General features: G+C 47.2%; 3 protein-coding genes across 4 annotated transcripts; 1 reads left to right on the top strand and 2 right to left on the bottom strand.

Moving 5' to 3' along the window:
• Positions 1 to 5,642: 5,642 nt before the first annotated feature.
• On the bottom strand, positions 5,643 to 43,189 carry Capn9 (calpain 9). Its single transcript, XM_087181885.1, has 20 exons — positions 42,855 to 43,189; positions 36,785 to 36,854; positions 34,297 to 34,415; positions 32,741 to 32,874; positions 30,920 to 31,088; positions 29,818 to 29,901; positions 27,727 to 27,812; positions 26,475 to 26,552; positions 23,843 to 24,003; positions 22,739 to 22,896; positions 22,392 to 22,600; positions 19,906 to 19,942; positions 18,147 to 18,227; positions 16,007 to 16,064; positions 14,228 to 14,292; positions 13,730 to 13,798; positions 13,275 to 13,353; positions 11,312 to 11,428; positions 9,200 to 9,258; positions 5,643 to 6,863 (listed from the first exon to the last, which is right to left on the bottom strand). The coding sequence occupies exons 1-20, from the start codon at positions 43,065 to 43,067 to the stop codon at positions 6,837 to 6,839; spliced, it is 2,073 nt and encodes a 690-aa protein (XP_087038011.1). The 5' UTR covers positions 43,068 to 43,189; the 3' UTR covers positions 5,643 to 6,836.
• Positions 43,190 to 62,482: 19,293 nt separating this feature from the next.
• Positions 62,483 to 73,356, top strand: Agt (angiotensinogen). Of its 2 annotated transcripts, none has more exons than XM_004854676.3 (5): positions 62,483 to 62,669; positions 65,356 to 66,203; positions 69,451 to 69,718; positions 70,901 to 71,045; positions 71,623 to 73,356. In XM_004854676.3, exons 2-5 carry the CDS (start codon positions 65,375 to 65,377, stop codon positions 71,812 to 71,814), a joined length of 1,434 nt encoding a protein of 477 aa, XP_004854733.2. In that variant the 5' UTR covers positions 62,483 to 62,669; positions 65,356 to 65,374; the 3' UTR covers positions 71,815 to 73,356. The 2 variants fall into 2 exon arrangements, with proteins under 2 accessions (XP_004854733.2, XP_021122083.2); XM_021266424.2 differs by lacking the exon at positions 62,483 to 62,669 and adding an exon at positions 64,120 to 64,295.
• Positions 73,357 to 77,560: 4,204 nt separating this feature from the next.
• Cog2 (component of oligomeric golgi complex 2) lies at positions 77,561 to 122,823 on the bottom strand. Its single transcript, XM_004854677.3, has 18 exons — positions 122,694 to 122,823; positions 111,511 to 111,672; positions 110,312 to 110,377; positions 107,410 to 107,490; positions 105,861 to 105,964; positions 102,026 to 102,134; positions 101,344 to 101,523; positions 99,467 to 99,591; positions 96,085 to 96,211; positions 92,427 to 92,566; positions 88,898 to 88,959; positions 87,568 to 87,719; positions 84,612 to 84,809; positions 83,524 to 83,596; positions 83,092 to 83,234; positions 80,821 to 80,960; positions 79,506 to 79,686; positions 77,561 to 78,156 (listed from the first exon to the last, which is right to left on the bottom strand). The coding sequence occupies exons 1-18, from the start codon at positions 122,763 to 122,765 to the stop codon at positions 78,055 to 78,057; spliced, it is 2,217 nt and encodes a 738-aa protein (XP_004854734.1). The 5' UTR covers positions 122,766 to 122,823; the 3' UTR covers positions 77,561 to 78,054.
• Between the last annotated feature and the right edge of the window lie 19,347 nt (positions 122,824 to 142,170).

Raw genomic sequence — 142,170 nt, 5'->3', positions numbered from 1 at the left:
GATTGAGGAGGAGCCACAGGACTGTGCAGAGATAGTTGAGGTCCTACAGCTCTCTGGGGGTAGATTACAGACTAATCCAGGGCTCATATTTCTAGATCCAACACTACTTCCATCATGCGATCTTGCATTTGCTCCCTGTGGTTCTGGCCTGACTGTGGTTTGTCCCTTTCCTTGGAGAGAGGGTGGCTTCCTCTCAGCAGAATCCTACTGACAATGAACTGGGGAACTTGGTAGTCAGGAACATCATGGGCTACATTCTTTCAGTGCAGTGTTGTTAGGGTACCAGGGTGAGTCTTTCACCCTCCCTCCTCTTCCCTTCCTCCTTTCAGAGAGGCCCAGTGGGACTGGAAAATGGCCCAGGCAGCATCAGAAACAGGCACAGCCTGCTGCTGAGTCACAGCTGTGGGGACAGGCAGTCTTCACCCAGGCCTTGGCAGGCCATCCTGGCTCCTGGTAGAATGGGTCTTTGTCTCCACAGAGAACCCTGGGCACTGAGCTGGGCTGGCACCAGTGGCCTCATTACCCTGCCCACCAGGTCACATACTGTCTTCCCAAAGCTCCGGACCCCAGTGTACCCAGAAGCTCTGCCCAGCACAGCAGAGAGGAGCCAGGGCTGCCTGGAGTCTCAGATGAAGATGGCTGGTTCTGATGCCAGGCCCCAGGGATTTGCCCCAGGAACTTTAGGGACTGATTTCCACTGCCTCTTGGGAGCTTCTCTTTACACATGACCACAGGGCTGTTAGGAATTCAGGGCCTGGGAGCCATCCTGTGGGAGAGATGTTGGGGACAGGGAGCTGACAACAGGGCGAGAGGGGTGTCTGACTGCTCTTTGCGATGGCCCACAGTCTGCCCTGCTCTTTGTCACCTGCTCAGGGAGTGGCCTCCTTCCCAGTGCCCTTCACTGAGGACCCAGAGCAACGAACACATTTGTGTCACACACAAATATCACTATCCTCCACTGTGCAGGCTGAGGTTGGATGTTGTCATGGCTTGTGTTTAGATGTCCCCCTAAAGCCTCAAGCTTTTCCAGAGGTGGCTGAATCTAGGGTGTGTGATTGACTCACGGTGGGGGTAGGCCCGAGGGCACTAGGATTAAGGGCCTGAGTGCTATCCACCCTAAATCGTCTGAATAAGATAAAAGGGGCAGAAAGACCCTGTTAAAATCCCTTTTGTTGCTGTTGCTACCTTGTGCCTTGAACTGTTTCTCCTCTGAAACGCCCTCCTGCTTCCCTTGTTGCTTTTTCTGTCTTCTGCTGCTATGAACTATTGCCCCTCTGCCACCCTGCCTTCAAGCTGGCCGATTACAGACTGAAACATCTACGAACTGTAAGCCAAATAAACCTTTCCCCCTTTAACTTTGGGTGTCGAGTATTTTGTCTCAGCAATGAGAGAAAAGTAACTAACATAGATGTTCAGATGGATATGTGTCAGCTGCTCCTTGGGAGGAGACCCCGGGCAGTGTGGTGTGGATACTCCTCCACCAGGAGCGAGACACCTCCCACCGGGGAGCCCACTGCTTCAAAATGAAAGTAGAGGAGGAAATTTTTTAAAGAAGTGTCATCAGTCACTTATGGCGTTCTTAGAATGATTTTCAGGTTACTTAAAGGCATTATAACTTCTCAAGATTGAGAGACTCCTGCTTCTCCACCCAAGATGAACATCTCACATTGTTCTTGGTGAGCTCCTCAGGCCTCAGTTTGGGCCCTTCCTTCCTTCTTTCCTTCCCTCCTTCTTCCCTCTCTCCATCCTTTCCTTTCTTTCTTTGTTCTTCTATTTCGTACTGGAGATTGAACTCAGGGCTTTCACACTGAGCTACATCTCCATCCCTTTTTAATTTTTTTATTTTGAGACAAGTTCTCACTAATTTGTTAAGATGCCCATACTAAGCTCAAACTTGGAATTTTCCTGCCTCAGCATCACAGAGTGTTGGAATTACAGGTGTGTGCCACACTGCCCAACCCTCAGTCTGGGGTTTAAACAATCTGTTTCTTGGGGATGAGAACACCAACCAGTTCAGATTGTCAGAGTATTAAATGAGCTACTTACAAGGTGCAACTGATATTTCCAGTGAATAGGATGAAATCAAAAGGCATCTATGTTTGTTTCCACTGTCATTTTCTGAAAAGTCCCACTTCTTCCTCACCTTAGATGAAGAGCTGGGCAGGCCTCAGGCCTTCCCTGGCCTTCCCTAGGTCACGTGGGTCTGTCAAATGCTGTCAGTCAAGGAAAACACTCTCAATTTACCAATTAAAATGTTCCCTTCAAGTCTACATAGGCAATTGAAGCTGAATTCCCTGGACAGAGCAGCTCTACCTGTGACCACAATGTTGTCATATTTTGAACATCAGTCCTGCATTTAGGGACCGAACCTCACACTCAACCAAGCTGGTGTCTATGGTAGAAGATGGAACATAACAGGCCAATCAGTCTCCTTAGACAGTACCACGCTCAGCTCACGCTGCACTTTGTTAAGTTGCTGGATGTGGCCCAAAACATGAGCTCGCATCCCATAAAAGATGGGTGAAAAGAGCAATTATTCTTAAAATTAAGAAAAATCCCACATCATAGATTTCATGTTGACCAATTTAACTAAAACTAGTTGCAAAGGCAGAATCTGATTGATGCAATATTGTCTCTCTTTATTTCTCATTTCTGTCTTATTTCACAGATCATGTACTTTGTATTAATAGCTGATTGATATTTTAAGTATACAAACAAATGCTTTTCAGTAAATTTATGGACTTGTGATGCCATGTCTGCTACCCCATCTTAGGGCATTTTTATCAGCCCAAGAAGTCCCCTCATCACGCATCCAGCCTCCATGCCACCGGTGATCTACTTTATTGTGTTTATAGATTTGTCTTTACTGGGAGTCTTATGTAAGCTGGATTAGCATTTATCAGTAGTTTGCTTTTTTTTTACTGTGAAATAATTCCATTGAAAGAGTTTGTTTATCCATGTGTTATTCAATGAATGATTTTCAGTTTTTGTCTTTATAAATAATGCTGTAAATACTCATATACAAATCTTTGTGTAATGTGTATGTATGTAATTGTCATTTTTTCTAGGGCAGAGAAATAGACGTGGAATTGTTAATTTATATACCTACTATATAACTTTTGAAGGACCCGCTAGACTGTATTTCCACATGGCTGCATCATTTTGCATTCATCCAGCAAGGACGAGGTTTCCTTTTTCTCACCAATCCTCTTTTTACGCCTTGGCATTCCTTGAGGGTTTCAATACACGTGTGTATGTGTGTTTCTCTAATGACTAATGATATAAAGCATCTTTCCATGTATTTATTAGCTATTTACATATCTTCTTTGAAGAAGTATCTGTTTAAATGTTTGCCCATTTAAAATATTGAGTTTGTCTTCTTATTGAGTCTAAGTACTTATGTATTCTGTGTACAAATCATTTACCAGACATTCAATTTGTGGATATTTTCTCCAATCTGTGGCTTTTCTTTTTCTTTCTATAAATGACACTTTTTGAAAAACAAAAGTAAATGTTTTAATTTCAATGAAGTATAATTTACCAAATTTTTCTTTTATGAATCATGTTTTGATGTTACATACAAGAAATCTTTGCCTAATCCAAGGTCACAAGGATGTACTCCTATGCTTTATTCTAGAATATCGATAGTTTTAGCTCTTACATTTTGGTACAATATATGATTATTATGTATAATGTGACATAACTGTCTAAGTCCTTTTTTTCCTCTTTTTTGTTTATGGTTACATAAACATCCAGTTGTTCCAGCACCATTTGTTAAAGTCTGTCTTCTCCTCCATTGAGTTAACTCAACACTTTTGTAAACAATCAACTTACCATAAAAATAAGTTTATTTCTGGCATGTTCAGTTTATCTACATGCTTTTTCTTATGCCAAAACAAAGTCTTTTGATTATAGTAAGTTTTGTAGGAAAAAGTGTTCTTGGTTCTTTATGTACCTATGTTTTGTCTTGCACTTTCTTTGTAGTATCTTTAGGATTTTCTGCATATAGACTCATGCCACTTGTGAGTAAAGACAAACTTACTGTTTCTTTCCCAAGCTATTTGCATTTCCTTGCTTTTCGTGACTAATATGGTGAGCACTGATATCTCTGCCTTATTCCCAATCTATTCTCTATCTTTTACTGTTAAGTTTGATGCCACATGTAGGTTTTTCATAGAAGCCCTTAATAAAGTCAAGAAAGTTTCCTTCACTTCTTAGTTTTTAAAAAAGTTTTAATCATGAATGGTGTTGATTTTTTGAGGCACTTTTTCTGCAATCAGTTTTATCCATCATTCATATGTTGTAATCATTGATTTTTGGATGTTAAACAAACCTTGCATTCCTGGGATAAATTTTATTTGGTCATGGTGTGTAATTTTTTTTTTCTGTTTTTTTTTTTTTTCTTTGTACCAGGGATCAAACTCAGGACCTTGCACTTGCGAGGCAGGCGAGGTGCCACTGAGCTAAATCCCAGGCCCGTTTTCTGGTTTTTTTGAGGCAGGACCTCACTATGTAGCTCAGGCTGGCCTTGAACTTGCTATGTAGTCCATGCTAGTCTCCAACTCACAGCGATCCTCTTGCCTCAGCCTCAGTGCTGGGATTTCAGGTGTGCACCATCATGCCTGGCTCCATGGTGTGTAATTTTCTTTTTTTTTTTTTACATGATTCTGGATTTGGTTTGGTAACATTTTGTTAAGAATTATTGCAATGTGCAGACACTGGTTGGTGGTTTTGTTGTGTCTTTGCTAGGGCAATACTATCCTTATAGGATATATTGGACAGTCTTCCCTCTTCATCTATACTTTAAAGGAGTCATGTAAGCTTGGTAAATATGGCACAGAATTCATCAGTTATCTGGACATGGGCATTTCTTCATGAGACGATTTAAAAACTATTGTTTGAATTTCTTTATCTGAATCAGGATTTTCAGTTTCCTCAAGTCAGTTTTGCTAATTTCTTTCTTTCTAAACATTTTTCCATTTCATCTGAGTTGTCAAATGTGTCGGCATAAAGTTGTTCATAATATTCACTTATTCTTCAAATTTCTGTGGAGTCACCAGTGATGCTCTCTTACATTCTTGATTTTGCCAATTTGTGTCTTCTCTGTTTATTCTTAGTTGAGTTAGTTAAACGTTTATCAATTTTGTTGATCTTTCTAAGAGCCAACTTTTTATTTCCTAGCTTTTTTCTACTGTTCTGTTTTCTAGTTAGCTGATTTCTGCTCTGAGCTTCATTTCTTTTCCTTATGCCTTCTTGAGTTTAATCCCCCCATCCCATCTCTGTCTCTGTCTCTCTCTCTCTCTCTTTCTCTTCTTAAGCTGGAAGCTTAAATTATTGATTGAGAGCTTTTTACTTTTCTAAGTCCTATTTGGCCCTGTTCTGCTCATTTTGATGTGCTGTATCTTTGTTATGTTCAGCTAAAAATATTTCTGATTTCAACTATGATTTTTTTCCCCTTTAACCCATGGCCTTCCCTCCACCACCCTGTTCTGGGAATTGAACTCCGGACCTTGCACTTGCCAGGCAGGTGTGGTGCTGCTGAGGCACACTCTCAGGCTGCCATGGGCTTTTAAAAAATAAAAATATGTTAATTTCTTTTAAAAATGGACGCTTACTCAAATTTCTTCCTTTTTCTATTATTTAATTCATTTGTGGCTGTAGAACATATTTTAAATGATTTAAATTATTTTAAATATATTACAGCCTAGTATATGGTCTAACTTGGAGATTGTTCCATGTCCTTTTGAAAAAAAAATGTGTATTCATTATTTTGGGGCAGAGTGTTCTACAAATGTTAGTAAAGTTGGTTGATAGGGTTGTTCAAATCTTCTTTTATTGATTTTCTGTCTAGTTGTTCTCTTAATAATTAAAAGCAGGGTATTAAGCTCTCTAACTACAATTATTGTTTTGTGTTTTTTTCAGCTATATCCAGTTTTGCTTCATAAATGTGACTCTGCGGTCAGGCACAAGCATTCTTTGTTATGAGGAGGGTACAGGGTTCTGACTTGAATTTCCCACAACCATTCTCCCCATTCCCTCTTGGGACACTGGGCCCCCCATTTTCTCCCTCTTCTGCTGCCAGTACACCAGTAAAAAAGTGGGACCATGAACTTGTTGAACCAGTATCCCATTTTGCCAGCTTAGTAGTAATTTTCTGTTCCATGTTTGGGAGCTATAATGAGGCTTCTTCCCTCATTGGGGAGAGGAATAAAAGACTCTGGACTCCCCCAAAAGAATGCATAACACTTGGCTTTTCTGACCCCCAGGCTTTGGTCATGAAAATGCCTGGACAGAATCTATCCCAGCAAAGGGTGCAGAGCTTTCCCTGTTGCTCCTCTCTTATGAGGATGTTGAGATTGTCTGACTGCTCCTCAATTAACGAAACACGTATGTGATGCAGAAACGCTCAGTTATGACCTCACACTCTCACACCCTTCCACTCATCCCATCCCCTTCCCTCACATGTGTTGGAGAACACTGTTTTATAAAGGACATCTGAGCACTATGATGAATGCCACATGGAAGCCTAGATTTGGGTGCTAGAATTTTGCAGAATTATGAAAGGGAGCGAGGAGGGTAAGTGGAGTGAGAAGACACTAACCATGTACAGTCCACCCCCTTAAGACAGTGATTTCACAGAGTGAGCTTTCACAAGATCAGAGAATGAGGCCAAATCTGTTTCATTCTTCAGATGGAGATGGAGAGGGTGGCAGCTGGGAGAAGCAGGGAGATGCTCCAGGAGGAGCTGAGCATGATGCTCTCCACCAGAGCAGCTCTGAGGTTCATGGTTCCAAAATCAAGACACAGCTGGACAGGCTGCATCCCTGCCAGGCCACTCAGATATTCATTGTCAAATTGATGAACTGGAAATAAAGAGAAAAAGATAAGGGCTTATCTCTCCAGCATCAGGAATGGCCCCAGTTTGCTAATGACAATGGGAGCTCTGGCCATTTGATCATTTTGCCTGCAAAGTTGGACTTCTGCCTCCATATGAAGCCAAACTTAAAAAATTAACAAATTCTCAGCATTTTAAGTTCTCTAAAGGTCCTTTGCAATTTATCTTACATCAAGCACAGACAGTGAGAGAGGGATGGTAGCATGTGCTCTCTCTCTCTCTGTTGGGTGAGGGGATCCCTCGCCAAGGTACAATGGCTGGGCAGTGTGAGGAGCCTTTCTCCTTGGTGAGGAGCCCCTGTGCCTGGGGGGAGAGGTAACTCTGGCACTGCAAGGCTGCTGTGAAGGAAGCAGGGTCCAGGCATGTGGTCTATATATGAGAGCTCCCGGGGATGTGTGTGAAGTTCCTCTCATCCCCTCTCCTCTCCTCTTTTCCCCATCCAAGTCCATCCCACTTCTTCTTCCTGCCAGGCTTGCAGATCACAGCATGATGACCTGGGGAGTAGGGTTATGTGGGATGTTCTCTCTCCCCTCCCTGCCTTCTTTCCTGGGCAGGGCCTGAGTAGAATCAAGGCAATGAAGACTCACAGGTTCTTCGAGCAGAGGGACTGCAGGTGCAGTATCAGCCCTAAATTGACTCCCATTGCTCCAGGAGCTCTCAGAAACTCCAATTTAGTTGGTCTGGGGCCTCGGCTGAGGCATGGGTTTTAACATCACCCAGGTGAGGCTAATGGGCAGCCAGAGTTGTACAGCAGGCTTAGAGGAAGATGAAAAGAGTTTTCCGCTGCTCAGAATGGTAACATGGGCGAGGCAGGAGCACGGTCTAGCTCCCACCTGTGGACACTGGAGTTGGCAGGGACACCTTGCCCCTGACGGTGGACTGTTTCCTGCACATTTCAGGATCTCTAGGACCTTTGGCCAATGTCACCCAGCTGCCACTTTCCCTCCCACCAAGAACAAAAGCAACGCACGCTTTCCTTGTGCCAACTAGTGGCAAGATTCAGCAGGAAGCAAGAGATGAAGGTGGGCCTCTAGCCCCCCATTTTCATGAGAGAACAGTTTGAGGACACGTGTCTCTCTTTGGAATCCTGGGGTGCTTCTTGAATCTGAATGGATCAGCGGAGTTATATTTACTGCATGTGTCCTATGTGCTAAAGTTGGAAGAGAATACTGAAGAAAAGCGAACATTCTGCTTCTATTCTCAGAGAAGCTATAATGTATCCAGGGATCCAAGAGACACATATGGAAAAACCAATAGTGAGCCAACATAATGATCACCATTTCTATGATATTATGAATCAATCTTTTGATGTAAGATCAATGCCTCTATTTCTTTCTGCAGATAGTGAAACTGAGGCACAGAGCAGGATATCAATCCAAATTGGAGTGCAAAGGACAGAAGAGGAAGGTTTTGCATCCCACTACACCTGTCAGTCTTAGAACAGTCAGTAAAGTGTTATCTGATCCCCAGACTGGGGCTTCTGAGGCTGGGGATGAGCTTATGATGGCAGTGTGGGTGCAGAAGACAGGGAGGGGGCGCTGGTGGCCTGGCTCACTATGGTCCCACCAGAGAGACAGCAAAATGGAACAGAGAGACACAAAGTGAGTGGAAAAGAGAGAAAGAAAAATTGTGAAAAATTGAAAGAAAGCATCCCATAGTTCTCATCAGCCTTTGGCCGGGAGAACATCGACCACAGTCCTCAGACTTCATGTAGGCAGGAATCACAGGGTCCCTGGAAGTGAGATTCTAATGCAGCAAGGCTGGAAAGGACCTGTGCTCTGCATTCTAACAAGCTGCCCTGGGCAAGGCCCATGGCCCGCAGCCAGGAGAGGGTCAACATGAAACCCTGGATGTTCTCTGCATGCTGCAGAAACCCATCTACACACCCAGGCCCTGTCATCCCTGGGACAGCTCCTGCAATGGGCTAAGTCTTGTGTTTCTCAGGGCTTTGAGGTGTATACACACACACACACACACACACACACACACACACACACACCATGGAAGTCACAGGATGACCTGCATGAGGGAGAGTGGACAGATCTTGAGCTAGGAGGCAGGCAGAGGAGCCAATCAAGAAGGTGGTGTGTTCACTCCTCCATTCAAGGTGGTCCATATCCCTGTGCTTCAGTTTGCAACTCTGCACATGGGGATTCTACTGTCACTTAGCAATGGACGTAATCACTAAGCCAAGTGAACGGCACCTCAGAAATAGCTACCATATTGTCACCCCTGCACTGAATGTGGCCCTCGCTGATACTGAATTCAGTGACACTCTTGGAGAAGCAACTGCAGGGGCCATACCTCATTTATGTTGAGGTAGATGAAGTCCTTGGTCTTCGTACTGAGGGCCTGGAACACCCCTGAGGGGAGAGACAGAAAGGTGTCACTGTGGAGACTGTCTCTTCAGCAAGTGGAAGGCCACTTGTGGGGGAGCTGCTCCCTCTGGTGGGAACCAGGGATGGTTGGGCACAGCTTGAGGACTGGGCCAACAGAAGGGACTTCAATTGCTGCAGCAGGACGGTGGCCTTGGGAGTAGCAGCTCGTGCTGTCACCTACCCTATGTGGTGGCAGGTGAGCTCCAGCATCCAAAATTTCCCTGTTTTAACCTTTTGGAGTCCCACAGCCCCTGAAATCCATGGTCACCAGCCTACCCACTGGAGATGTTTGCAGATGCAAGGATAGAGTCTCTGGGATCTGTTACTAAATAATTCAGGGGGAAAAGTATGTGTTGGAGGGAAAATTGTTGAGGCTGGACAAATAGTGTTGGAAACTTCTGGGGAGTTTTTATAAATCCTGATGCGGTGTGGAGTGTTTTATAAATCCCCAGCCCTGAGAGTGTAACCTAATTGGTCTACTGTGTAACCTGGTCACCACAACTTTTTTTTTTTTTGGTGCTGTGTGTGAAGGAACCCAGGTCCTGGCACATGCCAGGCAGGTGCTCACCACTGAGCTACATCCCTATTCCATCACCACAATTTTCAAGCTCCATGAGGGATTGTCATGTGTAGCGAAGTTTGTGAAGCACTGGTGTGAGGAACACGGGACCCTGCTATTCTCTGTATGTAATTGCATGGTTGACAATGTCTATGGTTAAAAGTTGAAATCACACTGGGGCAAAGCTGTAGCCTTGGCAAGTTTCCCAGCGGATGCACTGTGAGGATACCAGAAGCCTGAGGGCCTCTTCCCTGGCTCTCCTCCACCAGAAGATCAGCCAGAGTGGGGCCAGGAAAGATCAGACGTGAAGGGCTGAGAAGGGGAAGATCGGCCAAGAAGAGAGAAGTTTCCCAATCTCCGATTCCTAGGGTCTGCTCTGACTACCCCGTGAGTGTAATGAGTGTCATCTTTGGGGCAGGTCTCTCAGCAATCACCTCTTCCTGGGTACCTGTCACTACCTGAAGAAGCTCTGCCTCTTGGAAGGACATCCAGGGCCTTCTGTCCCCGACTCCCCGGCCGCCACCATGTTTACTGAATGCTCACTAAGTGTGCCCTCCAACCCCACCAGCTTTCATGCTAATGGAGACAAGTCCAAGTCAGAAATCACCGTGTCCGTCACCTGGGTGACGGAGTCCCATTGTGAACCGAAGACCTGGCCTTGAGGCCGTCTATTGGGCAGATTTTAGCAAATGCTAGGCAGGACTAGATGCACAATTGGGGAGGTCATGTGCAAAGTGGAACGTGGGGCTCTTTGTTCAAAACTCCAGACTTTCATGATGGAGACTCCGGAGCATTTGACTCAGCACAAGGTGCCTGGGACCTGGGTCCTTTTGCACTTGGCACATCAAAGCCTGGACACTTCTGGCCTCCTCCACAGGGAGTAGGTGTCATAATGGATATAGCATCGATGAGCACCCATATATGACTTTTCTTCCTTCCTGCTATAATAATCTTGTTGGTTTACAGAGGAAGGGAGTGGGAACACTGAGACTCTTCTGATTCTATACTATGCAATGGGTTTGGCCCAAGAGGGGACCTTTCCTCTGATACAACATATCCCCCCTCCCCCATCCTTTGCAGAGACTGATTATGTGAGGAACAGGGGTCAGGAGACATGCATTGTGGGAAGACGCCTCTGCCCTCAGCCTTGCCCACAGGCACACTCATCTGCATAGATCATAGTGGCCCTCTGGTTCTATCTTTGCTGTATGTTGCCAGGTTTTTTTCCCCAACATTGTGGATTGAACCCAGGGCCCATGCCTTGTCCTAAGCTATATCCCTAGCCCTTTTTTATTTTGAGAGAGTTTGGCTAAGTTTCCCAGGATGGGTTGGAACTTAAGATCTTCCTGTCTCAACCTCCCGGAGTGCTGGAATTACAGTGTGCCACAGTGCCCAGCTCAGGTTGTTTCTTATATGCTTGAAGAGGGTGACTGAACATGCCCTGAGGTGTCCCCCACCCCAACATCCCCCAACACTCACTGCTCGCGTTCTCCAGCCGCACCAGGCAGTTGAGGAAGTCGTCAAAGTCCATCTGGAGTTCCTCATCCGCGTATCTGAGCACAACCAACTGCAGGAGGTGGCTGCTCAGCTGGAAGCCTGCGGAGGGACAGGAGGCTGGGAGTTGCCATGTTGGTCCATGAGTCCACAGTGCCAGGGCTCCCAGGTGGCCAAGGGTAAGCTGTTAAAAGAGCCAATGGCTGCTCCACGGAGCTAAGATTCCTGATCTAAGGGGCTTGTCCCTGGTCTGGATGTGGGTGGGGCATGTCTGTGTTGGGAACCGTGAGCACTGAGGGAGCCATCTGAATATAATGTGTCTAAGGAGCTCATAGTGTTGGTTTTGCCATCAACATCACCCCTGGGGTCTGGCTGGCTTTCAAGAAGGCCTCACTGAGCGGACAACACTGGATGGCAGCTGAGTCCCACACTGGTTCTGTAGCAGCTCTCCCTGGCCAGCACCTGCCCCAGAAGGTTCCAAGCTGGATACTGAGGTACATAAACATCACTCGGTGCATTTCAGCCTAGAATGTGTCTCCGAGGGGCACTGCAGCCCACATGAGGACACTGTGCAGGCTCCTTCCTGCCTGGCACCATGGAAGGTGGCACCAGGCTGCAGCCAGGAGGCTGCTGGAGCTCTGGTGCTGCCCTGGCTGTGGGGTGTGTGTGGCTTCCCTTCTCTGGCTTCAGCTTCTCACAGCAGAGTTCCTTCTAGATCCATGTTTAGAGCTTTGATTTCTAATCGTATGCTACTTTACTTCAGTTTTGAGGTTCTGGGGACAGAACCCATGCTAGGCAGGCACTTACCACTGAGGTGCACCCAGTCCCTAATTGTTAATCAGTTCTCTAAGGAGCTGTGTTCCTTCCCTCTCCCATCCCAGCCCATGTGCCCAGCCCAATGTGTTCACAGAACTATCCAAAGTCCACACTTCTTGCCTCTTCCTCCAGATTCCAGCCAGAGGAGGCAGCCAGTTAGTCCCAGAGCACAGTTTCTAGAGCCCGCACAATGGTACTGGCTGTGGCTGTGCCAGGGTCCTGGCGTCTGCCTCCATGGACTTAGGGGTAGGGAATCCCCCTCTTCAAGTCAAGATGGAAAATTTGGTCACATCCCTCATCTCTGAGAGTCCCTTCATCCCATCCTCCGCTCCTCCTGCTCTGGAGAATCAAGCACTGCTTCAGCTGTGGCATTCTCCACTTTGATAATGCATCTTATTTTCTGTCTCCATCAGGCCATGACCTGGGTGTGTTCCAGATGTCTGGGGCCTTGGGAAAGGACCATGTCATGAGCTGTAGCTGCCCTGTCTACAAAGTACACTGGGCTCAGGCTGCACAGGAGCCACCAAAACCATGGCTGGTGCACAGGACCCTGAGCCCCCCAAGACCAGCCTACTGGCCAGTGACTACCAAGTGGTGGAAATGCCACTGGGAGCCTGTCCTTCATGGAAAGTAGTTGGGCATCAACTGAGTCATCCGGTTTGAATTCAGAGCCTGGTGTTGGCAGAGCTGGGGACAGGCCACAGGTGGTAGGTGGAGGGGAGCATGGTTGCCCAAACCACAGGGAGGCTCGCTCTGTCTAGTTGTGATAATGACAGCCACAGAGTAGCACTTAGAGGTCTGGAAGCATTGTGGTGGGCCACCAAAGAGTCATACATCACTGTGCTGGCCAGAAAACTTGGCCAGCGGCTGAGAGGCCTGTGAGGGGAGAACAAGTTCATTCTTAAAAATTCCTGCTGATATGCACCCTGATTTAAAATGAGGATCTGGCATGAGCAAGGGAGCTCTGGGGCCAGGCCTGCCATGTTGCTCTGGGGACGGTGACTTTAAGAAGTGTCAGCGCCACTCAGAGACTCACCTTCCAGTGGCATAAGACCTGCTCCTGCCTGCCACTTGCTCGGGTTGCAGGCAAATGGCCCAGGAGGCAGCACCACCACCCTGGGTTTTCCTTTACCTGCGGCTTTCAGTGCAGTCCGAAGCTCATAGGAGGACATAGTGCCGGACTTGTCCACATCAAACTGGAGGAACAGGTTCTGGGGGGGGAGTGAGGCGATGAGGAGACAATGCCCAGCAGGTGATGCGGACGATAGTAACTGGGTGGCAGGTGCCCAGGAGGAGACCCCACCCTCAACCTCCAGGCTGTAGAAGCAAGGTCCGGCTGGGCCCCCTGACTCTGTCTCTGTTTTTCTCTCTCTGACTCTGCGTCTGTCTGTCTCTCCTCTCCAGTGCTAATCAAACTCAAGTCTTCACTCATCCAAGGCTAGCACACTGCCATGGCCCAGGGCCTTCTTTCCGTTAAGCATCAGGATTCTACCACGACCCCTCCCCTCCCCTCTCCCAGTACCACCCTCAGCCTCTGCCTTTGCCCCACTTTGCTCTGGGCTTGGGTGTCTACACCAGGTCACATACAATCCACTGCTTCAGCTTGTCCCAGAACATCTGGAATTCACTGAAGTCCAGCTTCCCATTGCCTCTGGTCTGGCCACATGGGTTAAGGGAGCAACCGAAGCTTGTTGTGGGACCCTAGCTCTGGAAACCAGGGGGAGGCTGATGTCTGGCCTAAGTGACAGATTCAGGGGGTGGCTTTAATGATGCATCTCTGATGAGGGGAATTGGAAGGGGTGGGCTGAGGAGGGGCCACCTAAATGTTTGCAAAAACACACAAGCAGACTATTCATTGTACTCTATAGGGCCCCAAGTGCCAGCATGACTCCTAAGCCTCTTTGGATACCTTCTCCCCACTGGATGGTCCTGGACTTTGGTTCTGACCCAGATCTAGCACCCAGGGCTCCTTGTGTCTGAGTCTTTCCTCTGAAGGCTTCCTATTGGCTGAGCATGTGGGATCCTCAGAATGTGTGCAAACAGAAACCCCTGGCCCTCATGACAGCAAACTGTTTGGAAGGATACATCCATCAGAGAAATGATGTTCTTGCAGGAGATCAGGCTTAGCTTCTTGAATTTGAGATCCTTTTCTGGAATCACACATGCAAGCAGAATTCAGTTGACCTGGTAAGACAGACTTATGCCCTCTTCTGCTGAGAACCTGGAAGTGTGGCTAGATCTGAGGTCCCAGAGTCATAATGTGGACATTCTCTTATGATGCTGTTGAGAGTAGAAGTTGACATGGCCTTTCAGAAGGAGAATTTACAGCAACAAGACTTAAAAGTGCAAATGTCAGGTTGGGATGTAGCTCAGTGGTAGAGTTTGCCTGGCACATGTGAGGCCCTGGGTTCAGTCCCCAGCAATGAAACAAACAAAAACCCCACAAAAACAAACAGAAAGATAACAAACAAACAAACAAGCATAAAAACAGACAAAGGAAGTACTGGTTCATCCATTCATTCTAGTCCTTAGAATCCCAAGCAAAAAAAATTACAGAAGATTTTCATCATAAGGTTACTAATGTCAAAATTTAGAAATGATATAAATGACCGATGGAAGGGTATTACCAGTAAATTAGTTCACATGATACATAATCCTTAGGGATCTGGAAGCATGTCTAATGACCTGCTCATTAAAGTAAAGTTTAAGGCAGGACTTAAAAGCATTGGGGAAATTTGAACACTGATACTCTGCTGGTAGAAATGTAGACAGCCCCTTTGGAAAACAATTGGGTGATTCCTTAAAACATGAGGCACAGAGTTAGCATGGAATCCAACAACTCTCTTGATCTATAGATAAATGAAAACACATGCCACCCAAAGAACTGGTGCAGAAATGTTCACAGAAGCATAGCTCATTACCTAAAAATCTGTGGATGGGCAAATAAATAAATAAATAAATAAATAAATAAATAAATAAATAAATACAGGGTCCATCCAATGGACCCTATTTTACAATGGAATATTACTCAGCCATAAAAGGGAATGAAGCCCAACACACTGCACAACATCAATGAATCTCAAACACATTGTGCTGTGGAAAAACTGCAGGCTCTATTCCTACAAGTCTGGGAGTAGATGATTCCCAGATTCCTTTTATGTGAATTGTCCAGAGAAGGCAAATCCATAAAGACAGACAGTAGACTAGTGGTTGTTAGGGGCCATGGAAGGAGGAAGGGGGAAATAAGGAATTATTTTTGGAGTGACAAAACTGTCCTGAAATGGATTCTGTATATATACAGGGACTACACATACAACATAGACACTCATGCATACACACACGCAAACACACACACACACACACACATGTTCACAGTGGTTATTTATGGGTGGTGAGGCAATCAGTGATTTTCCTCTTTGTCATTATTCTTTTCTGCCTTTTTTTAGAATTTTCTACTGTAATATAGTATGTGTGTATGTGTGTGTGTGCGCGCGCGTGCGCGCATGTGCACATGTGCGTGCGGTACTGGGGATTTAACCCAGGGCCTATGCACTGAGCTACATTCTCATCTTAATTTTATTTTTTTTAATTTTTTGAGACAGGATTTCTCTAAGTTGCCCAGGCTAGGATCGAACCTGTGGTCCTTCTGTCTCAGCCTCCCAGAATTCTGGGATTACAGGCATAAGGCACAAAGCACAGCTGGACTAGCATAATTTTTACTACCAGGAAATCAACAGTGCCAGCTATTTGTAAAGCTTCCTTAAAGTCAGCCCAGGATACAGGTCCTGGGGAGGAGCAAGGAGCCCGGGAGCTGGAGGGACAGGCCAGTGTGGTCACTTGGTCCCTGATGGGTATGGCACTTACTCTTTTGCAGCACGGTATTTAAAACATATTCGAGCTCCTCTGCAGTCACCTCCATGTCCTGTGGAAGTGGAGACAATAGCGCCTTACACCCCAGCAGCTCCTGTTGCGTTTCCATGAGTCCTGAGCTCTACTCGGCTCAGGTGTTGGATTAGCCCCAAGACTCTGCTGCATGCAACTGTGTCCATCTCCTCATGGCTACTGCCCATTGGCTTCTTAGGGAGGCACAGCCAAGCCCGGAAAGACCCTGGCAGGAGACGTGATGCCCAACTTTCCTGCAGAGGAGAAATACTCTGCAAATAGCTCCTGGTGACCTCACAAGACTTAAAATGCCAGAGGAATTTGGCAGCACTGGTGTGAGCCTCCAAGCCTCTCCCCAGCGGCACTGCCTGGACAGCTCTAAAGAAACCCCACTTCTGGGGCTTACCCCAGGCACCATTACATTGGAAGACCCTGAAATATGGCTCACTGATGATTTTAAAACCCCTACGGGTGAATTTCAGAGCCACCAATCCAGGCAGTACAGTAAATCTTGCATCCTGCAGCAAACCCTGTTGGAAATGCAGTCTTGGGTTTTGCCCCAGACTTGCAGGAGTAGAGCCTGCAGTTTTTCAAGTTGCCCCGGTGGTTTTCATGAATGTAGGCAGTCATGCCATTGGATCATTTGTCCAGGGCTTGAACCTGCAGCGTGGGACATAATACCTTGGAATTATTTTCACATATGCCAGGAGTTCTGCCCCTTAAGCCCCCAGGCCTGAGGATTCAGGGTTGGCACTGGTAAGAAAATGAGCACAGCCAGGAGTGGTGGTGCAGGCTTATAATTCTAGTACTCTGGGAGGCTGAGGGGGGAAGATTCCAAGCTCAAGCCCAGCCTGGGCAACTTAGCAAGACTCTGTCTCAAAATAACAAAGGGCAGGAATGTAGCTCAGTGCAAGGGGCCTTGGTTCAGTGCCTAATATTGCAAAAAAGAAAAAGCAAGAAGGTGCAGATGCAGCCAGGCTGTGCTCACACTGAATGAGGGGAGAGATGGAGCTGTGTGCTGGGTCATCCAGAAGACACTGAGACTCCTGCAGGGCAAATCCGACCCCATGTACCTCCTGTGAAACTTAGAGCCCACCATGCTGGCTCTGACCCTGACACCTCCAGGATCAGCCTCCTCCAGCATTCTCTGAACACACCTGACACTGGGGTTCTCTCCCCTCTCTTACACCCTACTGAGACCCACTCTGCCCTATCGGGAGAGGCAGTCACTCTCCCACTGTGGTAAAGCTGGGCACACGGCCCCTTCTCCAGCCCAGCTTGTGGCCCCAGGCCCCTGCCCTGCTGGTTCATTGCAGGGCCTGTGAAGTCACCATCAGATGCTCCCTGGGTGTAGGCTTCAGCCCCGGGCAGCATCTTCCACCTCTAGGCACTCAGCCACCTGAGTCAGTCCATCAGCTCCTTCAGCGTGGTGACTCGATGGTATGAGGCAGCGTCTGGCAGAGGGTGGACACCTGAGTGTGTGAAGCTTCGCCCAGTTCTCCAGGAGTTCCAGGCCTGACAATGGGGCTGAGCCACGGAGAAGTGGGAATGGGTGGGGGGCCAAGGACAGGAAGTGGGGCCTGGGGCTCTGTCCCTCCTCAGTGGCCCACATCTGACCCTGAGCACTCACTGCCCCCGGGACTCCTTCTGGGGTGCCAAGTGTATAGTGGAATGGGGCCTCCCTGGGCATCATGGAGTGAGAGGGCATTGGTTTGTGTGTTACTGGGGATTGACCCCAGGCCCCTCACCCTGAGCTACATCTCCATCCCTTTTTCTATGTTTACTTTAAGATAGGGAGGGTCTTGGTAAGTTTCCCAGGCTAGTCTCACTGCAATCCTCCTGCCTCAGCTTCCCAGAGTGTTGGGATTACGGGCATGTACTGCCACACCTGGTGAGAGCACATCTTAACAGCAGCAATTTCTGGGCAGAGTTCAGAGGAGCCACGTCTTCAAGGCTGTCCCTGATCTGCTTCGAGAAGCTTCTGGGGAGCTCTGAGTACTTTGGGCTCCATCACCCTGTCAGCAGAGGTGCACTGGTGAGAGATGCTATGGACAAGCTGAGACCAGGCCTCCGAGACCAGAACTGATGTCTCCAGCTAGAGAAGACCAAGGCAGGCCCCTACCTCACCAGCGATGGCCTGGAACAGGGCCCGGAACTGCTGCTCCTCCTCTGTCTCCTGCTCAGGGGGAGTCGGCTGCAGAGGCTGAAACATAACCAAAAGGCCACAGGAAGAGACCTGGCATTCGCTTCCCCACAGACACGTCAAGGTGCTGCCCCCGAGGGACGGCTGGAACTGTGCCCAGACATGTGTCAACATGGGAGTGGGGAGGCAGAGTCTGGAGGCCGTGAGAGGCTCTTCAGAACCAGATCCTAAAGGACTGGCTCAGCTGGACTCCCAGTCTCAAGGGACAGACTGTCCTCAAAGAGGGTCTAAAGGCCTAACTGGCTTTCATCAGTGACTCAGAAATTAGGCAGCTCCCATCTGTAAACACAGCCTCCCGGCTGGGCTGGCGGAACAGTCAGACTTTACAGGCAGCTTGAGCAGGTCCAGAAATAGCATGATATGAAAATGGACCGGTAAACCAGACATGGAGATGCAGTCCTGTAATCCAAGCACTTTGGGAGGCAGAGGCAGGAAGATCCCAAGTTATAGTCCAGCCTGGACAGTTTAATGAGACTGTGTCACAAAAATTTTTTTTAAAAAAAGCTGGTTATGAAGGGCCGGGGATTTAGCTCAGTGGTTCTGCCTCTTGTCTTGCAAGTGCAAGGAGGTGAGTTTGATCCCTGCTACAAAAAAAAAAAAAAAAAAAAAAAAAGCTGGGGATGTAGTTCAGTGCAAAGGCCCTGGGGTCAATCCCCAGTATCATTTTAAAAAAAAGCAGAGCAAAGTGTTTGGGTAGCTCCAGGTACTGCCATCAACCTTACTTGTGGAGGTTATAACAGAAGGTTTTCTCCCCTCCTGGCTAGAGCTGGCCTGCATGGGGTCTGGGTGTCATCTCTCTCCTGGTGTTGCAGAAGGCACATGAACAGCTTAGTTTTGATGTAGTAACATAAATATCAGCATGACTGACCCTATCTGGGTTGGTCTGTTGGGACCAGAGAAGGGGCTCTATGCCAACTGGCAGCTTCCATAAGTTTCTGTTAGCATGGGAGGAAGTAAAGGAAGCCTGACCCTGCCTGTTGGCTGGCTTGGGGCTGCCATGCTTCTATCCTGCCCTGACCTTGGATGGCAGTTACTGCTCTGACCTCTGTTGGGCAGGCAGTGGACCTTTGGAAGGCAGGAATCTGTCTGTACAGCAGGCACTGGGCCTGCTGCCCAGGAGACAACTGGGAGACAACGCACATCTGGGGAGGTTTTGGTTTCCTTGTTCATTCATGGTGATGGGTGGCAGCCAGAACCGCAGCTCCAGCCAGTGGAGACCTTTGAGCCTCCTGAAGGGCTCTCAGCCCTGGGACGAAATGAAATCGGCCCCTCTGCCCCAAAGCAACAGCACAGGGGGGGTCCCTTGAACTTACCGAAAAAGAATCTACCTGCCTCATTCCTTTCCTTTTGTTGATTATTTTTCTAAAATAAAGTATGTTTAAAAGTGATTCTGTTCCCTCCACAAGCAGCAGGCACCTCTGAGGTGGAGGTGGAGGCCCAGAGGCAGAGGGCGACATGCAGAACTTTACGCCAAGCCCCTGCCTCAGCCCTGCTGCAGCCTGTGGGCTGTGAGGGACTCGAAGCACAGACCTTGGAATCCAGGGCTGGAACCACAGCTGCTAACCCAAGCGCAAGCTCCATTTCCTGACCTTGAGCTTTGAGGGGCACCATGGTCGGGAGGGAGGGTTCCAGGGCCTTTGCCCAAGTCCCATTCTCCCCACCAGGGCAGAAGACTCACCTCGAGGAGGTGGATGTCTGTGGTTCCATCCAGGTCCCTGCAGGATGGAAAACACACCTCCTCAGGTGGGGAGCAACTTCTCACCAAGGCTCGAGCCATGGAAGGCTCTTCCTGGGGGGACCCTGCTTGCTCAGTGCCCCTCACCTTTCCTGGGGTTTGCAGACTCAAGGCCTTGACACTCGCTCCCTTCAGTACTCCTTAACCTTTTGGGAATTTGCAGATCCCACACCTTGACACCTGCCCAGCCACTCAGACCTGGCTGGCAAGGAAGCCAGAGGAGATGGGGCAGCCCTTACCCAACTAGAACCTGCAAACCCTAGACTTCTGGAAACAAAAAAAAGCAAACCAGAGGATGCTCCCTATCTCCCCTTGCATGTTAATGAGGCCACTGAGTGGGGATCCTCCAAGAAGTCCCAGGGAGGACAGCCTCACCCCACACCTGTCCCATCAAGGTATCCCCAAGGGAGCTTCACAGGGCTCAGACATCACTCAGCCCACCCGGACTTTATCACGGGTGGAGGAATTAAAAAGATTACAGAGTCATGGAGTTGGGACCAAAAAAAAAAAAAAAATGCCCCAAACAAAAGAAAGAAAGAAACAATCAACAACAAAACCTTGAAGCTGCAAGCCACACCCCTCACCCTCCCACTAGGGGCTGTGTGTTTGTAGGCTCATGTTTGGGGAAAAGAGGAAAAATGATGGAAACTCTTAATTTTTCTGTTCGCATATTTAGGGGAGCCCCAGTATTTGGACAGCAGCAGGCTTCAACTTTTGTTGACAATGAAAACATCTGAAGGAATGCAATCTTTTTTTTTTTTTTGGTACCAGGGATCGAACTCAGGACCTTGTGCTTGGCAGGCGAAGGAACCACTGAGCTAAATCCCTGGCCCTGGAGGAATGCAATCTTATAGGGTAAAACCTGAGGCATTCCCAAAGAAAAAATGAAAAATTCAAAGGCAATACAAACAAACAAAGTAAACATTAAGATTGAGCCTGGACTGGGGATTTAGCTCAGTGGCACCACGCCTGCAAGGCAAGTGCAAGGTCCTAAGTTGGATCCCTGGTACAAAAAAAAGAAAAGATTGAGCCAGGCAGTTCTCCCTGGTCTCCTTATCCCTAGGTGCATGCAACAGAATCCTTCTAAAATTCTCTAAGACTTAAAAAGTTAATTACTGCTTCTGTTTAGCCGAGAGAAAGAACCAGGCCTCTTGTCATTAGCATGGCTGGGCTTTGGGATTGAGGGTCTTCTCCGTGCAGCCATCCACCACCTGTGCTCGCTGAGCAGCAGCAAACCAGGGTGGGCTGTGTGTTACAGCTGGATCTCTTGCCAACTCTGTGCAGGTTGCTCCCCCTTGGGGATTTGCATAGCAAAAATACAGAACCAGTCCTGGCTATTGTCTACAATTTTTAGAATAGCTTCATTGGGTAAAGAAACAGATTTTATGTCTTGAATCATTTCCCCTCTGCCACAGAGCAACCAATGTCGAAAGGCAGCAAGGGAAAGTCTTCCTTAGAAGTAACAGATACAGTCGGGTGTGGTAGTGCACACCTGTAGTCTCAGCCCTTGGGAGGCTGAGGCAGGAGGATTGCTGCAAGTTCAAGGCCAGCCGAAGAGGAAGAGGAGGAGGAGGAGGAGGACAAGGAGGAAGAGGAGGAAGATACAGATACAGAAGGATTTTATGACTCTTGGAGTGAGCAGGGGTAGAGTGTGGGAGTGTGAAGTGGTCCAGGCCATCAGCATTCATGTAAAGGAGCTGAAAGGACATGTCACTCTCTAAACCTGCAGTCATCACAAGCACAGAAATAAGTCTAGCATCCCTAAATGCACTTTTGGATCTGGATTTTCCCCCCAAACTCTCATGTGCTCAGAGGCAGGCCTTTTGAAGGGTGATTGGATCAGGCAGGTGCTGTACTCATTGGTGGGTCTGCTGTTGGGAGGTGGGGCCTGTTTGGAAGAGGTCAGTAGGGAGGCATGACTTAGGAAGGTCTGTCTCTCTCCCAGGCTCCTCCCTTCTTTCTCTGCTTCGGGCTGCTATGATGTGATAATCTTTCTTTGGCCACGCCCTTGCTCTTGTACCATATTGTTTCTGCTGTGGAGCCTGCCAACCATGGACTGGAACTTCTGGAACTGTGAGTCAAAATCAACCCTTGCTCCCTAAAGACGTGGTGTCAGGTATTGTGTCTCAGAGATGAGGAAAGTGACTAAAACAATGTGCCCCCCACCCCCAGAAGTTTCCTGGTGAAGTGTCCTGGTGACAAGGTCTGGAAAACAGAGCCCTGTGAACATGATTCTGGGAGCAGTTGGGCTGGCAAATCTTTAGCAGTTTGCCTAAAGGTGAGAAACCCAGAGCTACAGGAAGATGTGTGGAGCTTTTTGAATGTTTCACAGGGCACAGTGGCAAAGGTGAGATGGGGCTGGAGTCCCAGGTGGCCTCTCATGTGCACCTCTCAGGAGGAGGGTCCTGGAGTTTGCTCCCTTTCCTCACCTGGTGACGGCCTTCTTCTCTGAAAAGATCCTCAGACAAAAGTCAGCCTCCTGATGGGGCTCGAAGGTGCTGGGGATCAGGATGTACTCCCCCGGGGGCAGCCGGAAGCGGTCAGAGACTTCCCTCAGGTTGATGAAGGTCTTGCTTCTGGCCAGGGAAGCGTGGTACCTGAAGAAGTCTCTGCTCAGGTGTCCATGCTCCTCAGGGCTCTGTGGTGGAAGCAGGGTGCTCTAGGGGCTGCAGCTCTTGGCTCCTCAGACACAGTCAGGGACTGGATGTAGACCTTAGGCATGCAATCAAGTACCTGGGAGCTCAGAGTGCGCTCTGAGTGGACTTTCGTCCCCTACCTGGTAGATAGCGTAGCCTATGGTCAGCATGTCAGCACCGCGCCTCTTCAGTTTCCGCCGATCTTTCTGCATCAGAGCTACAAGGAAAGTACATCCTTCCTGCTCCTCGTCCTGCTCTGTCAGGGACAGCTGTATCTGTGGATTGGTCCAAAATGTATCTGCCATGGGAAAGAAGTGGGTGAGTTATGTCACTTCCTTAAACGTACAAAGAACACACACACACACACACACACACACACACACACACACACACACCCCACTCTACCCATCCCACCAGGTCTTCCCAACCTGAGAAAATTTTTTTCTCTCCCTGTTCTAATCACTCTGGTTGGTGTCCCCTCTTCATTTCCACCTCCTTCCAAAAGACATCCTCCTGGGTCTGGTTTGCTTAGGTCTGTTCTGTCTTATTTTTTTACTTGGCATTTCAGAGGAAAAGGTAGCGAGCTTGTGTTGTGAGTCGTTTGAGTAGATTGGACCTTACTCCCAGATACAAGAATGAATTCTGGTCTATAACTGTCCCTTTCGCCACCCAGAACTGGAACAAAGACACTCAGCTCACAGCATTCACCAGGCAACACTGGACTTTCCAGTGGGAGGAAGTCAGGTGTTCTGCATGTCGACCGTACAAGCTCTTGTTATGGGTGTGGAGAGGGTTCAGGAAGGTCTAAGTGTGGGTGGCACCTCTCCCATGTTTACAAAGCAGGCCTAACTGGGGATGAAGTCAACACAGGAGGAAGGGAGAGCAGAAGATGACAAACAAATGGAGCCAGAGCTCTAATAGAACCGTGCCCAAAGCCTGTGCTACTTGTCCTCTGAACTTTTCAGTTGTGTGGGACAATTAATCAGGTATGACTTGTGACTTCTGTTTCCTATACTTGTAACAACCCAAAAGGTAAATAACCCAAGTTGTAAAGTGGAGTTCCCTTTCAAAATTCTTATCAGCTTCCTATTAAGCCTCTATAGTTTATTTCTCCAGTCATCCCTGAATCCTGTAGTCCAGCTCCACAATTCAGGCTTTCTCAAGAGTCCTGGCCCTGACCTTTGATGTCCTGGGCTGGGCTGGACACTTGGGAATGGCACCAGGAATGACAGGGAGCCACCTACCCAGGAAGTTCCGGCAGCCCCCTGCTGTGGAGCCCCGAACCCAGCTTCCTTGGTGGATTGTCACCTTCCATCTGTGGAGAGTGTCCTCCTCCAGGGCATCAGGTGTGAGGTTGCAAATCTCCACTTTGTCAAAGTGGGTCTTGAAATCCTTAAATGACATCCTGCAGCAAGATGGAGTGTCAGTGTGCAGGAGATGATGGCTATGACACCATCTGTCCTCTCCGTCAGCCATCCAATTCCTGTCCCCATGGAATATATCACAGAAAGGTAAAATAAAGATTTTAAAAGGTGGGAAAAGGTAAATGCGCAACTTGATGGGAAGTGATAAGGGCCACAGAGAAAAAGTTGGGCTGGAAGGCGAGTGTTACCAGGACAGATGCTGGCCAGGCATTGCGTGTGGAAGCCTATGAAGATCTGTCATGTTTGTCAATTTGACTGGCTTGGGAGCCACCTAGGAGATTCGTAAGGTGCATTTCTGAGTGTATCTGGCGTGCTGTGGAGGTGTGGCCTTGGGGACTATAACTGGCCCCTGGCCCTTTCCTGTTGGGCTCTTCCCCTGCCTCCCCTGTTTCCTGGAGGCCCTGGGTTGAGCCGGTTTCTTCCATCAGCCCTTCTGCCATGATGTTCCTGCCTTGGAGCCAGCTGACCTTGGACTGAATCCCCTGAACCATGAGCCAAATTAAACCTCTTCTCCTTTAAATTGTTTTCTCAGGTATCTGGTCACGGTGACAAAAAAGCTAACACATGATCTAAAACAGGCTGATGGACTGAGAGGTTCTCTGGGGTCCTGGTGCAGAGAGAGTGAGGTCTCCGGGTGAAGGGGTGCTTGATGTGCTCATGGCTCACCAGGAAGGCCAAGGAAGCCACAAGGCCAGTTATGTATCAGTCAGGGACAAGATCCAGAGGAATGGTGAGTGGGGTAGACAGAAGGGGGTGGCTTTGACTGAGAAAATGGGAGCCACTGGAAGGTGACCTGGCTAGCAGGAAGTCAGCTTATTATGCAGGGAATGGAGGGATGGGTGTCATTCAGTCCAGCCTGGGAATATGAGCAGTAGCCAGATTTGAGAAAAACTGAAGATGGATCCTAGAGCTGCTGACAGGTTGGCTGAGGGGTTGGGTGTGGGGAGAGAGAGTGTGGAAGGAAGGTGCTGGTGTAGTCAGGAGAAGGCTCAGGGTATAGGGGTGGAGCGCTCCTCTGCGATGTCTGCTGAGCACTTGGGGAGATGCAGCACAGGTGGTGGGTGTTTGACTCTGGAGTCCTAGAGAAAGGTGCTGATGAGAGAAGCTGAGATTGTCAGTGTAAAGAGGGTCTTTAGAGTCTGGACACAGGGAGGTCACGCAACAAGTGTGAGTGGGTAGCAAGGTGGGGAATCTATGCACTGAGCCCTTGGCCTGATGCCAAGAGGTCGGGGAGGAGGAGGCACCAGGGCAGAGCCATGAGCAGCCCCAGAAGTGAGGTACCAGTGTGTCATTGCTATTGACTGAGAGGAGAGGCCGTGACCTGCACCAGGCCACCCAGCAGGCTGGAGGCCACTCTGGTGGCAAACCCCGCCCCCCCCCCAAAACAAAGAACCTGTGATAAATGCATGTTCTGTTGCTATAGTCTGAATTCACATGTTGAAATGCAATGTGTGATAATGTGAGGAGGTGAAGCTTTGGGAGGTGGTTGGGTCATGAGGGTGGTGCCCTCTTAGGTAGGATTAGTGCCCTCAGGAGGCTCCAAAGAGCTCCCTGGGCCCTTCCACCTGTGAAGTTGAAGCAGGCGGGTCTCACCAGACACCAGATCTGCCTTCAGATCTGTGAGGACTACATTTCTGTCACTTAGAAGCCCTGGGCCACGGTATTCTGTTACAGCAGCATGAACACACTTGGATACCATGGAAGTGAGGGAGACTGACCCAATGCCTGATGAGGCCATCAGGGAGAGGGAGAAGCTGGACTATTCCTGTGCCTTGGTGCTGCTTGGGGAACTGAGTAGATGTACCGAGGAGGTGAGCCCAGGAAGGAGCTGATGGACTGCAGGGCAGGAAAGGAGACAGAGTTCAAAACCATACATGGGCAATGGGAGGGCTGGAGGAGGTGCTGCCTCTGGACACTGAATAGGGAGATGGAAAACTGAAAGATTTTGAAGATGAAGGGCCACTAGAAACATCCACTCAAGCAAAGAGATTCAACCCCATGGAAAGCCCAGAGCAAGGATGATCTCCCTCCTGCCCCCAGACATCTAGACTTTTGGACACGCTGCCTTCGAGGCCCCATCATCAAGCTCACAGGGGAGGAAATGGGGTGGGCATCGGGGATGCCAGTTTCCACATTCACTGAGCAGCCTGGATGGCACAGAGAGTGACAAAAGATGTGGGTGGGCTGCCTGGAACTCTGCTGGGTGGTCTCTGGGTGGTATGACCTCCCTGGAGACTCATAAGCAAACCAGAGATGAGAGGGTCCTCCAGACATCACTGAGATCTAATTCCCTGCCAGCCTGGGTGCTTATGAGGGGTGAGACAGGAAGGAAGGAGAGAAATAGGAGGAAGGAAGGAGAAAAGGAAGGAGAGAAAGAAGCAGGTGTGTGCTCTTCACATCCCCTATAGCTCACGCCAGTCACAAGTTGTACAGAAATGGGAGAGCACAGTACCAGAACTCCCCGTCGTCAAGAGCAGAGTGACACAAGCGCTTCTGTTCATCGAGGTCCACGGAGCCCCATTCAGGAGAGCTGGGAGCAAAGAGAGTTGGAGTTCAGCTGTGGGGTGGAGCCACTCCTCCCAGGGTCCCCCGAGTGTCACACAGGGGGAGAATGTCCTGCCCAGCACCTCCTCACTGGGCCCCAGGATGTGCCCAAGGACTCAAGCTGGCAGGCCACTGGCCCCAAGGCAAGGGCTGGTCAGAGAGAGAATCTCCAAGAGCTGCCCATGGACAATTCCCAGGACCATGTGAGCCTCCTGAGTAGATCATTGAGGGATAACTGCAAGGAGGTGAATGCTGGGATGGGGAGGGAAACTTCAGGCCAGTCTGGACTCATGGTCAAAATGCACTTTCTTTATTTCTCCCTCAGTGTGAATTCCAGGAGAAAGTAAAAATGTCTGTTTTCCTTTTATACATTGCTTTCAGTAAATGAGGGTATCTGCCACCTGTGACCCAGGGCAGTCCTATTAGCTCTGGTTTCCATAAATCTCTGCTCTTTCCACTTCTGCCAGAAGGGGGAGACCAACTCTTCCTTCCTGTGACAGTGTCTGGTCTGAGTCCCTCTCCACCAGTGCCTCTGGGCTCTGAGAGGGCAGAGGTGACAGTGACAGTGTCACTGGGTGACAGTGGCTTCCCATTGCCAGTCACTGAGCCACTTTCCATACTGGAGAAGAAGCAGGCCTTCCCTCATACTTGGGGGCCTAATAAAGAACCCCGGCTGTCAGCAATGTGTGAGTTTCCTCTTCCTCTGTTTCTCTGCTGGCTCATGGGGCCTCGGCCAGTGGTCAGTGACCCCCACAGAAAGCCCAATAATTAGCTGCTTGGAAGTATTTCAGGGATTCCCTCCTTCCCCCAAACATCACCACTGTACCCCACACACTGCTTACTGAGGCTGCTCCTACTGGAGCTAGAGTCCTTCCCGGCACCGAGGAGGAATAAAATATCCCCAGAGATGGGAAAGCATCCATCCACTCATACACACAAATACAAGAAGGCATTCAAAGGGCTGCTGTAGAAAGCTTTCTTGGGAACCAAGTTTGCCCACTGGAGGGCCCAGGGGCTGAAGAAGATGTCTGCCCTGGGGCAGGAGAGGACCCAGGATAAAGGCTGGGGTCACTGGGGACAAGCTACTCCTCTTTCACAGTCACAGCCAGCCTCCACCCATACATCCTGGAACCCATGTGAGATGGGGCCTGGCCACTGACCTGTCGCTCCAGGACCCATTCCACTCCACCTGGCCCCAAGGGTTCCGGACTCGGATGAGCTCAGTTTTCTGGCCTCGGAAATTTACCTAGAATGGAAAAGCAACAGGGAAACGTGAAGAGACAAAGTCACAGAGGTTTGGCTCTATTCCTCAGTGATCTCAGGGGTCCATCTCCCTGCGGGGCTGGCTGAAACACACTGAAGTACACAAAAACCCGTCGATTCTTAACCAGCCCCTGGAATTTTCAAATTCCTACTGAAAACAGTTGTTAGCATTGCCTGTGATGTCAAATTAATCATCACACAGAATGGTTATGCCACATCTGGGAAAAAGATTGTAATTAACAAGAAATTGGTCCACTTTCAAAAGGAGTTTTTCCTCTAGACCAGGATCCCCTGGAACCTCTAAGTTCTGTTCATCCCTGGTACCTCGACATGTGGCACAGGATAGTCAGAGTGGTCCCCAGAGGTGCTCAGGGAAACCGCTGTCTGCTCCCAGGTGGGTGTAGGAGCATAATCTCACAGGCTGGGAATTTAAACATAACTACAAACCAAAGATTCCGCCTTCTAAATCACATGTTCTGTGCTCTATCTAGGGTCATGTGAGGGTGCCTACACTGACAACTCTTGAGCTAGCAAAGTGGCAATTCAGCCAGGCCCTCAGGCTTTGAGGGCACAGGGGCAGAAGGAGGGAGGAGGCAACTGGGAAAAGCTAGAGGAGGAAGATTGAGAGAAACAGGCTTTTGTTCATCAAGCAACCAGAAACTTCAGCTATGAGAGGGCGGCATCCTCATGCACTTGACATGAATTGTATTCTGATGAGCAGGACCAATTCAAGTAGCATAAACTTGGCAGAGTGGGAGGTGTGGCTTGTGGCCCGTCTTGTAAGAAGGTCATTGGTCTAAAATGTCCTAGGACTGGCACCCTCCTGGCAGGTAGAGAGAAAGCAGGATCAAGAGGACTGGGGTGGGGGTTGGGGAGCAAGAGGTCTCTATACGTGCAACGATATTTCGAAGATATGACCTAAAAACCATGTGCCACTCAAGTGGGCAAGCATCAGGACATCCAAGGACAGGAAAGAGATGGAAGGAACGAGCACAAAAGCTGAAGTGCTGGAGAGTCCCAAAGAGTCTGACTGCTTCTCAGACCTGACAGCAGAGAGGAGGAAGGAGGAGCGCCCCTCCTGCCCTGGACTCCCTTGGAATCTGTCACTCAGCATGTCATCAGCCCTAGGAGCCTGTATCCTCTTCAGACATGTCCCTTGGGGACCCTCCTCCAGGCTAACTGTTCACTACAAGTGGGGTGATGTTTCATGGGGTTTGGATGCCCAGGATCAGTCCAACCTGGGCTACAGCTGCAGAGGATGGGACTTGGGATGGTCAGTTTCAAGTGTCACCTTTACTGGGCCATTGGGTGCCCAGATATTTGCATAAAGGTTGCTCTGATTGTATCTGTGCAAATGTTTCTGGATAAGATAAAGTTTAATGAGCAGAGCGGAGGGCCCTCCCAGTGTGGGTGGGTTACAGCCCTCTGCACAGATCTGAGCAGATCAGAAGGCAGAGGGGGTGAACTGCTCTCTGCCAACTGTGTGGGCTCATGCTCTGGGACCAGGACTTACACCACTGCTTTCTCTGCTCTCAGACCTTGCTTCAGACTCAGACTAGAACTAAGCATGGGCACTCCTGGGGCTCCAGACTGCAGATGGCAGATATGGGACCTCTCAGCCTCCATAATCACACAAGCCAACTCCTTATAATAAGTGGCATTTTATTATATATAAAAAGTATACGCAAATTATATATAATTTTAGAAATTTAGAACTATATGAAATTGGGAAAGAATAGAAGAAAATGAAATAAAAGACCCCCAAACAGACTAGCAAAGCCCAGGCTTGCACACCTGCAGAACAAGTACGGTGTTGGGGAGGAATCACCTTGGCTCTCCTCTCAGCCCTGTTTTGTTTTGAGTCCCACCCTACTCTCTCTCAGGGAGACAGTCTCTGCAACATCTGAAAGGTGGTTTAAACTGCAGGGCCTGAGAAAGGACCACTGTCCTGTCCTTCCCTGAAACTTCCGATGAGGTTCTGTCCTTACCTGATCAATTCCAGTCACGGTGTAGGCATGGCCCTTAATTAGACCAAAAGGTGTACGGGCTTCAGATTCTGCAGCATTTCTGATCTAGAACAGGACAAGAGCAGTGTCAGGCCCACTGTCTAAGCTGAGCCTTCCCTACCAGGCCAGCCCCAGGCCCATGCTCAGCCGTCCTGGCCACTGTCCACTCTGTTCTCCAAGGCGCTGGCCATGTGTATGGGCTGCGTGAATTAGGAACATAGGACACAGCTAACATGCTCATTAGTGACACAAGCCAGTCCCCATCTCTTCCAGAAGGGGGACAGCAGGCAGGAAGTACTCTTTTCTTCCCAAAGAAAACCTGACCATCACCACCACATAGTATAGCATGAGGCAGGAGACACAATTGCATTTACCAAGAGGATGCTGGGAGGCACACAACACGGACACGTGACTGTGCCACAGATGTGAACTTGAAGAGGAAATGATAGTTCATCAGCAAAAAAGTAGATCCCCAAGGTTAATCCAAGAAGAAACTTTGGATGGATGAGATACGATTATACCTGTGAGTGTTTGTATGCATAGAGAAAATTTTTAACATACTGTTAGATGTCCATCAAAAAACTATATGGTAGTGCAAGGACCTGAGTTCGATCCCCAGTACCAAAAAAGAAAACAAACAAAAAAACCAAACTATATGGTAAGATCCCTTCCAGTGAAGTTCAGGCAGCTTCTCCCAGTGTGTGTGTGGTGCGTGTGTGAGCAGAGGTGTAAATGACAGTCCCTTTGTCCTAACCAGATGGGGTCGGGAAGGTGCAGGAAATCTTGGAGGGGAGCAGGGGGAAGACAAATATGTTTCACCTGATAGCAAGTATGTTTTTTTTTTTTTTTTGGTACCGGGGATCGAACTTGGTTCCTTGTGCTTGCGCAACAGGTAGAGAAACCACTGAGCTAAATCCCCAGCCCTTGATAGCAAGTATCTTACCTTTTAGGAAAACATTAAACAAAAACTTATGTTTTACCTTAAGAAATAAAACCCCCATGACAGTCCCGCTCTCCTCTAGAGCCCCCCCGCCCCCCATCAGGGTCCCTGCAACACCCAGAGTGGAGCCCACCAGCAACTTACATCCATGGAGGAGCCTAGCAGGGAGCCACGCCTCAGCGCCTTCTCCAGAATCTGGTAGAAATCCTTCGGTGCCTCTCTGGTGTGGAAAATCTCAGCCACACCACCGGTGAAGTCCTCCATGGCCTCGATGGTGCTGCCCCCCTTCAGTGCCTCATAGCTCCCATTCAGCCTGCAGGGTGGCAAGGAGGAGATAATGGAGTTGGATGGAGGAGGGGAGCAGGGTGCAGGGGCTCCTGTGGGCTCTTCAGGTGGCAGTGGTTGAGGTGGTACAGGGCAGGGTTCTCCCTGGGTGGCCGGGCAGATGTGGCTGCTGCCGGGGGTTGTCATTACTTCTGAGTCCTCTCCACGGACAAAGCAAGGGGACGAGCGTGTGCAGAGCCCAGAGTCACACACACACCCCTCTGTATGACCATCTCTGTTAGATGCAGTGTAGTCCGTGCTGGTGTCTCCGACTCAACTCAATCTCCATGTGGGCCAGCACACATGCCCCCCAGCTTGCCTGTCTGTTACCTTCAATGCCAATGGTGAGAAAACCACCCACCTCGACATTCACTGACCTGATATTTCATTTGGCCCGGGTATAATTCCATCAGGATTACCTGCCTGTACCTCTGTGAGAAACAACTTTATCAACACGAGCATGAGAAGCGCATGATTTCTTCGGCCTTGATATTTAAAGGCCTTGCACCTCTGCCTGAGGCCGGCACCACATTTCGCCTACCTTGCTGAGTTCAGTTCAAACATTTGTGATAAACAGCGGGTCCCCGACTTACAAACCAGTTCCATTCTGGGAGAACGTTTGCAAGTCAGATTTGTTGATAAGTCCAACAAAGTGAGTCTTATACACCTTTGACACAAACATACAAAGGAAAGCATAAAAAAAACCGAGTGTGAAGTCTGTTCATATTTGTGAAAATTCGCAACTCGAATGTTCATAAGTCGGGGACTTACTGTAGTTTGTCTTGTCACTCTGCTAGAGGGCCCGAGGGAGCTGAGGGCACTTGGTTGGTGGTTAAGAGTTGGTACCTTGATTCCACTTCTATGAACTTTTTGGGTGGTCAGACCATAGAGACAGAAAGTAGAACCATCCTGCCAGGGCCTGGGAACAGGACAGGAGCCAGGGTCTGGTGGGCACAAGGCTGCAGTTCTGGAAGAGTTTTGTGTGATGGTTGCACAATAGTGTGAATGTATCAATGCTGCTGAGCTGTACACTTAAAATGGATGAAAAGAAGCTGAGCGTGGTGGTGCACAGCTGTAACCCCAGCACGCTAGGAGGCTGAGGCAGGAGGATTGCAAGTTCAAGCCCAGGCTGGGTAACTTAGTGACCTAGCAAGACTCTGTCTTGAAATGAAAAATTAAAAAAGAGATGGGGATGTAGCTCAGTGTGAAGACCCTGAGTTCAGTCCCTAGCACTTCTAATACATGAATGAATGAAAAAAATCAATCAATCAATCAATCAATCAATGGGTAAATTTGTGTCATTTATATTGTACAACTATTTCTTTAAGAAGGAAAGGAAAGGAGAATAGGGAAGGGGGAGATGACGTCTCTAGGCCCGTGTGACTGACTGTGTCTGGCGGGCAGCTGAAGAACCTGGAGCTATAGGCACAGCCAGACCCCCCCCCCCCACCTCCTTCCACGGCTCTTCCCAAGGCCAGGTTGGTACCTCAGGGAGACAAGGGAGACACATCCTGTGCCCAAGGGGCAGCACATCTACCCAGGAAAACTGCTGTGCATCCCGTGGGTCTGTGCCTCACTTTCCCCCATGGAGCTGCCCTTTAAGGGGGCAGTGAGAGGGTGGCCTGCGGGGCCAGCACTCACTTGGCATAGGCTTTCTCCAGCAAAGCGCTCCAGAACTCACAGTGGTCGGCTGAGTGCAGGAAGACCAGGCGGTCCCTGAAGGTGGGCAGGCGGTCGTCGATCACCACATCCAGCCACTCACTGTGCTGCCAGAACTAGGCCAGGAGGCAGATCGGGAGGGTGAGTCCGGGGGTGTGGGGCCCTGGGAGTGTCGTCCGGCTGCTCTTCCCTCCCAGCAAACTGCCCTTTGCATCTGGAGGGAATCTCATAAGATGAGCTTTGTCCATGCGACCACATACTGAGGCCCTGTCCTCCAAGGACATCAGCTCCTAGACCCAGTGTCCCCCGGGGAAATGGAGCAGGACCAGGATAGGAGTCACATGCAGACACTGCAGTGCTCTGAACCATGTTTCTGTTCTACAACTAAATCTTGGGCAGGAGAGGGAGGCTGGTGTTGCGGGATTCGGGTCTGCTCTTGCTGGCCCAGTGCTGTGTTCTCTCCACTCAGTTTTAGGGTCCAGCTCATTAGGGTGTTCCTTGGCCTTCAGTGCCCTCTTGGCGACAGGTGGACCTCGAGGCTGATGTCTTGGCCGGTAGACTCGGATTTCCTGAGTAGCAGGTGTGGAGATGTGAAGGGAGCATTAGTGTGGGTGTGTGCTGGTGTGCAAATGTGTGCACACTGTATTACATGTGTGCGTGTGTATGTGTGCACTAGTATGTGTCTGTAGGGAAGATGAGGGCAGGTAGGGGAAGCCAGGGCCTGTGCACCAGCTCCCTGTGTGCCCTTTTATCCCTGTGGGACACACCTCCTCCCTGTTTCTTCCCCACAGCTGGCCTTCCAGGTTCTGAGGTTGTCAGGGGAAGGTCAGAGCGGCAGTCAGGCACAGTGACCTTGGGAGCCAATCTGAGTCCACACTGTGGCTCAGCCCTGGGGGACTCGGCAGCCCGGTACCCAGGAAGGTCCTTTGTCCAGGCTTGAACCCCAGGCCTCCTGCAGGGGCGGGAGCTAGGCAGGGAGCTTGGTGCTGGCCCTCTTCAGGGAGAGCTTGAGGGCTACAGGTGACAGACCAGCTCTGCTGTCTCCTTGTCTCCACTCTGGCCCAGGAACAGAGGAGGAGCATGAGGAAGGGAACTGAGGAGGGACAGTAGACAGCCCGGCAAGGCCAGTCTCCACCTGTCCAGAGGCAGTGCAGCAGAGCCCCGAAGGACACCAGAGACAATTCTTAGGCTCTGAGTTCTTTGGCTACTTACAGTTGTGTGACCTTGGATCGGGTATTTCCCCTCACTGGGAAGCAAATTCGGGGGCTGAGTCATGCCACCTCCAAGGGTGCCAAATGCCCTGAGGATCCCCCAGACCATGCCCAAATGTTGCTCTGATGCCTGGGATGTTACTGCAGGACAGAGTATGCTTTCCACGTGGCTCAGCACTGTGGTTCCCTGTGGTTTCTGCGTGGTTCAGCACGGTGGTGCACAGACATGCTGCCACATTCCTCCCAGAATTCTTTGCTGTGCAAAGGGGGCACGCAGCATCCTATAGGGTCTCAAAGAGGCACATCTACTGGCCCAGGCCCCCCTACCTGGAAGTGGAATATTCCGGCATAGCCAGGCCCGAAGCTCTGGTCCTGGGGGACCACTCTGGCCAGTGCCTTCTCATTGAGCGTGAGGGAGGCAATGGCAGCCAGCAGCCAGCAGTCCCCTGCAGAAAGAAGGCCATAAATCACTCTCAGTGCCAATTCTCAGTATTCAGGGAAACGTTGTGCCAGGGCAATGTGGGGAGCTCTAGCAGCCACATATTTTCCACATTTTAAAAAATGGTAGATTTCCAGCCAGGTCTGCAGGACTGAGTGGAAAGAGGGCAGCAGGACAACCTGGCCATGGCTGGGGGCACATTTCTGTGACCGCTGTCTCTCCTAGCCCAGAGCTGGCTTAGAGGCAGCAAGAGCTCTGTGGTGGCTCCATTTGCTTTCAATTAACTTGCAGTTCAAAGATTGATTAATCTACTGAATTCCGCAGCTGCCTTCTGGAGGAGATCTGAGAGCCGGAGCTCCACATCAGAAAGTGTTGGTCTGCGTTCTACAGACTCCCTGAAGTGGTGGTGATGGTGTGGGTCTCAGCGTTTCCCACGCTGCTGTGGGATAAGCGTGAGCTGATGTTGGGAGCACCATTTACCCCACAGAACTGCCCAGCTGTGTCCACATTTGTTTGTTTTCAGTAGACAGTGAAACAATGAGGTCACACTCTGCTTTGCTTTCCAAGAGTTTGCATTTCCAGGAAGTCCAAGTTATACCAGAATATATGCTTCTATCATCTGTCTATCCACCTAGCAGCAGCCATTTGTGTATCTACCTACCTTCCTACCTGTCACATAGCTGCTATCTAACTCTGTCTCTTTCCCTTTCTTTTCCCTATAGCCTGAACACCCCCATCCTGAAATTTGTGTTCAAACTTAATTGCCAGCCAGAGATAGATCTACCTATCAGCAGTCATCTACCCACCTCATTATCTATCATTTAGCTCTGTTATCTATATGTCTATCTATCTATCATTGAGCTCTATTAATCATCTACCTATTCTATCTTTCCATCTGTCTGTCAGTCATCTATCAATCTGTCAGCAGGGTAGGCTGGTGGCTTTGAGACTCTGTTTAGGGCAGCTCAGGTATTCCACACAAGGGTTTCACTGTGGCCCTCCTTAACCCTGGCTGTAAGTCAGGGTCTGCACACACTTGCTATGTTTGCTCTCTTCAGATATTTCTACTGTTTTTTAAAAAAATTTTTATTGGCACGTGTGGGCAATGCATAATAATTACATTCATTGTGGGGAGTTGATACATGTATATAATGCATCTTTCTTTCTTTCTCTCCCTCTTTTTTTTTTTTTTTGCCAGCATCAGGTTTATCTATTTTTAAGTCTTTATCAAGCTAATTATCACAAACTGATTAACAGCCAGACTAACAGATGGAAAACATAAAACAGTTATACTAAATATAAGTACACTTTTAGGTACATTAGCTATGCTGATTATAATAACCTTTTCTCTTTTTTTCCATTGTCTGTCTTTTATTTATTTATAATTTTGGTTTCTCATATAAGAGATACCATGCAATATTTAAGCTTCTTGTGTGTCTGATTTACTTCAATTAACTGCTCAAGGTGCACCCATTTTCCTACAAATGACTCGAGTTTATCCTTCTTTACTACAGAGTAGTACTTCATTGTGTATAAACACCACAGTTTCTTTAACCATTCATTTGTTGTTGATGGGCATGTAGACTGTTTCCAAGATTTAGCTATTATGAATTGTGCTACTATAAACATGGATATGAATGTATCACTGTAATATGATGACTTTAACTTGTTTGGGAAGATGTCTAGAAAGAGAATAGCTGGGTCAAATGGAATTCCTAGTCTAAGTTTTTTCAGGAATTTCCACAATAATTTTCATGGTGGTTGTATCAGTGATCATTTTTTAACTCTCTCTCTCTCTCTCTCTCTCTCATAAAGGTAAACCTAGCTCAATTTTGCACTTGAGCTAACAGGACTGATTGAGCTGGTAGGGGCACACTCAGGGTCACAGCAGAAGGGTGAACACAAAAGCTACTGTGATCTGATAGTTAGGAGCATGCCCTTTGCAGCCAGACTGCCCCTCAGGAACCTAAAAGCCTGTCTGTTACCTCAAGACCTTGGACCAGTTTCTTGGTTCCTCCAGCCTCCGTTCTCTCATCTGTAATGTGGGAAGGTTGGGAAGAGGAAAGGAGCCGCATTCTTAAGAGGGTGCAGGCAGGTGACTGGCCCATGTTGCAGGATCTGGCTACCCATGCTGGGAGCTCCAGGACAGCCTGGGGCCTGGGCAAGTGCACTGCCAGAAGCTGGCAGTGTGAGTTTCTTGGAGGTTACAGGCTCCATAACAGGGCGGCACACTGGGGAGGAGGGATAGGAATGGAGGCTGTGCCTCCCCAGCCCTGTGGCCGGATTCTCATGGACCTGGTGCTACTCTTGCTGTTCTAGCTGCTCAGAGCAGGTCCCTCTGCCACCCTGTCAGCAGGTCCCATCCCCCACACTTACCCAGCTCCCCCTGGCAGATGTCGGTCCTGGTGGCCCCTCCACGGATGAATTCCGGGTGTTCCACGATCTCCTGGGGGAAGGGTGAGAGCATTGTTGGAGTGTGGCAGGTGTAGGTGCTCCCCTGTCTCAGGGAGGGGACACCCTATGGGGTGTGATTACTTCAGAAAGTGGGGCATAGTTGAAGAGAGGCGATTGTGGGGCAAGAGCTTGGGGACCATTTCTGGTCCCTGGCTCCTTCCTCTCTGGCCCTTTTCTTCTCTGCTTACTGGTTGCCATGAGGTGAGTGGCTTTCTTCTACCACACCCTTACAGCATGTTTTGCCTTGACCCAGGCCTACAGCAATGGAGCCAGCTGACTGAAAACTCTGAAACAATGAGCCAAAATAAACTTTTCCTCCTCTCAGTGGCTTTTCTTGGTATTTTGTTAGAGTGATGGAAAGCTGACAACACATTCCCTTGCAAAAGTGGCAGTGCAGTGCACATCTGGTCTCAAAGTGCATCCATTTTCTAAATGTTTCTAAAACATTTACGTAAACCCAGCAGGAGAGCTTCTGGAAAAGGCTGGGTTACTGGATGTGCCAGAAAGCCAGGCCTGCCCTCAGCTCCAGGAGGCTCTCTCGGAGGCTTTTCATTAAATGATCCTAATCTCCAGTGCACAGGCCAGGCAGCAAAGGTAGCTCCTCAGTGTCCCCGTCTGCAGATGTAACCCTCCTGAATCTGCACCGGGCATGCTGCTGTCCCCTCCTTGTCTGCTCCTTTCCAGATTGAGCTGGGCTCTGTACCCACTCCCACCTCGCCTCCCCAGGTTCCTGTGAAGTAACTTGGCTCTGTGTTCCTGCTCCCCCGAGCCCAGTTGTATTTGACAAGAAGGTGGTGCCGGGAGGCCACCTGTTCCATTCCCCAGTGGGTGGCTGGGTACTTCCTGCTGAGATATGCCAGGTACGTGCCCAGCAGAAACTCAGGCACACCCCAGCCATGGGCCTTCTGGAGAAGACTGCAATTCGGGTCCCCCCATACCAGGCCCTGCTCCTCCATGCTGCAAGGGACGCGTGAGGCCCTCCCAGTGCCTTGCTCCTTGCTTTCCAGACATCTCCAAGACATAATGCAAAGCCCTCTGACCAGGCAATAGACAAGCTGCATTTCCAGGACCAAGGAGCAGACCAAAGGAACAAGGGGAGAAGTGGTTCTGAAAATGAGTCTGAAGGATGGGCAGTGCACAGAGGACCTGAACAAAGGGATTGAACAGGGATAGGGAAGGCAGAGGGTCATGGTATGCACAGGGCATGGAGAGCTTATGCGTATGGGCTTGACCTGTGGTCAGGACCTCTCTGGGAAGACACCAGTGACACAGATGGAGTCTCTGAGGCTGAGGCCTGGACTCTGTGAGCCCTGGAGGACTTGGTGGGTCTCCACGGCCATTTTCCAGGAGGAAAACATGGGTTGCAGGCCCAAGGGATTCACTGTACCCGGCAATGGTGAGGTGCAGGTGGAAGGTGGGTCCCCAGGGCAGGGAGGGGAGGTGTGTAGTCACACATGCTGCAAAAGTGATGATGGTGATCCTGCTGGCTGCTGCCAGGCTCTTGACTCAGGGCTCGGCCCTACTGACAACAAGACTGTCCTAACAGTGGCCCCAGAAGTGAGTGGAATTATTGTCCCAATTTATGGAAGAGAAAGTCAAGGCTCTGTGGTAGCTGTGAGGACTCATTCAAGGAGGAGGTCTGTCCTCACTACTGGAAACCCTAGGCCCTGGCCAAGACCACAAGCCTGAGGGTACCGCATGCCAGGACCAATCAGGGGGCCTGCAAACACAGAAGACTTGTCACTCCAACTTGGGACCACTCTGAAAGGCCACCCTGAGTTGGGCTGAGGCCTTCATGGGACCATAGTATGTCCTTTGAAGCTGTGCTCCTCAGAATGTCCTGGGCCCCTGAGGTCTGAAGAGGAAGTTGCTAGCTGCAGAAGCCTCGGCTGTCGGGTGGTGAGAGGTGCCCTGCACAGGCAGAGGACAGTCCACCAGTGACCTGACACACTGCGGGCAGACTGTGGAGCAGCAGGAGCAGCCACCCTTGAAGACACAGGAAAGACTCAAGGAACCAAGACCATCCTCCCTCCTCAGCGACAGCCAGGAGAGGCAGGGACCCGACCGTCACTGCTCATGCCTCCCTGCCCCCTGCCCTCCTCAGATGGCCGAGGCCACCAGCCCTAGGGTCCACTCTCCCAGGGCCTTCAGGCCACTCTGACTGGAGCTGGGCCTGGGGACAGTAACACCCTCTCTGGTCCTGCTGCTCCAGGAGAACCTGACTGTGCTGCAGCGAACATGAACCTTGGATCTATTCCAGATACACCCCCCCTCACTGTCCCCACTGCTGGGAAAGTCCTCAAGCTGAGGCTCAAAGGCATAAAATGCATGCATGGCCCACTGCTGTTCTATGTAAGCAGCTCCTCATAGTCCTGGGTCTGAGGAGGGCAGCCAGTCCTGAGAGGCCCCAGAGACCAGCAGAGAAGCCCAGGGGGCTCTGAGCTTCCACTGCTGAGGAGCAGTGGCTGGGAGCTGCCCACAGCTATGACACTGTGGGGCCTGGGATCTCAGTCACTCAGGGCCTGGAGCCACTCATGGAGCTATTCTTTGTTGATTTCTATACAAATTAACCCCAAGCACCCTCTGTTGACTGGTTACAATGGGACCTGGTGCCTTGTTCCTCCACCATGCTGAGCTCAGCAAGGGTCCTGGAGGCAGGGAACTAGTTAGGAGGGAATGAAGCGCTCAGGATTTCTCAGGAGAAAGGTGGAATCCCCCGGGGACAGTGTTGTCACACTTCTGAGAGTATGGGAGCACACAAGGCAACTCCCCTCTGAACCAGGCTAGGCAGGGTAGCATTGAAGGAGGCCTGACCTGGGAGCCAGGGGCCGGGCCCACGTGTCCCTATCAAGGGACATGTCTGGGACCTGGACAGAGCCATTCCCCCATGGGCCCCAATACCAATAAGGCCAATAAACAAATGACCCAGGGCATTTCCTGAATTCTTTGAGCCTTAATGTTTTGACCAATACAATAAAACCATTTTAAAGGCTCAAGTTGGTAAAGTATGAATCTACATTTTATTTTATTTATTTATTTCTTCCTGGTACTGAGGATCGAACTCAGGACCTTGTGCTTTCAAGGCAGGTGCAGCATCACTGAGCTAAATCCCCGACCCTTGAATCTACTTTTTAAAAAATCAAAATAAAACTCAATTCAAACAAAGCAAATTTCAGTGTCCGATGACTCGGGTGGACTTCATTATTTCTAGTTTGTCAGTTTTCTCTCTTCCCTTCACCTTGGAATGGGTGGAGACAGCTCAGGGGCACTTGGAGGGTCAGAGTGACTCAGTTTCCTCTGCAGACATCCCTGAACCTACCACTCACACTTCCCATTTGCCTCTAGCCTGAGCGGAGACCTCCAGTCTCTGCCTAAGGATTTTGTGTCAGGAGCAGGAGCTACTGGGAGGGACCTGATGGAGGGGACACAGATGCTACACACAGGCCAGGAGTTACAAGTTCCAGAGCCCAGACCTGTCTCGGCCTAATGACATATTGGCTGCTGGTGACACGCTGTGTGATGCACAAGCATTTCACAGGATTTTATCTCATTGAGTGCAGACTGTGCTGCTCCAGGACAAGAATCATACCTTCCATGACCTGGACGCCAGCCCAGGAGCAGCTGGCCAGAGCATCTGCCCTCCCAGGACAACACCGCATGCCCAAGGCAGACATCACCAGTGTGTCACAGCACGGCCACAGTTTCTGGTTACTCAGATTGGGAAGTCTGCAACATGGGAACCATCCAGTTTCTTGATGAGGCCTTGATGCTGATTAATGGTGGGCCTGACTCTGTTTACCTAAACCCAGGAATGCATGAATGGCCAGACCAGAACCTCTACCTCTCCCACTCTCCATAGTCAGAGGTACGTGGCACTGGAAGAGTGCAGGGAAGGGGCCACTGGGTGGAGTCCGAGGGTGGAGCCCCTTTTGGGATGGGAGGGTGACCAGCAATTCCCAGGAGGAGTGAGGCAGCCACAGCAGGGAGGCCAGGACAGAGTGGTGAGGACCATCGCTGGGAGCACCCCAGAGCCCTGGCCTCTTGGCCAACCTGCACACCAGGGTCCTCTGCTTATCTGGGCTTCTGTGGACCCAGCTGACTCCATTCATAGTAGAGATGAGGGGCTGTGACCGTGGGCACTGAGGCCAATGGCTGGGTGAATGGGCTCCTGGGAAGAGCTCCCGTGCTCAGACCATGTGAGCCCGGCTTTTCACATCAAGCCCAGGAAGAGAACATTGCTGTTTGCGTGGCACCCTAGGGCAGAAGAGAAAGCTGCCAGTGGCAGAGGAGACCAGGCCAGGCTTTAGCCCTCCTGGGCTGACATCAGCTTGTCTGGAACCCTGTTTCTTGGGGATCCTGACTATCAGGAATCCCACACCCCATTAAAGATGCATCTGCAGTCTGAAGCCTGGGCAGCAGGTCATGTGCCCACTTATCCTTGTGCTGAGGGCTGAAAACAAGTCCAGAAGGCCCACCCTGCTATGGCTGCGCCCTCAGGGGTCACTCCTCTGTGTCTAGGAGAGATGGAAATGGCCTTTTTCTTCCTCAGCTGACTGTGTCCACGCACCATACCCATAAGTGCACCCTCCATGTGATCTACTAGTGCCTTGGCCTCATGCTGCATTTGGCCACATGCAGAGAACCAAACTGGTTTTAGAGTGCCTTTAGATGATCCCAGAGGTTCCTGGGGTCCTTCTTCCTGCTCTACTAGGACCACTGGATGCTCATGATTTCCCTACATGGAAGACACTGAGATAGTACTTAACTCTTTACCTGGTGTGAATTCTTTACCTCACAGATAAGGGCAAATAAGGGTGTGCATGTAGCACACACGTACATGGACACATGGAATCACCTATACCTATACACATGTACACCCCCCCCACCCCCCCCCCACACAGAGGAACTAGCAGCAAAGACCTCATCACTTCACAGCCACAGCTGTGTGTGTTTTGGCCCTGCCCCTGAAGAACCTGGATGGTTTGTGTATGTGCTTTTATAAAAATGCATATGTTATGCATTAAAACATGAACAATATTTTAATGTCAGGAGATGCAGAGGAGTAGTTATTGCGAGTCCTTCATTACTGGTAAGATGAGATGCCGAGCTAACAAGGCAATAAGGACACCAACAATAGTAACCATGACAACAGTGTCATTTACTGACTAACCCTAGTCATTATTGGTTCTACTCTACAGGTGAGCAGACTGAGGGTCCACCCTGTGCACTCTTTCCTTGCACACAGCCATCCTGTTTCCCCCTAGAGATACTCCCAGGCAGGACCCACTCAGATAGAACTGAGCCCGTGGGGCCCAGTAACAGGGAGAGCCCTGACTCATCTGGCACTGCAAATATTGACAGTGCATCCTAGGCACCAGCTGGAGCCTCTCAGGACCGTCACCTCCAGGCTGCCATGGTGGGGCAGCGAGACCCTGCCTCCTGTGGAAACCGTGGTACAGCTCTGGAAGAGCACCCTGCTCCCAAATTGAATAACAGCCAGCTGAGCACTTGCTGCCAGGCATCCTTCCACACGATGCATCCTGGGCTCCAGCCGGAGCTACAGTGCAGGTAGAGGCCTCACCTTGGACCCTCAGGCAGAGTGCAAACCTCTCCATTATCTCTGTGCTTGCTTGCTCTTGGATTCTCATGGGACATGTTGCCCGAAATTTGTCCTTTTGGATAAAGCTTTGTTCCTGCTCCTTACGTGCAGGTAAGACCCTCTGTCTAGGTCCCCAGCCTTGGTGGGAGTCAGGGAGCTGCAGGTGAGGAAGTACAACCAGACACCCTGGGCTCCCAGTCTGGTGGTGCCCATAGCCGGCACCCGCCCCCCCTCCGCCCCCCGACACACACAATGCAAAGCCTTAACAGTAGGCACAGACCTGCCACAATGGAGATGCTGCAGCCATTCTGGTGCCCTCCTCCCCTCCTCTCCAGGGCTTTCCACCCTCTCCCCAGATGCCAAGCCTGCACCCCACCCTCCTTGCACACTTACCCCTGGCCGTTTCCACACGAAAGGAACCTGGGGTCTCTCGCTGAAGAACAGGGAGGCATTGCAGGCAGGGAAGTCTGTGTCCTCAAACAGGGTGCCAGCCTGCAGACAGTCCTGCCTCAGCTGCTCAAAGCTCTTTCCTGAGGAGTGGGTAGCCCGGGCATCCTGGGGAACAAGGTGTGCCTGGGGCCCTGGAGCTGGGTGCAGGTAAGGCATTGCTGCTCCCAGGAGCTATTGGTGGTGGAGGGAATAAAGGGGAAGAAGCAAGATGTGTGTGCTGGTCAGCAAAGGTCCTTGGTGGCTCTGGCTGAGTGACCTTGCCTCTACTTGTTTGCTGGGTGCGTCCCTGTTAGACTAAGAGGGGGCGCACCCTGATGGCAAATAGGGAGAGAGAGTCCTCTGTCCGATTAGGGCTCTGGAGAGCTGGGGGCAGCTCTGGCAAATGACCAGGGCTGGCAGAGGCAGCAACTCTGCTTAATCCACAGGGAGACAGAGAGGGAGAAGATTGCAGGAGGGAAAGAGGACAGAGGGAGAAGAGGATCACAGGAGGGAAAACAGGGCAAGAGACCAAACTGGTCCGGGGGGGAGGCTGCAGGAGAAGGCGCAGCATGGTCTGCAGTCATAGCTACCAAATCAGACACAGGCAGAGTTTTGTAGTGGGGAAGTGGATCACAGTGGTACATCATAGGTGTACAGAGCTGAAAATCCCATTTGGACTTCCAGCAGGGGTGAGAACCTTTTCCTGTACCAGCCAGAGGCAGACACATAGTGGACTGTGAGGTGCAGGTCTGAGAGACAGCTGGTCACCTCTGCTGTCACTGCAGCTATAGATGCCGCATGGGTAAAGGCAAAGGGCTGGGTCCCAGGAAAACCTTCTGTCCAAAGCAGTGGGTCTGGCTTTTATGGTGTGTGACCCTGAGATAGAGAGTGAGCTCAGGGCACGTGACAACTCTTCTCCAGACCTCACTCCCACTACATTCCTTTGCTCAGAAGTCCACAGCAGGATCTTGCATTGCCAGAGAATGTGAGCAGCCTAATAGAGCATGCTGCCATGCAGAGCTCCAGGGCTCCGTGCACTTCACCATCATCTCAGTGAGTTTGTGACAGTCACAGCTGGCTGCAAAGCCGGCTTGGGGCTAATGGGTTCAGATAAGACCCATATAGATTTTATGTAACTTCACACAGTTCTTGGCCGTGGTCACTTGGTCCAACACATTTTCTGTTCGAGGATCCCACATTATCATTTTCAGGGAAGGTATAGACAATGGGATTGGAGACATTGGTTAACTGTACTGTGGTATGAAAGCTCCTGTCCCCCTCAGAATTCATATGTTGAAATATCAACCCCCAAGATGAGGGTATTAGGAAGTGGAGACTTTGGGAGGTGCTTAGGTCATGAAGGTGGAGCCTCATGAGTGGAATTAGTGTCCTGATGGAAGACCACAGGGAGCTCCTGTGTCCCTTCCACTTTGTGAGGTATCAGTGAGAAGGCACCATCTATGAATTGGGAAACTGGTCCTCACCAGGCACAGAGTCTGCTGGCACTTTGAGCTTGGATCTGTTGCCTCTAGGACTGTGAGCCTTAGGTTTCTGTTGTTTATAAGCAGCCAGTTTTGTTGCAGCAGTTGGAACAGACTAAGACAAGCCCCCATTTTGCTGGAGGCGTCAGGGTGAGTTACTCCATATGGTCTTGGCCTTGGCTGTCTGGCTCTAGAGAGGCCCCGGCTGGAAGACAGGGAGGCTCAGGGTGCCCTAGGGCCCCTCTGCTTCCTCGGGCTGCTCACACGACTCCACCTCCCTTCAGCTTCAGGCTTTCTTTCTCTGCGAAGGTGGCATCTCATCTCCTCTAAGGCCCAGTCTCCTCAGAGGGCTCCAGGTCCCTGCTCTTGTGGCCCAAGGTGACTGTTGAACCTCTCTTCTATCTCAGAGCAGGGGATTCGTTGCTTGAAAGCTTTTATTGGAGGGCTAGGGATTTAGCTCAGTGTTTTTGCCACCTGTCTTGCAAGTGCAAGGTCCCTAGTTCAATCCCTGGTACCAAAAACAAAACAAAACAAAAAAGAAAGGTTGTGTTGAAGAATGAGGTCCTCTTCCCACTGTCTGGAGTCTCTCCCTGCAGACTGACCTCAGCCCAAGGTGATGTCCTTTCCCTCCATCCAGGTGGGCAATGTGCACAGGGCTGAGGATGCCTGAGTCCCAGGAGCAGCAGAGCAGAACTTTAGTCTTTGTTGGCTGGTATACAAATAGCTAATTCTGCTGTAGGAAGGAAAGGAATACTGATACATTCCACAGCATGGATGAACTGCCAAATGTAACATGAATTGCAAGAAGCCAGTCATAAAGGACATGTGCTATCTGCCGCACTCATCAGCAAGTCCACGGGGCGGAGGTTACAGGAAATAGACAAGGATGGCCTAAGGTAGGGTGTGGGGGCAGGCGTGAAGAGGAGGAGTTGGTGGCTGAAAGGGTTTCTGTTTGAGATAATAAAATGTTTTAGAACTGCGTTCTGATGGTTGGACAGCTCTGAATAGACCAAAGCTCATCATTTAAATAGGTAAATTGCCTAGTGTGTGAATTACAATTGAATAATGCCCTGAATATTTTTAAAAAATAGGTGAGCTTTGTACCTCTTTTTCCCTACAACGGTTTATAAGATTGTACTGCTAAGAATGCTATTTAGGCTTTAATAATAATAATTATTATTGTTATTATTAGTAATAATAAATAGCCTGCAAATTTTATTCTTAGCTGTCATCTACGTTTGACACTCAATGCAGAAGACCGCTGTGTGTGCCGTGGTCCTCATTGCCAGGGATGAAGGGCAGCTGGTGGAGGTTAGGCAAGATGGCATTTGAGGAGTTGAGAAAATGCACCAGAAGTTCATGGACCAGGCAGGGGAATAAGCAGGGCTGGAGAGGTAGGAAGGGCATGGCAGGAGAAAGGGGGGAAGGAGGCAGGTCAGGGCCGATGCCAGCTCCAGTTCTTACTGCCTACACCAGGCACAGCAGGAGCCAGACCCCAGGAGACAGTTGCTGTCCAGCCTCAAGTAGTGTCCAGCTCCATCCTTCCAAGGGATGAAAGGCTGGCCTGCCAGGAGCCAGGGTCAGGACCTTGAAACTGTGCCCCCAAGGGCCACTAAAAGAATTGCAGTAGACAGAATGGCAGCATGTAGCTAACCAGCAAAAATCATCTGGGGAACAGAAAACGTTAATTAGACCCCCAAACAAGAGGAATAGAGTTCTTCCTTGCTCAGCCTCTTTTGATTTGAGACCTGTGTTCATACCCCACATGTTTCGAGGATATCTGGGAAAAATATTTGATATAATTTTTATGATTAAGGCCAAAATGACAAGAGGTCAACTGAGTTAGAAGAAAACAAAGCAAAACAAAAAACTTTACACTAAACATTTACCTGTAAAGAAATGAATTTGTTTCATGGGTTTGAAAGCAGGAATTATTTTAAGAGCTTGGCATTAGCAATAATCTATGTTTTTGCAGCTGCACTAAGTGTTAAAGCAAAGATCTGAGACAGAAAGAACAAGGTCCACTCCCCCATCCCTATGACAACCAGAAGGGGCAGGGACCTGACTCACACTCCACCACTACCTGTCCTCCTCAGGATGGACCAGGCCACAGGCCCCAGGGTTTCCTGATACCCCCAGGTGACTTCAGGGTCTGCTGGCTGCACTGACAGGAACCAGGCTCAGGACATAGTGAGCCTGGCTCCTCCCTGCTCCTTCCACTGCTCCTTCTACTCCAGGAGAAAGCAGGAGGCAGCAGGAGTAAACCTTGGACCTGTACCAGATGATCCCAACCTGTCCCTGTCCCTGCCCCTCCACTGCACAAACTACACATGTGCAGTCTAGGGCTGCTGCCATATATGCAGCTCCTTACTATCCTTGGCCAATATAAGAGGGCTGCTAGTTCTGAAGAGCTTCACATACTGGTGGCAGAGAACAGTGGAGGCAACAGAAGCTGGTGGGAGAGCTCCAGAAATCTGCCAGAAAGGGCCATAAGCCTCTGCTGCTGAGGAGTTGATGGGATGGTTGGGAGCTGTATACAGCTGTGACATAAAGGGCACTCAGGGTCCAGAGCTGTGACACAGAGGGCTGGGAGGATTCGGGATATGGAGCTGACTCCAAGGGCTGAGGTCATAGGCACTCAGAGCCTGAAGCCCTTAATGGAGCTGCATATTGCTAATTTAAGATTTCCATTCAAATTGAACAAAAGAGCTCTAAGCTGATTGGTGACAAATCTGTGACTCCTTGGATCTTAGATGCCATCTTCTTGGAGCATTGGCACTCTTTTCCAAAGCCCCAGATGAAGTGAAGCAGTTGTCTTATTTAAGCAATGAAGTCAGGGTTCTGGGATGAAGCAGTATACTTGATGGGGCAGTTGGAGGAGGGTTTAGCTGGTAAACACTGCTGTACCCTCCTTAACCATGGGGGATATGTTCCAGGACCCCCAGCTGATGCCTAAAACTCAGTGCCTAAACCAGCACTAAGTCCTGTGTATACTTACTTAGTATGGAGTTTTCCTCCATACATACTGTAGGGCAAAAGGGCCTGTAGGCAAAGCTGAGTAAACAGAGTTAAAACTTTATTGGAGAAGTTTCCCTGGGAACAATCTGAAGGACAGGGGTAGAGAAAGAGAAAACAAAACAAAAAAAGATAAAGAAAGGTGCCAAATGGCCTTGGGGCTTGCACCAAAAGACCAGAGAAAGAGCTGACAGGAAGAGTGCAGAGAAAGCCAAGTGCAAAAAGCCAGTAGAATGCAGTAGCATGCCGGGGAAGAGGGACTAACTTTGGGGAAAGCTGTTATCCAGTATGTACTCACGCCTATGCACTAGCGCACACACATGAATAAGACACCTCCTTGACAACCAGCTGTCTACCCCAGAGATAAGGCCTGTCAAGGACAAGCAGACAGAAAGAAGTTACACATAGACCATCAGAAAAAAATGACATAGACAAGGGAGCCCTGGTCTAATCCAAATACAGCCCAGGGAACCAATCAGGTTATGGCAAGTTCCAGGTAGGGGGGAGGATCCTTAGCATCCAATAAAAGCAGCTAGGAACAAAGGCCCAAAGATCCTTCATGTTTCTGGAGCCTCTGATTTTTATCGGAGTGGCTGGGTATCTATCTTCTCCTTTTTCCTCCTTTCCAATAAAGTCTTCTTTTCCAAACTTTGCATATTTAATTTGTTACTGGTACTGAGTTTATGATCCAGGTGAGCTGCTCGCCCCAGTGGAGTAGCAGTCCTCATCCCCTGGATGCGAGAATACAAATCTATGGTAAAGTTTGATTTATAAATTAGGCACAGTAAGAGATTAACAATAACTAATATAAGATAGAACAATTATACCAATGTACTATAATAAAAGTTATTTAAACCTTGTGAATTATTTCCAGAGTTTTCCATGTAATACTCTGTCATGGTTTATATCTAACTGTCCCCCAAGGGCCTCATTTGCTCATAGGTGGGGCTTTTGGAAGGGGACTTTGGAAGAAGATTAGGAGGGCTTATAGCTGACTTGTTATTAGGTGGTTTCTGGTTGGAAGAAGCAGGGCACCAGGGGTATGACCCGGAAGAGTTTGTCTCCCTCCCTCCCCACTCCTCCCTGGACACTCTGCTTCCCTGCTGCCATGCCATGAGTAGTGTTTCCTCTGCCATGCTGTCCTGCCTTAGAGCCAGCTGACTATAGACTGAAACCTCTACAAACTGTAAGCAGAAATCAACCTTTTCTCCTTCAAGTTTCAGGAGTTGGGTATTTTATATCCCAGCAATGAAGGAAGTAACTAAGACATACTCTCAGGCATTGGTTGCTTGACGAAGGTAACTGAAATGGACAGGAGACATCTCCTGTATTCACGAAGATGTGGGCAGGAAAACCACAGTAGCTTCATTGTCCCTAGGCTTGGAACAGGATCCCTGGAACCTCCTGGTCCAAGGGGACAGGAAGGGAGGGAACAGTACCAGATGGGGGCAGCTGGGATCTGCAGAGGAGGAAACTCATCCTGAGGGCACTGGAGGGGGTGGGTGGGAAGCAGAGCATATGGAAGCCAGGGAGCCTGTGAACTGTCCTTATATCAGTCTCCCAGGGGTTGTGTAGGGAGGAGAGGGTGGGAGGGGATCTCAAGGGACAAACATATGTGCAGCCCAGGGTTTGCAGGTCTACAAGTCCTGCAAATGGAGTTGGTTTGGGGTGCAGGAGAAACAAGAACCCCATTGTGACCTTACAAACGTATATGTCCAGCTTTAAAAAAAAGACTTTACTGGGCCAGGGATTTAGCTTAGTGGTTCCACTGCCTGCCTTGCGCTTGGACCCGAGTTCGAGCCCTGGTACCAAAATAAATAAATAAATAAAATTTTAAAAAATAAAATAAAAAAAGACTTTACTCATTTTCATCGTGATTGTAAAATTAAAATACAGAAATATTAAACATGACTTGGAAATCATATAGTCTGAGAATATGAGGAGAAGCTTATGAGCTAACCCTTGGGCTGGGGGAAAGAAGGAGGGTGGAGGGCACCCTCTCAAGGAATGAGCATGGAAGAAGACCCTCGGCAAGTCCTGGGCCCAGTGCTGGGTGGCAGTGCTCCCCTATGGGTGGCAGCAGCCCCAATAGCTTGGCACAGCCCTGGAGCAGCTGGTGGAGCAGGGAGCCCCAAGGACCCTCCCCTCCCACCATTCCTCTCCTGTCATTATGAGCAGGAGCAGCCAGCTGTGTTTACTGGCTGTGAATCTGGTCCTTCACTGGAAGTAGTCTTGCCCTGAATACACTGATCATGTATTTATATATTTATAGTTGGCCCTCTGCATCCAAGGTTTCCAGCAATCCTGGATGGAAAATATTTAGAGAACAAATTTGTACTGAATGTGTTCTCACATTTTTCTTGTTAACATTCCCCAAAGAACACAGTGCAAAAAAAAAAAAACCACACACACACACAAAATGTAATGGCTACTTACATAGCATTTACATTGTACTAGGTATTATGAGAAAACTAGGGATGATTTAAAGTATATGAGATGGGCTAAGAGTGTAGCTCAGGGGTAGAAATCTTGCCCAGAATGTGCAAGGCCTTGGGTTCAATCTCCAGCACCACAAAGCAGACATACAGACAGACAAATGACAGACATAAAACTGTACAGGAGGCCATATGTGGGTTCCATGCAATACTATGCCATTTTACATAAAAGACTTGAGCATCCTTGCATTTCGGCTCTGGAAAGAATCTCCTGTTGATGCCCAGGGAGTATTTCCAAGTGTACAGGTCTGTGGCACCCAGTACCTTCATAATGTTTTGCAGCTCTCACCACTATTCACCTCCAGAACTTTTCCATCTTTACCAACTGAAACTCTGTCGGGTCACACACTAACTCTCCACCCACTACCCCAGCCCCTGGCAGCCTATCCTACGTTCTCTATGAACCTGCTACCCTAGCTATTTCCCTCAGCATAATGTCCCCAAGGTTCACCCGTGTAGCTCCTGTTGGTGTTTCCTTCCTCTTTGGCTGAGTCCTAAGTAGTATAGCCTTGTATGGCTATAAAGTTTCCCCCATTTATCCACTGATGCATATTTTGACTGTGTCAACCTTTGATTGCTGTGAGCTGAACACAGGGTTTAAATAAACAAGTACAGGGCACACTCACACAGACTCCAGCCTGTCCAGCGACCACGGATGAGAGGTCTGTAAAAGAGAAACAGGAAACGTGTGACCACACGAGGGAGCTAGGGAGGAGGGTCTCGAGGGTCTGTGCCTCTTGGGAGCTGGCAAGAACTGCCGGGAGGCCCAGCCCCTGGTCCTGAACATGGCTGGTGGTCCCTGAGTGGGCAGTGACGTGGTCTGCAGGTAGAAGGGAGGTCAGGGGGTGGTGATGGAAGGCCAGCCCAGGTGAAGCCTGGTCCTCACTGTGCCCTGCTTTGCCCATCTGACCAGCCATGGGAGCTGGTTTGTAGGAAATGGACGATCCTGGGACTTCTCTCCATCTCAACTTCACTGCCAAGTTCTCTGGAGGAGATCCAGTCCCTTAAAAGCTTTCTGTAAGCAATGAAGACATTTTTGTGTGACTTAATGAATGGGAGCAAATGAGGTAGCCTTTGGGGTGTGGGTAAGTGCAAGCAAATGGTTTAAGGAGTAGATGGTTCTTGTAACCAAATGCTCTTCTTGAGTCTCCCAGTGGCCCGAGGAGCGCCATTTTGTTTGCCGATGGTCATTGTGGAGAAGCACAGTGGTGTGCAGGATGAGGTGTGATGGGTAGGGACCACTGTTGTGGGGTGTCCTAGAGTCTTCTCAGGTGAACGTGAGAGTACAGAGCCACCGCACAAAGACGCAGGGTCATGGGAACAGTGTCATCCCACCCTGTGTAGGGCTGGGCTTCGGTGTCAGGGGACAGAAATGAGGTCAGTGTGGTGGAGCCCCAGGGCAGAGAGAAGGTGGCACCGGGTGGTGTGACGGCCACACACAGCCAAACTGGGCTTGGCTCAACTGTCAGGGGCAGCCCCCAGGGAGGGTGGTTCTTGGAGGGAACACGGAATGATGGGCAAGACATGCACTGTCATGGGAACACCAGGCGAAGGGGAAGGAGAGACGAGAGAGAGTGTAGTAGGAGGCCAGGTGGCCAGGAGCCATGGGTCCCAGGCCAGAGTTAGGTGGCACTGCTAGGAGCAGAATTAAAGACAGAATCCCCCAATCCACAAATGCTCTCCAAAAGGTAGTGGAGAAAGGAATGCTCTAATTCCTGAGTGAACATGGAACTGGAACAGAATGTACATCACAGGGTTCTGCTAGGAGTCTTCAGGGACTGGAAGGAGCCACGTCCACTATGCCAGGCAGGACTGCACATTCCTGCACATTCTCACAGGCACAGTTCAGGGCCTCCCCGGAGAGGGCTCAGCAATGCCACTGTCAGGCAGTTCACTCCACCACCACCCCCTGTGCCAGCAGATTGCCTCATCCTCAGAAAAGTGGACTCTCTACATCACACCAGGAGGCAGTTTTGCCACCTGAGTCAAGTGTGTACTCAAGGTCAGGCTCCTGCCCCCGGGAGGAAAGGGCAATGCCTGCCTTTCCTAGAGAGGTTCTGGGTCCCTGAGAAGGACATTCCTGGTCCTACAGCTATCTTCAGAAGGTTTTTACACACATTTCACAGAAAGGAGATAATACAATGGCCAGCTTTCCAGGGTCAAAGCTCTGGGAAAAGCAGGGCGTGGGGATCTCTTCCTCCATTCTCAGCAGGAAGAATTAAGACTCTTTTAACTAATATTTGTCCTGGCAGTATTCATGAAGGGTTGGCACTGCCTGGGGCTGGGGGAGGGTCCTGGCAAGAGGCTCTTGGCCCATAGGCTCCAGATGAGTCCAGGAGGGAAGGAGTGGGGAGGCCAAAGGGCAGGGCAGGAATGCTGGGCCGGGCAGTGCCTCTGGTTTGTGTCGGCTCTAGGAACTGGTAGCCTTTGCCTTTACAATGCAAGTAGCCAAGTTCTGCTGCCATCCACTGGAGGAACCATCTCCCCACAGAGCTTACGGAAGTAATGGCGGCTTAGGTGGACAGACTGGTCACCGGGCTGTAGTTTGGGACTTCCTTTCTCCCTTCCTTCCTCCCTTCCTTCCTTTGTGATTCTTTTTCATTGTGGCAAAATATACATAATGAAATGTGATATTTTAATAATTTTAGGTGTGCAGTTCAATGACAATAAAGTACATTTCCAATGTTGTGTAATCATCACTATTATCCATTTCCAGAACTTTTTCATCATCCCAAACAGAAACTCTGTGCCTATTAAACATTAACTCCCCATTTTCCTCCCCTCCCAGCTCTTGTAACCTCTACTTTATTTTCCATCTCTATGAATTTGACTATTCCAGATACCTCATATATGTAGAATTCTGCGATATTTGTGCTTTTATGATGCTTTTATTTCACTTAGCACCCTGTCCTCATGACATAGCATGTGTCAGAATTGCCTTCCTTTTAAATGCTGAATAATGTCCATCACATAGACAGATCATTTGTGTAGACCACATGCTATGTTTTGATGTACAGTTATTATAGAAAACAGTATGGAGCTTCCTCAAAAAATTGAAATATAACTACTTGACCCTGAAAGTCATCTGGGTATATATCCAAAGGGAATGAAAATAATATGTTGAAAAGACATCTGTATTCTTATGTTTATTGCAGCACTATTCACAATATCCAGTATATGGAATTAACCTAGGTGTCCATCAACAGATAAATGGATAAGGAAAATGCGGTATATATACTCAAAGGCATATTATTCAGATGTGAAAAAGAAGAAAAGTCTGTCATTTGTGGTGACATAAGCCTGGAGGACATCATATTAAATGACAGAAAGCAGGTACAGAAAGCCAAACATTTTCTCATGCTAATGATTTCAATCCCCAGACCAACCCCTGAGGCAGGAACATTTCTGCTGGGAATTGGCAGGCCACGTAGAGATGTGTCAGGCAGATTCTCTGATGTAAGGGCACAAATAGAACATGAGGGAATGATATGCATGTGCTGAGAGAGCCAGATTGCAGAGTAGCCACGACCCTCTCATTTCATTCTCAGGCCTTGCCAGCTGCTTAATCAAGAATGACAGGAGGCTGTGGTGCCAAGTGCTTGGAAAGTCTCAGTGAGTGGGGGTACCTTGGCACTGGGGGTATTATTTTGTTGATGATGTCTTCATGCGTACAGATATGACCTCTTCAACATGACGTCAGACCCTGAAAGGCAGAAGTCCCTTATTCTAGGTCTCCCAGCTCCAGAGCAGCTCTCTATGTGGAACAGGCCCTGGATACTCATTCTCAGAGGATGAGAATCATTGGTTCCTACAGCAGTAGAACTTGTCATTGTCTACTTAGGTCTGGTGTCTTTGGGGGACCTCTGCCTCCTCCATTATTCGCTTAGGGTGCCTATTTCTTCTTGCACCTGGTTTGGTTATTTGAATTTTACCAGAGAATGGTGTATGTTGCTTAGGTTTTCACATTTAATGACACAAAACTGTACATTGTACCCTTTCTCTATTTCTAACTTTCTTCATGGCCACAGTCTGTTTGCATGAGCTCAGTCAATATTTGTTGCCAGGCTGGTTGACAATTGTAAGTTACAACTATGGAATAGCCCAGTGAGGTCCTCGGGCATTTGCCTCCTGGGAGCACATCTGGGATTCATAATTCAGATGCTTGGTATCCTGAAGGTCCCCTGGCCTAGGGGTCCCCAAAGAGGTGAAGACACAAGAAGCAATTCCTGCAAGGGTGTTGTTAATGTCTGGAGCAGGGAGTGAGGGTATTGTGCCTTTTTTGCTAGAATCTTTGGAAGCGTCCTTTCTGGCTGTCAGGGTCATCATGGAGCCACACAGAGGGGACCTGAGGGCTCTCCAAGGAACATGCCACCATTCATTGCCCATGGTGTGGGCAACAGAGAGGGTGATCTTGACCCAGAAGGTCGCTGTCCACATGAGGGCATAGGGGACTTCCAGATTCCTTACCCAGATTCCTTGCTCTTCTCTCAGATGACCCAGGTGTCTTGTTGGATAGAACTGGGAGAGCAGAGGGAATGTGGGTGGAAGAAAAGGGGTGGGGAACCCATGGCATCTGGTGTCCCTCAGTGAGGCTTGGTGTGGGTGAGACGAGTCTGGCATCACCTGGAGCCCTGTGATCTTCTCAATGTGGATGACATGTGGAGGACTCCTGGCTGGATTGTGCAGCAAGGATGTGTGGGAAGAATGACAGAACAGACTGTCCCTCAGTGGCTTCCTACTACTGGGTGATGATGTGGTCCAGTGGTATAGGAGGTCAGCTTAGTGGAGCTGTGTTCCGTCAGGGCTTAAACATTGTACGTGCACACTGGCAGAGCCTGTCCCACCCCAGGAGCAGGTGACATCTCAGGCCAGGTCCTCATTTCCAACACTGAACCATGCACAAGGCAACTGGTGCTCCTTATACTAAAAAGAGCAAAGGGGGTGTCATCAGAACCTCACAGGATGCTCAGCCAGGGTGCATCACTTACAGAGTCCCAGGGACCATAGCCTTTCCTAGCAGTCCCACAGTGATGGTCCTGCCCCACCCCGAACCCCCTCTCTTTCCGATCAATGCAGTGGGAAGACATTAGTATTTGTCTTTCCGAATGTCTTTGCTGTGTTTTTCCACTGAATTGCAAATTAAACAAACACTATTCTTGGAGCCAGTTTTTGCGGGAGAGAGCACATGAGGTCCATGAGGACAGCACACGTCATCAAAGCATGGATCTCCGGTAGGAAGAGGTGATAACATTTTTTCCATTGGGACAGCCACGGCTTGTCTAAACTTACTATGTGACAGACAGAGTGTCTCTGTAGACTTTCCCAGCCATGAGTACCAAGGCAAACAGAGTTCAGGACAGGGATATGTTGCTTAGTAGTATAAGAACAAATACCTCTGAGTGGAGAGCGGGTTTGGAGGTGGTGCTGCCTGTCTGTACCTTCAGCCTCACCAATGACACAGAAATTGACCTCGCGACTGGAGCACCCCCCCTTGGAGAGCCCACAGAGCACACCCTGGACACCTGAGGACTGGCTACACCGAACACAAGTACTTCATTCACATTCATGGGACTACTGGTGAATTTCCATTGAAAAGGTGTTTTCTGGAGTAAGATCCATTAAACCAGTTGAATTTCTTAATTTTTATGTAGTAGAGCTCCATCATTTTTATTTTCTAAGTTAATTAATAAAGCTTTTTCCATTTTTATTTCTCAACAGTAATTTTCATGAGGATAAATTCTTTTCAATTTAAAGTCTGGAATGAAGAATTGATTAATCAGTTAGCTTTTGTCTTCATTCAATATATAACTTTTGTCACCAAGAGTTTTCTTACACAGTCACATCCAAAACTGCCTTTTCTTCTGTTCCCCCTTCTCATGGTCAAGTTTGGTGTCCACCTAAATTTTGGCAATAATATAGTTTAAGTCAAGTTGAGTCAGCGACAAAGCCTGTGATATTCGGTTCCAGCTGTTGTCTGTGGACAGCAGGTGTCCTCTATGAATCAGGAAGGACACACTGTCTCATTTGGTTGGTGTCAATATGCTTACAGTTCCCTGGACAGTCATCTCTTAGTAGGATGAGATTAGAAAGTCACACATTGAACAAGTGCTGTGAATACAGGAGATGGTTCCAAGCTAATTTTTACATGAAAAGAGAATATACAACTGTGAACCAGGTACCTCTGTCATCGACAGCCTGAACCGACAGAAGAGATCAGGATCTGAGGTTCAATCTGTGAAGGGCCAGGCGAGGCACAGCATAGGCTGTACAGCTGATACACTTGTGGAGCATTTAGTGAGTTCCAGTAAAACTTTACTTCCCCAGGTGAGATCCACATTTAGCACATGGGCAAATGGTGTGCCGGTCCCTGGAGTAGCTGAAGACCCACTCTGTTGCTTGTTTTATAAAAGCATCTTTCTTGTCAGGTACAACCATGGACTGCCGTGAACAGAGTTCCTGGGCTATGTGTTAGAGATGTTTTCCATCCACTCAGTTCTGCAGGCCCACAGCTCATATGAATAGCTCTGTACACCATCACTGTGTGTTGCCTGTCAGCTGAGGACTCTTTTGTTCAATTCAAATGGAAATCATAAAGCAGCAAAAAGCAGCTCCGTTTGCTGCTCCAGGCTCTGAATGTCCTCGGCCCTGGTTCACAGTGTCGCAGCCAGCAGCTCCCAGCCATCCCCATCAGCTCCGCAGCAGCCAAGGCTCCCAGCCCCCCTGGAAGCTCTCTGGAGATCCCCCAGCAGCTTCCATTGCCTCTCTGGGGTTCTCTGCAGGTCCCCAAAGTCCAGTTGACACTGCTGGTCTCCACCTCTGGTCTGGAAACTCTCTGGACCGGCTGCTCTCCTCGACTGACCTAGGACTTCAAGGAGCTACTCACATGACCAGCACTGGGCTGCGCATGCAGTTTGTTCATTTGTAAACCTGCTTGAGGACTTCCACAGTAATGAGGCACAGGGGCAGGGCTGGGTCACCTGACAGCCGGAGGTTCGAGCCTGCTGTGGCCCAGCCAGGTTCTCCTGGAGCAGCAGGAGTGGGGAGGGCATGCTGTTTTCCCAAGCCCAGCTTCTGTCACTGTAGTCTGGAGGCCCCAAAGTAAGTCACCTGGGGATGGCAGGAGATGCTGGAGTCAGGGACCTGAGCCACCCCTGAGGAGGATGGGGAGCAGGAAGGAGGGTGATGGCCACTCTGGCTGTCAGAAGGAGGAGGGGAGAGAAAACAGCCTAGGTTCTGTGTCCCCTCCGTCATGGTGCTTCAGTTTTCTTAGTGGTGCTGGACATGCTGCAGACTTCACTTAAGAACCATAAAAACCCCTGGGAATGGATACAGAGGACTTGATTATTTCCTATCTTGCTGAAAACAGAGGCAGGATGGTCACCCAGGCCTGGATTGCAAGGTTAACTAGGATGGAGCATATTATACGATGAAGTTAAAACCAAGGGCAGAAGAGACATGACCCTGACCTTGGTCCCCACCCCTGGCATGGGGTCCCTGGCCTCATCTGGGCTTGGCACACAAGGTCTGGACTTGGCTGGGAAGACGTTACATGCATTTGGTCACTTTACTGAGAGCAAAACCAACTAAAACAAATGTAAAAAGTAAAACTCATTACAGAGGCCAAAATTCAACAAGAAACAGACAACTTTCAATGGTATATTTATATACATTTTTTTTGAGACAGGGTCTCACTATGTAGTTCAGACTGACCTTGAACTTATTATGTAGCCTAGGGTGGCCTTGAACTCAAAGCAATCCTCCTGCTTCAGCCTCCGGAGTGCTGGGATTACAGGCATGCACCACCACGCCCAGCTATTCTGTTCTTGAAGAAACGCTCTTTTGGCTTTGTGGTGGGAATAAAGGTTTTGTTACTTCAAGGTATTTTCAGCTGCACACAATTGTCTGAAAATTCTACTATGGCTCAAACAGAAGTGGCCGAGAGATAACCGGTGATACTAGTGAAGTCCCTATGTAAGCCAATCAAAGGCTCAGGTTTTTTCTATCACTCTTAGCTTGTTGGCCTTCGGTTCTTACATTTGTTGCCTCATGGCTGCAAGATGGCAGCTGTGATTTCAGACATTCCATCAATATTTGAAGGAGGAAGAATCATGGAGTCTTAAGTACTAACTGCTAATAAAAGGACAGCAAAAACCCTCCCGGACTCCTCAACAAATTTCTGCATATGTCTCTTTGGTAGAAATACCTTACTTGAGCTATTGAGGAGAGTACCGGTGAGTGCTTTGCTTTCTCCATGTCTGTGTGGAGATGGGCCCTGGGGAAATGGGTTGGGAATGGGGGTGGGGGCGGGGCCGGTACCCCACAGTGTTCAGCACAAAGTTTATCACCACTTTTCATCGGAGCCCAGAGCCTGCTATGCTATGGCACATGTCATGTCAGCTGGCGCTGCGATGGACAGAAGCAAATGACCTGTTTGCTGTTCATACAACAGTAACTGGTGACCAAAGAAGCCACCAGCTTGTCCATAATCACAAGCCTTCGGCCTCCAGCTGCCCTTCAGCCTGTGCCTGTCTTCACCTGTGCCTCCCCCAGGAAATGGCTATATACAGTGGCCACAGGCCACTGCCCAGGTCCACGTGACATCCAAAGGGTCCAACAGCAGAGCAGACTTCCAGACATGTGCCCAAAGGTGAGGAACACAGCGCTTTACTGACATCTGCATTCCAGGCCTGCTGAGCATCACCCACCAATGCCAAGGCAGGGGAGCAACTTGCATCCATCCAGGACAGAGGAGGCGCTGCCCACACAGCAGGACTGTACTCAGCCCTGCACAAGGATGCCCTCGACTGGCCATGGTGTGGACCAGCATGGAGGACGGTTTGAGACCAAAAGGAGCCAGGCAGAGCGAGGCAGTGTGTGACTTCACTCACACATGAAACCTGGAGAAAAGTAGTGTCACAAGCACAGAACCTGCAAAAAAGATGGTGGCCACTGGGTTGCAGGAGGGAACTTAGAGAATGAGGCTGAGGAAGCAACATGGCAAGTGTAGAGGATGAACAGGCCTGGAGGGCCAAGGTACAGCACGCAAGTTCTGCTACTGCCAGGCGGTGCTCAGGACTTTGGTGGAAGGAGGAGGTTTTAGGTGCTCTTGCTACACAAAGAAAGCAAATATGAACCTGAGAAAGCAAATATGAACCTGGGCTGCAGTAGCCAACATCTCTGTGTGCACAAAAGCATTGTGTTGTAAACTTTAAATGCATACAAAAACTTTTTTTAAAACTGCGGGCCCATTTCCCAGGGCACCCTCGTCACACAAGAAGATATGGATAGCCTGCTCTTCCTTCCCTTGGCTTCCCGTGAGCCATGTGTTCTGTGTCACCTGCCCCTACCAGGGTTGTGTGAAGATGGGAGCTCTGGTCCAGGTAGAAACAAATCCCTCGTGAAGCAGTTTTTCCTGGGAGTCAGAAGTGACACATCCACTCTTGTCCTAACCCTCAGCTCCTGCCTCACCTCCCATGCTGGTTCCAAGTTTGACTATGTCGTGCACACAGTTAAAGACCACCCCCAAAATACTTTCCTGCTTTGGCTCACTTTGTATGTTTGCCCTGTTGCTAGCTGGGTGGACGGGAGGTTGGAAAGGGCGCATTCGGACTTTGACCTGGCCTCATCTGGACCTCAGACCTTGCCTGGGTAGGGGGCCACCCAGACCCCCATGAACAACATATACCGAGTCCAGTGTGAGCCATGGCCACCCCAGATTCTGAATGGAGCATTTACTTTTCAGTCACCCAGCTTCCTTTAGCTGTAGGCTTCCATAGTTGGGAGTCCCTGACTCCCATAGTTGGAATGAACACAAGAAAAATAGTCTGAAGCTGTTGGGAGGAAAATTGCCCCAGCTCTGGCCTGCACCTGAAGTCTAGGGGCTGTGCGAGTACACATTTGTGGGAATAAATAAAAGACCAGAGAAAATGTTCTGGCAAACTCCGGATTTGTTTTAATGAGCTTGAGTGCCTCACCCAGAAGACTCACTCTTGGGTCTTGGGTTTTGGGTCTCATGGTCACCCCGGGAGAGGACTAGGACTTTGATGGATCTTGCAAAATGTTTCAGCAGACATTTGTCATTGTGTCCAGCTTAACAATGATTTCTTCCCCTGACTGAGGGGTCCCTGGAGAGCCCAGGAGTCCCAGAGGAGGATGGACAGGAGGGTCCATGCATGCCAGGCTGGGGGACCCGAGAGGAGCAGGGAGTTGTCAGTAGTGCACATGGAGGTGGGGATAGGCTGGAAGAAAAGGGAAGGGGTGTGGCGGTGTAGTCTCTTCATTTGCAGAGAGGACTGGGGAGCATCTGGAGAGCCACCCAGCCAGGCCAACTACCCAAGGCAGTGCATGTTCCCATGCAAGTCTCAGGTGTGGCCTGCCACAAAAACCGCACACACGCACATGCACATGCACAGCTTTCCTTGAAGGGGAGACGTGCAGTTTCATTTTCTGGCCAGCGTCAGGGCTCCCCATCGTGTGCCCACCTACCTTGGGGGTGTACAGCCCTGCTCTGGTGCGAGGACACATGTGTGAGTGTGAGCTCTGGGGACAGCTCTGTGGTCTCATCAGTCACTGAAGCAGCTGTGACCTACGAGGCTAGGCAGTGTGGCACATTGCCCGGCAGGGTACAGACTGACCGGGGACCTCAGGGACTGCGGGCAGGGCCGGCAAGAGCTGAGGGAGCCTGCATGGCCCTCACGCGGGTCTCCTCAGCAGTCTGTCGCCTTCGACCTGCCTTCACATGGTGGGTTGTTCCAGCTTGGGCTGAAAGCATCCTGGGACCTGTTTTAATCAGGGATGGGAGACTTGCAGTCGGACAGGACTGTTTGTAGTAGTAGGCTCGTGTCCACAGATCCCCAAAAGAGGAGGCAGAGCAATGGGTCCCGGATCACCCACAATGCCGTCCAGCTTGGTGATGCATCACAGGCTCTTAGCGCCCTCTCATGTGAATTTTCTAGAATGACTTATAGGGTCACTCATCTTCATTTGCTGATTTGTCACGAAAGGCATGTGCGCAGGTGAAGAGGGAGAAAGGTCCCAGCACAGAAACCTTTGGAGTCTCCATGGAATCAGGGAGTGCCCCTGACCGGTACATGGGTGTGTCCACCAACATGGACATTCTCGAGCCCCACTGTTTAAGCCCATTCTTGAGGCCCAGATCCAAAGGCACAGTTAATAGTGTCAACCTCAGAGCTGGGGACAGGGCTGGAGGGTGACTTCTGATCCCATGGATGCTCCGCTAGCCACTGGCTCCATCCCAACATTACCTCAAGTATCTCATGAACAAGAGGACACTCAGTACTTTGGAGAATCCAGGGGTCTCAAAAGCTCTGGGGTCAGTACCTGGGGATTAAGAACAAGTCCTGGAGGAGAGATGTCCTGCCACCTTCACACTCAGGCAGCTGCAGGAGCTTCGAGTCTTTGTGCTGGGAATGGGACTGACCGGATAAGCATCTCCTTGGTGTGTCTCAGTCCAGATCTCCCTCCTGTTCATCACAGTCACCTCCCCACCTCACTAAGTCCTTGCCCTGCCACAGCAAGACCTTCACCCTTCCCCAGAGCCTGCCTCCTCCTCTGCAACCCTTGTCTGTCCGCCAGCTCCATCATTCCTAGTCCCCTTAGACTGACTACAGCCTTTGGCCTCCTTCCTCCAGCCAGTCTTAGCTGTCACTCAGAGGAGCTGTTGCACCAGAGTCCAGCATCATGTCCCGCCCTCTGTCCCTGGCTCTGATGCCACCCATCCCTCTCCTGGTGGCATCAATTTCCCTTCCTGAGAGTGGTATTCTGGCTCCTGTGATCTGGCTCCAGCCGTCCTTCTTCTCCACCTTGGATCTGCAGCTTGGGCAGCTTTCCTCTGTCCGCCCAATTCCTAGAATGTTTGGTCTGAGGCTGGGCGTCATCTGGGTTGGCAAGAAAGATGTCACGGGCACGCAAGCATGCTACCAAGCATGGTGACACATGAAGTAGCTGTATTTTGCCAGATCTGCCCTCCTTGCCAGGACATGGGGTTGGGTGCTCCCACCTTCCTCCCATCCCCACTTTTTTGTTGGCATCACAGGGCCTCCCTCCAAAAGCCCTTCTTCCCTGTCTGCCTCCGCAACTTGAGGGCTGACTCCCTGAAACTTTCCAGCCTGGCTAGCTGTTTCTGTCTTCTGATTTCTGACCTGAGTACCCCATTGTTGGTATTCTCACTCTCTGGCTACACAGGAAGCTTCTAGAAGATGTTTTGCCCCTATGTCTCCAAAGAGGCCCCTATGTGGAGTAGGTGCCAACTCTAACCTTCATGGCACCTACTTGAAGTCAAGATCATATATTAGCCCTAACCCTAACCTGTGATTGAGCAGCATGGTCACAGCAGCCCCAGGGCACCTGAGCACGGCCCTTCCCCTACCCAGCCCCCTTCCCAGCATGTCCTGTGACCTCTCAGAAGCATGTCACAAGAGATTTTGTCAGAAGGCCTGGATGGTGGGCCACAGGCTGTCACAACCTGGCCAGGTCTGGTAGGAGTGGCCCCACCTCCAACAAACTTGGGTAAATATGTAACTGGACCCCACACTGACTGCTTAGCAGTAGAACTGCATTGATCTCAGGCCTTCCTGGAAGGGGCCCAGCCTGACAGTCCATCCTGGCCAAGCTGGGTGGCCAGGCCCCTACCCGGGTCCCTCCTCCCCGCCACCCCCAGCCTGTGTACAGAGTGGCTGGGAACAGATCCATCCCCACCCCTTGGGTATAAATGGGGCCTGTGCAGCCAGCCAGGGAAGAGCTGCGCTCCTCTGTCCAGGAGAAAGCAGGTAAGTGGAGCCCTGGGCTCCTTCCCCAAGACTCCCTGCTACAGCTGAGTTGAGAGCAAAGAGGAGAGGCAGGGTGGGGGGCTGCAGGAGGGGCTGGCTAAATGGCATTAAGCATTCATTCAGAGCACAGGGCCAGGGTGGGTGATGGCCACTACCACGGGGACATGGTCACTGAGCCGCCTTTCCCTGCAAGCCTGTCCTCCCCAGGGCCTCCCATCCCCTGGCCGCAGAGCAAAGGTGGCCAGATCCTCCTGCTTCTTGGCAGAGCAGGGTCTCAAGGGCAAAGAGACTGGCCTAGGGTCAGCGTCACCCTGACCAAGAGCCCATGGGGCCTTTTCCAGTGCCAGGGAAGAATGAGGCTTTGTTGTATGGGCTACAGGGCTGGTGGGGAAGTGGGGTCATGGGGCTCACCCAGGGAGATACAGTCACCTGTGGCTCTCAGGTGATGTCTCTGGTCCTGGACTCAATGCCAGGTCAGGGTGATCTGGCTTCTCACTACATCCCCAGCATCAGGACTTGCTCCTGTCACTGGGCTCCCAACTACCCCAGGCTCCAGAGGTAGAAGGGCTTTCCAGCCACCAACAAGGCAGGTTTTTGCTTTGCCAAGAGGCAACATAGATTGGTGCTGACATACCACCTACAGAATCCAGGCTCCTCATCTGAGTTCTAGTTCTGTCTCTTACGTCTGTGTGACCTGGAGCAAGTCACCAAACCTCTCTGCTCCACCATGACACAGTATTAATGACTTCACCTGACAATCCCTTACTGGGACTTGTCACGTCTGGGACCATCTTGGGGATGCAGGCCTTGCTTGCTAGGGGAGGGGGCCACTTTCATGGGGCCTGCTTTCTCATGGGGGAACAGACATCCAGGTGAGAATAAATACACGGCTACAGTGAAGAGGGTTTGGAGGTGGCAAGTGCTATGCGAGAGGGGGTGTGGGAGGCACTGAGGGGGAAGGGCATTCTGGTGAGAGTTTTCCCCATGGCAGTGACTGGGACCTCATCCAAGTGACAGCACCCCTCAGTGGCACCTGTGTCTCATGGGTGTGGGCACTGGTAAGCAGATCCTGGCTGCCCCTGCCCCTGATGATCCCACCTGACTCGGTTTACATCAGCACGAGCAGACACTGCAGGCTCCTCTTGTAGGAGCCCCGCTTTTCCATGCCTAGTGGCCTCCTGTGAGAACAGTGGGCTGAGTCAGAGGCGGGTGAGGTGGTGGCTGATCAGAAGTCAAAGGTCTCCTCGTGGTCGGGTGACCAGGGCAGAACAACACACTTTGAAATTCTGTGGATTCACCAGGTAGGGGGCAGATACAGGTCTCATAAGCTGAGTGTGGGAGGTGGGGCACTGCATGTCAGCCAGCTTTAGATCTCTGTAGGAAATTCCGATAAATTAATTTATAAAGAGAAAAGTTTTGTGTTGCCTCATGGATTTCAAATTTCCAGTCTGAGCTGTGATGGATTCATTACTTATTTCTCTGTGGAAGGTGCGGATGGAAATTAGAGGTCAGCGAAACAAGACCCTTTCTCCTAATGGTTCTACCACCTCCCACCAGCACCATGCTGGAGACCAGGCCTTTAACTTATGGGCCTCTGGGAGACAACCATCCAAGCCACAGCACAATGTAAGATGGATGACTGGGCATACACAGGCAGGGCAAGGAAAGCCAGATGTCGAGGTGTCCTTGACTCAGGGCTGGGATGCAACCCTTCCAAGGAAGCCCTGCCCAGAGCTGAGGACCAGGCCCAGGCTACCTACCACAGCCAAGGTTGGAGCTAGGGCTCATGAGATGGGGGATACTGAAACCCAACTGTGCATGGCAGTGACCTGAGAAGTTAGCAAGTCTGGCCCTGCACAGGCCATCGAGGCCGACTGTGAGCGAGTGAGTGAGTGAGGTAGGCAGAGTCCTGGATCCCCCTGGGGCCCACTAGGGTACAGCAGAGCTGGTTTGGAGCTTGGGATGACAGTGAAAGGCCTGGTCTTGGGTTGAGCTCACAGTGTTCAATCCTGGCTGCATGGTCAAGATCTGGGGACTCTAGAACCTGTCCCTGGGGCCCACCCCAGGGCCATTAGATTATCACGGAGTAGGGAGAGGGCTCCCTAAGGATCTGCATGTATTGCATGTACTAGGTCCTCTAGGGGAGAAGTGACTGCCATCATCATGGGTGTGACTTGGCCTGCCAGGGCTGTGGTAATGAGTGCCACAGCTTGGGGGCATCAGTAACAGAATGTACTGTTTCCCATCCTGCAGGGCAAAAGTCTAAGGTCAAGGTGTGGATAAGGCTGGTCCCTTGGCTTGCAGATGGTGTCCTCCCCCTGTATCCCTACATAGTCTGTGTGTGTGTGTCCTGATCTCCTCTTATTATTATAAGACACTGGTTAGATGGGATCAGGGTTAACTGTAAGGACCTCACTTTAACTCAGTCACCAAGTCTCCAAATACAGTCTCAGGTCCTAGGATGAGTGTTCCAGTGTATGAATCCACAGGGCAAGCTCAGCCTGTAATGGTGTGTTTGGCACTTGGACCGTGTAGATGCTTTCCATGCAGCTCTGAGTCCATTTGGCTGCTTAATACCCATAGACATGGATGTATTTCTCCAAGTCCACTTGGCTGCAGGGAATACTGGGATGGTCAACGGTCTGGGTGGAGGTCACTGGAGAACCACCTTTTCCCCCTCACACAGTGTTTTTCAGAGCACAGAGATGATTCTCACCAGCGTGGGCCTCAAGGCCACCATCCTTTTCCTCCTGGCCTGGGCTGGCCTGGCTGCTGGCGATCGCGTGTACATCCACCCATTCCACCTTCTCTTCTACCCCAAGAGCAGCTGTATCCAGTTGGAGAAGTCCAATGGGGAGACCCCCAAGGAGTCAACCTTCACACCCATCCCAGTGCAGGCCAAGAGTTCCCCTGTGAATGAGGCTGCCCTGTATGAGCGGCTGGTGCTGGCCGCTGAGCAGCTGACAGCTGAAGACAGGCTGCGCGCCACCCAGGTTGGGATGATGGCCAACTTCCTGGGCTTCCGCATGTACAAGACCCTGAGTGAGGTGGGGAGCACAGCCAGCGGGGTCATCCTGTCCCCTGCGGCTCTCTTTGGTACCCTGGCCTCTCTCTACCTGGGTGCCCGGGACCCCACAGCCAGCCAGCTGCAGGCACTACTGGGGGTTCCCATGCAGGACCAGGGCTGCACCTCCCGGCTGGATGGGCACAAGGTCCTCTCTGCCCTACAAGCTGTTCAGAGCCTTCTGGTAGCCCAGGGCGAGGCCAGTGACCGGACAAGGCTGTTACTGTCCACTGTGGTGGGCCTGTTCACGGCCCCGGGCCTGCGGCTGAAGCAGTCATTTGTGTTGGGCCTGGCTCCTTTTGCCCCTGTCATCTTCCCCCGCTCTCTGGACTTGTCCACCAACCCAGATCTTGCGGCTGAGAAGATCAACACGTTCCTGCAGGCTGTGACAGGGTGGAAGATAGGTGGACCCCTGGCAGGGGTCAGCCCAGGCAGCACCCTGTTGTTCAACACCCATGTCCACTTCCAAGGTAAGACCAGCCCCCAGGCTGCCTAGCCCTGGCTGGTGCCCAAGGGTGCTGATCCCGGCCCCCGTGACTTTCGTGCCCGGAGTGTGGGCTTCCCCAAGCAAGGCAGCTCATGGGGATGGGAGTGGCAGCCATATGGAAGGAGTTGAGGCCTCCCTGGAGGAGGTGGGAGGGGACTTCCTGCCAGGTTCTTAGGTGGGCGCCCACCCACCCACTGCCTAGTACATGTGGGTCCTGGGGCAAGCCTCCACTCTCATCATTTAGTCTCCTCTGAAGAGGGAAAGATATTTCATGCTTCTGTTTACTGGCGAAGCAGTGGGGACTCAAAGGAGCAAGAATCTTACTCAGGAGAACACAGCCCCAAGCAGGTTCCTGGGATCAGCCCATATACCCTGCCCACAGCCAGCTCCATTCCAGGACCAGGGCCTCTGGCCCACGTAGAAGCAACCAGTTTGTGGGCTACAGTGTGCTCAGTGGTGGCTGCTTGCCTAGCTTACATTGCTTTCACATCAGGATGGTTCTCATTAGCACATCCCTACTATAAAGACTGCTCATTCATGCAATGAATTTAATTCTCCTATGTGTAAGACTGAGTTGGCTGTCTCAGATGGGCAAGAGGAAGCTAACCCAGGTCACGCGTTAAAGACAGGCAACAAGTGACCCCAAGAGCAGGAGCCTGGTGTAAGCTGAAAGTGAAAGAGCTCAGAGAATAAAGGCCATTGCAGAATAGAGGGAAGGCTAGAAGTGCCTGGGGAAGAAGGAAAGAGGAATCATCTGAGCAAAGGCTATGGGGGTGAGGGCAGAAGAGAGGGTGGAGCAGCTGGCTCAGCCAGAGCACAGGATGAATCTGAATGTGTTGCAGGAAGGAGGGAGCTTGTGCCTGGTGGGGACTGAAGAGAGGAGTCCTGCTCAGATCCATCCCCGCAGCCCACAGCAAGGACTGCATGTAGGCAGCAAGGACATCCAAATGCCATGTGTGACAGTGTGACAGCCCGGGCACATGGTCACAGGGATGTGCACCAGATCTGTGCATTGATGGGTGGCTGGCTGGGGAGGAGAGTGTTGACAAGGTTCAACAGGAAGATGCACAGCTTGGGGGCAGAGTGCCACACAGGCTGCTGTAGACAGAACAGTAGGGATAGAGCAAAGTGGGTTGTGCCTGATGATTTCCCACCATGACAATATCCTTGAATCTCTAAAGATCTTGTGTCTGCCTGTGAGTGCCAGGAATGGAGAGGCCAGGGGATTGTCAGGTACTGTCATGGGGGCAGAGGGAGGCCCACCTTGTGCAGAGCAGCGGGGAAATGGGGATGAGCCTGCCATCCCAAGACTCCTTGAGAAAGTGGTTCCCTGAGGTGAAGGCAAGAAATCCACTGGTGTTAAGAAAGGAATCTCGCCCGGGAAGAAAGCCCATCCTTGCAGTCCAGACTACAGAGCTGAAGAGGAGGAAGAGGAAGAGGAAGTCAGATTCAGAGCACTGGGCGCCGGTCCACCCCCTCGTTCTGTGCTGACCTTGCTGGTCTCAGCTCCCAGCAGATGGAGTTCCTCCTGGCCCAGTTTGTCCTTCTGTGAATGAATAGGCTGTCTTAGGCATTCTGGGTCCCTCAGTCAGGTTGGATGTGTGAAACTCAAGGTGTTAGGCCAAGGTCACAGGTGCCCTTTGCCAGTGGTTGGTCCCCCCATGCTTGGCAGGCTCCATGGCACCAGTTGAGTTGAACCACAGGAATTGACTTAACCTCAGAATGGGGCTGGCAAGTCAGGGTTAGACAGGGACGAGAGGGCACCACCCCCATGGCAGAGTCCAGCATTTCTCTGTTTTTGCTTTAGTTGCTAGGGGAGAAAGTCCAGCCCTTTCCCTCTTAAAGTAAAAAGCCTCTGTTGAAGTCCCTTGGGGACAGGCTGAGGGACACTCAGCTTCTTGCTCACATAGCCTTTGGGAGTGGCCGTTGTCTCCCCAGGGCTCGGAGCATGGAGGACCAGGCCCCTCCACCCTCACAAGTACTGGGCCCTGGTAGGGGCTTTAGCCAGCCCGTTCTTGCCAGACCCACATCAACTCTCCGTGACCCCACCTTCAGCTTGGGGACCCCGACTCAGGACGGCAGGAGCCTGGCCCCCTGAGCCCCCTCTCCAGCCAGTCACTGGCCACTGGGATGGGCTGTTGTCAATCCCTCTTCTCAGAACACCCCTAACGGTGCCCCACCATGACTGAATGTGCAAGAGGAAGGTCAGGGAGGGGTCGGGGTCATGGAGAGCCCCCGGCTAACAGTTGTCCTCTGCGCAGGCTGGCGGGGAAGCTCAGCCTGAAGCGCAGCCTGCATCTCTCTGCCTCATCCTCAGCCTGTGCGTGGAGACAGGGCAGAGAGCACTGCCCTGCACAAGGCCCATGCTCAGATCTGGGGTCACAGCAGGGTTGTCACTCATGGCCAGGGGCACTGAGAAGTGGGGCCTTCATTCTGAATCTTGGGTGCCAGTCTGATCTATGACTTTGGGAGGCGGGGGACCTGACACCAAGGACTGACCACCACAGGCTCTGTCACAGCTGGACATGGACAGGTGTCCTTAGAGCAGTGAGACGACTGTGTGTGACACGTGTCATTGTATATTATCCAGCCCTGCAGAATGCCCAATACCACGAGTGAGCCCTGTGTGAATGACCACGTAGCCTCGGGTGTAACAAATGGAGGCTGGGGGTGTGGCTCAGCGGTGAGTCCTCGCCTGGCATGTGTGAAGGCCTGAGCTCCACCCCCAGGGCGTGCACCCCCCCACACCCCTACACACAGTCATAGTAAACAGACTGTTGTGCTGTGAGGTGCTGATGGTGGCCGGCAGGAGTTATATGGGAGTACTCTGTACTTTCTACTCAATTTTGTGAACCTAACATGGCACTTTAAAAATGACTTATTTGTACAAATAACGAGTGTGGCAAACTAGAAGCTTGGGATGGGGGCAGATCTGGGTTTAGGTCCAGCTGGTCAGGTGGTAGTGGTTCAGAGACAACATCACAAGCTCAGGTCTGGTGTGGCCTGGCCAGGTCTTCGGCAGTGGCCGAGTGCTGTGGCAAGCTCAGTGGCTGGGTCACACAGGACAAAGACCTGAGCAGCATCGAGCTCTGGGTGGGCAGAGTCTGTGTCCAGGATGAAGCTGGCCCAGCGGGCAGGGAAGGGGCTGAAGTGGAAGTAGGTGGGAGTGGCCTGCCCCTTCCCTGGCCTGCCAATCACTGACCTCCTCTTCCGGCTCTGTCTGGATTCAGGGAGGATGAAGGGCTTCTACTTGCTGCCTGAGCCTCAGAAGTTCTGGGTGGACAACAGCACCGCGGTGTCTGTCCCTATGATGTCGGGCTCCGGCATCTTCCAGCACTGGAGTGACACACAGAACAACTTCTCAGCTACTCATGTGCCCATCGGCAGGAGTGCCACCCTGCTGCTGATCCAGCCCCACTGCACCTCCAACCTGGACCAGGTCGTGCCCCTAGCCTTGCACCGTGACTTCCTGGCGCAGATGAATAACCTGTCTCCCCGGTAGGAACCTCTGCTCTTCTGGAGAGCTGGGGTGCTGGACTGGCCCTCTACCCAGAGTAGGGTGGCTATAGTGCCACCTGGCTGGCTGGACTGGGTGGTCCCTGTCGTGTCTCCATTGCAGCATCAAGTGCTGGCACAGGAGGGGAAGTGTACTTCTCATATGAATTATTTGACCCCCAGTTTTGCAGGGACAGAAACACCTGACCTGCCCTGGTCCCACACACACACAGAGCAGGTCCAAGGCACCCAGAGCATCTTGGAATGGGTTTTAGGGGGCTGTGGGCCCCCTTGAGACTGGGGGCTTCCTCAGGGAGCTGGCCTTGAACCAGAGCTGATTGTGTGAGGCCAACAGGGGTGGGGGGGCAGTGCTTGCTCTGCTGTGACAACACGGTCCCTTTCCAAGCAGCTGGTCTCAACCTGCATGTCAGATCCAGTCTGGTGGGACAGCAGCCTGCTCCCAAGACATGAGTGGCATCCTCATGTCAACTTTGAGGTTTTAAAGTGTTTAAATGGGGGCAATCAAATATAGTCACAGTGCCACCATCACCACTGTCCATCTCTAGAGCTTTCACATCTTGCAGAACAGAAATTCGGCCCCATTACGCTCAGACTCATTACTCCATGCTCCCTGTCCAGTGTTGCAGCCCCTGCCTGTGTCCTCAGGGTTCACCTGAGCTGTCCCGCAAGACCACCCCTCCTCTTCATAGCTGCCTAACACCCACTATGCACACACGTTTTGTCCATCCACCGCCTGTGCATACACACAATGTGACAACATGCCACACAGGCTGCTGTCATGGTCCCTTTGCTGAGTCTGTCTCTATTCCAGGTGCCCTGGGGACAGCCACTTCTCATGACTTTAGATGGTGGCACTTCTTAGCTCTTTTCAGAACCTCTTGACATGCAGGCAGCCTAAGAATACTCAGGGACAGAGGGCAGCCAGTTGCTCATAATCAGCAAGGTCTCCACCTGCAGGGGCTCCTCATCCTTCTAGCACTATTTCAAGCAACCTGAATGTTCCACTGTGTTTGGAGCTGAGGTTTTTCTCAAGGGAGAGGATGTCTGGCTGTATGAAGGGCTGGACATTCCTTCTTCAGGGACAGTGCAGGGAGCCCCGGCTGTGGGCCCTGGATCTTTGCAGTTGGCTGGACTTCCAGGACCCCTAACCATGTCATCCCCCAGGGCCATGCGCCTGACCTTGCCCCAGCTGGAGCTGAGAGCATCCTACGACCTACAGGAGCTGCTGGCCTGGGCCAAGCTGCCCACCCTGCTGGGCACCGAGGCCAATCTAGACGGGATCAGCGACACCAGCCCAAGACTGGGAGAGGTCAGTGGGGAGCTGGCTCAAGTCCAATGAGAGGAGGCATGGGTAGGGCCAGCAGGGCTGAAGCCAATGGGGAGAGGGAAGAGGAGTCCCTTGCCGGGTCTGCTCTGCTACCTACTGCAGTACAGGCTGGACCTGTCAGCCTGCCTGGCTTCAGGGTCTTCTGGATCCTGTGGCAGGGCTGGGCTAGGATGAGGAAAGTGAGTGCCTGGGCCAATGCCCTGTCCTCTGGCTCCTTGAAGACATTGTCTCACCACCACTGGGAACGAGGCCCATTTGCAGTGCCAAGGACACCCTGCACACTCCAGGTGCTGCACAAGTGCTGGAGAGAGCAGGTCACTTCCAGGGCATGGGCCCTCTGCACTAGGTTAGCTGCAATGGAGAGAGCCAAAGCTCCCAGGGCTAGCAGGGTGGCAGGGAGAGGTGCATGTGATTCGGCATGGGGTGGTCAGTGTCCACATGAAGGATGTCTTCCTGACAGGCTGGACAGGTCCTCCTCCAGGGCATGGCTGTCCCACGCCCTCCCGGTGGGGAGGTCCTGGAGCCCTTGGGAGAGAAGCCAATGTCCACTGCTTTGCAGGTGCTGAACAGCCTCCTTTTTGAACTCAAAGCAGATGATGGGAAGCAACCTGTGGAGTCCACTCCCCAGGCAAGCACACCTGAGACCTTGGAGGTGACCCTGAGCAGCCCCTTCCTGTTCGCTATCCACGAGAGGGAGGCAGGTGCCCTGCACTTCCTGGGCCGTGTGGACAACCCCCTGAGCGCAGTGTGAGGTCAGTGCTTGCTGTCTGTGGGACAAGGCTGGCAGCAGAGTACCCCGCCATGTCAGTGACTGTTGCCCCTGGTCTTCTTCCTTTCCTTCCAAGAGTGACGCTGGGCGACAGCAATCTCCTCTGTAAACACAGTGCTATGGATAATGAGCAGCTGAATCAGCCTCCCAGGCCAGGTTGCTTGGAGGATGGGGGTGGGAGCCAGAAGCCAGTGTTTAGCATAGGCCTGTTCTGGAAAGAACGGGAACTGACCAACTTGTTTGTGAAACCAGAAAGAGTTAGCTTTTAAACTGAGAACAGAAATTGGGTTTTAAAATTAAAACACATTTGGTTTTATTGCTCTGGTTTTATATTTAGCTTGAGTGTGACCTTGACCTTCATGGGGTTTCCACAATATCTTAGTTGTTCTTTCCTGTGATTTTTGAAAAACACAAAAGATATAAGAATTTGAATTTAGCTAGAATGTAATACCATAGCTGATTTATCTCTGTATTGTTAATAAATGTCTTGCAACAAGAAGCTAAGAGGATTCTTAGCAGCACAGAGACGTGCCATTCAGCTGACAGAGTGCTCTCGAGGTCCTTTCTGGGCTCTGTGGAGAGCCAGACCAGCACCTGATCGTCCTTGCAGAGCTTCCTGGCTTCCTGGACACCTTTGCTCTGATGGTCATGACCCTCTGAGGATGGCCAGGGCTGTGGAACCTGTCCGCACACAGTTCTGGGAGAGAAATGGGACCGAGGACATCCTCCACCCAGGACATGGGTCCGAGAGCTGTTCCTATGATGCAGGGGGTGGAGGAGAGAGCGAGAATCTTCAGACACATATTTGCAAATGCCTTTCCTTCGCTGGTGTCTCCCTGTTCCACTTGATGGGATTAGGCCCACGGCCTCTAACTCTGGGGTGGGCTGGAGGGAGGGCATCTGGCTGGCCAGTGACAGGGCTATGCTTCCTCCTGTCATGCGCTTGCCTTTCTCTGGGCACACATGCTGGAGCAGATGAGCAGTGCAGTGTGCTGGCTGCTGGGCAGAGCCAAGCAGAGGCTCCCACGGGGATCCCTGGCCACCACATGTGTGTTGCCTCCCTGGCTTCAGCTGGAGTGTGGGCTCTGCCTGCTCATGCACAACTGCATGTGCATTCCAAGTGGTGCCTCCCTTGGAACTGCCCAACTCCCTTGGAACTGTGTGTGGACCACAGCAGCTCTGAAGACAGACATGGCACGCTCCTGACTTGGGCCAGAAAGCTGTGCCATCCTCAGAATTTCAGCTTCTCCCCCGAGCCCCCCATCCTTGGACATTCCTCCCTGGCTCTGATGTCACTGGGCCAGCTTGTCCTCTCTGCCCTGTGGGTGAGGCCTGGTCTGACCTATGAGCACAGTGGGTTGGGTAGGTCCTGGCTCAGAGGTGGATCCAGCCTATGTACTGTTGTGTGACCAGGGGCCAGTTCCTCAGCCTCTCTGGGCCTCACTGCCCTGATGTGTCAAAGAGAAAATGCTGAGATGAATGAAATGAATAAATTAACCACCATTAAAAGAGGTCACAACCCCTGTTGGGAAGTCCTGTCCTGTGTAAGTATGGTAGAATGGGGGTGTGTACTGCCATGCTGGGGGCCACTCACTACTGAGGTCCACTATGACCTGTGTCTGGTCCCTTATGTGGAAAAGGGGTTTGCAGATGGGACTATAGCTCTAGAAGTGAGGATGATCCTGGGTTATGTGGGTGGCCTTAATCACAAGTACCCTTACAAGAGGAATGCAGGGTGAGAGCTGAAGACAGTGACTGATGCTATAATGGCAGATAGGAGATGGCTTAGTTACTTTTCTCATTTCTGAGACAAAATACTCAACACCCAAATTTAAGGAGGAAAGGTTTATTTAGTTCACAGTTTGTAGAGGTTTCAGTCTATAATTGGCGGGTCGAAGGCAAAGTGGCATGAGGGGCATCACAAAGGAGAAGCAGTTCATGGTGGGCGGAAGGCAGCAAAACAGCAAAGTAGCAAGCAGCAAGCAACAACCAAACACAGCAACTCTCTTTCTGACCAGGGCAGGTAGCACTCACACCCAGGGAGGGCCTTCCCATTATCTACTTCCAAAACTATGACAAACCAATCAGTGGAGTAATTTAGTAATCTCACACCCTTGATCCCAGCATCACATACTTAATCCCAGCATCACACACATTAGATCCACCCATCTCTGAAAAGCCCCACCTGTGACCCCATGAGCTTTGGTGGTGGTGGTGGGGCAGCTAGATACAAGCCATAATGAGAGAAGGCAAGTGCTACTTGGGGATATAGGCCAAGGATCAGAAATGGCCCAGGCAGCCAAAACAGTTGTGTGTGGGGGGGTGGCCCTTCCTCCAGCCCTCTTGCCCACGCTCAGGGGGTCCCTTGAACCTCAGCCCTGGAAGGCTTATGTCTGAGTTGTTTTAAGCCACTGAGCTTGTGGTGACTTCCTGCAGGACTTCTCTGTGCATCTGTGGACCCCCGGCCACCCTTGGAGTCCCTGGAAGGCTACCCCACAGGAGCAGTTCAGTTTCTGGCACTTCAGTGGTGGATTTGTGTTGCTGCTCTTGTCCTTCTTATGGGGATGTTGACCAGGCATGCACAGGGCTGGCACCAGGGGGCATAAGTCGGCCACCACTGGGGATACAGGTGGCACTGTGCCTGGGTAAAGCTGGAGGAGAGGCTCTCTGCTGTGTGCCTTTGGAGCCTGGCACTCTCCTTCCTGCCGCCAGTAGCACCAGGATGCGCCACACTCTTCCTCTTGAGGCCTGTCCCTCCCTCAGTGGCAGAGCTGGCCAGGGTGTTCCATCTTCCTAACTGCCTGCAGCTTGGTAGTGGGGCATGCAGTTCTGCTGCTGCTGGCTTGGCTTGTGACACTGGCTGTGGCCTAAGGATCTTGCTGCTTTCTCCACATGCATGACTGAAATGGAGGTGACCAGAGCCCCAGTTTGTGTGGGCTGGGGTCCCGCCACCACCGCAGGGCCTATTGTCTTCCACCATGACCCACTGTCCCCAGGTCTGTAGAGCTTACCTCATTCTTACCCTCTAAGGGCCAGGGTGGGGGTGGATTCTGCTACCCAGGCAATGCAGATGGCTGCAGGTGCCCAGTCTCTTGAGAGTTGAAGCCCAGAGATTACTCACAGGGAGGTCCTAGGACCTCAGCAGCTCTGTGTTTGGAGAAATGCAGTCTCAGGCCCCAGAGACATACAGAGCCAGAATCTGCATTTCGACAGGAGGCCCAGGAACACATCGGCGTTTGGGTTGCACCATGTTAAAACTGCACAAAATGTGCTCCAAGCACAGGCTTCTGGAAGGGGCTGTCGCCACAGCCAGTGCAGCTCCACTTGCTTTAAGCTCTCAGTGGATGACACATCTCCAAATTTGATTCCTAAAACCCCATGGGTACAGTCTAAGAGTAGGATGACCATCGGATCTCAAAGCCGCTTTTTCCAATTCCCCAGCACACTCCTTTCACAAGTGCTAGCACTGGGGCCAAACAGTGAGCTGGAGAGTCACTCTGCCCTAGTGGGTCCTGGAGTCACTATCAGGGTGTGGTCCTGGGATGAGAACTATGACTCTTATAATCACCCTAATGACTCCAGACAGCTGCTGTTGCTAGGTAGCTAAACATGTGGGGCGTGTGTGTGTGTGTGTGTGTGTGTGTGTGTGTGTGTTTTGAGAGACTGAACCCAGGGCTTTCACACTAAGGTACATCCCCAGATCTATTTCTATTTTGAGACAGGGTCTTGCTAAGTTGCTAAGGCTTAGCAAGACTGGGCTTGAACTTGTGTTCCTTCTGCTTCAACCTCAGAGTGCTGGGATTACAAGCATGTGCCCAGCACGTTTTTATTTGGAGACAGCTGCCAGTTGACTCAACTCCAGGGAAGGCTGCCACAGCACTGTGTTGCCATAGTTTCTTTGGTTGCATGCTGTGCTCTTGTAATTGGGACCCTTCTACATCAGGACAGGTCACAGGAACACCAAAACTTTGCAGGTTTGTGTTTGTGTTAAAACTTAACACAAAAGTATTACCGCTAGGGCTGTTTCTCTAAGACATTTCTTCACTAAATTCTAAGTCTTCCTGGAGTTGACAGGGTGATTACTCAGCAATGACAACTACTTTGAGGCTGAGATTTTGGCAGGAGATCCGGACTGGCCAGGGACATTTCACAAGCAGGCTGGTACTGGAGCTTTATGGCAGGCTTCAGTGGGGCACAATGGTACACTCAACTCTGTATCCCGGGGTCACCCCTGTCCTCAGATAACACCCTTAAAGCAGGTGAGAGACCTGAGTGTACGTGAAGGCACTCCAAATCCATTCTTGCCTTTTTCCGGGACTCACAGCTGGACTTCTTGTTCTCAAACCCTACAACGGAGCTGTGGACACTGGAGGGTAGGAATGCTATGTGTCACCCAAGCTAGGCCACACAGCCACTTTGTGGGGTGCTCCATCTCTTCTCCCTCCCTGGTGTTATAGTGGAGAGTGGGTGGGCTGAATGGCGGCTTCCAAGATACATCATGTCCAATCCTTGGGACCTTAGTGTAGGACAGCACTGGGAAATGGGCTCTGTGGTATAATCAGGTCAGGGATCTGCTAGTGAGATCACCCTTGTTGAATAGGATGAGTCTCAAACCCTGTATGGCTTCCCAAGTGTCCTGAAGCATCAGAAAGGGAGAAGGCCATGTGGAGTGGAGGCCGACTCTTCAGCTTTCAGAACTGCAAGGATAGGTTCCGTGGTAGTAATCTGCCCACGCAGGAAGTAAACACAGGTGGCCCCAGGGTGAACTTGGACGCAGGATGGAGGTGGTAGACATCCAGTTAGCTGGGGTCCCCAGGTGACTGCCTGGCTGCCCCATCCACATGTTACACCAGCAAGAACTTGTGTCTGAGACCATTTTGAACCTGTATGTTAATGCTGAAAACAAGTACTCTTTTACAGCAGAAGGTACTGTACTACTTTAAGATTGACTTATTGATTCTTTAAAGCAAAGCTAATAAAACCAAATCAAAGAAAGGAGAGCTGTTCTGGGGAGAGCTACAGACAAGCATTCTCAAACTTAAGATTCTGTTTCTGCAGTCAGAAGCAGATGCTATGACAATGAGGCTGTCACTCTCACGGGAGCTCAGAAAGCAGTGGTGTCGGACCCAGCTTGGTGGGTTGGGGCAGCATCTGGGCCCCATTCCGGAACACTGGCATCTGTATGGATGCTGGCACTGGGGAAGGAGGGAGGGAAGGCTGCAGGACGCTGGCAGGGTGGGACTGGGACTATCCTGCCTGGGTTATGGCCCACTATATTTGTACGATAGAAATGATGCTGGAGTTGGGGGTCTAATAAACTTCCTCCTGCTTCCCAACAGGCAAGAATGGCAAAGTAGGGCAGGGGGCGGGGCCACACCAGATCGCCAATGGATGAAGGCTGGGCTGAAGGACACTCTGGCCAGGCCCTATGTGTGGGAGTAAACTGACCCCTCCCTTGGTTCCTCTCACAGTGCTCCAGCTCTTCATCAGGAAGTCTTCCCCTATCAGTGTGAGCTGCCCCATGGGGTGGGGCCCACTGGCTCCTGCAGAAGATGCCTAGTTATTCTTTCCTGGGTCAGAGCTACCACATGCTACAGCAAGGTTCTATGTGGACAAGACCTTCTGGTCGTGTGGAGGGAGGCACCTTCCTGGCAGGGACTGTCCTAGTACAGGGTGCAAGTGACAGGTGCAACTCACTAAGCCAAAAATCACAAATGAAAGGCACATGCTTGTGGCAGACACTGGTTTTATTTAGGAAATAAATCTTCCCTACTAGCTCTGCTTGTGACAGAGGTTAGGCAATGAGCAAGCAGGATCTGCAGTGCTGTTCTTCTGTGCCATGCTGAGGCTGGGCACCACGGCATGTGGGAAGCCCAGGGCAGCAGTCATCCTGCCAGAGATGTTTCCTTGGTGTGGCTGCAGCACCAGGTGGCCCCCCGCCCCTGGCCTGGAAGACAGCTTCCTGTCCACACCTGCATATATGCTTCAGTCCTGTTTTAGAAATCAGCTCTTTCACACTAAGATTTACAATAAAAATAAAATAATCTGTTTGTAAACTATAGTAAAAAGTTTCAAAGGTCTTTAAAAACTATCTTCCATACAATGGAAAAGGCTTTTGTTCTTTTTGGGTGATGGAAGACCCAAGTGTGTTGAGAGGGGCGCAGGTGCTGTTAGTGACACTGAGGACAGAACCACTTTCCCTCCTCCTGGCTTCCAGGGCGCTCAGGGCTGCTCAGCCACTGCCTGGTCCCTGGCAGCAGCCATGAGCTCAGTGAGGGCCTCGAAGCTTTTGATGCTGCTTGTCTGCAGGCCCATCTTTTGTATCTGTGTAAGGACATGAGAGTGAACTGTGTGAGTGGGATTTAAGTTGCATATGAAGACCCCTATAAAAACAAGAACAAAATTCCCCACCCCATCCTCCACTGAGCCAGAAGCCAGGGCTCCCAAAGACCTGCAGGATACTTTTCCTTTAGAGTTTTGGGGGTCAAACACTTTGCATGCTGAGAAGCCAGTCTGTTAATTTATCTCACTCTGACCGGGATAAAAGCCTCTTTTGTGGACTTTAAAGGAATGCTGGAAAAGAAACTTCACACTAAAAGAAATTTTAAAAAGTGAACTATTTTAAAAGTGGTGAGTGGTGAACCTTCACAAAAGCACTGGCTTGAGCTCCCACTTTCTCAACTGGCCAACAACCTCTGAGAACAGGATGGACTGGAAACACTCTTGGCACAGCAGCTACTGAGCTGACTCTGGCAGCCAAGACTCAGCACACAATGTTCCTGCTTTTGTTTGAAAACAGCAGCCGCAAGGCCTGGGGAGGCAGGCGCCGGCATGACTCAGCATCCTGTGCTCGGACCCGGAGCTGTGGGAGCCTCTTCTCCCTCTTCCCTTCACCCCTGTTTCTGGCTTATTTGCTGTTCATGGTTCTATAGTAAACTTTCTTGCTTGTAAAAAGATTTTAATTCTCTTGTGAAATAAAGAAACCTCGCAGGCAACTTCTGCAGGATGCACCTCTAAATTCACCTTGAGTGGAATGAACTTAGAATTCCACAGATGGCCCTGATGTGTGCAAGACACTGCTCAGGACCAGAAAGCAAGGAGCTTCTCAGGACACTGCACCATCTCACTTCTCTGCAAAGGCCTTCCATGAGGAGCTACTGCTCTGTGGAAAGTGGCAGTTTCAGACATCTAAAAGTTCTGTGACACTGAGGACATCACTTCTGTCTATGCTATCTGCATCGTCCCCTACCGATGGTCTACACACCAACATCAGCCACATGGTGTTATCTTCATTCTAAAGTCTGTGTTTTACAGAAAACTGACAAAACCCAGGTGGGGAATTAAAGAAGCTGTGCTCAGACCTCATTCCTCACAGCACAGGAGAGGGGGGTCCTTCAGCTCTCCTCGAGGCCATTTACACACCAGGCTTCTCTGCACCAGGACAGGGTCCTGTTGTGAGCTCAGAGCAGCGGGCAACATGAGCACGTGCACCATGACTCTAGCAGATGCACAAGGACCCACCAGTGACACTGAGAGGGGAACTCTCGGCACCCTTCTTCCCCTTTCTCCTGGTTCCTCATGCAGAATCTTGGCCTTCACAGTAATCTAGGCCTCTCTCATAAGCTCAGGCAACACTACCCCAGACCCTGGACTCGGCTCCTCCAAGGTGGTACCTGCTCTCCCAGGTACTCCACATCCAAGGCCAGCTGCAGTCGGATCTTGTCATCGTCGCTCATGCCACCACTGGAGCCCACAGTGCTGGTGGCAGGGGCTCTCCTGGCTTGCTTCAGTCTCTTCAGGCTCTCCTCCATCTTCTTCACGGAGTTCAGGACATCTGACACAGTCTCACAGTACCTTGGGTACAAAGACACAGTTACCAGTGAGAGACATCTGTAACACCAGAGCACTGGCTTTGTGAACAAAAGAGATTTTTAAGAAAACCTCATCTCTAGTAAAACGCCACCACAATAAATAGTGTTTCTTGAGATTGTAAGAAAGGCTCATAACAGCATAGTATTCTCTCAGAACGTGAGAAACATGCACAAATTTTGCTTAAAGCTTTAATCCTGAGCACTATGAGAAACTGACAGGCCAGTATCTTTCACACTGAGTGGACATCTGCAGCATGTTGCAGAGTGACAGATTCACTCCAAACCGGCCATTTAAACCATAAAGGTATCTCAGAATTTTAAATAAAGCTGATTACTTTACAAATATTCTTTATAAACTTCAATCTATAAATGAGTTCATGTTTGCCCACAAAAACAGTATAATGCATCACTATTATGTTCTAACAAAGCTACCAATAGCTATTCAACTCATAACTACTAGAAATAATAAAACACTACCGCCAAGTTAATAATTAAATGAAATCAGTAACAAAGTAGAATAACTTTTTGGGGGGCAGTGCCAGGGATGAAATCCAGAGCCTCACACATGCTGGACAAGTGTTCTCCCACTGAGCTTCACTGTCAGCCCTGAATAATACATGTCCTGGCGTGACTGAATGCCAATGCTAGCACTGGGGCTGGATGGATTGGATAGGAAGAGATGCTCGAGGGTTTGGGAGCTACAAAAACTGTCAGGTGCAATTATGCTTTAAAATGGACATTTTCTCATCTTGATTCCAGAGGTCTCATCTGGGAAACGCCATTGGGGGAGGCCCTTTCATTACATGGTGTGACCAGAGCTATGTTGGACTGACAGAGCCCAGGAGGAAGGGCCTGGCTAGGGCAGGGGGAGGGGAGGGCAGTGAAGGTGGCTGGGAGACTCTGGCCAGCCTGGCTGTGGTCCAAGTGGAAGAAGAGGCCTGCAGAGCGAGAGGGCAGTGGGAAGGGAAGGGAAGGGGAAGGAAGGAGATGGACTGAGTGACCACATGCTGCCTCATCCAGTGCCAGACAGTGTTGTGATGCTCTGTCAAATCTAAACACAGCCCCGTGATGCCTCAGCCTCCCCAAGTCACAGACAGCCCCTTCAAAAGTCACTTACTTGTGAGTGCTCTCAGAGAGAGCTCCTTCCAGCCACTGCTGCATTACTGCGGGCTTGAGCTTATTCCTGTGACCACTCTGAAGCTGGTAAAATGGCTTTAGTGCACTGTCCACATAAGAGGAGGCTGTGGTTGGGACCTCCTGGAGTAATATAGGTAGGGGATACAGACAGAGACAGAGACAGAGACAGGGAGAGGGAGAGGGAGAGAGAGGGAGGGATGGATGGAGGGAGGGAGATAGGGAGATAGGGAGAGAGGGAGGGAGGGAGGGAAGGAGAGAGATAGAGAGGGAATATCAAAACCTCAGGCTCTGAAGGATATTACTGTCCCTGTTCTGACACAGTACAACCTCCATCTCTCCCAAGACGCTCCTCCGGGCGGAGGAAGACGAGGGGAAGGAGCAGAACAGGACAATGCCTACAGCCAGGCTAATTCAGATGTGGTCCACCACTTCCAGCTGCATTCCTCTAGGGCACTGCTTCCCCAAATTTCCGCCCACAGTATTCACCCAGTGATCCTTTTAAATTCAGGTTCTGGGCTGGGGATTTAGCTCAGTGGTTCCACACCTGCCCCGCAAGCGCAAGGACCTCAGTTTGATCCCCGGTAACCCCCCATAAATAAATTAATAAATAAATTCAGCTTCTGATTCTTGAGGGGTGAGGAAAAGTTATGAGGCTGCAATTTGTTTACTTTTTGACAGGGTCTTGCTACGTAGTTCAGGCTGGCCCCAAACTCACCGGGTAGCCCAGGCTGGCCCCAAACTCACCGGGTAGCCCAGGCTGGCTTTGACCTCTCAACAATCCTACCTCAGCCTCCCAATGAAAACATTCACCACCACACCCAGCAAGGCTGAATTTCTAACACCCTCCCACCAGGGAGTGCCACTGTGGTTTATCAATAAGCCACTATTTGAGAAGTAAGGATCCTTCAAGTGACCTAATCTTTCTTAGTTTTGGTTTCTTCATCTGTAAATAAAGATACAGCACCCACTTCATAGGAGGAGCAGTGAGAGTCTGCCAAGAGTTCAGCATAGAGTCTGACCTACAGTACATATTCTCAATAAATATACAGAAAATATGTGGGAGTTGAGCCATCTGAGTACAATCGTGAGACCCTGTCTCAAATGAAAAATAAAAAAGGGGGTGGGGATGCAGCTCAGTAAAAAGCCCTTGGATCCCAATTCCCAGTACCAAAAAGAAAAAAGAAAAAGAATGTATCTCGCAATATAAGACAGGCTTCTCTCTCCTTCCTACTCTCAGGCATAACCTTCATGTCAAACCAGAAAGAGAAAATTAGGAAGATACTTTTGCTAGAAGTAACTCTATTGCTCCTCTCAGATCCTAACACAAAAAGAGAAAGAGCCACACAGGATGTCAGCACTAATGTCAGTCCGGCGACAGGGAGCCACCTAACTACACACAAAGCATCCCAGCAGGTGGGAGAGTGAGGCCAACAGAGGTGGGGGTCCCCACGCTGAGCATCATGGCAGAAAGGAGAGCATGGCCAAGGGACGGGATCCCCACACTGAGTATGTAAGCAAAAGCTTGGCCATACAACATTTTCACAGTTCTTGAGAATAAGTTTTGGTAGAAACTAACTAAAAGATATTAATTTACGTTGAAAATCTACAACCGGAGAAAAAAAATTAGTAGAAGAATTATGTGAAATCTAGAATAAAATGAGATCAAGTGCATGAAAATGAATATTCAGTTGGTAAAACAGAATTTCCTAAATCACTGTTGTGCAAGAATAAACAGAAAAATCTGTCTTTGACCACCTGTGTGCACCACTTTTTAAAAAAATCTTTAAAAATGCCTTTAACTGTTTTTTGCAGTGCTGGGGATTGAAGCCGGGGCCTTAGTTGATAGGCAAGTGCTTTACCACTGAGCTACACCCCAGGCCCTCACATATTTTTAAATGTAGCTTTCTGTCTTATTCAATTAAAAGTCAGAAGCAGATACTTCCAATGATAATATGAAGGGAGCAAGATAGATTTAAATTCTTTGCATATAAAGATAAAAAAGTATTAAAATGTTTTCTTTAAAAGAAGAATGCCTTTCCATTAGGGCCTAAAGAACACAGACAAAGTCCACACTCCAAGCTTCTTTTTCCTTCCCACCTGTGCTGTTCCTACCTCCCTTACTTGCTCTGTTCTCCCATCTGTGCTGGGCTCCCCATGGCGACCTGCTCCTACCTACTCGACCACACCTCCTCCTGAGGTGTTCCTAATACAAACTTCCCACTCAGAATTCTTTCCCGTGAGCCACACTGACCTTATTGGTTCTTCGGTAAAGCCTGGGGACCTCCAGGGCACTTCTCAGGTAACTGAAGCAAGACTCACTCAAGTCCTGTGTGATCTTGTGGCTCAGCACAGGCACACAGGCTGACAAGGCGCTCTGCGAGTCCTCCAGGGCCGCTGTGGAGACAGAAGGATGGGTTTAAGCTCTTTGTTCCAGGCAGATGTAAACTTTATTTTAAATACTACCATAGTATTGAGAAAAATCAAATCAAATTATTAAACAAAAGATCTTTTTAAAAGAAGTTAAAAACCACAGAGCAGAATATAAAAACAACTAAGGATTTACAACTTGGGAAGAAAATGTTAAATATATCCTAGTCTCTGAAATTTTTTTTGGTAGTCTCTGAAATTTTATTTTACATTGTTTCTTATTCAAAGATTTTCTGAGTTTCAGATTCATATGTACCTGAGATAGAGGAAAAGTTCTTAAAGCCAATCATTTCAAGTTTTGGTCTGACTGTCTCCAGGAGTTCAGGGAGCTGTAATACAGAAACACTTTATATATTCAGTTATCACTTATAAATCAAAGGAAGAGGCAATTCTACAAACTCAGAGTATCATTAATGACTGGTGGAATTAAAATAAAGATTTTCAGTGATATTCACCTAGGGAAAGCAGTGCTTAGGGCTCCCACCACAGGAGATGTGAACAACACAGGAATCATGGGTAACATCAGGTACTAAGAGACCCGGAGAAGAGCACAGACCCATTCTGTGGTTCTCCATGACATCACACAAGATCATGATAAAGACCATACTCCTGTTCAAGACACACAGATGCACCTTCTCAGCACACAAAGTATTGAACTTGCAGAAAGCACAGTCCCATATGACAGGATGTAAACACTAAAATCTGTCCTATAAAGTTTTTAATGATAAAAGCAAAAACATCTGGGCCCTATGCAGAGAAAACAGGGAGAACAGTGCATCCTCAAGTTACGACCGGCCTGACATACGAACAACTTGGGTTAATTAGATTAATGGAAGTTTCGTCTGCCTTTTGTTATCTATAGCTTGTACCCAGGTAAACATTCAGATCCCAGCTATACTGACTTACAACCAACTTGAGTTACAACCAGCCCTCGGCAACCAATCGAGTTTGTAAGTCAGTGGTTCACTGAAGTTTTAATATGTCAACACTGTACTTTCAAGTATTAAGAGAACATTTGGGTCAGTGAACCAAACTAACTAAAATCCAGCCCACCCCAAGCATGCCTGAGCAGAGTTGGAACTAATGGGAAAAAACCGAAAAAAGTAGAGCAGGCACTGCTGAGGGGAAGCAGGGATGACAGGTTGGTGTGATATCAGGGTCCGGCATGAGAGGAGGACCTGGGAAGGAGCAGAGCAAATACCAGCCAGGAGGCCCAATATGGTCTCCTCAGGGCAGCCACGGCTCCAGTCTAAGGCCTGTGAAGCCAAATAGCATCTGCCTTTGGCCTACAGGACTCTGAAACACTGACCTGCACACTGAGGACTCTCTGGGACGCAGGCTTACCTGCTCCTGAAGCCTGTCCAGGTCTGCAACCATGTATACCAGCTGAGTGCTGGAAACAGACACCACCGGCCTTGCGTCTGAAGGACCACTTCCCTGGTCTTCACCACCTCCCTGGGCAGCGGGAGTGTCTTTGCCACTAGCCACTGAAGGTTTTTTGATGTCCTTAGCACTTTCATTAGAAATGGGCCTGTGAGAAAGCTGAAAAAGGATTCTGGTGACAAAATGCTTTCACACTAACAAGACACATGAATGAATATACATCTCAACAACCCAGCACATGATGACAGCCATCTGGAGAGCCACAGTGGAAATGTGCTAACGGAAGATACCACCTTTACTTCTCCAGAGGGTGTGGCCTCATGCACACCACTCTCCTTGCCCTCATGTCTAACTTCTAGGGATAAAAAGCAACAAGTACAAAATAAACAGCCCCCAAACCACAATGAAATCTCTGTTCTCTGGAACATCACAGGTTTTTAAAAAATTAATTTACTGTCGTAGGTAAATACTGTATCAAATTTATTAAACAAATTTAGTTGTAACTAATCAGAGTAAAAAATCAAAATGTAACCTTCGTTATGCTTCAACTAATACAAATAACAGAGTGTTCTCTGCATGACATATTGTTAAAGTGAAAAAACCAAAGTACATTTGCATCAAGATAAAGATGGGATAATGAACACTTAGGGCAGAGTTATCACTGGAGAGAAACCAAGAGGAAGGACCAGCTAGCAAGACTACGAGGCCTGGTGGGTGCAGGACTCACTGGAGCTGCTGTCCCTAGGACTGTAAGACAGCCTATTAAGAACTCTCCTGAACAGAGGGAAGATGGAACTAACTTCCATTGAGCTCTGAATGCTTCAGTATCTGCTGGGTACTTCAATTTACAAGTAAATTCTCACAACAAAGGCCATTTTCCCATTTTACAGATGCACAATCCTAGAGTCACAGAGATTACAGTATACCCTCACGAAGTATCGGTTCAATTTGTGGCCTCCGTCATTTGCGGATTTTTCCTTAGAATCTAACTAATAATTGTTCTTGTAAATCCCTGTAATTTTGTGGCAAATGCAAATACCCCTCCCTGTTGGGAGCAATGCTACATAATTCTAGGGAAAAATCATTTGAGTAGGCCTAGTTCTCCTGCCTACAGCCCAGCTAGGACATTCCAGACATAATTGCATTTTGGCCTCTGGTCACAACTGAGACCTCAGTGAACCCCCCCGCCCCCCATGCTGCAATCTCCAGGACAAGACCACACCTGTGGGAGACTCCAGGGAGGAACCAAATCTTCATCTACATAGTTCCTCATTGTTCTTAGATTTCCACTGCCCCCCAGTCTTTTGTTACACCTTGTTTATCCCAATGTGAAGTACTGAACTCTGCATTTCACTTGTTACATCTGTTTCCCCATGTACTGAATAAAAGGTGCTGCAAGCGAGGGGGCTTTTGTCTTTGCCGCCCAGAGCAGCACTGATCAGAGCCAAAGCTCAGCTTCTTCTCAGTCTCATTTGTCTACCTTTCCTGTAATTCGCCGTGTGCTGCCGTGGCTCATAGAAGACTAGGACTCACTGCAGAGGTTCTGGTAACGTCCCCTTCCCCTGCTCCCTACACCTCCCCATTTGTTTTTTCAGGTGGGAGGTTTGTAAATTCCCAATCTGAGAGCTTTATTTAGTTCTCCCTGCTGCTGACTGGCTGCTGCCCTGTAACCCACTTCCAGCAGATGCACCAGCATTCCTGCATCAAAACAGGCTGCTGTACCATATGTAGTTATCTTGAGTACTCTCAGTTTTGTTTTTCTTAAAGCCCTAAGATACCACCAAAAAGCCCTGTACCTTTTAAGGCTTTATTTATTAATATGGTATTTTACTAAATTAAATTATAACTGTGGAGGACACTGAGGGTTTAAACTATAAAAATAGGCATTTAGACATTTTTCTGACCATTATCTGAAATTTTAGTTTTTCATAATTCATGGATGCTCTAGGGACATTATCTAACACCCGTGAATTCTGGGGGTCCACTGTATTGTGCCCAAGCCCACAGAATCCAAAGTGGCCAAGGTCCAACCTTGCCTGGCTCCAAAGCCAGCACTCTGCCCATCGGATGGGTAGAAGCGTGGTTAAGACTGCTCTGCCCTTGACAGAGGCAGCACTCTCTTCACTGGGGGTATTTCTCACAGTGCTCATCCTTCATCATTTTAAAGCCTACTTCTTTTCACATTCTCTGCACCATGATGACTACTTTTCAAGAGTGTCTGTCAGTGAGACTGCCCTTGGAGACGGCAGCTCTGCAGTGACCTGGCAAAGCTGGTGCTCTCCACTGAGCAGCAGCAGCAACGCTCCTGTGGTCCAGGAGCCTTGGGCTGTCCATGTGTGTCAATTAGTATGTGCATGATGGGGCTGAAATTCATGTCTTGCTGCCTACCAGGCAACTTGAACCACTGGTGGTACATGCATGACTGTGTCTTCATGTGTTTTTTTTTAATTTTGTTAGTAAAAAGGCCACTAAAGTACCACCAGTGGCACAAGCCACACGCTGGAAGGAATATGTCAAACAGAAATGTGAAAAGGGAAAATAACATCCTAAAAGTAATGGTTAATTACCATTTTATTTCCATTTGGAAGTTTGAAAAACTTCCAAATAATAAGTGTTTAATACATATACTTTGAGAATTATTTTCTTTTGGGGGGGCTAATTATTTTCATTAAAATGAGTATCTGTTTTAATTAAAGGGACCTTAAAGATTCTGGTTTTGAGGAGGGAAAATGGACTTGTCAGGGACAGATAACTGCCAGGGTAGGACTGAAACACAGCTGGGCACCACTTGCTGCTGTCTTTGGAATTAGCCTCTGGTGACTATAGGCATTTAAAAAACTTCGTTTGAGTATCTAGCTAAATGTATTTTTAATTCTTATCCTTTCTGGTTAGTGAGGAGCTGAGGGCCAATGCTTACCTCATTGACAAACACAGAGAATCGTGCCAAAATCTGCAGTGTGAGTCTCCACAGACGATGTGCCAGCAATGGCAAGAACATCTCATCAGACCAGCACTTCCTCAGGTTGCTCCATGTTCTGTGAGAAGCCAAAAGGCAATACGGACTTCCAGCTAGAGAAAAACCACGGACTTAGGGAGTTTCAATCCCTTATGGGCTATAATCTCCTGCAGAATTCCAGTGTACAACACAAAAGTAAAAGCAGGCATTTGGAAGGACAGCGTGGTCAGCACAGCTGCTACTGGAGGCCATGGAGGACCACATGGCCATTTCCTACATTTATAATGCAACATATTCGATAATTTACCTGATACTACCTCCTAGGCATGTGGGAAAATGCCAAACATACCCAGCATCCAGAAATGTCTTTTAATGGATACTCTACACCAAATCAACAAACACAGGCTCAAGTGGCAGTCATTTTCAAGGGCTTAAATTTTAGTTTTGAATTGTCCTGTCATTTTTCTCTTCCTCTACACCTCACCATAGCTGCTGTATAAGAAACGAAACTACACATGACCACCTTTGGTAATGACAGACGGAACCTGCCTCCAAAGCTGAGAAGGGTGGTCAGACAGTGGACTTAGCGGCATGAGAAGAGCAGGCACTTCAGTTGGGGAACCCAATACCTACGTGGCCGTAGAAGCAGCCCCGCTGCACATCAGTGGTCATGAGAATGGCTGTAACATAATACAAAACCACTGAAGATGCCCGGTATGGACACATGTTCTTTGAATCTGCACACTTGCAACCCCCACCTGCCCAGTGCCCCAGGACAAGAGGCCAGAGACCAAGGTCAGTGGACAGAGGATCAGGCATGTGCTCCGACTCCACAAGTGGGAGGGAAGCAAGCTGCAGCGAGCCATCTGTTGCAGAGAAGAGATTATGTGAGCACAACAGGGCTAAAAACATTGCATATTACATTAAGGACAGAAATGGTCTGCTTCCTTCCTATTCCATAAAGCATCCTTTTAATCATCTTTATAAAGCAAAAAGCTTAATGAGTCAAAACACTTGGTTTCTTACAGCCTTATAGAAATAACAGAAGTTGGGCTGGGGTACAGCTCAGTGACGGAGTGATTGCCTAGCACATGTGAGGCCCTGGGGTTGATTCCCCAGCACCACAAACAAAACAAAACAAAAACAAAAAAAGTTAAACTAAGTGCCCTTCAGGTCCAGCTTACTTTACGATGGGGAACGGTGAGCATTCTCGGAAACAAGGTCTAGCTGGCTGGTGAGCCTAGCTAACCTCAAGGATGCCTGCTGTTTCCACTCTCACTAAGGAGGTTACCTGGTGCGTCTTCCAGCCCGTCTGCAAGTGCAGCTTCCAAGGATCCCGCCACTTCTCTAAACCTGAGAAGAGAACACAAGTCAGTGCTGAGGGTTCTGCCAGATGTTCCTCCTCATCCTCCCTCCCTTCTCCCCAGTAACAGGGCTCCCCTACCCACAGACAGCCCTCACTCCCAGGGATGCCCAAGCAGCTTCAGGACGCTTATTCTCTCAAGCTGGTTTTCTTTTGTCTTTTCTGAGAAATAAACTATCTTGATTAACCCATTGTTGGGTAGGGGTTTTCTGCTATTGCAGATGGTCTGAACTGTAACTCCATGTTTTTTAAATGAACACACTGCCATGTTAAGTGTCTGTCTAAAGGTCCCTTGGAGTAAGTTCCTGCTGGCTGTAAACATCAAATTACCCCAAGGCCACACAACTAGTGTCTCCAATCTACTTAGATTAGTACTACATAGGGAAGGAAATGTCTCAAACGACGAACTGGGAAAGCTGTTTGAAGCCTGACAAAAATCCCTGAGGCAGCCAGTTAAACCTGGAACTCCCTGCTCAGTGCCTTGGGATCTACTGGCCCTCTCTGTGTGCCCACATCCCTGCCCTGCTGGCCACTACTGCTCAGCAGCCACACTGCTTCCTGCACAGGTTTGCTTCCCCTGAGGACAGCTGGTCCATCAAAGACTTCTATCTCTAACAGAGTTGGGAGTATTTTCATGAGTAAAAGAGATCTTATGTTTGACTAGGTAAGACTATATAGAATGCAGCTGTTTATTTTACAACTGGCCACTTCCACAGGCATCCTGTTTCCCACTTATGTGATTCTTCCATCTTTGTATACTTGTATCAGCACTCTTTTGTCACTGGTTACCTCCCTTGCTAATGGTAAATTCTGACTCATGTTTAAGATCACTTTATCTAAGGGGATTTTGATGGTGCATGGGCTTTAAAAAAAGCAGTGTGCAAACGGAAGATCGAAGGAGCAACCACTTCAGACAACCATCTAAGAGCTGAGGATGTGAGGTCTATGCTGAGCTGGAGCTGCTGGTTTCTGCAGCTGACCCATCTACTCTGGGCAAGGAAGGGGACCTGCTTGCTGCTAGTGAGGCCCTCTGAAGGCTAGTCTTTGCAAGTTGCAGGCCAGAGCACAGGAGCAACACATGATGGGAGGAAAAAAAGTGAGAGCAGAAAGCCAGGAAGAGCAAGGGAGGTGGTGAGCCTGAGCCCTAGGACCAGAAGAGAGGGGTCGCTCTGTAGGGAGCTCACACCAACCATCAGAGCTTGACCTCCAGCCCCACAGGCACCTTTTCCAAAATCAGCACAAAACACAGCAAGTGAGTCCATCAGAGGCCTGCGGCTAGCCTGATACCATCTGTAACTCCGAAGGACTGGGGGAAACCCACGTGGCCCAAAGTGAGGTGTAGTTATGAAAGTGTGGCAGAGTCTGTAGACTAGAGCACAGCACCAAAGCTGACAGTGTGATGTGAAGAAATAGCAGGGAAGCAGGTAGATAATTCAGCATCAGGCAAAGACATGGGACACCAAGTTATGTGAACATTTACGGTAATTCTCAAATAAAAAAACGTAAGAAACAAAGGCACCAGGGCTTGGTGCACCTTATCCAGTGGCTTGCCTATCTGTGGGCACGTGTGAGGATGCAGGGACACAGAATGGCATAGTCGTGCGACACAGCGGTGCCTCCTGGCCAGGAGCCCCTCGCACAGGAAAGATCACACTCCTTGGCAAGTGGCAAAATGAGAGATGACACTTGGGGAAGTGTGAAGAGCTGTGCTGTGGTTTCTTGACGCACACCAAAGTCACTCTACTCTCAAAAGGATCTAAGTAAGAGTGGAAACCCCAGATACAAACATGTCTAAATTCCTGCTCTGCATATTCCTCCATGAATATCACAGGGCTACAGAAAATAGCCTGTATAAATATATAAAATAACAACAATGGTCGCAACAACAACGATGGGTGTTACCTTTCCCTCTACTCCGAGGCTCCAGAGACAGCAAGGCAAGTGTCCGGGGCCAGGTGAGGATTTGGGGATGGGGATGGGGATGGGAACTGCCTGTACCTCAATGGACAAGAGCCCTGTTGTGTTCAGCACATGCTGGGTGTCACATGCACCGCACAGACACATGGATGTTTTACAGAACATTCTAGAAACACAACAAACTAACCCTTAGCTCTCAGTGCTTTTTTATCTGCAATTTCCAGGTTGCCACTGGATGGCCACAGTTTGAGGCTGTCTTGGTCACATGTGCATTTCCTTCCTTTCTCTGAGAAAGTTGAGTCCTTCAAAATTTCCAGCATGTCCATGAGACCACTCCTGTGCACACACAGAAGGGATCTCTGGGACAGAGAACAGCAGAAGAGTGGTGTCTGGAGGCTGCCTTCTTCCTAAGGCGGGCCACAGTGTAGGCACATCAGATCCAGGAGGGCACACTGGTCCTGAGGGTGCAACGTTACTCTATCTCATGAAAATGTCATAAAGTCAGCGCCTTGTCCTAGCTCCACTTTAAATGACCCTGAAGTAATGTGACAGAGCCACTCTGACCCCTAGCCGTGTTTGCAGATCTTCAGTCATCCTCAGAGTAAACAATCCAACATCCCCAAAAAACAATAGAAAAGTTCTACAAAGTCCTACTTTTGAATTTTTTACATAGAAAAACAAATGTACTGAATACTCACTTCATAAAACACACTTCATAGCTCAAACATTAAAGTTTTTCATAGATTTTCAATAAAGCAGTTTACAAAGAAAAGCTAGCCAGTCCATGGGCATACCACCCTGAACACGCCGGATCTTGTCTAATCTCAGAAGCTAAGCAGGGTCGGGCCTGGTTAGTACTTAGATAGGAGAAAAGCTAACCAATCCCTTTGAGTACTTAAGGCAAATCTGTTGAATGTAAAAGGTTTCCCTGCGCACTGGCTGAGTGTCAGCACTGTTTTAGGCCTGCTTAACAGCTAGAATGGCAACAGGGCCAGGAGGGGAATGTAGGGCTCTGGAGGTACCCAGGAACTGGTAGGTTCAGGCAATTGAGCTTGGGATCACAAGGCTGAAGGCTGGGAGGAAGACATCACTGTTTTCCAGACCAGAGAACAAGTGTCACAACAGTCACCAGGCTCCTGACAAGTTGACAGGTGGGACACCACAGCCAAGCTCTCCTGCTCCCTGAGAGGGCAAACACTGCAGCTCAGAGACCACAACTGCTGTGTAACTGTCTGAGGCAGAGGTGAGGAGGGGAGAAGGAAAGAGTGAGCTGCTATCAAACTCCTATATTCTCTGATCTTTGCCACAAATGAAGATATGCTGAGTGGGAGCGAAGCCAGGCCTGGAGTCTGGCTCATCCCAAGTCCAGAGCTCTTTCCCATGAACAGAGCAAGACATCACTTCATCAGCTCAGCACTCATGATAGTTCTTGTATTGATTCTGCCTCCTAAAGAATGTGATGACCCCAGAGGAGAAGCCAAACTTCTGTACCAGCATTCAGACTGTTCAGGAGGCAAGGGGTAGTGAGAAAAGGACTGACCTTATTTGAAAATAAACAGGCAAGTTCCACTTATTATTGAAGCTATGATAAGCAGGATGTGCTCTTAATCTTTTCACACTGGCCTGGGACCCACACTGTCGTTCAAATCTTCTTACAAAATCCATACTTATGGTGTATTTCTAAAATAAGAACAAACAGTAGAATTTTCATCATCAGTAAGCTGACCAGAAGCACAGAGTGGAAACCATAATCAAGATAAGCCGACATGCAGAATCACAGTTCTAGAGCCAACAGAGACCTTGGAGGCGCTTCCATCTAATGCACCCACTTAGGGATGAGGTTATACCCAGACCAGTCAGTGACAGGCTTATGATCTTACATGGCAAAGCCTGTCTGAAACCCAGATGAACTATTCTAAGTCCACTGCTAGTTAAATGACAGTGCCCATATTCCAGGGCACCCCAACTCCATTCACCAGAATCAGAACAGACAGTAGATTAAGTGGCATAATTCACTGCCTCTCCAGAAAGGGAAGAAAAGATTTTTTTTGAGACAGGTATGTAGTTCAGGCTGGTCTTGAACTCACTATGTACCCCAGGCTGGCCTCAAATTCATGGCGATTCTCCTGCTTCTGCCTTCTGAGTGCTAAGATTACAGGCATGTGCCACCATGCCTGGCTAAGAAAACTTTTTAAAGGAAACAAAGAAAGAGAATATCACACCCATTTTATAGATGAGTTCGCATGAAAACTGTCAGGGGGACTAATACCATCAAAAACCAAGAAACTCCCCTTTCAGGTAAAACCACTACCTTGTGAGGGTCAGACAGAAGCTGCCCTAAAGATAAAGCAAGCAGCGGAAGCAGCAGACCACCAGCCGCCTGCAGCTGGCCGCACAGTCCTCATGTGGGTTGTTCTCTATTCCCCCAACCCCAGGCTCTATTGAAATCACTGCTAGGCTTTTTAGATACTTCTCAGATGGGGTGGAAGGGCTCAATCCCAGGTCACCAAATCACAACCCTGAATATGCTGAGGTCTGTGCTTAGAATTTCAGCACAATCAAAACCATAGGTTTTTAAATTGTGGCAACTACACTTGGGCAACATTCCTCATACCCCCAAGGGTGGCATATGTGTGTGGAACTGAGGTGTAGACAGGCTCTACTCCCCACTTTTGGTATGATCCTCCATCTCTGGATATGTGGATGCTAAAGGAATATAAGGCTACTTCCCTCTTCACAGGAACAGGTTGGATTAAAGCTTAAAGCTGAAAGTTCGTCCTGAAAAAAAGTGATGGAGACCTGTGGAAAGCATATCCACAAAAACTAAATACTGGCTGAGAATCCTGAAGTCACAGTTCTAGCAGAAAGGCTCCTGATTGGAAACATCTGCTGAGTGAACAGAGTCAATGTGACCCTCTATAGAGCACAGCAAACCATGAAGCAGCCTCAGCAGCCCGGCTTTAAACTAGCTCATGGTATCCAATTTTAAAAGTCCTACTTCTAAATTCACATAAAGTTGTTACACCATTTATCAAAAACAACACAAGTCATCCTATTATTTGATACACTGTAACATGGGACAATCAGAGAACAGGTAAGGGATATTTTTACGAAAAGAAAGCTCCAAGCTGTTGTCTAAACTGTTCTGAAGTCTACTCAGCTCCAGACTCTGCATGTTTACCTTGTGTCTCTTTATACATTTAAAATTAATAAGCAAATTAAGCAGGGTGACTAGCGAAAGAAGCAAACAGAACTAGAATTGACAACTATGATGAATGGAAACTGGATGTACAAGTGAAAGAGGTCAAACACAACTGAAGGAGGCATCAGTGTGCTGGTAGACAGGTCCCAGGAGCAGGTGTTACAGGAGTGAGAGAGAAGCACAACTGAACAGATATTTCATGGACAAAAATGCTCTAAAACAGATGAAAGATAGCTCATGGACAAAAAAAGCTCAATTCAGGAAACCCAACAAATTTCAAGTATAAATAAGAAGTTCACACAAGACACAGACAGTGGAACTTAGCACACCAAAGTCACAGAGAAAATCTTAAAAGCAGACAGAGAAAAAAGGCACTAACAATGGAGGAACAACAGATTAACAGTTGATTTCATAACAAAGGTCCAGATATAAGGCTTTATAAGGCTTTTTTCAGATACAAGGCTTTTCAAACAGAAAAGAATCAAAGTTATTTTCAGAACCAAGAGCTTAATATAAAAACATGAAGCTTATTATCATTAAGCCTTAAAAGCCTTCTAAAAGAGGGCCTTAGGAATAAAATGATACAAGAAGACATCCAAGCAGGAACAAACAGTAAGCAACACAAAAGACAAAACCCTGGGGAAACTCAGAGCACAACAGACAAGAAGGAGTAACACATAAGATCCAACCTGGACCAGCTGCACACTGTGGAAAGCCACAGTGAGCACTGAAGTGTCTCAAGTTCCCTGTCCTGTTCAGGAGGCTAAAGAACACCCGGTAACTTGGCTTCTGTTAAGCGGAGAAGTGACATTCTGTCAACTTTCCACTTAAGATACACAGAAATAAAAAAGAGCCTAATATCCAGGTTAGTAGAAGGAAAAACATGGAATAAAGGAGAAAAATCTAAAATGCAAAGAAGGTGCAAAGGAACGGAGAAAGAAGGAAGGAAAATAATGAAGACAACAGGAGCAGACTACAAAATAAGCCCAATATACCAGTAATTACAATTACTTAGATTTAATAAACCACCTAATCAAAAGGCAAAGATTGCCTTAATAGATTAAAAAAACCACAACTCAAACTGCAGGAAGAAGGAAGACAGAGGTCGGAAGGCTGAGCCACATAGCAAGGAGGTGGGAATGGGGTTCAGGCATCTGCCCCACGCTCAGACACCCTGGGCACAGCTGAGAGGCCACACAGAGGGAGAAGAGCACTGAATGTGCTTTTGAAATCTCAACTATGCAAGCTTTTAAATCACAACATGCCTGTAATCCCAGCACTCTGGGAGGCTTAAAGCAGGGGGATTGAAAGTGCAGTCTCGGCAGTTTAGCAATTTAGCGAGACCATGTCACAAAATAAAAAATTCAAAAAAGGGCTGAGGATGTAGCTTAGTGCCCTGGATTCAATCTCCAGTAACAAAACACAAAACAAAGCAATGTCCCCCTCAAATCCAAGCCTTCCTAATTTTTAAAATTATAAATGACATTTACATAATGTACTTGAAAATCCAATCAATGTTATTTTTCTTCAAAATTATACAATAAAGACGTACAAACTTAATTTTTCATGGAAAACAAATGCAAAGACAATGGCTTTGTAGATATTTAGGACTTTTTCAATAAAGTGAGATAGAAAATAATGTACCTATCTAGTCATAATTATTTCTTGCTTCTTTTTTTTAGTCATAATTATTATCTAGACTGAATTATACTTTACATTCTAAAAGGGGAATGTGCTTGCTTCAGCAGCACATATACTAAAATTTGAATCATATTCTAAAAGAGGAATATTCTTATTCCTGAAAGTGTCAGAGACCACTGGATAAAATGATATCAAGTGGATACAATAATGTGTGTGTTTTAAGAAAAATGTTCACTTAGCAACTCAGATTTTTAATAAATTTTAATAAAGCACAGAATCAAGACTGTACAGAAGAGAACAGGACTTTCCCAAAGTCTCAGGTTAACGTTCACAAACCAAGAAGATGGGAAGTTACCTGATGAAATGCATCAGGGTCCCCAGGATTGAAGAGTGAGGGGAGCTTTTCCTCTAGTCCTTTTGCTATTTCTGGCCAGACGGAGTTCACCAAGAAGTCATACCCAGGAACAGTGGTACCCTTTTCACTGAAAGATAAGAGAAAAATCTCAGTCAAGTTCACCATAATCTTCTAATTACAAAGAGAATTTCCACAGTGTTACTTCTACTGTACTAAAAGGTGCTCAGCCTAAAACTTACTCTAATTTTTTTTAAAGACCAGGTATGTCAATTAGCTTGTTTCTATACCTGAGGTGCTACTGTACTGCGGGATCACAGTGTCATTTTGAATCTGACACATCTCATGAAACCCCACTCCCACACCAGTGTCAAGCATAAGGCAAAGTCGCTGCATGATGCTGGCACTGTCCTCCGTTTACAAAGGCTGCTGCCCAAATACTCTTTACCTCAGGAGAAGCAACCTCTGTGTTCAAGCCTGACACCAGGAGAGGTCTGCAAATGATGCAAGCTTTCCATTACTAAAGCTTCACACTTACTACCCTATCTCAAATATTATTTTCAGTTCTAAAATTCTACAACTTTTATACAAATCTTGATACAAAAAAAGAACAGATTAATGCGTTTTGTGTGTATATGTTTTGTTTTGCCATTTCTAACACTGAATGTTGGATTTCTTTTTTTGGGACAGGGTTTCATTATATAGTTCAGGTTGGCTTTGAACTATGTAGCCGAGGCTGGCCTTGAACTTGCAGCACTCCTCCTGCCTCAGCCTCCTGAGTGCTGTGATTCCAGGTGTGCACCACCAGGCTGGGTGGGATGTTGAATTTCTATTTCAAAAACTTAGCACTGGGCCAGGATTTAGCTCAGTGGTTCTGCCGCCTGCCTCACAAGCACAAGGACCAGAGTTCGATCCCCAGCACCACCCCCCCCAAACAAAAAACAAACAAACAAAGAACACAAAAACTTAGCACTGGGACAAAAGCATGCACTTCAGAATCAGCAAACCTGAGCTCACATAGTGGGTTTTGGACAAACGACTAAACTCCCCCGAGGTTTTTGTCCCAAAAATGGACATGAGAATAGCACCAACTTCAAATGGTCATCACAAGGACTAGTCTTTCTAAAGCATTTAGGACATACAGTAGGGATTAGTAATGTTTACACAAAGGCCTATAAATAGCATTTGGACAAATACCATCTCCTGGGTCTGCCCACTCTAATTACTGTGTGCTGAGTAATATAATTTTACAGAGCCTTAGGACTTTTAAAGTTTAGATAGAAAATAATTCACTTATCTACTCACAACTGTATCTAGACAAAATATGCTCAATTTTAAGATGATTTTCTTTAAAGGTGGTGAGCAATGTAATCTTAATCTTATTTTAGCAAACCTGGGAGTTGTAGAGCTAAGCTGTCATATCACATTGGGACTTAAAATTCCAGTAGGTATTAAAATAAATTCTGAAAAAGGTTTTATAATTTTTCTGTTCAGCAGAAGTTATCCAGACAGGTCCTCAAGGAAGCACTGTTTCTGTCCAGGAGTAGCTTCCAATGATCTTATTAGAGCTTCACCTGAGCAATGAGGAAAACTACAGAGGGGCAGGAGGAGCAGGAAGATGCGACCCCCATTCCCTGGTGTATCAAACCCACTGGGTATCAGACTTTCTGTCAGGAGGAGGGGGCTATAAGGCATCTAGAGAGGAACTGAGGACTTAGAGATACAATAGTATAATCAGCATCAAATAATGAATCTCTGGATTCACAAAGTAAATGTCTAAAGACCCCCTCCCCAAACATAAGACATGCAAGATTAACAGGTGACACTGTGGCTGGCAAGAAGAGCAAGCCTCTAGATCCTGAATGTTTGCAGAGGGTAGAAAGATAGGAAAAGACAAAGGAAACACGGAACACTAGGAACTAGGAGTGAGGAGCACAGTAAGGGAAGGCAGGGACACACAAAACCCACACAGCACTGTGATGGGGTGGAGTACAACCTGGCCAGGGATGACTTAAGAGTCCTCAACTGTCTGAGGCCTCTGCACGAACTCTGCCACACTGAGAACTGTTGACAAAGAACTTCCAAAGCTTTGAAACTTGACATCTGAGGAGCAACTCGAGCTTTGTCAGATCTAATTACTAGATGTTTCACAACTGGGGCGTCTTTAATTTTATACTGTGACTTCTACTATTCCTATTCCCAAATCCAACTAGATCCTAATTACCAAGCTAAAGAGGCAAAATAAGGCTTCATCTACAATGATACAGGAACACAGAGAGTACTTCAAAGCTCAAACAGAATATTAATTATCCTGGATACTGTATTTTCTTCAAGAATTTTAAGATTAAGTTACTTGCTCTGTGAACTCAGGGTCCTCATTTCCCTTCCTATCTCTGAAAACGCCTTAACTCTTCCATTTTGCAAGCCCTTCTGGGCAACTTCAAGAAACGTGTCACAAGGTGAGGAAGAACAGGCCAGGCAGGAGGTGACCCTCATTAGATGAAGTTCGGTCCACAGTCCTGGACACAATTAATGATGAACATCGGGATAAAGCAAGTCTCTCCAAGGAAGTGATGGCTCACCTGGGTCTTCATGTGGAGTAATAGCTCCATAGAGAGACAAAGGTAACAGCAAGGGCAAAGCAACAAGAACACAGAGGGAGGCAGGTGGAAAGGTGGCCAGCACCATGGCCAGTGCATGAAGAGATAGGAGGGCAATTTGCACAGCAGAGTTCTTGCTGGAGAGGCACCAGGGCCAGATCAGGAGGAGCCTTCTCCACTCTGCCTAGGAGTCTGGGTCTTCCCCGTGAGCACTGAGAAGCCACCCAAAATTCAGAAAGAAGGCATAGTCTATGGATCTCAGAACTTCTGAGATAGAGGGGGAGTGAAAAGAGACCAGCTGGGAGACCCTAATATTCTGGACAACAGATGACAATGGACTGGGACCACTGCAACAGTTAAAGTAATGGGATATTTATGAAAGCATGGGAAGTGATGAAAACTGATTTGAGAGGAGAAATTGAAGATGACCTCATAATGAGTACAAAATTTGTTGAATTACACTGAATTGGAATTGACATAGGATGATACAGAATAATGGAAGTAATTTAACTGTGACTGGCAAGTGGATTCAGTAAGAAGTGCAGAAGAGGAACAAGGACAGGCCCTGCATTCCAAGAAAGAGGCTTAGGCTCAGGCTCTTCAGTGGGGTAAGCTGATGGCACCTGCCTCACAGCTCCAGCGGGGGAGCAAGGAGAGGCGAGGCTCACCAGGGCCCTGCCCATGCAAGCCAGGCATGTAACCATGTGCACTAGCAGTGGGCAGTGCGGGTGCTAAAAGGTGGAGTTGAGGTTGAGGGGGGTTGAGGCTGAGCACCCAGGGGTTACCTCGAGACGGCTCCTCCTGTGACTTCCCGGAGAAGGCAACAGTGGTGGGGAACAAAGTCCAGGAGCTTGTTATACATGACCTGAAGGCCACTGGGGTGGGACTCAACAAAGTGCTCGACAATCACCTAGGAAAGGGAATAGCATTTTTAAAAGAAGCATTTAGAAGAGAAGTATAGACGATATACTAGAGAAAAGAAAAAAATACTTAGAAATATACTTCTTCAGCTGGGCAAGGTGGCACACACCTCAAATCACAGTACTCGGGGAGGCTGAGGGAGGATTATCCCAAGTTCAAGCCTAGCCTAGCCAACTAAATGAGATTCTGTTTCAAAATAAAAACTAGGAAAAAAAAAAAAGGTTGGGGACATAGCTTAATGTGAAAGCCTTGGGTTCAATCCCGAGGATTGCAAAAAACCTAACTGAAAGGAAATGAAACAAAAGAAAACAAAAAGCATTCCTCATGGCCACTGTCCTCCCCAATCGGCATGTTTTCTAAACAGCAAAATAAAAATTAGGTCACATTTGAAACTAGTTCCGAAGTTTGGCTGCACACTTTTGACAGTGGGGGACATGCCAGCTAGCTAAGACACTGACCAGGGCAAATAAACTCCACATTCAACTGCTTCCATATGAGCCTGGATGAAAACAGTGCCTTTACAGAAATGACATTAAGTCAGAGCACCACACCCCTCACTATTCGGCTAGGGCTGGTGTCAGATAGAGAAAGATAGAAGAAAATATATTTTACTTTATTTTAGTTTTTCGTCTTAAGGGTGGGAGTCAACAGATGATACACCACAGGGTACGTACACAAGTTTAAATAAAATGGAGCTATGATTTATTTAATATGCCACAAACTTCTAGTATTTTTTAATTTAACATATCAGATTCAGTTTGATGGGGGAAAAGGACATAAACAGTATCTAAAATATTTTTACTTACTGATAAATAATGTGAACAATTTATTTTGGGGATTCAATTTCCCCCTTTAAAAAATTAAAGATTTGGGGCCAGGGATTTAGCTCAGTGGTTCTGGTGCCTGCCTCACAAGCGCAAGGTACTAAGTTCAATCCCCGGTACCAAAAAAATAAAAATATAAAACATTAGATTTTTACCTTGAAGTCACAGGAGTTTCTCTGTACACTTCTTACTGGACAGAGTGACAGGGCGGGAAAAACATCTCCCAATGCCAAAGACAGGCCTCATGACTTCTACTAGTTCACCCACAGGAAATGCTGCTCTTGGACATCAGAACTTTTGCTGTGTATACGCAGCTTCATGAGGTGTAACCTGCCCTCTGGCTGTGCCTGGCGGAGCACACTGACTCCTATGCTTTACCTGTATCCTAATGCATAGTCAAGGGTCACCCTCTAATTTGCTATTAAAGCCCTTCATCTCTGAATACTGCCCCTCATCCTCCTGCTCTAAGACTCTTCCATACTTCTCAAGAGCTGGACCCAACGTCACCCATTCCCTGAAGGTCTGTGGGTGCACTCTGCTATTCCCATTCACATACCTTCCATGTGCACAGCTCTCTGTGCCACCTCATGCATGGCAGCACTGTCATCTGTTTCCTTGGTTTATGCCACCCACAAGACAGTGGTTACAAAGTTTCCTAATAGTTTTACTGGGTTATAAGTTACATACTCCATAACGGACTAAAGGTGGATTGGACACATACCTTGGTGGGCAAAACTCTTGTCCTGAAGTGAAGACCATACTTGAGCTGCGCATCACAGGCACACCAACTGTGCCCATGCACAGTTGCAGCTGGCCCTGTAGTATCTAGGACCTCCCAGGAAGGCTTCAGGTGCACATCCCCAACCCCCACCAACCCAGCAGAGAATGCAATCAGAACAGCTACCCAGCGCACAAACCTCATCTATGTAGGGTTTCACCAGCACCTGGCCCACCAAGGCCTCAGCATCCCTCGTCTTGTCGATGGTGGCATAAGTGCGCAGGCAGTGCCGCACGATGTCTACACTGGAGGTCTGCAGGCCTTCCAGCAGGAGGCCCTCCAGGGACTGCTGCAGCATGGCTGTGATGCCAGCTATGCGCTGTGGGAACAAACAGAAAGCAGCTTCTGAAACCCACTGGTGCTTCATCCCAAAGGACAGAGCAGGTCATATTTCTGGGGTAGTCTCTCCCGCTCCCCACAATCTCTATAAATAGATCTCTGGTTCAACATGAAAGAATTTAGACAGAATTACAGGATGACAAAAAGCCAATTTCCTCTGAATCTACGGAAATCTTTTTGATAAATATTACAGATTTCAAGCCTAGTCAAAGCCTTGGAAAAATTAAATTTGACTATACTATATGTCAAATTATGTAAAATTCAGGAATTACTGTCGTTCTATAATTTAGAACATGTGTCTGAGTCCACGCATGTATGTGTGACAATTAGGAAGCAGGGGCCCAGAAAACAAAACTGAAAAACTCAAGGCTAGCTTCAAAACTCTGTAGATCCAAAATTAGTACCAGGTATATTATTAGATTAAACCAAAATTATTTCTCAAGTTCCCCAAAGTGCACAGGAAAGCTCCAGACAGCACTCACGGGTCGCACTGTGTCCAGGAGAGGCATGCCCTTGCTCTGTACTGCGTGGAACTGCAGCTGGTTGAACTCTGTGGCGATTCTCTCCAGGACCGGTCCAGTCAGGAGTGGGCTGCATGGGATGACAGTCAGAGAATTCAGTTCTGCAGGTATTCACTTCCTAGAGAAAAGGGGATGGTTCACACCCATCGTGTCCAGCTTTCCCATAGCCACCTTGTCACAAGGTCAAGATCAGTCTTCTGTGCCACAAGCCCACCACGTTCCAGGAGTGGTGGGTAGTCAACAGGTGCTGGCTGGTCTCAAGCCACAGGCCCAGCAGAAGCAGGGCTGTGTGGATAGTAGGGTGCCCACATGCTGGACCCCCTCCTTGTTCCCGACTTCCCTTCTCTCTCCTTCCTCCTCCCTCTATTCACCCCTGAATCCTCTCCTACTTCTCTACCTGCTTATTCTCCCTTCTAAAATACAGCAATACCTTGGTATTTGTTCATTGTTCCAGGAGGGCTAAAAAGTACCAAAAATGATAAGTACCAAACAATTTGGGCTGAAAAGCATGGCAAGTCACCAGGCAATGAACACTGACATGTTCTAGCTTGTGTGTCAAGTACCAAACAAGTACCGTGACAAAATTTTTACATAAAAACAAGTTAAGTACCAAGTTTCAAAGCAGGTGAGTATCACAGTCTGACTTACCTCTAACATTTCTAAAATACTAGTTATGTCACCTTAAGACTGGCTCTCCAATAGCAATAAACATAATCTCTCAAAATAGGTTTACATTTAAACAGTAGTAGCTTATTTTAAAATTATGCCACAAACAGTCTACATGTTGGAGGGAATTCTAGAGAGAAGACAGTCACTGTGTATCTGCCACCAAGTGGAATAAATGCACCTTCCCCTAAAACACATTATGAAGCATAACCACCACTCAAGTGGAAGTGAAACAGCAAAGGAAAGAAGTGTAGAAGCATCTCTCCTGGACGAGTCCATGAGTCAGGGAATGTCCACAGCATAAAGACAAAGGAGATGCCACATAGAGACACCAGTGTCTAAATAGTCCTGTGTTTAGTTCAGAGGGACAGGAGAGCAGCTGCCCAGCGTGACCATCTGGAATGTTCCCAGCTCTCTCCTGAAGAGCCCAGGGTGGATCTATTATTCATAATGTATATTTCTTGACCTAACAGACAAGTGTTGACTCTGCACTAACATGCCCTGGTTACCTTGTCTACCATCAAATTGGCCCATCTGAGTCAAAGAAAAGCCCTGAAGGCAACACAGACCATGGAAGGGCACAGAATCTGCAACTTTGAAGACAGGCATTCCAAAGGAACAGTATAGACACAAATAGCCACTCCTCAAAGGGCATGATGTCTGACCTTCTCTTGGGTACCTACCAGCTCCAGACTCTGGGTGTAATGAGCAAGACTTGGCCCCCGAATCACGGATCTCATAGTCTGATGGGAAAAGCACCCAAGTCGATTGCAACTCTGGTCCCACAGGGAAGATCCCTGGCAGACCTGGAGGCTGGATGGGCAGCATGGAGACAAGCACCCATGGGAGAGAGGACAGGGAGGATTTCCCAGAGGAGGCAGGCCTGCAGTTCAGTTTTATACAAGGTTACTTCTGTAGTGTCATGTGTGCACATTCTGCTAAGAACTGAACTAAGTAAGACAGAGCTAAAGAAAGCAGGAAGGATCAAAAGCATCCAGCAGAGAAGGCTAAATTTTACAACACCTACAGTGTTTCAAAACTTGCTTTTTTCCCCTACTTAGAACAGTGTTTTATTTTATTTTATTTTTTTTGGTACTGGGGATTGAACTTGGGTCCTTGCGCTTGCGCAGCAGGCGGCAAAACCACTGAACTAAATCCCCGGCCCTAGAACAGTGTTTTAAACAACCACTTTCCATACTTAAAGCATGTTGTGAGCTGGATCTGGAATTAGATAGGCCTAGAAGGGGTAAATGTGAACAGAAGGTGGCCACCTATAACTGGCAGTGTACTAATGCACAAATCAGCAACATTCACAGGAGCCAGGGAGTGACTCTGGTGAAGGATGCAGGAGAACCGGTGAAGAGCAAGCCACTGGGGAGTTCAATGTTTAGGCACTAAATGACTCTGAGCAGAGGTGAGATGTGACCAGGCAAATCTGCAGGACCATCTGCAGCTGTAGTGGAGGCACTGACATGAGGGTCAGCCAGGAGCCATGACTGAGAAGGGAATGAAGAGGAGAGGAGGAGACAAGACATCTCCCAAACTGAGTGGTGCACCAGCAGCAAACGCTCCAGGACCTCCCTAGAGAGAAAGAGAACAAAACCACTGGAGGAAGTGACCTCTAAGACTACTACCCTGGGAATGGAGGCAATGCAGGCACCGTTTCCTGAGGCAAGAAACAGGAGAACAGAGTGAGTCGTTTTTGCCAGTGGCAAAAGACAGGTAAAGAACACGATGAGTTCAGTCCTCATCCAGAGCAATGCCTGGTGCCTACAACACAGCAGGAGACTGGTGGTCAGACTGACTCATGTCTGAGGCTAGAGATGCTTGCGTAGCAAGAAGGGTCAGCATCCCAGGGTGATCAGGACTGTGAGGTTGGACAAGGTTGCCCAGAGATTCTGTCAACAGCACCCAGGGAGAGCTATCATCCAAGGGGGACCTGGAGTCCACTGAAGGAGCATGGTTGGAACCAGCAAGAGTGGAAGGAGACCAGGGCACTGAATAAGGATGTTGTCAAGGGTGTAACAGAGGCACTGTAACTAAGGGAAACCTGAACTCCACTGGCCTCCAGTAACGATATGGAGGATGACTAACAAGTTCAGATGCAGGAACGAAAGAGGAAAAAACATGAACATGGAGGGCTGAAGAAACAGACACCAGGGACTGACCACTCCCAGATACATCCTGCTCTTAAGAAGAAGCGGAGACCTAGCAAGGGATATTACTTCCTCTGTGGATGCTTCACTTTTTTTTTGGTACCGGGGATTGAACTCGGGTCCTTGCGCTTGCGCAGCACATGGCGAAACCACTGAGCTAAATCCCCGGCCCGATGCTTCACTTCTTAATCAAAAGAGATACATGGGGGATAGTGGCTCTAACGTGGCACCAAATCTAGAATTTCAGGCACTAGCTAGCAGTGCCCAGAAAGTTCACACCTGCATGGGGAGGTCCTGAAATGTAGCCTGACATTACAGTGGCAAAATCAGGAACAGAACAGCAGTAACTTAGCTCAGACCACCCAGTGAGCCTGCTATATTAACCTGGGTTCCTCCACTGCACTGAGGGGCTCTGCTCATATCTGTATAACCTAGGCCACTTATTCGTTAATCTCCTACCATCTGATTGATTTTAGATTCTCAGTAGGATGTAAATAAGACAATTACAGTCTAACAAAGGAAATGGTAATCTGTTTCTTAGTTCATGAGCTTTCCCTCTGCTGTTTATACTTTTCAACTAAATATGAACTGTACTATTTTTTAATGATACAATGTGAGTACATTTCTGAAACTCTAGACATATCAATGATAATACTTTGGACCTGTTGAAAAAGCCCAGAGTAAACGCTATTTCCACACTTGGCAGATCAGTAAGGACTTTGCTGATCCACAGGCAAGGCCATCCAAAGTTAAAATCTTTCACAGAATCACACTGTCTCTCACTCCTTGAAAGGGGTGGATGGGAACTATGGCCAACAAAAACACAGGCTCTCTAACAGCATGCAGTGTATACTGTAAAATACAGTATATTTTTCTTGAGCTACTTTTAAAAATACTAAGCCAGACTTGGATTTTCCTTTTTTAACTCAGAAACTTTTTAGTCTAGGTGTGAGCTATTTAGTGAAAATACTTACCTGCTTGCTTCTAATACAGATGTTTCTTTAGAAGTTTGAGAGTTTAAGATCTTTTCGATTTTCTCAACTGATCGAATAACTTGTATAAGCCTCAATACACACATCTATAAAGATGGAAGTTAAGCCAAAAAAATGTTATCATGATGTTTAATTCAATTATCTTTCTTACTCAAAGAAATAGAAATATAAACCCAAAAGTTAACACAGAATAAATTATTTTACATTTTTATTATTTTTACATCATACTAAATCAACAATGCAATTCCTAATTTTCAATTTCTAGAACAAGCATATCTCAATAGTGTATCCCAAGTGTATGGTTACAACAATATACATTATTACTTTTTTATTCTGCACTCTTATTCCTTTTTTACCTCCTTCTTACAATGAACCTTTCTTCTGGTTCTACATTTGCTTAAGACTGCTTTTCATGTTTTAATTGTAACTTCCAATCATACTTATACTCTCCAATTACATGAGCACAATTCACCTATACACAAGTGTTGATGCATGAAGACACTATACAATACACAACTGTATTTACTATCAGAGAATCTGAGCATTATAACAAAAAGATACAGAGTTATTCACTAATTAAACAGTCACTAAGTATTGTTAGGAAGCAAGTCATTCTTCCAAACACAGGGGACACATGAATAAACAAGTAATCCCACTGCTCTCACGATGGTCATGGTCTTTTCTGGAATGCAACATGTTCTGAGTCTTTAGAAAAAAGCTGTGAAGAGATCTACAGGAGGACCAGTCAGAGGGGTCTCCAAAACAGGCTTCTCTCTTGTGAGGTTTTAAAAATGTATGGTAAACTATAAATTTAGAAAGCACTAGGAACTAGGCAGAACACAGGTTAGAGTGAAGATCCTGAATTCTAAGTCCAATTATGCCATTATGCAGTTATCATTATAAAAAAATCAGAAAATAAAAACTAAAACACAGGACCACTGTACAGTCCAGGAAGTACATGCAGAGAAATACAATGGGGACAAAGGCAGCACCTTCTTCCCCAGAAGCTCCTTCCACTCTGAGTATCTTCTCTACAGGGGCCGCAAAAATGACATGCTGGCTAAACTTTAAATTGATTCACAGTCAGTCATTATTGCTTCTTCCTTTGAAAAAATGAGGACTTTTAATCTAGCAAACACTTGGTACCTCTGAAATTCTGTCTTCTTACCTCAGTGACTAACAGGATTGAAAAGGGTAAGCATGAGGAGGGAATTAGCTGGGATGTAACATATTTCCTTAGAAATATTAATACTACTACGAGCAAATTCAAACATAAGAAGAATATGCAATTTTATCTGCCCTTTAAAAAATTAATTATTTTTCCTCACCTCTCTTATTCCCAGGACTTTAATCAGTCTAGGAGTAAGAAGAGCTGGACACACCCCCAACCAGCCCTGCTGAGCTACTGACAGACACATCATGTTCCTCTCCACAAAGGTCTCAGGAAGGGTAAGGCCACTTGCCTAGTGTGCTGGTAGTGACAAGGTGCTAGAGCAAGTCAAAGCTTTAAAGGGAGGATACCACAGTATACCTTTTTTTTCCTAATGTCCTCTTGCTTAGACATTCGTTCATCTACTGCCCGAATTCCTTCACTGACAGATGATCTAAGACTCTTTAAAAGAATAAAAAAAAAATACTGTAAAAATTATTTTGTAATATTGTGAAATTCACACATTTAATTCAATTCTACAAGACCTAATATCTATGGGCCAGTATCATGCAGATACCAGCAAAATTACAAAGTATTAGACATAATTGCCGTGGTGTTTCTCATGATTCAGTGGCATGCTAACATGTAAAGCCAAGGCCATGTAGGATTCACTGCCAGAAGAAAAATACTCCTACACGGATATCCTAGGTAGTTAAAAAGTAGAAACCTGAGTCAATGCATAGGGCACAAAGTGGACCCTGAAAGTCTGTGGATGCTGACAAGTGCAGAGAGGAGATTTTTAGTAGACGAAAGGGACAGTATAGTAAGGCACACACACTTTGGGGGGCACCACAGGCTTTCATTTGGAGAGAAGGAGAAATTAAGAAGGAAGGTTAACTTAGGAGAGCTTTGCCCAGATAAGGTCTTTGGACTAATTCTACAGAATTTAAACATGTTAGATGATGATAAAAATGTTTTTGGAAATTTAGGAATCAAGTCAAGAACAGGATGCCAAGACAAAGGGGGGAAAAATATGCCCAAAAGCTGATGAAGTAAGCCAAGAATGGATAATCAGGAATCAGGGCCAAAATGATGGTGGTAATGGGACATCTAAAAGAACTGGACAAATCACAAATTCTACAGAAAAGTGAGTTCATTCATTCAACAAACATTACAAAATATCAGCTACTGTGCAAGTCAGCAAGAGTACAATGAAGAACAGATAGCAACAGTCTTATCCCTCAATGATCTCAGAATCTCACCATGGATTTAGGAGTTGGGAGGTCAAAAAAGAAGAGAAGATCTGTGGCTAACATGCTAAGTAAAGAAATGGCTCTATAGATAGCTGAGAAAAAAGCATGTGTCGGGGGGGGTGTTGCAGGCAAGTGGCAAGGCAAGACTAGGGCCAGGATTCCTGAGGGCAGTCCACAGGGAGAGCAGAAGTCAGGAGAGTGATTCATCTGCTGCAGAGTTTACAGAAGCCTAAAAAATTGAAGACTACGCCTCGGGAAATATCCCACCCTCAAGGCTGGGCAGAGAAATCCACAGTGAACCACAAAAACCAATCCCTTCCATCCCAGACAAAACTACTTTGATGACGTTTTAAAAATCAAACAAAATGGAGGCATTCAGAACTGCTTGCTAGAAGACAGTGGTCAGGACTTATCTCCACAGGAGTTCTTTCTGACTGCCCTCCTGTGAATGTCTGATGTGAATGTCTGTTGTTCTAAATTCTAGCATTTCACATGCACGTCACACACACTCAGACACTTTGATAGGGGCTAACACACAAGCAAGGCTGTGCAAAATCTGGTTGTGATACATGCAGGTCATGATGGGGTAGTACATCAAGCATGTGACACCTCAACAGTGCCAGGGCACCTGGAAGTCAGGGCCTTGACACAGACCAGGGGTGGATGGGTGGGCAGGTCAGGGTACCACAATGTTTTGCTGGGTGGGATGCCAAAACTCCCCCTCTAATGCTCCTTCCAATGGAGTCCCTGTCCAAAATGGCTCACAAGTGGGAAGTCTCATTCCCACAGCAGACACAATCTCAGAGAAATGTCAAAATACCATGTTTATCAGGTGCTACATTAATTTTATATTATTCTTCAGTTGCATTAGCATTTAAATAGCTTCTATGGAGTAGTCTAGTAACCTAACTATATGTAAAATATCATTTGGAAAAATACAGATGAAATTACAAATGTTTAACACATTCCCACTGGGCTGAACCACCAGTGGTACATGCATGACGGTCCCATCAGATGGCTTGTACCACTGGTGGTACAAATGGATCTAATCACTTTTAACAGTCTTTTTACTAATAAAATTAATAAAGTCTATAAATGGACCAAATCTAGTTAGTTGCTTGAATTTGAATAATTACTGCCCTAATATATCAATACTATTCATACCAATTTAAAAAACTGCAATAATCAACAAATTTATTTCACTTCATTAAAAAAAACTTACTTATATTTGTGAATAGTTTTATCAATAATTCTCTAAATGGACAACATGGAAATCTTACAAATACCCCATTGCTGGTGTATATAATGTGCATTCACAACTGCTGTACCACAAATTAGCTATATTACAATTTTTTTTTTTTTTACTATTTTAATGTTTTCCTTAAACAACTGTAATATGATGACATCTGGTTTGCTAAATGAATGTCTTTCTTTGCATTACTGTAATCAAAGACCCCGAGAAGTGGTACAAGCCGCCTGATGGGGCAGTGAATTCAAATCAGAGTTGCCCTGAATGTGTTAAAATATAATCTGTTCATGAACTGGTGATTACTAACAAGCTTAATTTTCAAACAGCCTTCTCTTTCTATATTTTAAAGCCCTCATCTCTAACAATCTATCATCTTAATTCAAATGTGTTTTTATATATAAAATATATGTATAATTATATATTATATAAAAGTTATAATTATATATTATGTAATAATATATTATAAATAATATATATATTGCTGCAACCTAAAATAGAGAATCATTTGGTTACAAACACAACATCATTTATTTACAACTTTTTAAAAGGCTGAGTCCTGTAATCACTGACCATTCAAAAAACAACAAATAGGGCCAGGGAGCTCAGTGGTTCTGCCACCTGCCTCGCAAGTGCAAGGTCCCAAGTTCCATCCCCGGTACCAAAAACAAAACAAAACAAAAAACAACAAATAAACTGACAGATTAAAGAAATTCTTCTGGAATGACACAAATAATCATATTGTGCTTTACAGTGGAAGTTTAATATTATTTAGGGTACTTACCAGAACTTCTTCTCGTAATTGTCCTAAGGGCACAGAAAGCTGGTTGAGGGCTTTGTCCATGCCAACCTAAAAGCAAAAATCAACAAGCACAAATACATCACAATCAAAAGTGACAGTGAATATCTATTTCATGATCAAGGTGGTACTAGACTGTTCACCAAAAGTACTGTTTATAGACTGTAAACAAAAAACTGTTAAGACACATGGAAATCATAAAAATAAGAAAAGTTAAAATAAACAAAAGCCTTTTGCCTTTGGCTGAAATTGTTTAATTACCAAAAAACTTTAACTGGAAGTAAATACTGTAAGTCTCTATTAATTTATGGGGCTGACGGGAAACATCTGATGAATAAAATCTCATCTAAATACTATAGCCTTTGAGAAAAATACTAATTAAACAGAATGGATATAACATTCTCCGGGTTTCTAATCCTACTGAAACATTTATCTTAGTTACCGGAAGTATATTTCCCCAAAAGCAAATACGGCTCATTAATTTTAATGGTTAAAATTCCCATGAAGAGGGCTACTTTCTGCACTTCTTTGAACAAATACACTTAAAAGCAAAATAAAATATAAACAAGAAGACTAAAGGGCAAACTTTGGAAAGTGTTAAAACTCAAGCATTTCTAAACTACTTTTACAAACAACTCTCATGCTCATTACCCATTATCCTTACATTTTATAAAACCAAGCCTCCTGAAGATAAATCCTGGTTTGTTCCCTCAACTCAGCTCTGGCTATCAGAAAGTAAATTAAACATTTCCTTGAGAACAGCTGACATTTACTCTTGCAGATTAGCATAAGCAGAGTCTTCCTAGTACATATATAGTAAGCAGCACACAAAGAACCACTGTGCTACCACCACCTTCACTCCTCGCTAATACCTGGCTCTTACTCAAAAATAAGTAAGCGATGCATCTTATAAGAGCAAGAATTAAAAACAAAAATGTACACCAAGAAAGTTTAATTCCATTAATGGGACTGGTGATCAATTCAAATTTCTGGAGGAAAATCAACTAAAAGGTTTCTAAAATGTCTGTACTTTTTTTTTGGTACCGGAGATCAAACTCTGGACCTTGCGCTTGTGAAGCAGGCAGCAGAACCACTGAGCTAAATCCCCGGCCCAAACGCCACACTTTTAAAGAATCAGTATGCATGTGGGTGTGGTGATGGACAGGACTGCAGGTCAAGCTCACAAGGTTGGTGGAGAGGTTGACGAAGTCTGCATAGTCCTTGTTGATGAGCTCAACCATGGCTGTCTTCAGCAGCTTGTAGTACAGCTCCAGGTCATCTCTCAGTTCTTCCAGCTGCACCCGCTTCCGGCAGTCAGACACGAAATGATCCACATCAAAATCTTCCTAAAGAGTTAACCCGGAAAGGAAAAACCATTGCAATGATATCACAGTTACATATAAACAAAGGAGGAAAGGAAGAGAGAGCAAGGTTACTGCAGTTCCTCACGCAGCCACATTGGCAGACAAAACCTCCCTGGCCACATGGGTAACAAGATGTTCACCACTCCCCGCATGCACCAAGTCTTCCTGAGGCCCCTTTCTACAGGGAATTTATTTTTCATATTTCAGGCAGGCCCTTGTCAAAACAGGAATAGCTCCCCTCCTTTTTTTTTTTTTTTTTGTACCCAGGGATCGAACTCAGGACCTTTCTTTCACTTGAGAGGCAGGCGGCGGCACCACTGAGCTAAATCCCCACTCCCTCCCCTCCTTTAATTTTATAATATGTTTAATATAAAACTTTCAAGCAACAAAGGTTCATACAAAAGATGGGAAGTAAAAAACACCCATACTTTCATGCTTTAGAGATAATCACTATTAATATTTAGTTTTTGCTATTTAACATTGTGCTTCAGCTCCTTGCAGACCTTTTCCTGCATACATGTATACCAGCATGCACATACACACAGGCACACAACCTAAAATGCCTGTACAAACTGCTTCTAACCAGGTAACAATACAATTTGACTGTCATTTCATGAACATCTACATTTGTGTTAACACTGTACACAGATGCTGAGTGACCCACCAGAGAGATGTTCAGAGGCTAGCTTAATCAATTTCCGCACACACATCTCAGATTCTGCTCCATGCTTCCCTTTATGGCATGCTAATGCTTCAAGCATGCTGCCCACGTACAGCTAGCAGCTGATCATCTACTTCACCTCCACTCTGACTCATATTAGGTAAGCCTTTTGGTGACCAAGACTCAGATATGATGGTTACCAAACTTAAGGCCATCTGAACATATTATGATCATATAATTTTGTAAAACATTTTATCAACCAAGAAAAATGTAAATGAAAAAAGTTTTTAGGAAAACTAAGGAAGATGCTTTGAAAAGACCTGGAAATCTTTGTTGAGTTGGACATGGGTGAGATGAACCTGGGGCCAGAGGAGTGGGAGGATTGTACAAATCCAGAAGGACTCCAGAGTCACCAGAAATGCCTTCAGGCTCTCAACTGACACAGAGAAACAAAATGAAAATGTAATCAGCAGATCAATTTTTCAGGAACAAAAGCCTGGCTCCATATCAGTGAGAAATAAACATACACACAAGTTTTAAAACTAACTATTAAGGTCTATATTCACCATTTCTTCAGGTATCTGCTGGAATTGTACCAGGTAAGAGGACTTTTTATCAAATCACAATTTTACAGCCACCTGTGGAAAAACCATTTGCAGTTTTATCTGGAACCAGAATCAGCCTGGACATTTTGTTTCCTGAGGTACCTAGATGACACCAGACATTCACCTCCCATCATGCACTACTACAAAGAAGACTCAGCCTGCAACCCCAGCCTGGGTATAACTAGGTATGTGACTCTCGGCAAGACCACTTTACCTGCCTCAGCTAAATACTGTTTCAAGTTCAGTTTGCATCTGAACTTCATGAAACCATAACCCAGATCCAGTGAACAAATGTTACTGGCTAATATTAGTACAGTGGTCCCTTGACTTATGAACTCGATTGGTTCCTGAGGGCTAGCTGTAACTCAAGTTGGTTATAAGTCAATACAGCTGAAATCTGGATGTTTACCTGGGTATACACTATAACAAGAGACACATGAATCATTAACCTAATTAACCCAAACTGTCCATATGTCAAGCTGGTCATAACTTCAGAGTTCACTGTACTCGATTTGACACACATTTATTCTGAGATAAACACTGCACAGCATAAGAACGTAAGTTACTTGGAGCATCTTTGAATTTTGCATTCAGCAGCTTTTGCTGTGACAACCTCAAACATACAATGGCTTATATCAGACACTATTTCACTTGACATAAATATTTCTACTTTATACTGTATTCATTAAATAGTTAAATGTAATCTAAAACTTACACATTTATGATCAAATGACTTTTGAACAGGATGGCAAGTCTATTCAATGGGGAAAGAAACAGAGTGGGTATCTATATGCAAGAGAATGAAACTGGACACCAATCCCACATCATACACAAAAACTTTAACTCAAAGTAAGAGCTAAAAGCCAGGCATGGTAGCAAATGTCTGTAATCCCAGCACTCGGGAGGCTTAGGGAGGAGGATTCCTGCAAGTTTGAGGCCAGCCTGGGCTACATAGCTCAAAGATAGCCTGAACTACAGTGCAAGACCTTGTCTCAAAAAAAAAAAAAAAAAGCCAAAATAACACTCTTAGAAGAAAACAGGTTGAAATCTGCATGACCTTGGATTAGGCAACAGTTTCTTAAATATGTCACCAAAAGCACAGTCAAAGAAACAATTAATAAACTGACCTTAAATCTTTTTATACGTCAAAGCACACTATTAAGAAAGTTAAGATAACCCACACAACGGACGAGAATATTTGCAAATCATCTATCTGTCAAGAGTCTAACATCCAGAATATACAAAGGATTCTTGCAACTGAACAACAAAAAGACAACCCAATTTAAAAATAAGAAAAGGGTTTAAATAAACATTTCTCCAAACAAGATATAAAAATAACCAATAAGCATACAAATGACTCTCAACATCATTAATCATCAGAGAATTACAAATCAAAACGTTTCATAATGAGGTACCATCTCATATCCATTAGAACAGAATAATTTTAAAAAGGGGTTGGGGGAGGAAATCAGAAAATAATTGTTAGTGAGGATGTAGAAAAATTGGAAACCTTATTGCAAGTTCAAGCCCAGGCTGGGCAAATTAGTAACTTTAGTGAGATCTTTTCTCAAAAGAAAAAAGAAAAAAAGGCTGAGGATATAGCTCAGTGTGGAGGTCCTGGGTTCAACCTCTAGTACCATAAGGAAAAAAAATAAAAAGAAAAGAAAGAAAAAAACAAAACAAAACAAAACCAAAAAACTAGAACCCTCACACATTGCTGCTGAGAATGTAAAATGGTGTAGCCACTGTGGAGAAGTTTGGCAGTTCCTCAAAAAGTTAAAAATAACTACCACAGCAGTATTATTTCTAATAGCTAAAAAGAAGAAACAACCCAAATGTCCATCAACTGATTAACAGACAAACAAAATGTGGTCTATTCATATAGTGGAGTACCGTTCAGCTATTAAAAGGAATAAAGTACTATTAAATGCTACTACATGGAGGTACCACTAATGAAAGAAATCACATAGATCACATGACCCCGTTGATATGAAATACCCAGAATAGGCAAATTCATGAGGACAGAAAGATGGTGCCAGGGAAGAGAGGTACTAATAGATATAAGATTTCTTTTTGGAATAATGAAAGTGTTCTAGAATTAGAAAGTGATGTTTGTTGAAAAACACCATAAATATAGTGAGAAACTAGTGAAATGCACATGTTAAAATGTTGAATTTTATGATATAAATTTATACCTTAATTTTAAAAAGCTTTAAAAATCACCAAGTAAAATGTTCATATATTAAACAGTAATCAGAAAGTTGGAGTTGATAATTTTAAACAAAGCAGACTGCAGAGCAAGGAAAATTATTAAAAATAAAGAGGCATATTGTATTATAATAAAGGAGTCAATTCTCCAAGAAGAAATAATAATTCTTAATACGTAAGTGCCTAACAACAAATCACACCTCCATCAGAAATGGACAGACTCACAAAGCAGAAAACCCTGAGGAAAGAAAGGGCTGGTGTCGGCAGCACTACTGACCACCTGGATATACTGAACATCTGCACTTTGTCCAACAGCAGCAGGATATACCTTCTTCAAGCTCACATGCAATATTCACCACGACGTGCCATGATCTGGGCCATAAAACAAATCTTAACAAGTTTCTTTTTTTTGGAGATAGGGTCTCACTATGTAGCCCGGGCTGACCTCAAACTCACAGCAATCCTCCTGCCTCTTAACAAGTTTTTAAAAATAAAAACCACACAAAGTATGGTCCCATACCAAGTAGAATTAAACTAGAAATCAGGATCACAATACTTCTGGAAAACTTCAATATATTTGGAGATTATCACTTCTATATCATACATGAGAACATTCTTTCCAGAAATAGTATTTGAAATTAATGAAAATAGAAGTACGACTTAGCAAATTTTGTGGGTGCAGCAAAAACAGTGCTTAATAGGACAAAATATCAAATGCCAAGTATTAAGATTAAAATCAATCATCTAAATGGTGCCACCGCCTGCCTCACAAGCACAAGGTCCTAAGTTTGATCCCTGGTACCAAAAAAAAAAATCAATCATCTAATCTTCTACCTTAGAGAAAAACACCAAATCTAAAACTCTTGCTATTAAGGCAGTGTGACTGGCAAAAGAACAAAGATCGATGTAGCAGAACAGGGACCCAGAAACAGATCTTCTGTTAGTAATAGTAAGGTCTTCTTTGACAGAGAAGCAAGGCAACACAACAGAGAAAACACAGACTCTTCAACCAACAGTGTGGGAGCAACCAGGTATTTACATGTGAAAAACGAACACAAAGGCTTTCTAAACTTTTCTTAAAAATTAACTCATAATGGAACACAGACCTAAATTTAAAATATAAATCTTCTAGAAGATAAGGTAAGAGAAAATCTAAGTAAACTTGACTTTGGCAATGACTCTTTAGACACAACACCAGAAGCACAATTCATGAAAGAAAATATTGATAAACTGGACTTCATCAGAATTAGAAACTTCTGCTCTACAAAAGACACCGTTGGGAGAAAATATCTGTAAAACGCATTTCTAATAAAAGCATTGAATCCAAAATATATGAAGAAATATTAAAACAACAAGAAAACATGCAGTCATTATGAAAAACAGCAAGAAAGTTCCTCAAAAAATTAAAAATAAAATTACCATATGATCCAGCAACCCTGCTACTGGGTATTTATCAAAAGAAATGAAACCACTATCTAAAAGAGGAATTTGCCCTCCATGTTCACTGCAGCATTATTCACCACAGCTAAGATAGAAACAACCCAACTGTCTACCACCAGATGAACACATAAAGAAAATGTGGTATACACCCAACAGGAAAGAAGGAAGTCATGTGCAACAACACTGATGAACTTGGAGGACATTATGCTAAGTGAAATAAGACACAGACATACAAATACCGTTATGAGCTAATATACTGACTATAAAAATGATGAATTCATTTTTTAAAAAGAGGGTAGAATGGTGGGGGCTGGGAGTGAAGGGTGGGTATAATGAGGAAATATGGTAAAATGGTACAGACTCAATTATGAATAAACTTTAGAGATCTAATGTATAGCATAACTATGCTTACTAATAACATGTTGTACACTTGAAATCTGCTGCATTTCATTTCACATGATTGTACAATTTTCATTTGCCTCAAAGCTGGGGGGGCAATAAGATATCAAATAACATAGGTTACGGTACCAAAAAAACCCTGCAGCTTCAAATAACATAGTTTATAAATGGGCAAAAGAGCTGAAAAGATGCTCAACATGACACGCTGTAAGGAAAATGCAAATTTAAATAAGACAGCACTACAGTGGAGCAACAGGAACTCACTCATGTGAAATGGTACAGTCACTTTAGAACTCCGCTTTGCAGTTTCTTACAAAACTAAACCCAGCCTTACCAACTGTGCACCTTGGTTGGTCTTTACCCCAGTGAGTTGAAAATATATGTCCACATTAAAACCTGCACATAAAGGTTTATAGTATTTTATTCTAATTGCTAGAACCTGAAAGCAGTCATGGTTTCCTTTAATAAGTGGATAAATGAACAAACTGGTAAATCCATTACATGGATTATTCAGCAATAAAATGAAATGAGACAGGAGGATTCCAAGTTTGAGCTCAGCCTGGGCAATACAGCAACTCAGTAAGATCCTGTCTCAAAATAAGTAAGTGAATGAATGAATGCATCTGGAAATGCAGCTCAGTGCAAAGGCCCTGGACTCAACCTCCAGTACTGCCCCCCACCCCCACCATCTGAGTAAGAGACAAAGACATGGAAGAATCTTACATGTATTTCTAAGTGAAAGGAACCAATTTGAAAAGACTACTGTGTAATTCCATCTAATGACTTCCCGGAAATGACAAAGCTATAGAAACTAAAAGAATTAGTGGTTGCCAGGAATAGGGGGAATGAACAGATGGAGCAGTGATCTTTAAGGCAGTAACATTACTCTGCATGATACTCTAATGGTGGACACATGACATGCATTTGTTAAAGCCCAGAAATGTAAACAAAAAAGAATGAGCTCTATCAATAAAGCCCTTGTATATTCAATCAGTATTACATGTATATTTTCCAAGTAATTCAGGTATTACTCCAAATAATGCTGTGGGTACACTGCAATGAAAACAAACTCAATATGACTGTCCTTGAGAAGTATATATCATAATAGAAAAATGAAGAAAGAAAAACCCAGTTAAATAAATCAAAATAATACTAATGAGCAGTAATAAGTGCTAGAAAAAAAATAAACAGGGACACTGAAGGTAGGTGACAAAGTAGGGTATGCTAATTTGGATGACAGAGGAAGACTCCTACAAAGTAACATCTGAGCTGAAATCTGAACACTGTGAAGAGCTGGCCAGGGGAAAACTGTGGGAAGAGATCATACCAGAGGACAGAAGTTGTACAAAAAACATCCTGGACCTCTCTCCTCCCATTCTCGCCCTCAATCTAATCCTGTGTCCAGGGCAGGTAGCACCACTGGCACTTGGGAGGCTGAAACCTGGGCTCCCAAAGTTCATTCTAAATCTGCTACCAAGTACTTATTTAGGCTTGAGGAATTAAAAAGTATGCTAGAGTGCACCATTATCTATGGACAGGTGATCTTCAAAGGCCTTGAAATAATATTTTAATTCTAAGAATTTAGTCTTGACTGGACTAATCATTTTTGTTTCTAATCTTTTGTTCAGTATCACACCTGTGTAACATGTTTTTGGGTACTGGGGATCGAACTCAGGACCTTGAGCTTGTGAGGCAGGCAGTGGAACCAGTGAGCTAAATCCCCGGCCCTGCATAACAAATTTTTAAAAAGGCAAAGAAATTTATATCCTGTAACATCCACCAAACAATTACGTGAGGTTTGTTCTAGCTGATTTCTTTTTCCTCCATCCCAATTTAACACTAAGATAATCTATGCAATGTTTTTAGCTTAACCTTTCAACTTAATGTCTTGAAATGCTGCACTCTGTATATAAAAAAAGCCCCAGTCTGTGATTAATTTGTTTAGTCAAATGTTCAAAAAACTTTGATGTTAAATGCTGTCAAGTTCATTTCAACAACAAAAAGATCTATTTAAATCACACTTCTTGATACCTGATTTTGACAAAAATCACAAGTAACAGTAACTTAAAGGCCTGTGAATTCAATATTTTACTCAACTGGTAAGTTTTATGATACTATATTGCAAAAATAGAATTGGAGAATCAAAAGCAAAAGTGGTCCAAAAAAACATTTTTGCAAACAAAGAACTGCTTTTTATCAAGTGCCAACCGAATAAACTGTGTATGTCCACGAAGTGCATCTAAAGGGAGTTGGAATTTTTGTGGCAGTCTCAAATATATTATTTGTCTTGAATTGAGGCTGAAGAGAATTTAGCCTTTTCATGAAGAACAAGAGCCCACCGTGAACCTGTGAGGTAGGCTAGCTGCTATGAAATGATGACACTTTGTACCATAAAGCACTCGGCAACACTGGACTGCACTGCTTTCAAACTTCTATCTGCTCCATGCAGCCTGACTGTGTATAGGTAGGTCACACAGTTTCAAGTCACCTACCCATATAGCTCCTGATCTACAACTCACATATTCAACTGCTTGACACTTCTCCTGGGATGTTTCTGAGGCACCTCAAACTCAGCATGTTTAAAACTGAACTCACAGGCAATAAACGAACCTCCTCCTCAGAAAAGACAGAAAAAGGCCTGCTAGACTGACATCTAGTTTTCTTTGGTGAGAAATGTGTGCAGTGGAATGATGGGCCTAGAAGCCAGTGTAAGCTTGAGTGAAAGGGGAGAAGCACAATATTGAGCATGAAACTGTGATATAATTGGAATAATCAGAGATGGGGGACTGAGTGGAAGACAGTTTCTAAAAGTTAGTGGGAAGGGGAAATGACGAGGTCTCATGAAGAAAGGCAAGGGAACTGGAATCAGGTGTAAGGTAGCAGTGGGAAGGTGTGGAGAAGGTACAATGACAAGGTGCTTGAAAGGCAAGGGCATGGGCGGCAGTGGGAAGGGATGATGGCAAGGGGGAATGACAAGGTCCCTTGAAGAAAGGAAAGGACATGGGAGCCAGTGTGGATGGCAGTGATCAGGAGAAAGGAAAGCCCATGGCAGGCAAGGAGAAACAAGTACTGCATCACGAAGGAATGAGGTCATTATCAGCAAAGTGAGGCCATGCCCACCTGACAGCTGTTTTTCTGTAAAAAGGAATGAAGTCACATACTGATACAGAGGAGAATGATGTGATCTCAATAGCACACACAGGTACATGGATCCAACTTGTCCTTGTTAACATTATCACCTTATCCCTACCACCAATACCTTATATCCTATTTCGCCGGTTAACTCTAAGTATGAGCAGCCTCCTGCCTCCAGTCAGTGCCAGTGCAACAGGTGTGGCTACATAACTTCCTATTTTTACTAACTCCATACTAAACACTGCATTGAGCACAAAGCCCTCATATAGTGTACAGGGCTGGCTCCAACTTGCAACCCCACCTCACCTACCTTTCTAGCCTTGTTCCAGACATTCTCCCACGCTCCAGTCACTCCAGACTAAGTGCAGTTTCTGGATGCACATGTTCTTCCTCTCACCACCTCAAAAACCAAGCCATACCTTATTCATCCTTGTTCCTTTATGTAAACATTGCTGCCTGGCACATAACAGGTGATCAATGAATGCCTGTTGAGTTAACAAACAATTGCTGCCATTGCATTAGCAGGGTGTCAATCATCTTGCAAACTAATGGCAGCAGTTTCCAGGCAAATGACTGGATTCAAGTAATCTCAACTCTCCAAATACATACCTGATATCCCACTCTTCACACATGCAAAACAACCTATACCTATGCCACTGCAAAACGTGTTAAAGGAGACATAAATGTTTAAAAATATATATGTATGTATTTTTTTTTTTTGAGACAGGGTCTCACCATGCAGTTCAGGCTGGCCTTGAACTCACAGCAATTCTCCTGCCTCAACCTCCTGAGTGCTGGAATTACAGGCGTGCACCACCATGCTGGGCTTGTATAAATATAACCTTGACAAGCAAGGACCCTACACATCCTTTCTGCCATAAAACAATAACTTAGAAAATGTCTCTAAAGGAAATACAAACTTCAAACAACCTTTAACTTCTGGTTCCACCTACACTATCAACATTTTACACAGAACAGCTGTTCTATTTTTTTCTAAATATGGAGTGTTCATGTTTACTAGCACTCAAATTCCACAGCATATTCAGAGGTTTATGAACCATTAAACAAGGAATTGTTAGCATTTCAGTCACTTCCCTATTTGCTCTGTTTTATGACTTGTTTGTTTTGATTGCTATTTTCTGAAGCTGTGTTTAGCAAAGGAATTTTTGCACCTCTGACTGAGAAAGGTGGTAGGGCCAGTGAGTTAGAAAGGATGCTGGCACTGGGCCAGAAAGGAAGCCTAGGTCACAAGGTGGAAAATTAGACTTTTCTGCACTCTTGAGATTCTTGACTGAGAACAAGACTCCTAATCACTGCATATACCATTCTTCCTGCAATGTATCCTCTCGATCAGGGATCCTTAGATTCTCCTGTCTTCCTTTTAGGGTAGCTTTTTGTCCGGTTGAATTGACTGTTCACTCTTTTAGGCATCCCGTTCAAATTATACTTAATTGCAGCAGTTCAGCAGGAACATTTCTGTACACATACAGGTATGTTATTCCTGGGTCTAGATAAGTCCCACCTGTAAAAAATAGTATGGACACACAAGACAAGATACGATACACCCTTCCTTCCTTTCTTGCAGTACTGGGGGTTGAATCCAGGGCCTTTGCACTGGCTACATCCCCAGTCCTTTTTTTATTTTGAGACTGGGTCTGGCCAAATCGCTCAGGCTGAGCTCGAGATTTCAATCCTCCTGCCTCAGGGTCATAAAGTGGTGACATTACAGGCCTTAACTACTTTAAAACAAAACAAAGCAACAACAATAAAAACCAAAATTAAAAAACTGCACTTTGGAGATGTGATCTGAATATAAATATCAAAAAGACAGGGGCCAATTAAAGTATAAGAAAAAATTACCACTTGATTAAAAGCCATCAAACAAGCAGAATAAGACAAATTCACTTGCTCAATATTTTAGGTGGCTACTAATGAGCCCAAACGCCTCCATTTCTAATAATCCTGAAACAAGCTACTGTTGTCAAAAATCCCAATCCTAGAAAGTTAAATATAAAGATTTTTTTTTTGGATAGCTTAGGTGACAACCTGGAGGGATACCTCAACTAAGGAAGCAAAGTTCTTCCTAGTTCGGACTTAAAACATGGACATTTTCTAGGTTGTGCCTAATCAACTTTTATTGGTGAAATGTTTTTAGTTTATATTTCTTTTCTGTGAATTAAGATCCTACAATTAGCTGCAAACCAATTTCAAGTTGACTATACTGTACAAGACGTAGGACGACTTCAGAAGAGATGAATAGTCGGCTTTGCTGTACACTAACTGAGAAGTCCCAAACTTTCACACTTACATTCCCCCTTTCCACGAACGTCAGCCAGAAAAAAAATCAGTGCTTTTCCTGACCTGACCCCAGGCAGTGCGTGGAGCCCAGGGCACGCTCACACCCTCCCTGAGCTTCGAGCACTGGTCACAGGGCGTGGCGACCGGATCGGACCGCGCGACCCCGGGCCACGAAGCCTTAGGGCCTCTGCCCTCGGCCTGACACAACGCCGGTTCCCTCGGGGGATTCCCGGCCGCCCGCCCTCCCTGCCGCGCACCTTCATGAACTCGTCCTTGTCGAAGCACAGCGTGTCCGGCCCAGTGGGCAAGTTCATCCTGCGTCTCTCCATCCCGCCCAGGTGAGTCGAGGACGCTGGTGGGTGCTCAGCGGACGCGGCGACCCAGCCCCACCACGCGCGGGCGCTCCACTTCCGCCAACATGGCGGTGCCAGGGCAGCCAATGGCGAGCGACGCCGGGCGGCTGCGCACCGGAGGCGCCAAGAGCGGCGCGGCGACGGGGTGGGTTGGTGCACAACAGGGCCGCGGTACCCCTGGCGGCAGGGGGCGGGGCTGCAGCCTCGCGCTTGTCTGCTGGTAGAAGCCAGAGGAGCGGGGGCTCCTGTGTCTGTGGCTCTGGGCCTCTCCGGTGGCGCATCCTCGTGGCGCATGCCTGCTGCTTGTGCTAATACATCTTTCGCCCGAGCCTCCGAGCGTGCATTGGGCAGAGGCAGGCAAGGAGGCCTCTTCCCTGCTTATTCGAAGCCAGCGCGTAAATGCACATGCTCACGGTTACTTTACTCGCACCGAGGAGCGGCACGTGCGCGCTGTGGTCAGTGTGAGCTGCCTACTCTCCCAGACCCAGTTCTGCTCCAAGATAGCTTTGCTCTTAAAATAGCTTTGCTTCAAGATAACTTTGCTCTCAGACGTTGCTTTTCCCTTGCCTGTCTTTCGCTGTGACTCCCCCGTCACATGAGGACCATTTCTCCTTCCACTTCCCACTCCCACCTCAAGGCTTTCGCAGCCCCCCTCACATGGCCTTCCATTTACCACGCACCAGGGTTCCCCTGCCCTCTGAGGTTTCTCCTTGGAGGACTCTAATCCCTCAATTGCCCTCAAAAGGCAGTCAGAGGAAGGTAGTGCTCTGTGTAGTGAAAGTTACCCCAGGTAGGGAGCCAACCCTCTGACAATGTGGGCATAGGTCACAGAGAGCTGTTCCTTACTGAGTCGAAAGGCCTGTTGGAGAGATGCTCTCTGAGGTGTGTAATGGGACAGACTCGTGGAGAAATGTGCATCCTGAGTCCCTGATACATGTGCTGGGATGTGGGGACCGAAGCCTTGTTTTCTGTTTAATATTTTGTCTTCTGAAAACTTACAGCCATACACGGTATAGGGAGCACAGGTACCCAGATACTGACCATCTGGCTTCAACAGTGGTCAGCCTGCTCGCTGTCCTCTCTCATTCCGGGGGCTACCTGTTGACAGAGTGTATATTAGAACAAATCCCAAACATCACACTATTACCTGCTCCCTGTACATCATGTGAAAAGAAAAGCAAATAAATTCCTTACTAACTCAAAATGCCATTGTCACACCTAACAAAATAGTTCTGATAACCAGTCTCTGCTGGCCCTGAGAGGTGTGGCCTTAACACAAGGCTGCTGTTGGTCCGTTGCAAAAGCAAGCAGCCTGCGTCCAGCATCAAGGGAGGATGAAGAAGGATGTGTGGAAAACCTGCCTCATTTTGCAAGGCCCCAGTGCTAGAGCTTGAACTCTTTCTTTACTTTGTGTTGTTTCCTTCTGCTGCGGTCCCTAAGGCTTTAGCACACACACGAAAAAGACCTAAACATGTAAAGCCTGGTGTGCTAATCTTGGTAATGCTGGAGGGATTAGGTGGCACGTGTGGATGAGGATCCCTGCTGCTCATTCTCCTCCCAGGATTCAATAGGGTCAGAACTCCATCAAGTGTGCTGCCATTTGGAGCCACCAGCCATGGTGATGGCATGGCTCACATCAGTCAGGGCAGCAAGAAAGACCATGCTAGCTGAGCTCCTTAGAGATAAAAAGAGGGAAGAGAGAGATCAGTCCTGTCTGGGAAACTTGGCCTTGTGTCCTGCAGCGCTGATACACAAACTGACATAACATTTCTGCTGTATTCCCTGTTAAAGATGACAACTACTCTAAGGTGGGCCAACAGCCCGTGTCCAAAGTCTACTGCATGCCAATCTCTGTCCTGATACCTGTCATGTCCTTATGACCCCACACCTGAAGGTCACACCGGGCTCAGCAGGTATCCTCTGCCAGCTTCCCATAGTCTGGTCAGATATTTGAGTCCCATCTAGTAATGATGCCTATCTCAGTTATTGGAGAAAGTGTAAAATAGAAGTGGCTATAGGGGCCAGGGATGTAGCTTAGGGATGCTTTGCCTGCCTGGAAAGCACAAGGTCCTTGGTACCAGAAAAAAAAAAAAGAAGTGGATAGATATAAAGTTACCTAACCAGCAGGAAAAACCATAAACAGTATGTCCTAGTTTCCTTCCCCTTCTTGGATCTACACCTTTCTTCACAAGGACTTTGACACATTTTCTACCTCTTAAAGTCTCTCTCATATTCCTTGGTCTTGTTCCTTCTCATCTTCCTTTCTTTACAAAGCATTTTACCCAATATCTCATTTGTACGATAATATGAACCCTCTTTGTCTTTGCATCTCTGGAAAATTCCTAGTTCCCTATTTTCAGTGGCATGCTGACAGATCCCATTTCTTCCCACTCTCCCCTATTTATAGGTCTCCCATTTTTGGCAGGTTTGCTATCGAACACTCAAAAACTTGCAAAGAGAAATATCACACTCAGGAAATTTATGGCATTTTCCGCAGTCATCGTCATCCTGTGCTCATTCTGATCCTTGCCTGAATGGTTGCACCAATGCGGCTAAACTTTCCAGCAGAACCAGAGTGGCCTGATTACTACTGAAGGGCAATAGGGCTTCCATTTCTAAATGGCTTGTGTGCCTGCCCTGAAGGCTGTATATGGCCTAAGAGTCCCACAGGGAAGACCATCCTCATGCTTCCGGCCCTTGCTCTGACTTGGAAAGTTCATGACAATGAACCCAAGGTCATTACATTTACTTGTAACTAGTTAGGATTGCAATCCAGGAAATCTGACTCAACAATTTTGAAAATATGCTTGGAGTTTTTACAAAATGGTGGCTGTATTTATAGCTTTGAATCACAAGGGGGCTGGAAATTAAATCACTCGTTAGTCAGGAATTATGACCCACATTTTCTATGTTGTCTTTCTACCCTGCTGCGTTCCACAGTGGATTTGAGATGGTTTGATTTTTGAATATTTTCCATTTCAATTAGAAGATAGATTGATGATAGGGGGTCCCACCTATCATCTGCCTAATCTCCTTAATCAATTAGTAAATATCATGGTAGTACCTGAATATACTTCCACATACGTATTATAACAGATCCAAGGAATAAGAATGGTAGGGATAATATTGTTTTCTTTTTAGTGCTATAGAAAATATTGTGCCATTGAAATGAATCCAAAAGATTATAGGTGTCCTCAAAGGAAAGACAAGCATTGATTAGCACATTTTTCCAGCTATGGGATTCTGTGAGATATTCTGGGCTCTTCTTGTCTGAGCTATTTTGCAACTCTGTAAAATTGTAGATATCGGTGCAAATGATGCATTCTGTCTGGTGGAGGTGTAGTTGGCCCTCCTCTGTCATTTGGAAGAAGTATTTTAGCAGCTACAGTGTTATGCAAATTCACTTGTACCTTCCTGATTGTACATGTCTTCTCTTTGGCTCCTCCCTGGGCTCACTTATCTCCAGCCCTTCTGGTCTCTGTGGCTTCCTTCAAACATGCCATGCCTGCTCCTGCCTAGTGTTGGTGGGATACTTGGTTTGAACTCTCTCTTCCAAATACCTGTATCAATGCTTGCTCTTTGATCAAGTGAGAGAGATTTCTGACTCAGCCCTAGAAACATACTCTCTCTACTCCTCCTTCATGCTCTGAAGTCTGCTTTTTTTCCTTTCAAGTACATCCCAACTTCTGAGCTACATGGATAGATCACTGTTTATTTGTTTATTGTCTGGGTCCTCCATAAAACAAAAGCCATGTAGGGCCAGCTCCTTTATCATTTTGTTACCTCTTCTACCTCTAGGTACCTGGAAACTGGTAGGAGTTCCATAACTATTGAAGAATTACTAGTTTCCTTGTTTCTATGTTTGCCTTTATTCTTCATGCAGGAGCCATATTGATCTTTTAAAAAGATCAATCTGTTACTCCCTCCATCCACAGGATGACAAATCCTTTACTGTCTTTCCATTGTTCTGGCTGTTTACAAACCAGGATAGAATAAGATTTCAGGGTCTCCAATCCATGAAAAATTTAAAAAAATGTTTTAATGCTAAATCCTAAAATAAATGTACTAGAAGCCTAACAATGTTGGATTTCATCACATTCTCACTAATCTTCCTCCTCGGTATCTGTCTAGTCTTTTTCAATTGCCCATTCTTCCCTTCTGCCTTAGGCCCTCACCATCCCTGCCAGAATGACTACATAGCTTTCCAACTTGCCTCCTATCTCTAGCTGTATGTCTTCTCCACTCCCCACTTCAGCTCATTTTCTCTGTGGACTCCAAAAGGATCACTTGAAAATGCGTATCTTATTATGTCCTTCTCTTACTTAAAATTACTCAGTTTCTCTTAAGGATGTCCATGTCTCTTTAATGAAAGAGCTTTTTAAGACCCTTCAGTAACAAGTCACATAGATCCAAAGCAAACTCATCCAAAGGAAACACACACAAAACAACACAAAAAGTTTTGTTTTTCCACAGGACAGATATCATTGTGTCTGTAACATCAGAAGGAGAGCTGAAGAACCAGAATCTCAGGGCCAAGAACTCAGGATACAAAGACAGAACAATCCCTTTTCTTGCCAGCCCTGTCGGTGTCTCCTTGTCTCCGTGTAGCTACTTTCCTGTCCAGTCAGGGTCTCTTCCAGTGTGAAGGAGAATAGTTGCTGCCAGATCCAGAGTCAGAACCCCATGGAGCAGCAGCTTGTATAGAAAGAAAGAAAATGGATGTTTCCCACCATATCTACCTCAATCCTAGGGCAATCTCTGGTGGTCCTGTTTGAATTTCTGTTGTGGTCCCCAACCAGACGAGAAGAATTACCTGGGAAGTGGCAGGCTCTGTCCAGCACAGAGATGAGAGAACATGGAGGTCAGGCACAGCATCATGGTCACCATCTTTCACGGTACACTTAACATGCTGCACAAGACCATCCAGATGCAAGTCTGCTGGCCTCTCAGTGCCTCCTTCATCCACTACCCTTTGCATCTGTGCTCTCACAACAGTGACTGTGTGGATCCTCAGTGGCTTTGCTTCCTCTCACCTCCAGATGGTCACACTTGCTGCTCTAGGTGGCTAATACAGTTTACTGCACGAAGATAACATTTTCCCTCCTCACCCTTTAGGGCTCGTCTCCTTCACTGCCTCCTCCAGGAAGTCTTGTTTTTACAGGTGAATTTTATTATTACACAGAAGCACGTAGGCCAGAAGATCAGGAGACAATTCCCTTATTACTGAGAAGATTTTTTTATCACTCTCACTTCCAAAAGGAGGGCCAAGCATCTCCCAAGGGGCACCAGAGCTGGTCAGGGGCAGACAGAGAGCCTAAACCATGATTTCCATGGGGAGGAGGGGAGGAGAGCAAGTGGGCTTGGGGTTCAACCCTGAGTAATTTCAGTGGACTGTGGGCACAGGGGCTGTCCCTGGTTGACAACACCCAGCCTTGGTGTGATTAGGCCAGGGGAACAGCAAGAGTCCCAGAGAGGAGAGAGTGGGGTGTGGCTGTGCATCTGAAAGGTGCTTTCCACAGTGAGCCCTTTACTCTAAGAACTAGCTGGCCTTGAAGGGACAGTCCTCAGGTCAGTATGGCTCCATGTGTCAAAGCACAGAGGCCTTAGTTGACAAGCATAGTTAGTATAATCTTCCCTGACAGGTTTTCAGCCTCTTCTCCTACAACAGGTTTTACTCTCTGTCTAAACAACTCCATATTATCTGTGCACACATGTATCATTGCAATAATGGCAGGACCAGCACAGGGTCCCAGCAAACAGCCCGGGAATTTCTGGCCTTTTCAAATTTCTTCTAGAGAAGTGAGAGAGGACTTGTAGCCATTTTCAATTAGATTGAATGTATACGGGACCTTACTTTGTATTCCCAGCTTGTGTTGTAAGTACACATTTAGTTTCCACTTTAATGTCTTAAAACATGTCCATTCATTATTTTTTATTAAAATGATGCAAACAAAACAAAACAAAAAAATGATTGCAGATGTGTTATTTACTCAATTGTATCATGTTAAAGATCAGCACCACATTGACACAGGCAGCTGTAATCAATTTATCTTTGTGCAGGCCTAGGGCTGTGCTGGCCAGCAGAACCTCAGACAAAGGTGTAAATATGTACTTGCTTGCTCAGACAGATGGGCAGGGATCCTCTGAGTTCTTCCCTGGGATTCCTACACCATATAGGACAGGACAGCCAGCCATGAAACAGCACGATGTTAGTTTGGGGAATTCCCCTAAGACTTTAAGGAATGCAAGCATATTCTAGACATTCTTAGTGATGCAACTTTGAAGCAAATATTTCCCACCACCTTCTCTTTAAATTAAATTAGGGAGATGTCAAGGCAAAATGTTGAGTCAGTTTTTATTGCAAGTATTTATCTCTGCAATAAAAATCTTCTCAAGAAACGAAATACAAATGAACACAATATGAAGCACAGATATAATTTGGTTTCTAACTCAAATTATCAAACACATCTCCTCGTTTCGCATTTTATTATTATCTTATGGTTCTTATTCATTGACTGTAGATTAAGTTCTAAATGTAAATGTTTGGTTATAAGATAAATTTATAGTAATAAAATGTATTTTATAATGTATAATGTTTAATAAAATCTATTTTATTAATGTGTAGTATTTAATAAAATGTGTTTTACGTGCTATGGATTTTAGTTACTTTTTTCCTATTTTTAGAAAAAAAATTTATATTTTAGAGCAGTATTAGGTTTGCAGCAGAACTGAGGGCCAGTTCTGATCCAATGGGGCCTTCAAAAGGAGTGGAAGATCCCATTGTGGCCTTGCAGGGGACCCACTAAGAGGCCCTTTAAGGCTCCATTCAAGAAAATACCAGTGGACTCTTTGTGCAAGGGTCCTGCCCCATTGCCCTGCAGTTTCTCTGTTGGTTACTTCTTACTGGTAGAAGCAGAGATCAAGTGCTGTTTGCGGTGGGTGACTGCTTAATTGTTTTAGTTCCATTGCTAAATGTCATTGTTTCCCTCGTTTCTGTAGCCCCCTTTGATTTGTGCCCTGAAGCCAGATCCCTAATGACTGATTAGCAGCCCCTGGTGTCCAGGGATGGCTAGCGCTGTAACCTCCTTAAGCTGAGGCTGTGTCTCCATTTCAGGTACCATGGATTTAGCTGTTTCTCTTGACACCCAAGGACAAAGTTAACAGGAGAGTTCTTTGATCATATGATTCAAGTGTCTCCGTTTCATGATCTGGAGCACTGAGAACAGGGAAGGAGGAAGACAGAGGGCAGAGAATACAGAAACACTGTGTTACAGTAGCCATCCTCCCACCCCACAGAAACAGGTACCTGAATGTCTAACACAGATGCTATGCTTTGGCTGTGTTCCCCGGAATCCATGTGCTAGAAACTTTGTCCTCAATACAACAGTGCTGGAGGGTGGGTTAGGCTGTGGGGCTCTGCCCCACCAATGGGTTAGTGCTGGTACTGTGGAGAGCTATGATAAAAGGACAAGCTTGACTCCTCTTGTCCCTGTCGCCCTCCTGGCTTTGCCCGTCTGCCTTTCACCATGGGAGACGCAGCAGGAAGGCTCTTGGCAGATGCAGTACTGCTATCTTGGACTTCCTCATCTCTAGAACTGAGAAGTAAATCTCTGTTCATTATAAATTCCCCAGTCTGTGATGTTCTGTTATGGCAGCACAAAGACAGTAGACATCCTGAGACAGATAAAGGACAGGCCCTCAACCACCACAGTCAGAGCCTAGTCTTGGGAAGAGAAGCTACCGTCAGAGTCCTGAATGAATCCCAGGCTTCCTTCCTACAGAGGCTCAGAGCATTTTATAGAAACTGTCTCATCCCACCCCTCCTTGTCTCTCCTGACATAGTTATTACCCAGACTAGAAAAACTGAACAACACTGGTCTCATGTGTTTCCAGATGCCAGGGAGAAACCAGTGAATCATCCCCTTTTTCTAGGTGCTGACTGTGGCAAATGACAGATGCCATTTAAATGATCTGTCAGGGGTTTAAGGTTAAGTAGATCAACCCAGCTTTGACCTAAGACCAAAGCAAGACTCCTTCCTTCCTGGCTCTGAACTGAAATGTGGGGCCCTGTGATAGTCCTCTGCTTGCCCTCTGCCTGCCCCAGCACAGGAAGACTTGCGATATTTTCTTCTGCAAGTTTTACAGTTTTTGCTTTGTGATCCATTTCCAGGCCATCTCTGGATGTGGCATGAGGTAAAGGCAATGTCTCCTTTCCACATGTGCATCCAGTGATAGATACACTCCCCAGCCCGGCACAGAGGGATCCAGCTGCTGGCTCCCGACATGCTTCTGTAAAGGCCAGTGCTGCATGTCTTCCAAGGAGGAAGTATGTGATAAATGATCCAAGGAACTGAAAGAAAATTCCTAAAGTTACCAATATTCTCTTCTGGGTTTCTAATCAATTCTAACTGAAGTTCATGTATTTTATCCTCTCTTTATTTTTCAATTGCCTTCTGCAGATCAAATGAATTTACTTAGACAAATTAAACCTGAAAAAATGGTGAGATAGCAATTTAAACCACTTAAAAGAGTTTTGCTAAGTACTTAAAAAAATTCAAACCCTGTTGCCAGGCAAAACTCATATTTTTGTGGATGAAAGTCAACCAGGACCCTGTGTCCACACCTTGTGGAGTGATGGGACACACAGAAGTTGTGCCCAAATCTCAGAACTTGGACACCACAGAGAATAGAACAATCATGAACATGATGAACGGCTGGAGGCCGAGTTGCTCTACCATAATCCCCGCATCTTTGACATAACAGTTGTCATGTACATTTGTAGAAAGCTGTGGGGTTTTTTTTGTGGTATCAGGCATCAAACTCATGACCTTGCACTTGCGAGGCGGGCGCGGTGCCACTGAGCTAAATCCCCAGCCTGAAAGCTGTGCATTTTTGATGGCTATATCAGGTAGGTTATAAAACTTTACCTGAGGAGCAGAGGTTTCTTGTTGTTGGTCATTGTTTTAGTAAGAGTCAGAAGTTGTTTTTATTTTTAAAATTAATTTTATTAGTACATTTTAGATATACATGATGATAACATTCATCATACGGAGTTTGTACCTGTACATGATATATCTCGATTCTTTTCTTCCCCTTTCCCTCCCCTCCCTCAACTCCTCTTCCCCCTTATTTACAAAAGCTTTGTTTCCATTTTTTCCTTCTGATCTGTTTTTTTTCTCTTCCCTTCCTTCCTTTCCCCCTCCTCTTTTCCTAGTTCCCCTTCCCATTTGAACATTTCCTTCCTATTTCACAATAGCTATTATACATTTTGGTCCTTATTTATACTTTCAGTTCCTCACACCAGAGAGGGAGTCAGAAATTTTGCTTAAAAAACAAAACAGGCATGCAGATGGAGACTGCCACATGTATTGTGCACGCAGAACATGTATGTGGCATGTGCACATGAAAACACGCCCATGAGAACTCTGTTACTTCGAGATATAAGACAATGAAATCCAACTCCCCTTTTACCTCTGACAGCCGGAGGAGGCAGTCACACTGACAGCCATCACAACCCTATCTTTCACTGCCCCAAGGGTGGCCCAGGGCTGCTAGCTCCAGCTGTCTTCCCACCACTGCTACCTCTATGGTTGCACCGATGGCTGCCCTCTTTGTTATACTCATTCGTGTAGCACTGATAGGATTCACTGCAGGTGCTGTGCCTCTCTGGGGAGCCATGGAGGACCACACCTGACTAGGAAAAGTTTGCGAAGGGATGGGGCTGCTGTTCCCCAATTCCCAAACCCCAGTAGGCCGCAGTGGGTGTGCCCCTCCTGCACCGCCTGGAGACTCCCGTGAAGCTGTGACAGCCCCAATTTCAGCCTTGTCAATTCTCTGGAAATGAGGGAGCTGTAAACCAAGCAGCCACTTATCTAGTTGGGCTGAGCTGTCACAACAGCTAAAGTGTCCTAGACTAGGCCCATAGCCACCCTGGGAGAAACTACCTTGGCCAGACCAAGCTTCAGACACCAACCTATCCCAGATGACCCTAACCTACAGTCACTCCTGATGATGCAGCCCTATAACCTCTAGATGACCCTGCCACTACTTTGAAAGTCTCCCAAAAGGACTACAAAGTGCAGGAAACTGCCCATCCCTGGCCTGCTCCTCCTGTATGTAACCCAGTGCCCCTCAAACTCTGTTGGTCAGTAGAGGAGGACTCCCATCTGTGCACTACCTCCCTGTGTTCAGCATAGGTCCCAATAAACCATCACTTTGGTGGTCCTGTAAACCTGCTCAGGATTCTTATCTTGGGTAGTGTGGGCAAAGCAGGTTGCATTAAATGAGCTGGTAACACAAGGGACTACCAGCTCTGAAGAGCTCAGAGAGCAGTGGAACAGCAATGAGTGAAGAGTGATGGAGACCTCCCAACATCAGTGGAGACTGGATGTGACCTGCAGAGACCTATGGTGACCAATGGAAGAGCCCTAGAGAGGCAGCAGAAGCTACTAGAAGAGCTCCAGAAAGTTGCTGGGAGCTGCTGAGAGCTGTAAGACTAAGGGCTGAGAGCCATGTACATGAAGGTAGCTGTACTTAGTAATTTGTGATTTCTACCCAAATTGAGCAAAAGAACTCCAAACGTTTGGCAACAACTGCAGGGACAGAACCGTAAGCACCATGTGGATGGATCAAAGAAGCTGCAGCAACATAGGGAAGAGAGATGTAGTGCTTTAGAGTATCAGGGAATGCTCCACTTAGGTCTGAGTTGGTTTTTTACATTGCAAAGAGGGTGCCTCAGAAGGGCTGTGTGGGTATGAGTAAAGAAGAATTGAGCAGCGAGTGGTGGACACCAACAACTATGCATGGGCCACAAGCATCTGTGGCCAGGTGAGTAATCAGGAGCCAGGAAACTGCCTTAAAGCCCGAGAGCACATGCTCAACGTTTTCCTGAAGAAGACAGCACAATTATAAGACACACTTCTAAATGGAAATCGTGCCAGTTAAACTGAGACCCACCATTTGTTATAAGATGCATTGCAAGTTCAGAGATGCTAGAGTATGGGGGTAAAAGTGTGTCCCAGAGTGGCAGCTAGCCTCTAGGAGGCCCACAGAGCTCTCGGAATCCTTGTAGTAAACACCTGTACGATGCTTTCCACACTCTGTGATCAATAGGCAGAAATGACTCTAAGTCTAAGGTTACTTTTAAAAGACACTGCCTCTGTCCCCCCCCCCCCCGACACTGGCTGCTGAGCACACCCTGAAGCAGACTCTGCATCTACCAGCCTGCAAGGAGCTGAGGCTTTTCAGTAAGCCCACTAATGACCTGGATGTGGACTCTCCAGCCTCAGATGCCTGCAGTGATCACTGACCATTTGCCTTTACATCACAGGAGAACTTGAGAGAGAATCACACAGCTCAGCTGCTGCCAGACACCTGGCCCTCAGAAACTGTGAGATAATAATTAAATATTTATTCCTTTAAGGTGCTAACTTTTGGAGAAATGTATTACACAGCCATAGGTAACTAGCACACATAGGATCAGTGAATACTATGGGTAACAAATCTATACCAGGTAAGTATTAATCTAGGGCTCAAAACAGATAAAGCCATCCCAGTTAAGGCCTCCTCCCAAGGCCATTTAGACCTCCCAGTGCCTCAGAGTCAGAGAAGATAAAAGTCACTACTATGGGACTCAGGTGGTAGATGACACAATTATGAAGGGGGATGGTTTATAGGAGCCAGACTGAGGTGTACCAAGCCAAGATGAAGCAATATCTGAGCCTTGTCTGCCCTTGCCAGGAGCATTTCCTCTTCTTCCTGCCCAGATAGAAGCCAGCTCTGGAACAAAGTCCCATTATACTTCATGGAAAGAAGTGAGATCCTTGTATTTGGGGGAGGTTTCAAATCAGAGATGGGGCTGGAAGGTCCTGCCAGCCAGGCTGAGGCATTATGGCTTATTGAGCACCTGAGGTATTTTTGCTTTATTTTGGTTTATTGGCCAGAAGGAAGCCACCAGTGATTTTGGACGTGGGAGTCAGACAGTAATGGTGATGTTTAGGAAGACTGAACTGGCTGTGGTGTGCAATATAAATTTGAGTGGGAAAAACTGAAGGCTGTGGGCAATTTCCAGTGTGACAGCATCAACTTGGATTCAGCAGAATCTAGCCCTTCTTATTTCTCAGCTACCTGCCCAGCTCAGAATCAGAGATGTGTCTGACCTTTCCACACCAAGTGCCTTTCTATCACATCTCTGTTTTGAGGTTGAAGTCATCTGAGCTGCTGCTAGGGCAGTGCTGAGACCAGGGCCGAGGGGCTGAGCTGGAGGAGAGGCCAGGGTGTGAGCCAGGGCTGCAGAGGAAGGACAGTCCAGCAGCCTTCCCAGAATACAGAGTCAGCTCCAGGCTAGATGGTTGCCGTGGGGAGAGCAGGGGCCCCATTGTTTCTTTGTCTGAGGTGTTGGGGACCCTAGTGACAATCCAACTGGGTCCTGGTTTTACTAATAAGGCACTGAGCCCAGGTCCCTGCACAGGGTCTGCAGAACAGGTGTGATTCCTGTCTCGACTTCCCAAGCCAGCCTCGTAGCACCTGTTTGCCTCTCTGCCCTCCTCAAAGGAAGGGTCCTCCTGCCTGGAGGGACTGTCTACATGGTGGGAGGTGAGACTTGGTACCTGGCTTTTTGGAAAGGAGGCTTTTTGGCCTGGTGCCAGCTTCTTCTCCCTAGACAAAAATTGTTTTTATATCTAGTTGAAGAGAAAAGAATTCTTGTTCAATTTAGTTCACTTTCCTTGGAATTTGACAGTTGGCAGGTAAATGCTCTTTTTTTTTGGTACCGGGGATCAAACTTGGGACCTTGCACTTGTGAGGCAGGCAGCAGAACCACTGAGCTAAATCCCCAGCCCCTTGCTCTGTTTTTTCATAAGGCTGATTTTAGAGAGTTAAAGGATCCATACTATTTATTCAGGATATTTTTGAGTATATTCCTGTGCTGCTTAGACACCGGCAGGCATAGTTCACTTTTACTAGGACACTTGACAATCCTAAGGGAAAAGGGCCCTTCTCTCACTTCAATTCAGTGGCCCATTCCCTCCTCCCTAGTCATTTATCTCTTCTTCCAAAAGTCACATTCTTAACTTGCAGCAGGTCATACCACCCAAGAAGGGAGGAAAGTCACTTTGTGCTTTACTGACAATATGATTGAGAAGCCTGTTTACAAGATTAATAGCACAGCATTATTTACCAACCTGTGCATTTTATTTAACATCATTTTCTTCTCTTTATGTTTCACAAAAACAAGTGCTGCAGGGTTCTCTTCTTGGCAATATGGCAATCTAATTAGCCAAATCATTCTTCCTGCTGAAAATAACTAAACAGATTGAAAATCAAAGCCTTCTCAACAGCCCCAGTGAACTGGCAAGAGACCAAGAAATACAGATGGAAACCCCAAGGGCAGTGGGCTTCAGAAGCAGCAGGCAGCTCTTGGCTTGGGGCATTAGACAAACAAAAATTTGAGCCCTGGTTTTCTCAGCCCCTGGGAATGCTAGGGGTGAGGTGTGGGGCAGCCACATCCTGACACCCTTCTACAGAGTCAGAGAGGGTCAGTGTCTTGGATCACCTCACCTGCAGAGTTACTGTGGCCAGGAAACATAGCCAGCTCTCCCACCATCACAGCCCAGCACAGCGAGGAAAATGGCCCAGCTCCTTGGCACAGAGCAGAGGGAAAACCCTACCTGCGTTGAGCTGGCCCATCCCTCACACAGATCTGCAGCACAGACCTATCCCCCAGTGAGAGCAGCAGGATGAGTGGACAGCTTCAAGGACACTGCAGTGGACTAGTAGTTGGTCTCTTAGGCAACCAGCAAAAAAAAAGAACATCAACAGCCCCCTCCCACCTCCAATACGATAAATCCTCCAAGAAGGAAGGAATCTGCCTTCATTTCAGTAATCAGAGGATTTCTGGGCCAACAAGCAGCTCAGAGAAAGACATAAGAAAGATTCAAGGAAGTGAGGTGTCGTGAGTGAGAATCCAGGAAGCAACAGAAAAGAGAAACAGACCTGCAAAGAGCTTCCATACTGAGTTATAGGCATAGGGTAAAACTTCTTTATGTTAAAAGAAAATAGACAAACTTTAGTGACCAAGGAGGTTGGAAAAAGAATGAAGTTGAATGTCTGGAAATAAATGTAATGATTGAAATAAAAATCTGTATGGATTGGTTTTAATGCACCATAAGACATGACTAAAGAGAGAATTGGTGAGTAGAATGATAACTTCTAACTTATACAAAAGGCCTCACAGCAAGAAGTTTACCAGGCTTGCTGGTGCACACCTGTAATCCCAGCACTTGGGAGGCTGAGGTAGGAGGATCATAGCAAGTCGGAGGCCTGCTTGGGCTATGTAGTGAGCTCAAGGCCAGTCTGAAGTTTATAGTGAGATCCTGTCTCAAAAAACAAAACCAGGGCCAGGGATTTAGCTCAGTGGTTCTGGCGCCTGCCTCGAAAGTGTAAGGTCCCAAGTTCAATCTCCGGTACCAAAAAAAAAAAAAAAAAAAAAAAAAAAGAGAGAGAGAGAGAAAGAAAGAAAAATAAATAGGAAGAAAGAGGAAGTGATAGAATATTTGAAAGTAAAGAAATGAAGCAAGAAATGTAGAATAAAAAAAGTCTGACATGGGTCTGGGTATCTCATTGATAGGGTATTTGCATAGCATGTGTGAGATCTTGGTTTCACTTTCTAGCACTGCCCCCTCCCCTGAAAAGGTCCTCAGCAGCAATAATAGAGGACAGGCAACAACAAAATACTTTAAAATGCATCGAGAGAAAATAACTGCACACAGACAGACAGACAGACAGACAGACACACGCTTCTTCAGGTAAGAGTTCCTTTGCTTCTGTCCCAAAGTAGCCAGTGTGTCAAGCTTTTACCCCTGGCTGCCACTTCACCTAAAAACAGGTGAGAAATGCCCAGACAATAGGTGGGTTCTCGAGAAGAAAAGCGAGCAGCTGTTAGCAAGCCCTGGTCCCTTCCTTGCCTTTGATTTGGGAAGCAGGCAGCCTCTGCTGACATTGTCTGCACCTTGAACACAAGCCTGCTTGTTCAGTTATCTGCAGTAGGTTTAGTTTCTGCTGGGAGGGCAGCTGCTCATTCAATATTATGCCCAGGACTGATTATGTAATGATTTTCACCTGGCTATGATGATGTTGGTCAGGAGAACAGAATGGACCACTTCTGGTGGGTGGATGAGGATGTCAAAGATCATGGCATGAGGTCAGGGTCAGGCTGGAGATGCTCCTGTGAGGAGAGCTGAAGGCACAACACAGCTACAGCTCCCTCAGCACAGGGTAGGGTGGAGACCCAATCGTGATCAAAGTGGCAGGGAATTCTCAGTTTTCATTTAATCATCTATAATGTTACCTTTAAAACCATTTGTATCAACATCCTTAATGAAGAGTTTTAGTAGCTAAGCTGTTCATTGACCTTCCTACCCTCTACCATTGGCCTCCTCCTAAGATAAGACAGTTCCTATTCGATTTTACATCTGATACCCTGGGAGCCCCCACTAGCTCAACAGCTCTGGGCAAGCAACTCCTGCTCTATCCACTCCAGCCCCCACCTCCATCCATCTGGTCCTTCCAATTCCAGCATGGGGTGAGTGGTGTGTTCCCAGCACAGCCGGGTTGGCAAGGGTGATGCTACATCTTAAAAAACATGGCGTTTATGAGGGTCACCAAGCATGCCTGCATGTTAATTTCCTAGTTAGATTAATGTTAATTGTGAGTTTCTTAGAAAGATTTAGAAATTGAAATCTAGAAAGAATATTAATATAAGGTTGACTTTTTAATCCTAGAACACTTAAGAATACTCCTAAATCTCTTTTAGCTTCTCTAACTGCTGTGGTTTGGATGAAGTTTGTCCTTCAAAGATTCATGTGTTGAAAACCTGGTCCCCAGTCTGGTGATGTAGAGATGAGGGAGCCGGGCCCAGTGGTGACTGGGTCACTGGGGCTGTCCTAGGAAGGGATTAGTGCTGGGCCCGCAGAGTGGGTTGTTGGAAGAGAGTGAGCCTGATCTCTGAATCTCTCTAGCTTCCTGTCTCACCATGTGGCCCCCTCTCACATGCCCCCACCATGATGCCATCTGCCATGTTGTGGTCCAGCCAAGGGCCCCTCACCACAGCCAAACAGATGCACACAGAAAATTCCTCACACCCGTTTGAAATGCTATATTCTGACCCACCTTCCTAAAGTTCTAAGGTCACACAGATCAGAAGTGGGTAGAGATGTAATTAAAGAATGAGATGTGTGATCTTGAGAGAATGAGTGGCAGCAAGGCAGGTGCTAAGACACGAAGTGCTCTCACATTCCTTCATCTGTAAACTCCATGGCCTCAACAGCATTAGCCTGCTCTTACTGGTGAAGTTTGAAGCATTGGCAGTTCTGTGAAAATGCAGTTTTCAAAGCCCTGCGTATCCTTGCCCCAGTCATCAGTAACACCTAGACTTGTAAATCTGGCTACATGATATGTAACTATTTTTACAAAGCCAGGGTATACTATATAATTTTATAAACAGTGTTCTCTTTCATTCATTGGTCACAGCAGCTCTTTGTAGAATTCATTACATTTTTCAGATCATATTAAAATGACTATATTTATAGGATTTACCTTATTTATGCAACCAATCCTAATTTTATGACATTTAATTTTTTCAGATTTTTCACCATCAAAAGCAACTCCGTAGGGGCTGGGGATTTAGCTCAGTGGCACCACACCTGCCTCATAAGTGCAAGGTCCTGAGTTCAATCCTTGGTACCAAAAAAAAAAGCAACCCTGTGAAGACATGCTAATAATGAAATTTATGCAGATAAATGTAATTACTTCCCTAGTATAAACTTCCAACTGTAAGATTGCAAGTCAAAAGACATTTTGCTAAATATGTGATAAATTTGCCAAATAATGTTCCAACAAGTTTTTAGCAATATGTACTCACCCTACCAATATGTCACTACCAATATGTTAAAATGCTCATTTTCCTCTACTCACTCAACGCTGAATAACAGTTGAAAGTTGTTGCCAATGGGTCAGGTGAAAGACAATATTTATTTATTTATTTATTTATTATTTTTTATTTATTTATTTATTGGTACTGGGGATCGATCTTGGGTCCTTGCGCTTGCACAGCAGGTGGTGAAACCACTGAGCTAAATCCCCGGCCAAGACAGTATTTATTCATTTCAACTTCAACCTCTTTGATTATTAGCGAATTTGAACACTTTTCCAAGAATTAATCAGCCAGTTGTCTTTTCTTTTCCTTTTGTTTTTGAGACAGGGTCTCACTATGTAGTTCAGGCTGGCCTTGAACTCACTGTGTGGCCCAGGCTGGCCTCGAACTCACAGTGATCCTCTTGCCGCAGCCTCCCGAGGGCTGGGATTACAGGCGTGAGCCATGAGGTCCAGCTTGTATTTTCTCAGATAAGCTTATTTACTGAGGCAAGACAAACATAAAGATAAAATAAACACAGCCTGGTGGATTATCACAAAGGGCATACATACATGTAACCAGAACGCTGCCAGCTCCCTGCTGCCCCCACTTCTGGCCACCATACTTAACGTCTTTCCCAAGGAGGAAGGGCAGTTTCTGTACAAATGATCCCACTTATGAAGTTTTAACTTAGCACTTTTCAACTTTATGCAAATGTGAAAGCAATACTATATTTCAGTAGAAAGTGTTCTTTGGATTTTGAATTTGAATCTTTCCCCGGCTGGTGACAGATAAATTGGTCCTCTCCCGAAATGGTAGGCAGTGGCAGCACTGCACAGCTCCTGTCAGCACCGTGATCAAAAACCTGTGTGTGGGGTCGCTGAGCTCTGGTGTTTGGTGAGCTGTGTGTGTGAAGTCCTTTATTGAGACTTAATGATACTTTAACTTTCAGTAAGTTGAGGAGCATTTGTATTGGTAGGTGTTGCCACCAAAATGCCACATGACAAATCTTCCAGAAATTCAGTGGCTTCAAACAACCATTCCTCATTGTCACTGAGGAGCATTTCTGAAGGTTATGGGAGTGGGGTCTGACGAGAACCAGCTGACAAAGGTGGGTTTGGCCACCTGGCTTTGGTCCCCTGACAAGCTTGTTTGGACTGGGCTTCGCTCGGCCACTGTGCTGATGCTAACACTGTAGTCATGCTCACTTCTTCTCTTAGTGGACTCAGACCATAATTGCTTTTGTGTGCCTAGTTGATTTCATTCAGCATTGTTTCTGTAAGTCCTGTCCAATGGAATGCCTGGGAGTACGTCCTATGCCAGCTCCCAAGAGCTGACGGTCAAATTTTCAGGAATTTGGGAATCCTGAGTATGTTGAACATAATTGTTAATAACATTAATTTAAAAAAATTATAGCTAAAAAGGGCCGGGGATTTATCTCAGTGGTTCCACCACCTGCCTCACAAGCGGAAGGTCCCGAGTTCGATCCCTGGTACCCCCCCCAAAATTATAATTAAATAAATTATGTGTAAAAACACAGGTAATACATACTATGGGGCCATCACTCTCTAGTTATCTAAGTTTTACTATCCTCTCTGCTCTCGAGGTTGAAGCAGAGTGCAGGAAGAATTACATAGTAGGTGCTAATGTGGGTTTCTTCCCAACCTTGCAACAGTGTCATCTTGTTACCTTGAAACTGAGCAAATTACCTTATGGAAATTGGCAAATGTCATAAATCAGGGCCTGAGTTTTTTTTGTTGATTGTCTAGACTTAAGAAAGTGATGAAGAAAATATTAACACCACAGGTTAAATTCAGAGGTGTCCTGTGTCAGTGGTCCTTACTCTGTGAAGAACATCAAACACTGAGAACTACCCAGTATTCAAAACCCACTGGGCACAGTGAGTTGACTTTGGTTCTTCCATGTCCAATAGTACAGATTAATGGAAAACTATACAGCAACAAACAAGAGAGACTTGTTTGGGACTCAGACCCTTCATGAGGGAAGGTTTAGGCTATTACTGGATGGAAATCCTGGGGACCTGAAGTGCTGGCCAGGAGGACCAGGAGAGGTAGACTGGACAGTGGGAGGAGGAGGTCTAAGACACAAGCCAGGCCTCAGGGCCAGTCATGGAAGAGAGGGTTGTGGGAGTCTCACATGCTTCTTCTTTGCTATATGCTATTCATGTTCAAAAATTAAGAACAGCTTTATTGATTCACGTATCCTCCAACCCACTCATTTAAAGCACAAAATCCAATGATTTTTATTTTGTTCACAGACTTATGTAACCAGCACTATAATCAATTTTAGAACATTTTCAATATCGTAAGAAGAATTCCACAATTATTAGTACTCATTTCCTGTTTCTCCCCCTCCCCCTTCCCACTCCCTACACCCCATACCCCCAGGCTTGTCTGCTTTCTGTCTGTCTCTATTTGCCTATTCTACACACGTAGTTTTAAATTTTCCTCC

The sequence above is a fragment of the Heterocephalus glaber genome, unplaced genomic scaffold, assembly GCF_053883595.1.
Source record: "Heterocephalus glaber isolate CG9 unplaced genomic scaffold, H.glaber_assembly_v1.0 deba00001472, whole genome shotgun sequence".
Lineage (NCBI taxonomy): Eukaryota > Metazoa > Chordata > Mammalia > Rodentia > Bathyergidae > Heterocephalus > Heterocephalus glaber.
Note: the sequence above shows the minus strand (reverse complement) of the source record. Positions and strands in the feature narration are given on the sequence as shown.

Coding starts and splice junctions, on each gene's coding strand:
- Capn9 (XM_087181885.1), bottom strand. CDS start 43,067: ATGCCTTACCTGCACCCAGCTCCAGGGCCCCAGGCACACCTTGTTCCC. Junction 27,813..29,817: donor CCGTGACTGGAATTGATCAG/GTAAGGACAGAA, acceptor TTTCCATTCTAG/GTAAATTTCCGAGGCCAGAA. Junction 13,799..14,227: donor ACATCATTTCTCTGATGGAT/GTATCCTTCCAA, acceptor CCATGTGGCCAG/ACCAGAGGCAATGGGAAGCT.
- Cog2 (XM_004854677.3), bottom strand. CDS start 122,765: ATGGAGAGACGCAGGATGAACTTGCCCACTGGGCCGGACACGCTGTGC. Junction 99,592..101,343: donor TGAAACCCTACATAGATGAG/GTTTGTGCGCTG, acceptor TCCCTTTCCTAG/GTGATTGTCGAGCACTTTGT. Junction 96,212..99,466: donor ACAGGAGGAGCCGTCTCGAG/GTAACCCCTGGG, acceptor CTTATCTTTCAG/TGAAAAGGGTACCACTGTTC.
- Agt (XM_021266424.2), top strand. CDS start 64,204: ATGGTTCTACCACCTCCCACCAGCACCATGCTGGAGACCAGGCCTTTA. Junction 66,204..69,450: donor CACCCATGTCCACTTCCAAG/GTAAGACCAGCC, acceptor GTCTGGATTCAG/GGAGGATGAAGGGCTTCTAC. Junction 69,719..70,900: donor ATGAATAACCTGTCTCCCCG/GTAGGAACCTCT, acceptor GTCATCCCCCAG/GGCCATGCGCCTGACCTTGC.